Below are 144,179 nucleotides of genomic sequence, written 5' to 3' on the forward strand. Positions count from 1 at the left end.
GTGTGGCATGCATGGAGAAGGGCTTTCACCTCTCCCCCATCCCTTTGTCCTGACCTGAAAGGGCCCCATGGAGCTGTTTCCTATACCAGACTACAGGAGTGTCCCTTATTAATATGTCAGAAGCCTAAGCATGTGCTCAAGGCAATTAATAGTGGGATGTTTTGCCAAGATTTGATCTAATAGGCATGGGTTCAGTTAAGAGTTTATTAAGAGAACTAATAGCAAAGGATGTTAGTAAATTGAGCACAGAGATATAAACACACACACATGCTAAATAAATGTTCTATCAATCCTAACCTCTACTAAATTTCAACCTAAGCAATGTTACTAGAATAAAGAGAGATGGAAGGAGTAAGGAGGAAGAAGACCGTACAAGCCTCTTCTGACAAATGAAGTCCAAGAAGGTTAGTTGGAGAATAGGAAAAAGCAGCATTGGTGAGAGTGGGGTAGAAAAGTGGAGAATAATAATCAGGAGTACCTTGCTGAATGGTAGGGCCAATTCAGAGTCACACACGCATTCCCACTTCATATTCCCTCATGGAGGATTGTAGCTAATTGCTGGAGCCCAGTGTCGAGATGGGACCTAATGGCCAAAACAAAGCTCTGGAGTTCCCGAGGGTGTCTTTATATCCCCAAGGATTAAGAAAGCAGGGGAAATAAGATGCTCTTCAAAACAGATTGAATTGGAGCCAAAACTTTATTGGTGGACTGGGGAGATTTTCCAGTTGAGCTGGAAAATATCTCCTGGATGAGATAAAATGGGGATGCTGAGATATTCTTTGGTGGAGTTTATACCCCAGATAGAATAACAAACTCAGTTATATGGTCACCATTTCACTAGATCAACTTCCAGGAAAACAAGGCAAAAGGGAATAAAAATACCAGATTAAGAAATGAATGAGTTGGCATGCTGCCTCTAAATCTCAGGCAGATCCTGTTGCTTGTTTTAAGTAGAACTCAAGTCTGAAGCAGCAGAACAATGTTTGCGTTCAGTGCCACCTTTAAGACCAATTAAGTTTTAATCAGGGTCTAAGCTTTTATATGCATGTAAACTTCTTCAGATACAATGAAGTGGGAATTATCTGTCCATATATATAGGCAGAGGGTGAGTAGTAAATTAGCATATATTATAATGAAAATGTTTAACAGGAATAATAAGCTTAGTTTGTATGGTTACCATATGTTTGGGTTTCTTTTTTTGCGGGGTGAGGGGGGGTGACATTGTGAACGAATTGTCAAGCTTCTGCATATATCTTTCCCTTAGAAGCTGATCTTTGGTATTTATTTATTTATTTATTTTTATTTTATTTATTTACCTTAAATTTCTATCCTGCCCTCTCTGCAAGCAGACTCAGGGTGGCTAACAGCATTTATATTTACAATTTAAAAACCATTATGTGGTGCTCTACCACGTCAATGTAAGCGAGTTCTTCTTTTCTGATGGTGATCATGTAGTATCGTAATGATGTGGGGTGGCAGTCCTCTCCTGGTTAGATATTAAAGGCCCGTTGGAACAGTTCAGTTTTGCAGGCCTTTTGGCCTCTGGGAGAGCATTCCACATTTCTGGTGCTGCCACCGAGAAGGCCCTACCCCTTTAGAGCATAGCTTAGCTTCCTTTGGTCCAGGGGCAGACAGTAGATTTTGTGTCCCTGAATGCAGTGCTCTCTGGGGAACATACAGGGAAAGGCAGTCCCGTAGATAGGCAGGCCCCTGACCATAAGTGGCTTTAAAGGTCAATACCAGCATCTTGAAACTCGGAACACAATAGGTAGCCAGTGCAGCTCTTTCAGCACTGGCTGAATGTGCTCCCATCGAGGGAGCCCATTAACAGCCGTGTCACAGCGTTCTGCACTAGCTGTAGTTTCCAAGCCAGGGTCAAGGGTAGCCCCATGTAGAGAGCATTACAGTGATCTATTCTCGAGGTGACCATAGCATGAATCGCCATTGTTAAGTCGTCATGCTTCAAGAAAGGAGCCAACTGCCACACCCACTGAAGATGAAAAAAGACGGATCTGGTAGTGGCTGCTACCTGGGTCTCCATTGCAAGAGAGGACTACAGGAGCACACCTAAGTTCTTGACCTTAAGGGCAAGTATCAGCAGCACCCCGTCAAGAGTCGACAGAGGGATCTCCCCCCTCGGACCACCCCTGCTCAGATCGAGAACCTCCATCTTCGTCATCTTCAACCAACTCAGCCTGAGCCAAGAGGCTATGGCTTTAAGAGCCAGGTCTAGATTTTCCGGGGTACAGTCGGACTGGCCACCCATCAATAGATAGAGCTGGGTGTCATCTGCATATTGGTGACATCCCAGCCCATACTTCCTGACAATTTGGGTAAGGAGGCGCATATAGATGTTGAATAACATTGGGAACAGAACTGCACCCTGTGGCACACCGCATATGTGGGTGCCTTTGGGATGATTCCTCCCCTATCACCACCCTTTGTCCCCAACCTTGGAGAAAGGAGGCCAACCACTGTAAGGCAGACCCCTGAATCCCCACGTTGGCAAGGTGGCTAGTCAGTAGCTGATGGTCAACCGTATTTACTACATAATAGCCATAGCCATCTGGCTAGGGAATGTTTAGATTATCACGAAGTGCTGTTTTGTCTCATGAGTGTGAGAAGGAATGCTCTGGTAGCTTCAAAGTCCTTATTTCTTTGATATGTGGTTCTTTCTCCTTTGTTGTTTATTATGGTAACATTTGACCCTTAAGGTAGAAGTGCCCGCCAAAATAGAAGTGCCCTCTTTCTAGTACCCAAACCCCTTCTCTTGGAACATCAGTACTCTTCTTCAGTTGTTCACTGACTTTTAAGGCAGTTTCTAATCACACCAGACCAGAAAATTCTGTGCTCCTCAGAGATAATTCTCCCTATTTGACTCAGTGAGAAATCTTCTCTCTAGAAGATCTATCCCCTTCCTTTGGGCTGAATGGGAGTCTTCTCTACTACCCAAACTTCCTTACCAAACTTTTCTCCAGTTCTCTGTCTGTGTTCAAACTGCTCTCAGCTAATGCTGAATTCAATCAAGATAGAAATCTGACTCTGACAGCACTAAGCCCTTTTTCTGTCAGGGTTATTCTCAGATGGTGTCAGTACACATCTCTTCTGTGTTAAGGCATGGATATGACTGACTGTCCTCAGCATCAACCTCTCTCAAGACCTTTTTTGCTCAACTGATGATAACCAAGCAGATTTCTGCAAGCAGCCTGTCACTCAAGGCTTTCTGGTTCTTTGAAGAATTAACCCTTCACAGTTCTTTAGTTGAAGAATGCTTGGGAATTTTGATCATGGAACTCCCAGGGTCTGCCCTAGTTAGGCCTTAACTGGATCCCTATGGCAGTGAGTTGAAATTGACAAAAGTTTTGCTAATTTTACCTGAAGGCTGCTGGAACATCTGCAGAAATGGAGGGGGGAAACTTTTGTCACTTGGATATTTTTAAAGGCTGTCACTTTGGGTTTAACTTTTCTATTCAAACAAACAAACAAAAAATCCAGTGTGGGAACACAGTTTGGAAGGGAAGCTAATTGCAATTTCATGGGGAGTTATGTTGAGAAAGTGGTGAAAATCACATTAAAGTGGCTCTTCCTTGATTAAAGTATCTATCATTACAGTTGTGCTCATTCTGTACTTTTCCCTTATATGTTTTTTTTATAAAAAATAGATACATTCACAGAGTATAAGTCTGTCATCAATTATCAATCATAATAGCTAACTGGACTTACTGAAATGATATGGTGGATATATACAACACAGGAGGGCTATTACCTTTGTGTCTTGCAAAGAAACATTCATATGGGTAGTCTGTTAGCATCCCAGAAGTTTTCAGCTGCTTACCACTACAAACCTCAGATACCCTGGAGAAGAAACAGACTGGAGCAGTTTCTCCTCTGCACTCCCCTCCTCTGCTGTTTCTTAACTGATGGCACAGGGGCATAAGCTTCTGTTTCCCACACAGCTCATCCTTTTAAATCTATTGACATCCTATAGTAAGAACATAAGAGAAGCCATGTTGGATCAGGCCAATGGCCCATCCAGTCCAACACTCTGTGTCACACAGTGACAAAAACAAACAATCCCCCCCTAAAAAAATCAAAAACCAAGTGCCATCTAGAAGTCCACTCTCTGATAAAGCAGTACGTGAAATTTATACCAGAGCAAAATAAGTTTAGGAAGTCACAATACTCTTGTTTATTTTTTGCTGCAAAGGACTGACATGGCTGCTTTTCCAGACTTTCCCAATTTGTTCTCTTGGTGCTAATTGTTGCTTCATGAAATCCCAAACTGTATTCAGGGAAAGGGTTTAATGCTGCCATGGCTGAATGGTTGCATCCAGGGCTTTCTTTGGTAGAAAAAGCCAGCAGGAACTCATTTGCATATTAGGCCACACCTCCTGATGGCACCATTATTTCACAGGGCTTTTTTGTAGAAAAAGCCCAGCAGAAACTCATTTGCATATTAGGCCGCACCCCTTGACACCAAGCCAGCCGGAACTGCATTCCCCTGTGTTCCTGTTCAAAAAAAGCCTTGGTTGCATCTATTGAAACCACTTCCCTTCCTGGACGCTGGTGTCAGCCCTAAGAGAGGGGGAAAGTTGGTGAAAGAGAGGGTACCTGTTTTTCTCTTCTATCCATAGTTAATATCTTTCTGCATGCAGTGGGGTGGGGGGGAGCTGTGTCAATCGGCTGCACTGTATATTCAGCAAGGTAATCAGGGCTAAAGAATAACCACTCTCTGTTAAGGAACTATACTCAAAATCACTCATTTTACCATCTGAAGATGCTGGTGCTATTGTATTAACACTGTTGGACCAGGTTTGAAGGAAAGTGCTTCTGTAATGTGATTCACAACTTTGGTCTGAATAAACCAGGTTGCCATGGCCAACTGCCATTCTTAACTGTCACAGAAGGGTTTGTCTGCAACATTCCACATCAGAGGGCTCAGAATTGTGCCACAGTATGTACTATAGTAGTGCTGTTTCTTATAAAGGATTTTATTTTGCATTTAGTGTGACAGGCTTCTGGACCTAATGTTTTTGGAACTGACAGGTCCAGTATGATTAAATATAGACTTAACTGTTTGGGGGTGAAGGGAGAGAACCTGTGACACTTCCACACTTCGTTGTAATTTCGAGAAAAGCCGGCTGCTGGGTACAGGCAGATGTAAAGCTAGACACTAAAGGCCAGATAGGAAATTTAGCACGGACATTGGCGACATCTGTTGGTTCTGTTGTGTCTTTCCTCAGGTCTACATTTCCCGGGTGGGTTGTGAGGAGCGGAGGAGGGACACCTACGAGAGCCTTCTGGAGAACTAGCAGCTTGGCTGCGCTCTTAAGGCGGCTTCCTCAAGTCTGCAGCCGAGGCGTAGGTGAACGAGGCGAGATGCCAACAAACCGGTCCTTCCAGTCGGCACGTTCATAAGCGGCCGCGCCGCTCATCCACCCGCAGGTCCCCACCTCTTTGTTTCGCTTCTCGGTCCGCAGCGTGCCTCGACGCGTCCAAACGGCCAGATACAGATCTCCCTCGCCCCAGCGCAGGTGCTTCGCGCTTCCTCTCGACGGCGGCAGCCGGGCAGCCTCCTCCCCGGGCAGGTGCAGCAGAGCCCGGGCTGTGGCATGGCGAAAAATGGCGTCGACAACCCGGCTTTCGAGCCGCCCAGCCCCGAGCAACGGCGAGCAGCGGCCGGTCTCAGCGGCCCGCGGGGGGCTCCCCCGGGCCCTTCCCCGAGTGCGGAGGCCGAGCAGGAGGAGGGACGCTGCGGCTGGGGCAGGTGCGCGCCCGACTGCCTCCAGGTCTGCAACAACGCCAAAGGCTACCTGGTCTTCTACAGCCTCCTCTCCGTCTTCCAAGGTAAGGCGACGCCGCCGGCTTCAAGGCAGAAGAACGACGGGCGCGAGGGCTCCCTTCGACTCCCAGCGGGGCTTGTTCCGCGATCAAAGGCGCCCCTGCCAGACGATGGCGGCAGCAGCTGGAGCACCAGGGGCCCGCAGTGTCCCGACGCTTGCTGTAGAGGAAGGAGTAGTTTGCCCGCTCTCTGTCGGTGGGAGAGGCAAGAGCAAGGGAGCCTTCTTCCCATGCCCTGCTGCTGGGTGCCTCTTATGACACAACAGGGAAAGGTAGGCTTTAGGTTTTGTGCTGTCAGGTTGCAAGCAAACAGCTTTCAAGGCAACGAAACGCAGGGGTGGCTTGCCTTTGGACTGGACTTCACAGACTTCCTTGGTGTTCTCCTATTCAAGTACCATTCTACATCCCATGGGTTCCTAGTAGTTGCAGTTTGACTCTTATATTCCAGGATATTGGCTGTATGTGTGTTAAATGCCATCAAGTCACTTCTGACTTTTGGTGACCCTGTGAATTAAGTCCCCCCCCCCCCTACTTCCCCAAACGTCCTATCTAACAGCCATTCTCAGGTTTTGCAAGCTGAAGACAGTGGCTTCCTTGATTGAGTAAATCCGTATCATGCTGGGTCTTCCTCTTTTCCTGCTGCCTTCAACTTGTTGTTGCATTCTTGGCTTTTTCAGCTACCCTTGTCTTTCCATAACAGACCAAGTGGAGAAAGGTTATTAATGAAATAGATCTCCATCGGGGGGATCTATTTCTCATATCTTATACTTCAAACATCATTGTACCTTTTACTGTTCACAGGGCTTTTTTTGTAGAAAAAGCCCAGCAGGGACTCATTTGCATATTAGGCCACACCAAGTCACTGACAACCGCGTTCCTTTTTGTTCCTGCTCAAAAAAAGCCCTGACTGTTCAGGGTAGCCATATGCAATTGTGTAGAAAAGGAAAATCTGGAAGGTACAAGGCAAGGCTGTGTGTGTGTGTGTGTGGGGGGGGGGGGATCGATCTACCTTGTCATCCTGAGCCACCTCCTCTATGAGCAGCATGGGGTGAGCCTTATGAGTCTGCGATTCCCTGCAAATGACACAGACGGGCATCTCATCCTGCTCGCAGAAGAGTTTGAGGGGCTCCAGGTGCTTCTCGCACAGCCTCTAACCCACTAGTGTGTTGGCTGCTTCCAGCCTGAGCCACTCAGGTCAGTAGCTAGAAAATTCCAGATGGGGGGGGCCATGGGAAAAATTTTGAATGGAGGGCCCCCCTCTGGCGATCCCTGCTCTGGCCCTGATCTCCGCACCACTCTGGTGGCCCCGCCCTCCTCCACACAGCACCTCCTTCTCCCTCCCAACTCACCAATGTGGCAAAACGGAAGAGCAGGCTTCAGGGGCTCTTTCAAGACATCCCCCCCACCTCCGCTGGTCATGTGACTGGCGAGAAAAGCCGCTCCCAGGCCGGCAGTTCCTATGCTGGCTTTACAGCGCGCTCAGCAAGTCCAGCGCTGGCTGCTGAGTTGGGAGGGAGGGGGAGGTGCCCGTGGAGTGGGGTGCGGGCCGCCAAAGTGGCACAGAGAGAGTGGGGACCGGGGAACAGAGGGGCCATAAAGGTCCAGGGAGGTTGAGGGGGCCGTGCCCCCCCGGTGGCTATGGGCCTGCAGCCACTTGGTCAGTTCCATGATGTTGCCCATCTCCCACTTGGGCCTGAAACTCCTCTTGCTAGACCATTGCCTGCACTGCAGTCATGAGGTGTTTTCATCATCTGATCTCCCCCAGCATGAGGTGAGGCACACCTGGCAGAAATTGTGCCCATATTCAATGGACATGAGTTTTTTGAAATAGCCCAGGCAGATGGAGCAAGCAATCTCCCCTGCAGGATTTCCAAAGGGCTGTTTGAAGCCATGATGGGGAAAGGAAGGTGTGTTAAAGGGAGGAACCATGTGGTTCACTAGGGGGGAATCTGATTGGCCATGGGAGAGAGCTCGGGAGTGGCAGGGATGTCCCCAGCACATTGCTCTGGGGCAGCTTCTCTGGAGAGGAGCAGTAAGCAAAACATGTAGCTCATGTTTGTGAAGTATCATGGGTGACTGTGAATGATGAACTATGATTGGTTTGTGTTGCCTTGCCATCAGGTTGCACTGCACAGGATTGCACTCCTCTTTGGCACCCAGAGGGGAGTGCTTTACCCCCTTGGCCTCATTCTACAGGCCACCCTCCCTCCCCACCTGTTCCAGCAAGCTTTACCTGCTGCTTCCTGGCATTGAAGATAGTGGAGAGTCTGTGGTCATCGTCAGCACCCTGAGCTGAGGGCAAAGGTGTGAACTGGGGCTTCAGCACTGGAGGAAGGGGCTCTGGCACATCCTGGAAGGAGGGCATCTGTTGCAGGTGGTTCCATGCATCTTGTGCATGCCTGTCTGGTCATCTGCCCTTCCTTGGAGGCAGCTGGGAGAGGAAATGCTGAGGAGGTTCTGGGAGCCTTCTGACAGCTGCACGGGGATTAGGAGGGGGTGCCCGCCACCCTTGTGGCCAGATAGGCACCCCAGGCAGCTGCTTATCTGACCTATTCAGTAGTGCTGGCCCTGGGTACAATATTTTTTCACACCTAGCATGACATGCTGAAGCTGCCAACATAACCAATTTCCTGTAACAGTTTGAAGTACAGAAGGTTACACATGGTTGCTCTAAGTCAATTGCATCAGAATAACTACCTCCACAAAGTTGTTCTCAGAACCACAAGTGCATAATTCCTGCGTCATCTGTGATCTGTTGTGATGAATAAAAGGGTGGAATGACAAATCCAAAGTCCAACCATCCATTTAGGCTACTTTGTAGAAGATGGCTTTGAAGAGATTGTGAGTTCATGCACCCAGCTGAGCAGCATTTTTGTTCTTCCTCATAACTGTATCCTATTCTGTGGTGGTAATTCTATGTGCAGGCAAGCATATGGGAGAAAGCGACTGATTAAGTGGTAACCTTTGGCCCTGTCCCCCCACTCCCTGTGTCATTAATTCTTCTGACTTGATCTATAGACAGCAGATATTACAGAGGTATTCTGAGACAGAGCCACTGAGAAGCAGTAACTTTGTCACTCTGGACAATATAAGGTTGGAAGAATGATCTCTTAGTCTTCCCCCAGCACAAAGACAGAATTACTTTCTTGGATAAGGATCTTCCCATTTTCTCTTCATCTTTTGTCTTTCTCCTGAGTTGCTGGTCCCTGGTCTCCTTCTGTTTAAGGAAAAGATATTGAACTTGCTTTTTCTTCTAGATGGGATGGCATTCAGAGCCAGACACAGCATCTTCCCACACAGCTGTAACATGGGTTGACTAGCTGAAGTCTGAAAGCAAATTTTGTCATCACCTTCTCACTTAGATTTGCTTGTGATCAAGCAGTAGTGATATCTGATTACTGAAATGTTTTATGTAATCTATAAGCAACATCCTCTTTTTTTGGATCCTAATTGTAATGTACGGAAGTCTGAGATGTTCAGATGGCAACATGCTTTATTAGCGAGTATATCACAAAGAGAACATGGCAGGTCTGGGTCCGCTGTTATATACATTTAGCACCCCCTGGGCCACGAGGTGGTTCAGTTTGGCTTTGATTTTTGGTTTAAGTGCTTAAGAGCCTTCAGTCTTAAGGGCCTAACTGTGGGGTCCAGCTGCAAAGCGGCAGGTGGCCCCTTGTACATTCCCAGAGCACCATCAAATACTTCCAGGAACTCCCAGCACACTTGGTCGAAATTGTGGGCCTGTATGTGGTCCGCCCCTACAATTTTGATGCCCAGGGGCTTAAACCAAGCCAATCCCAATAGGGTGGTGAGCTGGCGCTTTACCACAAGTATGTCCAGGGCTCCTTTAAAATTTTTGAACTTCACCCTAACTCTGGCCCACTCCATGATCTGCACTGGATTCTTTTGAAAGTCTTGCAATATGAACTCCGTGGGTTGCAGGGCCGGCCGGTTGTGGGGTCAGAGTTTACTGAGGGTCTCCTCCAAAATAATGGAGATGGAGGATCCTGTGTCCAATTCCATCAGGCAAGGACCCCCCTTGATTAAGACCTGCACTTTGACCTTGTCGGGGGTGTCCTGGGGCAAGTTCATTACCTGGATGCTGTTTGTGGCTGTTGTGTGTGCGTCTGTCACGTTGTGGTGTGCGGACTGAGGCCTCCTGTTGGTTCTGGCCCTGCAAGCTCGGGTGATAATGGCCCACTTTTCTGCAGCTTCTGCAGTCCACGTTATGGTAGGGGCAATCTCGGTTCTCTTGTGGGTCCCCACAGCTGGCACACTTGGTGTTTGCTTCTCCGCTGACCGTGGTCGGTTTGGTGTTTTCAGCCTGCTGTGTGGCTGGCGGTGAAGCTGGTGTGCCCCCTCCTCGTAGGAACCGTTCGACATCGAGGCGGTGGCGGCTTGGTGCACGGAAGGACTGGTGTGCGTCTGTTTGAAGGCGGTTGCCAGTCAAAGTGCTTTCGCGAGGTCGATGTCTTTGTCCTTGTATGCTAGCAACTTTTGGTGCATTTTCTCCTCCCGGACACCAACTGCAAATCGGTCCAGCAGGATCTCTTCCAGTTTGTCTCAGTTTGTCTCTGCTGTCTCGTGTAGAATGCGTGCCTGCGTGTGAGACAGGACGGCTGTGGCACCATGTGGTTCATCATTTCCTTGACCAGTTGGTCATAGGTGGCCCTTGCGAGAGTGGTTGGCATGATGAGTCGCTTCATCAGCTGGATGGTCTCCACCCCATACAAGCTCAGGAGAAGCGCCTTCTTCTCGGCCACTGCCTCCATTTTGTGCAGCTCTATATAGTAGTTGCTTTGGTCCACCCATGATCCTCATAAGTCGGGCTGGGTGATGTTGAATGCCGGTAGGGTTTGTCTGGGAGCAGTAGCCATGGACTCGGCTGCGGAAGCACTAGAGCCTGGAATCCCACCTTAGTTGCCAGTGTAATGTACAGAAGTAGGGTTGCCAATCCCCAGGTGAGGGCAGGGGATCCCCCGGTTTGGAGACCCTCCCCCCGCTTCAGGGTCGTCAGAAAGCGGGGGGAGGGGAGGGAAAAGTCTGCTGGGAACTCTGTTATTCCCTATGGAGATTTATTCCCATAGAAAATCATGGAGAATTGAGCCGCGGGTATCTGGGGCTCTGGGGGTGCTGTTTTTTGGAGTAGAGGCACCAAATTTTCAGTATAGCATCTAGTCCCTCTCCCCAAAATACCCCCCAAGTTTCAAAACGATTGGACCAGGGGGTCCAATTCTATGAGCCCCAAAAGAAGGTGCCCCTATCCTTCATTATTTCCTATGGAAGGAAGGAATTGAAAAGGTGTGCTGTCCCTTTAAATGTGATGGCCAGAACTCCCTTGGAGTTCATTTATGCTTGTCACACCCTTGCTCCTGGCTCCGCCCCTAATGTCTCCTGGTTCCACCCCCAAAGTCTCCTGGCTCCACCCCCAAAGTCCCCAGATATTTCTTGAATTGGACTTGGCAACCCTATACGGAAGTCAGAGATGTTCAGATGGCAACATGCTTTATTAGTGAGTACATCACAAAGAGAATATGGTGGGAGCAGGTCCCCTGTTATATACATTTCCCGGAACAACCTTCTTCCTGGTCAGGTCCAATCCTGGTCAGTTAAACTTCCCACCGCTGATCGACATAGGCGGGCTGCGTTCGTCCCTTCCAGGCACTGCCCACAGGACAAACGCTGGACACAACACTAATATCAGGGGATATTTTGCTTGCACGCTTCTGCATAGGATGAGGGAAGTAAGTGTTGGCTGACAGTTGTGTGTAGTCCTTCATTTGCCTGAGATGACTTATGTGTAGGTAAGCAATGATTGTGGTGGGGAGAAACTACACATACAGCCACAGGCCTGGCCCTTTTGCATATTTGAACTCCATAAACATGTTGGCTGCATGAGTGTATAGTGATATAGATCCTTATATATGTAAGTTCCAATCATGCCCTCTGTACACATCTCTGGTACAGAAGCTATGTTCATAGAGTTCCACATTCATAATCTACCGTACACATGTTCAAATAATGAATGCATGTCACGTGCATGAGGTGGTGGGCCCTGCTATGACAACTGTGATCCCCCTGATCCAGAATTTACAGGTGAATTGGGATGTGTGTGCCAATAAGTATAATGTAAACACACTTTTATTGAAATGGTTTCTTTTTCTCCACACTTTGGTTGGGGGGGGTGGGGTGGAAACACCAGAATTGTTTTTGATAATGCAAGAATCATGATCAACATCTCTACCACACAACATGTGTTGTGTGGTATTTGTGGGTGAAGGCCTGAAAGACAAGTTCCAGTAGTTAGCTTGTGACTTTTGGAGTTGGCATTTGGCCATGCCTAGGCAATTGCAATTCTAACTTGCAAAAATGACACCTTGGAGTTAGTCACTTGTATAATAGCTAAACTTTTGAAATGGCTAACTCCTAATATTTTGCACACAACTCTGTTTGTTGCCTAATGATTATTATTGGAATGATACTGATTAACCCAAATCATAATATTACAACCGGTTGCAGCAGCATAGCTGAGTTGGGAGGGTGTGTGACTCAACTGCAAAGCACATTTTTGGCATGTGGAAAACCCAGGTTGAATATCTGACTCCCAGACTGCAAGTGCTGGGAAAGACCTTCTTCTAACTAGAAACCATTATCTAGGTCTCTGTATAAAGCAGTTTCACTTGTTCATACTAGAGCATTTTTGTTACACAGTAGTTTTAGAAAGGTTTATTTTTCTTTAAAATGATTTATATCGTCTATTCTTTTCCCCCCACTGGTATCACTGGAAAACATTTTCAGTTGTAATTATGATGAAATCGGATTTGTAGCCCTCATCTAAGGAATCTTAGGGTTGCCAACTCCTACTTGGGAACTGTCTGGATATTTGGAGGAACCTGAGGAGGGTAGGGTTTGAGGGAGGAGGGATATGATGTCATGGAGTCCACCTTCCAGAACAACCATTTTCTCCAGGAGAACCAATCTCTGTTGCCTGAAGATAAATGGTAAATGGCTGGGTACACAGGTTGTGTTCTCATCAGTGCTTCCTGTTGAAGGCCATGGCTTAGGACGAGAAAGAAGAATACTTCAAATAAATGACTGGCTATGTCAATGGTGTCGTCAGGAAAGTTTCGGATTTCCGGACCATGGTTTACATTTTTTGAGATGGTGATCCTCTATTGGGAGATGGTTTGCACCTTATGGTGGTTGGGAAAAGGGTGTTTAGTAACAGCCTTGCTAACCTAATAAGAAGGGCTTTAAACTAAATTGTATGAAAGAGCGAGACAATAATTCAAAGCCTCGTATGATGCCAGAAACTGGGGATAAGAACATTAAAGATTTGCAAAGATTGGTACATATGCTAGGTAATGTTAACTTGCAGGCTTATATGGAAACCAAACTCTTGGGATGCATAAAACGTGGATTCTGATGTCTCTACACTAATGCACGGAGTATGGGAAACAAACAGGAGGAAATGGAAGTCCTAATAAAGAAAGGAGACTATGACATAATAGGACTTACTGAAACTTGGTGGGCTGACACTCACAATTGGAATATTAGGATTCAGGGGTACAACTTATTTAAAAGGGACAGGGAAATGAGAAAGGGCGGAGGCGTAGCAGTATATGTGAGGGAGGTATATACTTGTGAGGAAAATGTGAATCTGAGCATGGCAGCTCAGTTGAGAGTCTCTGGGTAAAAATAAAAGGCGTAAGAAATAACAGTGATATTATTGTAGGGCTCTGCTATAGATCACCAAGTCAGTCAGAGGACTTGGATGAGATACTTCTTCAGCAGATTGCAAAGTTCTCCAAGAGAAGGGATACAGTGATCATGGGAGATTTCAATTACCCAGACATCTGTTGGAAGTCCAACTCTGCTAAAAATGAAAAGTCAAATAGATTCCTGACTTGTCTTGCTGACAACTTCCTTTTCCAGAAAGTGAAGATGGAAACAAGGGGGTCTGCTATCTTGGATTTGATTCTCACCAATAAGGAAGAATTGATTGAAGAAGTTGAAATAGTGGGCACCCTGGGCAGTAGTGACCATGTGATTTTGGAATTTACAGTCTTGGGGAAGGGAAAAGCTATACGTAGTCAGACTTATAGGTTGAACTTCAGATAGGCAAACTTTGATAAACTTAGAACTATGTTGGGTAAAACCCCATGGTCAGAAATACTTAGGAGGAAGGGGGTTCAGGAGGGGTGGGAGTTTCTTAAAAGCGAAATACTGAAAGCGCAGTCACAGACGATTCCTATGAGAAGGAAAAATGGAAAAAGCCTAAAGAAGCCTAAGTGGCTCCATAAACAGCTCTCTAAAGACTTGAGAAATAAAAAAGACTCCTTTAGGAATTGGAAGGAAGGCCTTATAACCAAGGATGAATATAAACAAATCACCAGTGCTTGTAGAGAAAAAGTTAGGAAAGCTAAAGCTCAGTATGAGCTTAGGCTGGCCAAAGATGCTAAAAACAACAAAAAAGGGTTCTTTTCTTATGTTCAGAGTAAGAAAAAGAGCAAGGACACGGTAAGCCCATTGCGAGGGCAAGAAAGTGAAATTGTAACAGATAATGAAGAGAGGGCGGAATTGCTCAATTCCTACTTTTCCTGTCTTCTCTTCTGAGGGAAACGCTGCTCAACATGGCAAAAACAGAACATATAAGGAGGGTATGAAGTTCCAACCTAGGATGAGCATAGGGGTAGTACATAAACACCTAGTTTCTTTAAATGAAACTAAGTCCTCCGGGCCAGATGAATTGCATCCAAGGGTTCTAAAAGAGCTTGTGGATGTATTTCCTGAGCCTCGCTCAGAATTCTTTTGAGAATTCTCTTTTGAGAATCCTTGGAGAACAGGAGAGGTGCTGGAAGATTGGTGGTGGGCGAATGTTGTCCCCATCTTCAAGAAGGGGAAAAAAGACGATCCAGGTAATTACCGACCTGTCAGCTTGACGTCTATACCTGGAAAAGTTTTAGAACAAATCATCAAACAGTCCTGGAACATTTAGAAAGAATGGATGTGATTACTAAGAGCCAGCATGGTTTTCTCAAGAACAAGTCATGACAGACTAACCTGATCTTTTTTTTTTTTTTTTTTTGAGAAAGTGACTACCTTGCTGGATCAGGGGAATGCTGTAGACATCGTTTGTCTTGATTTCAGTAAGGCTTTTGATAAAGTTCCACATACTATCCTTGTTGACAAGTTGGTAAAATGTGGTTTGGATCCTGTTACCATTAGGTGGGTCTGTAACTGGTTGACAGATCACACCCAAAGAGTGCTTGTGAATGGTTCCTCATCTTCTTGGAGAGGAGTGACAAGTGGAGTGCCTCAAGGATCTGTCCTGGGACCTGTTTTGTTCAACATCTTTATCAATGATTTGGATGAAGGAAGAGAGGGAATGCTTATTAAATTTGCAGATGATACTAAATTGGGAGGGGTTGTATCAACAGAAGTATAATTGGGAGGGGCTGTATCAACAGAAGTATAGTGTTCAGATCATGCGATGTGATGGTATCGCTTTACTCTGCTCTGGTAAGACCTCACCTGGAGTATTGTGTTCAGTTTTGGGCACCACATTTTAAGAAGGATATAGACAAGCTGGAACGGGTCCAGAGGAGGGCGACGAAGATGGTGAGGGGTCTGGAGAGCAATTCCTATGAGGAAAGGTTGAAGGAGCTGGGGATATTTAGCCTGGAGAGGAGGTGGTTGAGAGGTGATATGATCACCATCTTCAAGTACTTGAAGGGCTGTCATATAGAGGATGGTGTGGAATTGTTTTCTGTGGCTCCGGAAGGTAGGACCAGAACCAATGGGTTGAAATTAAATCAAAATTGTTTCCGGCTGAACATTAGGAAGAACTTCCTGACCTTTGGAGTGATTCCTCAGTGGAACAGGCTTCCTCGGTAGGTGGTGGGTTCTCCTTCCTAGGAGGTTTTTAAACAGAGGCTAAATGGCCATCTGACAGCAATGAAGATCCTGTGAATTTAGGGGGAGGTGTTTTTGAGTTTCCTGTATTGTGTAGGGGGTTGGACTAGATGACCCTAGAGGTCCCTTCCAACTCTATGATTCTATAATTCTATGGTAATTCTGGGAGATCCTCAACTCCCTCCAGGAGGTTGGCAACCTTATCCTTTCCATATTATAGGCATGTATGAGAAAGTTTCTTTGTTTTAGAGACAGTTGAACCTATGATTTGTGAAGTGGGCAGCAACAGATCTTTGGCAACCCAAGAAAGCACAAATAGTATGTAATCATGGAAATTCTTATGCATGAGCCTGTCCATTCACTATAAGGGTCTTTTAAAAAGACAGCATCAGGGTAAAGGAAGATCACCTTGTTGCTTCTCATGTCTTAGCTTGTTACACTTGGGAGAGATATATCAATTAGACGTATCAATGAAATCCTCCTTAGTGACAAGATCTATGTACGCTTCCACTGACTGAACAAAGTTTGAGTCCTGTCGCACCTTTAAGACCAATACGATGCTACTGGACTCAAACATTGCTCTGTTGTTTTCGGCACCAACGTGGCTACCCTCCTGAATCTGGCTTTACTAATGGATAAACATTTTCCCTCCTGATCTTGAATTCTAAGCCAGACCGTCTGGCAACAGAATCACAGAAAGATCTATTGCTTCCTAATAGGGTTGCCTGGAGACTCTGGGGGTTAATTCAGGAGAGGCTGGGTTTTGAGGAGGGGCCTCAGCATGGTACAGTGCTATAAAGCCCACCCTTCAAAGCAGCCTGTTTCTCCAAAGGAGCTGATCTCTGCCAGCTGGAGATCAGATGTAAAAGTTGGAGATCTCGAGGCCCCACCTGGAGGCTAGTAGTCAAAACAATGGACTGCAGTGTGAAGAATCCAAAACAAAAATACACTGCTCCAGGCACAAAAACACAACAATAAGAGTAATTTAGTGGTAACTAGTCATACACAACAAAATACACTAATTCCAAATATATGGATATACAAATTCCAGAAATGAATTCCATATATATGGACAAATATATGGACAACTGTGGGTCGATCCAAAGTGCACCATTTCAAATCTTCATCAGGTCCAAAGATGATTGGATAAATATATAGTCTTGGTATAACTTTGAAAAGGGAATCTTTCCCTATGTAATTAGTGTAGGCTTTGGCTTCTGGTGAATGTTTGCAGTGATTCCCATGTAAACACAAGTTCTTGTACATAAGATTGTAAGCTCTCTGGAGTCCAGGTTAACAGTCCCATTTCGAACCACCATTGGAATTCATTTCTGGAGTCTGTATATCCATATATTTGGAATTGGAATTTGAAAGTCAACATCAAAAAAACTAAGATCATGGCATCTGGCCCCATTACACCTTGGCAAATAGAAGGGGAAGACATGGCAGTCGTGACAGACTTCACATTTCTGGGATCCAAGATCACTGCAGATGGTGACTGTAGCCATAAAATTAAAAGACGTTTGCTCCTTGGGAGAACAGCTATGGCAAACCTAGGCAGTATAATAAAAAGTAGAGACATCACCCTGCCAACAAAAGTCCATATAGTCAAAGCGATGGTATTCCCAGTAGTAATGTACGGCTGTGAGAGCTGGACCATAAGGAAGGCCAAGCGCAGAAGAATAGATGCTTTTGAGATGTGGTGCTGGAGAAGAATCTTGAGAGTCCATTGGACTGCAAGAAGATCAAATCAGTCAGTTCTATGGGAAATCAACTCTTTCACTGGAAGGTCAGATACTGAAGCTGAAGCTCAAATACTTTGGCCACCAAATGAGAAGGGAGCACTCACTGGAGAAGACCCTGATGCTGGGAAAGACAGAGGGCAAAAGAAGAAGGGGATGGCAAAAGATGAGATGGCTGGACAGCGTTACTGATGTAACAAACATGAATTTGAGCAGACTTTGGAGGATGGTGGAAGACAGGAGGGCCTGGCGTGACTTTGTCCATGGGGTCGCAAAGAGTTGGACTCAACTGTGCGACTGAATAACAACAACATCTTTGGAATGTATATTTGGAATTAGTGTATTTTGTTGTGTACCACTAAATTACATTTGTTGTGTTTTTGCACCTGGAGCAGTGTATTTTTGTTTTGGACCCAAGTGGAGGCTGGCAACCCTACTTCCTAATATTACTGGCTCTGATTGATTTTTCAGTTCAGATTAGTTATAACAACAACATTAAAGGTGCTACAATTATTTCTGGGTTTGATTAGTTAATATCTGATCGCACATACGTAGGTCATATTCATCTCAAATTGATCCTTTCTAGGTCCTTATTTTTAAAAATTATGTATATATGTAAGGACACAGGTGTGACTATTACAATGTAGTAGATGGTAGTATTTGCAAAACTAATGTCACTTGCCTGCAAGAAAGTATGGAGTGTGGGCATGTCCATCCATGTACCCAGGACAAAACTGCTGCCAGGCAGTCAAATGGCAAGGGACTAGCACCTTATGGAGACTGAATGACCCATGGTAACAACTGAGAAGCTTTGCCCTTCCGGTTTGCACTGCTTAGTAAAAGTGTTTATTGCAGGGATGGTGGTGCATCCTCCTTAAGATTTAATTAATTCCTTAATATTTAATTACATCTCACGCATTTCAATGCTGCCTGCTATCTGCTGTCTGAAGCACACCTGTGCTCATTTTGTTGCACAGTGAGGCTGGCTCCGCCTCTGATTCTTGCAATATTTTGGGGAAGTTATAACCGTAAAGTAATGACAAATTATGGTAAGCGACTAATATGTTTGAATTAGCTCTTCTGTGGTGAGAGCTAGTATTTCCTGTGGCATTGTTTCCTTGCTACCTCTGTGTGATGCTGCATTCAGATAAAACATTCATATGAACTCAGTTGGGAAAAAAATCACCTCATCTTGATTTTGAACAAGCCAAAAAAATGATCTGAGAAGTTAACTCAAGTTAGGCTAATGACTGTTGAGCATTTGTGAATTTACCAGCTTTTCGTTTATGGGTTCTTATAGAGCAAAGCAGCAAACTTTCAAATGATATACAAAATGTATGTAACTTATTTTCCTTTTACCTCTCTTCGTTTTGTGTCTGGTTAGTGTTTCATTTCACAATGAATTGTGACTCTGAAGAAAAAAAAATTAAAATGTAAATAACCAAAAACTGCCTACCACATAGAGAAAGAAACAATTATTTACAAAAGAGACAGTATAGATTTTTCATTTGATTTTCTAATTATATATCTTTGGTTTTTCTTTTTCTTTTAGGCATTATAGTAAATGGATTAATCAACGTAAGCATCTCCACTATTGAAAAGCGTTATGAACTCAACAGTTCCCTCACTGGTTTAATCTCTGCAAGCTACGACATTGCTTTTTGTGTGTTGTGCCTTTTTATATCCTTCTATGGTGAAAGAGGACACAAGCCTAGATGGCTGGCCTTTGCATCTTTCCTGATAGGGCTAGGATCACTTGTATTCTCCTTGCCACATTTTACTAGTGGAGTGTATACATATGGAGAAAAACTGGATGGTAAGTTCATCTTATGTTTTAAAATTTGCGTATGAAATTGTTTTAAAAGTTATTTTAAAGGTGTTGTTCCAGAATAAATACAAAGAGGATTTCAATTAGTATATTTTCTTTCTCTTTTTTACCTTATTTTGATTTGGGTTTGTGTGTTCCATTTTCCAATGTACATCCTCTGTACACAGGAAAAACACATATGGTCTTGTTGATGATGTTTTTACATGACACTACAGAGTGCACTTCTGGACAAAAGGATACTAGTGAACAATAGCATCTAGTAATAAAACACAACACTGCAGTCCAAACGATTATCTCTTGCATAAGATCAGAATCAAATAACAAATAGTGAGACCTAGTGACAGAAGACAGTATTAACCCTTGTAAGACCAATAATGTCAGAGCTCAAAGAGAGATCAAGAAGCAATTGTTCCATCTAAAATTTGGAACAATTGTGCCATTAAAATTGTTCCTTCTACAATTTGGCACCTCTCTCAGTGATGTCCCCCAACACATCTCATTATTTATAAGTGAATGGCTGCCATAAACTCCTAAGTCACTAAGTATGGCGCTGTCTAAGATATTATGGTGCGGAAAAGCATTGCACATTATCTCTGTCACTGGTTTGCTTGGCCCCACCGACAAGGACTCATTTGGAGTGCAATGTATTCTTACAAAAGTCCACAAACATATATTCCTTATCCCATTATACATGTGCAAGCATTCATTAATTGGTTCTTTGCAAAATCCAACATCTGTAAGATCCACTCACATTACCTTTCATTGTGGTGGCCTAACTATTCTAAAACATATGTATTAAATAATTTATGAAGGCTTTGGCAACATTACCTTAAAAGTTTGTTGTAACTGTAGTTTTTATGAAAGAAGAAGCAGAACTTCTGCTTTTTGTGAGTGTAGCTGCTGAGAAACAATAGCATTTTGGACTGGCTATGGAATTTAATGATGCACACTTCACATGACATGGTCAACTATCAAAGAATTCAAGAAATAATTATTTACAAAATTTACTGTCTTTTCAGCAGGGTGTTTCTGAAGTCATCTCCCATCCAGGATTATTCTAACATATGGGTATATTTTATAAATTGTTCAACTTCTGGTAGTTTAAACCACCTCAAACTACTGAAACTTTCCTTCCTTATTGAGGCAGGGGCAGGCCGGGGTTTTGGGAGGGACATATGACAGTTGCTCATGCCGGTATCATGTCAGAGGAGAGATGTCAGAGGATGCTAAAATCTGGGATAGAATCATACCTTCCTGAGTTCTTTGCTGAAAACAGCTTGCCCATCAGAGGGAGGGAGAATGTGAGTGCAAGGTGGTTGCTTCAGGGCCTAACAGGAGTTTTTTTGCTTCTAAGTGAGACATTTTATATTTCCTGTTGACTGGCCAGAAATAGAGGGTTCTTTTCCACTCCACACTGCCCTAGGGTGTCCTGTACAGGTAGCAAATTTAAAGTTATTAGCCATTAGAAATGTTTTAAGGCTGCCACAACTATTGGCTGGCCAATGGGAGGCTGAATGGAGTATCAAAGGTGGTTTAAGGATTGCCTTAAGGTATATTTTGTAAGAACAGGGTGGGGCAGGGTTTGGTCCATAAGGCTCACAATGCTTAAGAGTAGACAACTCCAAACCCCTCTGGAGTGAAGGCACACCAAATATGGCCACTTGTTCTTTTTTGGGGTGTGTGTGTGGGGGTACTCTTCATTATTTGCACTTTTCAGAATGCCATAATTGTTGGTCAGTGGGATCAAGAATGCATAAAATTGCATTGGGCCCCTTTGGCGAGGCAGTTACATTCTAACAGCTTTAGGATCATTTATCTTGATGTCCTGAAAGAGGCAGCCACTAGTTTCTTTTCCCCAGAAGCCTGTTCTGTACCAACAGTTTGATTAAATTCTTTCAGTAAAGTTACAGCTTTGTTAACCTCCTAGTTCATGTGTTATGTGGCCTTCTGGGGTTCAGAAACCATTAGCCGTTGCCTTCATTATATATGCTAAAGATGCTTGGAAGATATGTAATGTTTAGCCGCTGTTCAATAGCCTCTTTTACAAATAGATAATATTGCATTTTAAAAAGGGTTAGTACACACATTTTTCAGTTGTTGAATACTCTGAATACATGTGCCCACACTTTTTCTTGCGAGCAGGAATCAAGAACTGAGTCCTAAGAGCAAGACAATGGAAACTGAGAGTGCTGGATTAGTGTTTTAAGAGTTTGCTTAGCAGATCATACACAGCCTCTCTACATAAAAACCTCATTGCCTCTTGTTACGCTCTGGCCAACAATTGTCTGTGTGGATACTGGATTTTAAAATATTTGTTAATCTACTTGTAATTTACTTGACCATTTTCAGTTGAAAAATATGTTTTTGAGCATTCAGAATTAATTTGTAGAATTCACTGCAACAAGATGTGTTGATGGCCACAAGTTTAGACACCCAAAAAAGGAATTAGAAAAATTCTTGAAAGATAATTGGCCACCATGAATACACTTATGAAAGGTACATGGAGGTTCACATTTAAAGGCAGTATCCCATTGATTACTGACGCTGATCAGTACCAGTGAGGGTGGGTTATTGCATTTGTATCCTGCTTGTAGACTTCATGGCATCTTCTGTTTGAGCCTGTTGGAGTGGGAGGCGATGCTGGGCTAGATTTAACTTTGGTGCGATCTAGCAGTTTCCCTTTGATTTACCTCGATACTGCGTATATGCATGTTTGTGTAGTTTGGTGGTGGTGAAGTTTTAAACTGAACAACACATTCACTGCTAGACCTGTTCACTTGCTGTTCATGTTCCTTAAGAACATAAGAGAAGCCATGTTGGATTAGGCCAATGTCCCATCCAGTCCAACACTGTGTCACACAGTGGCCAAAAACCCCCCCCAAGTGCCATCAGGAGGTTCACAAGTGGGACTAGAAGCCCTTCCGCTTTGCCCCCCCCCCCAAGCACCTTACTACATGTGTGTATGTGTATGGACATAGGAAGCTGCCTTATACTGAATCAGACCCTTGGTCCATCAAAGTCAGTATTGTCTACTCAGACTGGCAGCAGCTCTCCAGGGTCTCAAGCTGAGGTTTTTCACATCTATTTGCCTGGACCCTTTTTTGAAGATGCCAGGGATTGAACCTGGGACCTTCTGCTTACCAAGCAGATGCTCTGCCACTGAGCCACCGTCCCTCCCCATTGTATGTGTATATATAAATGACAACACTCAGGGCTGGCACATCCCAGTAGGCCAGGTAGGCAGCCATCAAGGGTGTCACAACCACAGGGGTAGGTGATGGGTGCCCCTCCCCCTCTCTGTGCACACTCCACCACCCTGGTGTCCTTTGCCAACTGCCTCTCCACCACCCTCCTCTACCTCGTCAGCTATCAGGAGTGCCGTGGGTGGGTGGGTGGCAATGGGGAAGGGGCACTGGGGCAGTGGAGTTGTCAGGCTCTGTTGTCAGGCTCTGTTCATTAATACTATTGCCAAATGCTGATTACTAACTATATTGATCAATGCCTAGATATGCTAACTAACACAGGGAAACGGAATAGTGAATAGGGAGGGGGGGAAAGTAGAGAGTAGCTTCCCAGGAATATCAAAGGTTGCCAAGTCCTCTTTGAAGTAGGAAGTATGTGCCAGATTCTCACCTCCTCCCTAGAGGCGGCAAGGACATTGTCGCCGGGAAAATGTAACCACCAACCGTTGAGGCGCTATGGGGAGAGGTGTCCACCCTAGCCCAAGACTTGAGGTGCGAGATGAAGGAGAATATGGCCCTAAGAAGTCCAGAAGCAGATCGACTGGGCCCTGACGGGGGGAGTCGGGAGACTGGCTCGACTGCCACCTGCCGCGCTCCTGGCCGCCCCGGTGGCGCCGGCCGCCCCAGCCGCCCTGGCGGCACCGGCCGCCCCAGGTGTGCCGGTGGCCCAGCCGGGCCAGGGAGGTGAGCAAAGTCCCGAGAACCAGGTGCCACGTTCGATGGGAACCCTGAAGGAGTGGAGTACTTTATAATTCAAGCTAACAGCTACATGCACTACTGGGGAGACATCTTCCCAGACGAGTTCAGCTGTGTTGACTACTTAGGGTCGAAGATGAAGGGGGCTGCCCAAAGATGGTACGTGAGCCTGTACGAGACCAGGGGGCCTGAACTAGACACAATGGGAGACTTCCTCCAAGCCCTGCTATCCCAGTATGAGGACCCTCTACAAGAGACAAGGGCCATCGCTATGCTCCAGACCCTGCAACAGGGGACGATGACCATCCGGGAATACACTGCTGAATTCCGGACCCACTGTGCCAAGATCCGGGGCTGGAGTGAGATGATGAAAATAACGGCGGACCGATGGGGCCTAAATGCCAGCCTACTAGATCGGGCCTTGGGGCAAGCGAGACCCACCACGTTGGTCGGGTGGATACAACTGGTGGGTGAGGTCGAGACCAACGTGAAGATGGTGGCCCTCCAATGCCAGCAGCAACAAGGGGGCAGAGCCGGGCGGGAGCCTAAGCCGAGCTTGAAGCCGAAAGCCAAAAAGACCCAAGAGGGAGGGAGAGCGGCAAAACCCCCTCCCTCGACCCATAAATGCTACCAGTGTGGAGACCCGAATCATCTGGCCGCCAACTGCCCAGAGCCCCCTCCCTGCAGGCCCCCCTTAACCCCCAAGCCGGGACCGATGGGGGCCAAGAAACCAACCAGGCCTAAAGAGCCGAGTCGGAGCAGCACCGCTTTATCGATGGTGCTAGACAAGGATTCTATAATGCTGGAAGACCTGGGGGAGGACCCCTGGGAAACCGAACCGTCGGGAAACGGGAACGACCTGCACTGATGGGTGCCGGATGGCAGGTCGTTGAAGTATCGGCACCACTGAGGGTGAGCATATCTGGCTCCCTTTTGTTTGTTCCATTGACTTTATTGAATGTGAAACTGAAGAGGTTCGTGCATGCCAGAGCCCTTATAGATTCGGGATGTACGAGGGAAATCATTACCCCCAGACTGGTAGAAATGTTAGAGCTGCCCTGAGAACCTCTCCCACACCCGATCCAGTTCAAGCAAATGGACGGGACAGTAATGAAGGGCGAGCCCTGTGTGGAAGAGACTCAAAGGATCCCCATGGGGATCGACGATCACTGAGACTTGGAAATCTTTGTGATCGCCCCTTCCTCCTCATTCGACCTGGTACTTGGGGTAGGGTGGCTGGCCAGACACCAACCGGATATTCAGTGGGGGGAGCAAACCATAGACTTCACCAACAGGCGCTGCACTTCCCACCTCTGGCGGGAGCAGTGGGGCCCCAAAGCTGTGCGTGTCGGTCGAAGAGGTCCACACCATCCCTCATGAGTACCAAGACCTGCGGGGAGTGTTTAGAGAGGTTGAGGTCGATGAACTGCCCCCCCCCACCGGGACACAGACTGTGCCATCGAACTAATTCCCGGCCAGTCTCTCCCCAAGGCGAAGCTATACTCCATGGGATGGGCGGAGAAAGCGGAATTAAGGAAGTTCCTGGAGAAAAACCACAAGCAGGGTTTCATCCGCCCCACCACGGCACCTCACGCTGCCCCGGTCCTCTTCCAAAAGAAGAAGGATGGGAGCCTTAGACTTTGTACTGACTTTCGTGGGATAAACGGGATCTCTATGTCCAACGCATACCCGATCCCTCTAATTAAAGACTTGTTAAGCACCGTCTCAGAGGGGTCCATCTTTACTAAACTGGACCTGCGAGACGTTTACTTCTGAGTAAGAATTACGGAAGGGGACAAGTGGAAGACAGCATTCAATACCCTCATGGGCCAGTTTGAGTACCTAGTTATGCCTTTCGGACTACAAGGGGCCCCAGGGGTGTTCATGAACTTTACCAATGAGGTGCTGAGAGAGTACCTGTACAAGGGGGTGGTGGTGTACCTGGATGACAGCATTATTTATTCCAAGGACCTCCCCTCGCATGTGAAACTCGTGCGGAACGTCCTAACCACCCTATATCAGAACAAGCTGTATGCTAAGCTGTCTAAATGCAAGTTCCACAAGGAGGAACTGGACTACCTGGGGTTTTGAGTGTCTGGGAAAGGCTTAGCCATGGACCCAGTGAAAATACAAGCAGTACTAGACTGGGAACCCCTGAGGACACGTAGACAGTTACAATCATTTCTTGGGTTCGCAAATTTCTATAGGTCGTTCATTCAGGGGTTCGCCAAAGTGGCCCTACCCCTCACGGACCTCCTAAAGACAAAGGGGAGGGGGCCGGACACTAAGAGACTGGGCGCCAAACTAATATGGACCCGGGAGTGCCAGAAGGTGTTCGACACTCTTAAGAGACTGTTCACGAGCGAACCGGTGCTAGTGCACCCTGATGAGCTTAAACCCTTCATGGTTCAATGTGACGCTTCCGACGTGGCCGTAGGAGCCATATTAATGCAGAAAGACAAGGAGGGCCAACTGCGGCCATGCGCCTACATCTCCAAAAAATTTTCCCACGAGCAACACAATTGGTCGGTGTGGGACAAGGAAGCATTCACTGTGACGTTTGCCTTAAAAACCTGGCGGTCTTGGTTGGAGGGGGTGCAGGTGCCGTTCGAGATTTGGACAGACCATAAAAACTTGGAACTGCTCACGGGGCGCCGCAAGCTAACAGGGAAGCAAATCCGATGTGCGGGCTTCTTTGCCAAATTTGACTTCAACCTGCGGCACATCCCCGGCGCAAAAAACTTTTTAGCTGACACCCTCTCGAGGCTTCCACAGCATGAGAGCCAGCGGGAGGAAGGAGTGGTGCAAACCCCATCAAAAGCGACCTCCAAAGGGCCAAACCCGTGGGGGGGGATAGACTGATAGTGGAAAGCGAGAAGGAGGGAGAGGACTGACCCGATGGATTGCTAAAAGGAGAAGGAGGGTCTTGGTACTACAAAGGGAGACTGTATGTCCCAAAGAACTTGCGGCTAGAGGTTTTACAGCACTGCCACACTAGTAAGCTCTCCGGTCACTTCGGTTATGTAAAAACCCTCCATGTAGTGAACCAGCAGTTTTGGTGGCCCCAAATGAAAAAGGACATTTCTGATTTTGTGCAAACCTACCCAACGTGCCTCATAGCCAAGAGAAGGGGGGGGCAAAGTGCCGGGGCAACTACAGCCCCTCCCTACGCCCTGGTCGATGGTGTCAATGGACTTTATTGTAGAACTGCCTCCCTCGCAGGGGCGGACAGTGATTCTTGTCCTGGTGGACACTTTTTCTAAGCAAGCCCACTTTGTCCCGTGCCGAAAACTGCCCATGGCCAAGGAACTGGCCTATTTATTCTTCCTGCACATGGTCCGGGTCCACTCATTCCCCGATAAGGTCATTAGCGACCGTGGGCCGCAGTTCGTTGCCAACTTCTGGCGGGAGTTTTGCAAGTTGGCGGGGATGGAGCAAGGATTGAGCTCGGCCTACCACCCGTAAACCGACAGACAAAGCGAACGGGTGAACGGGCTTCTAGAACAATATCTAAGATCCTATATAAATTTCCAGCAGTCTAACTGGGTGGAGCTGCTGCCATTTGCAGAGTACGGGTATAACAACAGCCTTCACAGCTCCACCACCAAAACGACTCCCTTTCGGGCGGTGAATGGCTACGAGGGAAAGCCATTCCCTTCACTGCCAGGGGGGGGCAGGCGATTCCAAGCCCACAGACTGTCAGCAATGGTGGGGCCGCCTGGAAAAGGCTTGGAAAGTAATACAGGAGAATCTAGAAGTGGCAAAGAGGGATTACAAAACCCAGTTTGACAAAAAGCATAGCCCAAGTTGGGACTTCAAAGTGGGGGAGACGGTGTTCCTTTCGACCAAGAACTTGCCGTTGCCACAGACCTCCAAAAAGCTAGCATACAAGTTCCTGGGACCTTTTAAAATAAAGAGGGTGATCAACCAAGTGACTGTAGAACTGGACTTGCCCAAACTGTTTAGTAAAGTGCACCCTGTTTTCCATTGCAGCTTTCTTCGTCGAGATCTGGGTGGGTCGAGGTGGCACCCTTGTGGTCTGGAGCCCAAGCCCATCTTGGTGAAGGGGCAGAAACACCATGAAGTCAAGGAAATCCTGGACTCTAAAATCCAAAGGGGGGTGCTTTACTATTTAGTGCGCTGGCGCTATTTCCCGCCCAGCTGTGATGAATGGGTTAAAGCCTCTGATCTAAACGCTCCGCAACTGCTTAAGCAATTTTACCTACTGCACCCAGACAAACTCCGAGCGAGAGCTTAGGGGGGGCAGTATGTGAAAACTCTCACATGCAAAAGTAGCCTTTGTTTTGGGAATTGGGGATAGAGGCAATTGCTTTGATGTAGAATGTTAAATACCAATGATTTGAACTGTTCTCCATCAGTTCCAATGCCTATCAAGCTGGAGTAACTCTGGAGTATCCAATAAATGCAACTTTGTTTCAAATAACAAGCCTGCTTATTTGTGAGCTTCAATGAACCTCTGCCTGACAGGAGTGGCATGGCAGTGGGTGCACTCAGAGGTGCTCGGAGTCTGCCCTCCCTTCCTGCACTGCCCTCAGTGAGTCTCAGGCTTTGGGATGCTGGTGACCTGACAAACCCATGGGGAATATATCTCATGTTCTGATGCAAACGATTATGAATTTCATCAGTATTTCTAAAATTAGGCCCCTGTAAGATTGTGATGTTCCAGACTGTTTTGGATCCCTGTTAGGGGAAAAACTGGGGCATAAGTATTTAAACTTATAGAAATAGATGAGAGTCCTTTATTTGGTAAGATAGTTAAACATTTTAATCATGCAGTTTTGCATTCTGAACTCTATCATTATAACTGATTGCATCAATTTACTTCTTGCATAAAATGTAGCATCTAATTATAAATCAGTACCTAGCTACATGATCTGATGTGGATGGCTCAAGTTTGCCTGACCTTGTTAGATCTCAGAAGCTAAGCAGAGTTTGCCTTGGTGAGTAACTGGATGGGAGGCTGCCTGGGAAGTCCAGGGTTGCTATACAGAGCAGACAATGGCACAAACCATCTCTGTTTGTCTTTTGCTTTTAGGGTTGCCATAAGTTTGCTGTGATTTGACAGCACTTTCCACCATCACTCAAGCACATACAGTAGAGCACTTAATTCACATATGCTGCATATGATACTGCTAGAAAAGCAACTGAAAATGATTTGAGATTGCATGAAGCAGGGTTTTATTGTTCATTCACGAATAATTAGTGTCATCTGCCATAAATTCCAAATGTATCTCTGCATCCATTTCTCAGACCTATCCATTTATCCCTTGTGTTGTGCATTTATGAATATTGTTCATAAATGCACAACACAATTTATAAATACTGTTCATATATGTTCATGATGCTGATCTATGCCCCACCTAGTTGTATGAATGCATCACTTGATGTGAGTAAAGATGTGCATCTTCATTTGGTATCACTAATATATTGCATGTGACTGGGCGTACACTACCAGAACTGGACTGAGGTCCCTATGTTTGTTTGTTTGTTTGTTTATTTATATATTTATTTATTCATTTTTCAGATTTGTATTCCCTCCCTGCAAGCAGGCTCAGGGTGGATCACAGAAAAAAATTAGGCTATTCAACAAACTTAATCAATAAATGATTAAAATACATTACACAGAAGAATAAAAACTGTTGGTTGCGCACACAGTCTTCAGAAACTGGAGCTGCTGGACTCTGATGTTTGTTAATCCTGGCCATGTAAAAGTGGTGTCTTCAGCAGGTGAGGCCGACTTTTTTTATTGGAGCTCGCTGCCTCAGCCAAAGGCCTGGTGGAACAGCTCAGCCGAAGACCTGGTAGAACTTTTAATATTTTCACCCTGTTCTTCCCCAGTATTCCAAGCTGAGTTTCTTCTTTCCAATTTTTGAATAGGAGCCTACTGGTTTGAGACATCTTAAAATTCTGTAATATGGTCCATCAGGCCTTCATGTGTTGCTCCCTGTTTTAGTATGGCATCCAGCACTTGTTTATCAGGCTGATTCAAGGACAGTGCAGCCAAGTGCAGCTTAATCTTCTGCCTTAAGTACACAGATCTTCATAAATCTACTTTGTACACCTAAATGGAATAAAGCACATTTAAAACTTTCAGAAGAATGTTTGCTTAGTAATTACTTAAAAAAACCTTTGCAAAGGCAGTTTGATTAGTTAATGCCAGATGGCTTCGTGTTTCTGCTTGTTCCACGGAAGTTACTGAACTTTTAAAAAAGAACTCATTATTTTAACAACACGTTTACAACAATGTCAAAAGTTTATGACTTACCTCCTCCTTTACCTTATGAGGAAATAGATTAAAACCTCATGTTAATCTGCTTTATAAATAGCACATAGGTTGCTTTAAAAAAAAGATTAACTACATTTTGCAGTGTTCTTAAAAATGCAAGGGCTGGATAAGACACTGAAAGAGAAAGTGAATATGGCTGGTTTCATTTGAGGATTTTTAGTCATCTTTGTGTGACTTTAGACCCATATAGCAATTAAAATATAAGCAAAACTGTACTAGTTTCTGGACATTGGAGGTATTTACTTTAATTTTGTGCATGATGAATGGCCACTGTTCCAAAATGTGGACCTGTTGAATCTGCTTTGGTTTGAGTGAGGATTAGAATGAGGGAGTTGGTCAATGTTTGCTTAGTGTTGTCAGTCATCTGAAGTAGTTGCTGAAGAAAAGACAGGTGGGCCAACAAATAAAGACCAAGACTGTCACAACCACTAATTACTAATATTAACTGTTGGTAACCCCAAAGCTCTACAAAATCATATATAGTCAATGCAGCGTTACATACAATTCATATACTATATTTATATCTGCATAGAATACATGATTGCTCAATCACGTCGGTTTCATTAATATTCATAAATAGTACATTCATACAAAATACAAAACTTATAGCAGAAGTAACACTAATACAATATAATCCTTCAAAGCAGAACTCAGTCCAAGCTTCAAGTACTTGCACCTTCCATAATCAGTTTATATTGGTAGTCTTTCAAACTGGACATAATAATGCCCATTTTTTTTGATAGTGATAAGGCAGATGAAGGCACCACTTCTCACTGTCCTGGCTGGCGATAGTTTGTTTCCCCAATGACTTTCTCCACGTTGGGACAGATTACCAAGATTTACTCATATGTTATATATATATATATATATATATATATATATATATATATATATGTACTGTAGCACAAAATTCATATCGTAAAGAGCAAATCGGCTGTTTCTTTCATCTGCACAATTTCATGTCCATTGAAATGGACATGAAATTGTGCAGGTGATCATTGAAATGGACATGAAATTGTGCAGTTCCTGAAGTTTGGATTGAGTTTCACTTTGAAGGACTATATTGTATTAGTATCACTTCAGCTAAAAATTGAAATTTTGTATGTATGTACTATTTATGAATATCAATGCAATTGATGTGATTGAGCAACCATGAATTGTGTGCAGATATAAAAATAATAAGATAATTGTATATTTATACTGCATAGACTATATGTGATTTTGTAGAGCTTTGTGGTTACCAATAGTTAATATTAGTAATTTGTGGTTGTAACAGCTTCAGTCTTTATTTGTTGGCAACTCTGTGATCACATCCCCTGCCTATAGGTTTGAACCTCCAGGTGGGGGCTGGAGATTTCCCAGAATTATAAAAGACCAGTTTCCTTGGAGAAAATGGTTGCTATGGAGGGTAAACTTTATGATGTTACTAGGAGTAAGGCCCGTTGTGAGGAAAAATACAACAGACTCTAGAAGGAGGCTCTGGACAAGTGCCTTCCACCCTTCCCACCCACCCAAGTGAAGGCATTGACTCTCCCTCCCTCACCTCAATGGGAGCTGATTTCTGCCATCTAGAGAGCAATTATAAATCTGAGTGATCACCAGTAGTTCCCCAGGAAGAAATGGCATTGTATCTGTCTGAGATCCTATCCCGCCTCAAAACCCACCCTTTCCAGGCCCCATCCCTTAATGGAAAAGGGTGGGCTATAAATTAATAAATAAATCTCCATGAATTTCCTAACTTGGAGTTGGCAACCTATCTCCTTCCCTTTATCTGCCCCTCTGACTTCAGGTTTTCATCACCTTTCTCCTCCCTGCAGCCTCTACATAAGAAAATGAGTCTTTCTTCACAGTAGGAGGGAGGACCACAGCAGTTTACATAATTCTCCTCTCCCCTCATATGATCTGAACAACCCTGTAGGCAGGTTAAGCTGGAAGTCTGTGACTGGTCCAAAATCACCTAGTCAGCTTCCACAGCAAGAACCCGGGTCTGACAGATCCCACTCTGAAGTCCTAACTCCTGTGCCACAGTGGCTGTCGTAAGGTGGCTGCTGCTGAACAGTAGCAAGCAGCCAGGCATAGGGTAGCTAACCTCCAGGTGGAGCCACCCCTTTATCTGCCCCTCTGACTTCAGGTTTCCATCATCTTTATTTTAAAGGGTGTCCTAATGTCATAGAATATGCACATTTACTGTGCAGTCCTAGGCACAGAGACACTTATAATTCCATTGAAATTAGTAGGCTTAGAAAGATGTAATTGTGCCAGGGCTGGACTATAAAATAAGCTGTTCTGTCCAGAATCCTACTCATTTCTACTCATGGGGGCTTACTCCCAGGAAGGTGTTCTTAGGACTGCACTATAAGCATGATAGTGCTCTATCTAAATACTTGAATGAAACCTATGAGCTTCCCAGTGCTAAAGAAAAGATAAAGTGTATAGTTAGAGGAGTTCATTGTAGTGATGGTTCAGTGGAATTTACTCCCTAATAAATGGGACAGAATTACAGCCATGGAGATCCTTAAAATCTATTCTGGATGACTACCAGAAAACTGAAGCTGCCTGTGTAAATGAAACATAATCTGGTTTCAGCCACAATGGAATATTGTTTGTAAAAGAGGAGGTTTTTGTAAATTTTACCTTCCCTGATTCCCTTATTGTTGGTTCTTATTACAAGTGGATTGTCAAGAAATTGTGTAAGCTTCTTACTCTCAGTGATTCTGGCAAAAGCAACTGTAATCCTTTATGCAAGTGGAGTTAATGAGTACTGGGAATGATTACATAGTGGAGAAGGATCCAAATTGTTTGAATAGGTACCCTGCTGACAGCATTTCTGAATAGCTCTTCCATTAACCTGCAATTTGGAAAGCTGCCATTTCAGTTTTTTTTTTTTTAAAAATAGCTACATCAAATGGTTAAAATGCAAATTCAGAATTCTGCTCAGTTCTGAGTACTCTTCCTGAATGGATAGTCTGACTTCTCAGCCAGTTTCGGCAGATGGTGAAGTAGGCATCTGGTAGTTACATTTCAGTAGTTGAGGAACATCTGCTACTGAATATTCAGAGCAAAGCAAATGATAAGTGATAGAATGATACTTATAGAAACCTTCTTCAGCCTGGAAAAGGGTGAAGAGTAGGCTTAGACACCTCACGGGGTAGTGACTATTTTCTCTTTTTGGGATTTGTGTAACATGTACACTGCCCTCCACCTTTTCCTGTTTAATAACTGTCTCATAGCTTTTATCTGTAATCACCTCCAAGACCTATGCAGTCACCAGCCAGGTCCAGGTCATCATGCCCTTGAGGTGCTGGCAGTGCCACTTGGGTTAGCTTGCTTCTAATCTGTCCCACTAAACACAGCCATTGATTCTCCTGCCCTTTTTGTTCACTGGCACCCCCAGATCTTCATCGTTCCCGATCTAGCTTCTGACATTTCTTGGTGGAAGGAACAGTATAATCTTGTATCCAATTTGCCGATCTAATGTGGATTTATTGTGCCTCCCATAAAAGAAAAATAATATAAGCAAAGCTGTCTGTGAGCATCAGAATTTGACCAGCAGCTGCCCAAGATATAAAGAGTATGTTTGTAGACACTTTTACCATTTAGAATATTTTTGGCACAAACAGCAGCTGATGCCTGTTTCTAAAGGAGGGAAAAGAAAGAACATGAGTGAGACTACAAAAAGTGGCAACTGCTGTTCTTAAAAGGTTGATTTCATTATTTTATTTGAATGTTTAGATCACCAGTCAAAAAGCCCTGAACATGTTTATTCGACCATTAACAGTATGTATATTGACATGGACGTGGCTTGATTTCAGATATTTCTGGATAGGTTCCCCAGTAAACAGTCTCCATAGGAAACACATCTCCTTTAGTGCCATCCACTGATTTCAATGGCATGTGAAGGCTGTAAGTTTGCTTAGGAAGTCTTAAAGGACTTCTTCAAAGTTTTTAATATGGTGGAATCAGAGATATCATTCTATTTGTTATTGGTCCCTGAAAAAACTTTTAAGCATATTGGCTTTCTAGGATCTTTCAGAAAGCAATATTAGGAGACTTTCTCTGCTTCATAGCTGTGGATGCAGGACAACTAGGTCGCACGTAAGCCTTATAGGCCAAGGAACACCACCTGCCCAATTTCTGAATGGAAATGGAAGGATACCCCATGACAGCCGCTGTTGAGGCCGCCCCAATTCTAAAGGAGTGGGTCCCAAATCGCACCCCAGACAACCCCAACTCACCCAAAGCCCATGACGTTACTGCCCAAAACTGATGCTTCATCAACAGGCTACCATTTGAATGTATAAACAAAAACCCCTCCATGGGCCCCCTAACTGCCAAATAAGCAGCCAACGCAGTAACTGGACACAGCTCAAGCTCTGAATAACTACCCAACTCGAGCACTGTACCCTTCTGCAACTGATCCGTCTTAGAGCGATGGACAGTGATGACTGCCTTACCCGCAAATAGCTGCAGATCCCTTAACAACAGAGCCTTACCAGAAACATTGTTTCTAGACTGTGCCACCAGCTCACTTACTCTAAGAGCCCCCCCCCAAAGCTAACAAAGATGCAGTGTGAAACAAACATGCTTCAAATTACGAGGCACATACCACGTCCCATACCACGTCCCAAACCCTATTCAAACCCTGCAGAAGCAAAGGAGACACAGGATTCTGCGTATCAACCCTGGGACCGGACTCTCTGGCCCACCCCTCCAGCATCTTTCGAATACGAAAGTCAGCTGTTTCTTTCCTATAACCCAGCGCCTTACTGACAAAAGCCAATGCAGACAGGTGCCCCCTAATGGATCGCACGGCCAACCCCTTACCTCACAGCAAAACACAGTAATGGAGCAAATGCTCCACCGGGAGGGGCCAAACCCTGCAATACCCTACCTCAGCCCTAAAGTCTTCAAACTGCCGCATAGCCTGTTCGTAAGACTTCCTGGTGCTGGGCGCAATGGCTAGACCTATCGCTCTGCAGGCCTCGGCTCTCCAATCAGCCATAGCTCCTGGGGCTTTGGCATTGGCTCTCTGTTGGCATCTGGGGCCAGCTGACGAAACCTCTCCATCTGTTTACGAGGTAGAGCATCAGCCACCCCGTTACTCACCCCAAGAACATGCTTGGCTAAAAACAAAATGTAAGCCGCAAACAGTGCAGAGTGAAGGCCCTCACCAATCTCATAACCCGGCCAGATTTGGATGAAAGAGAATTAATGCCGTGGACCACCACCATGTTATCACACCAAAAATGGACAGTGTGATTGGCCATATCCTCCCCCCACAGTGACTAAAATAGGAAAGAACTCGGAAACGTAAGATCCTGGTTCACACCAACCTTTACTCAGGAGTCAGGCCAACTATCCGTGCACCAATGTCCACGGAAATAGACTCCAAAACCCAAGGAATCAGCAGCATCAGACATGACCTGAAGCTCAGCTTCGAGCCTCATGTCGTCCCTTCAAAAAGAGACTCCATTAAAAGACTCTAAAAATTCCTGCCAAACCCTCAAATCATCCCTTATGCTGCAGGTGATTCTAGTTCGATGCTGAGGCAAGCGTACCCTGCCATAGCATCGCACAGCCTTCTAAGAAAAGCCCTCCCAGGAGCAAGCACTTTGCAAGCAAAGTTGAGGTGCCCAACTAGCTGCTGCAACTCCAACAAAGTAACCTTCCTTTTAAGAAGAAAGGTAGAAATCCTAGACCTCAGCTCTACTATTTCTGAAGAGGCACCCTAGACAACTGCGCAATAGTGTCACTCTCAATCCCCCAAAAGGTCAACCTCTGGGTCAGACCTTCAGTTTTCTCAGACGCTAAAGGAACCCCAAGCTCTGCCGCCAGCTCAACAAAGCCAGACAGCAACTGCCCACAACGCCCAGTCCTCTCGGGACCCACAAAAAGGTAGTCATCCAAATAATGAACGACATCCTGCAAACCCACTTTCTCCCGCACAGCCCATTCCAAAATGTGCTGAAACGCTCGAAAGCCAAACATGACACAGAGCAACCCATTGGCAATGCTCAAAAGAAAACCGTAGAAGTTCAAAATCATTGGGATGGACAGGCAAAAGGCGAAACGCAGACTTAATGTTGCATTTTGCCAATTCTGCCCCCACCCCGTAACGCCTCACCACGACAATAGCCTGGTCAAAGCTGGTGTACCTAACAGAGCATAAGTGCTCCAGGATCCCATCATTCACAGACTTCCCCTTAGGAAAAGACAAATGGTGAATCAAACGAAATTCACCAGGCACCTTTTTAGGCACCACACCCAAAGGTGAGACTCTAAGAGTACTCACTGGAGGATGTGAAACAGGACCCAGTATCCTTCCCTCAGCCAGCTCTTTTGCAATCTTGTCCCTAACGTCCGGCTCCAAGCCCTGAACTGACTTAAGGTTTCCTGACATAAACGGAACTTGAGGACCCTGAAAAGGGATCCTAAACCCAACTTTAAAACCTTCTAACAAATACAAACTATCAACCCTTTGAGGGTACCTTGACAGCCATTGCTCAAGAGGTCACTCCCTTATCGAGCTGGGCCCCTTTCTTAGCTGGAAGGCACCTCTGCTCCCGCCAGGTTTCTTCGTATTTTTACGCCCACGGCTCTAGGGCAGTTGTCAAATGAGTGGAAACCACCACACATGGGGCACTCATGCTTGAACTGGCATGCCTTCCTATTACATACCCCAAGGGATCCAAATTCCCAGCAGAGCATGCAGGGTTGAACCACCTGCCCTGCTGCACCGCGGGGAGAGCCTGATGAACCAGCAGCGGATGTGGATGACCTACTCACCAAGTAACCACTATCAGAGCGATCACCCAGATTAGGCCTAGCCGGGAACATAACCTGCAGCCAAAGCTGCTGATGGATCCGATCCCACTGAAGGGATGGATACAGGGCAGCCCTCATCCTAAATTCCTGGTCATATGGTAACCAGGCTGGTCCACTAAAGGCCGTATAGCCTTTATAAATTATGTCCAAATACTGGAACAGGGATGCTGCCCGCCACGGCTGCGCCCTCGCAATCACCCTGGCATAAATACAGAACCCAGGAAGCCAATTAGCCCAGGTCCTGTCCACCTTCCGTTTTTTTCAATTTTCCCTTCTCTTTCTCATCCAATTCTTACTTGTCTTTTTTCTCAACCTCCCGAAAGAGAAGAGAAAAAATATCTACGTACTCCCCTTTTAATATTTTTTCCCTAGTAGCGGGAAGTAAGTGGTCCCCCAGTGGCAAGGCAACCTCCCCAAATGGCAAAGCAGTAAAAGGCACCATCCCATATGTTGAGGGTGCCCCCATAAAGGAACCAGCCATTCCATGATGCCCTACGCCTGGGTACACACTAGGAACGCCTTGGCCACATGGCCAAGCCCAATTCTGAAATGCGCCCAACATAGAGGAGGCAGGTGCCCCCGCGCTTGACATGGAAGCACCCTGCCCAGCCGCCGAAGCAGGCCCCATGCTCCCTATGGCCAAACCTGCCCATGCCCCGCCTGTAAATTATCACCCAACCTACCTCCGAATCCAGCAGGAACCAATGGCAAACTGACCCCTGATGCTCCAGCCACCATCAAATCCACCTCCGGACCGCAAAGGCCAGCGTCCCTGCTAGGCATGACTCCACCAGACCTGCCCTCAAGAATAGAAAGCCTGGTGAGAATACTCGCCTGCTTACCCTTCTTAGATTGCCTCACACCATCCTTCCCACCTGGAGAAAGGATGCCCGCTGCCTGTTCCAATGCTCTCAATCTACAAGCAATATTGGAATCAACCACCATATCACCCTCCTCATCAGAAGAGGATAACAGTGGTGGTGGCCTTTTCGCAGGAGCCTTGGGCGCCTTAGGCACTGGCTTTTTTCTTTTGGGCTTGCCCAACCCTTTTTCACCAGCCATCTAAATAGCAAGCACAAGACCACAAAATGGCCTCCTGCAGCTCCACTCTAAAATGGCTTCCCCCTGGAAGAAGAAAGGGAACTCAAAATGGCCACAAAAGCCTCTGCTGCACACCAATGTCTCCAGTGGGAGAAAAATGGGGGGGGAGGGGGAGGCTCTCCAAAATGGTCACCTGCCAACCGCAAGGGCAATAATAAAAAACCCAGGTTGCCCCACAGGCCCACACCCTCAAAATTTAAAAGGGGAAAGACCAACCCCTGGGCTCCACAACCCTTGTCCCAGCAGACCCCAAACCCTAGGCAGACTCAGCCAACAAGAAGGACAACGCCACATCCTCCACCGCCTCCGATGCTGCCGCCAACCCGCAGCACTGCAACCAACGCTCCAGCCGACGCTTCACCCATTGCTGCCCAGTCAACTGCCCCAACAAACCCCGATGTCCAACCAAAAACAAAAGAAAAGCCTCAGTCTCAGCCGATCGTCTGCCAAGACGAAGAAGCCGATGAGGAGCGCAGATCTGACAGACTGTCAGATCCCGCCTTTTTCTCTGCGCACCGAAATGGGCGCCCCTTGACTCTTCCCATCCAGGGAAGCAAACTCTGCTCGTGCAGCCTAGCAGCTACGCTGCAGTCTGCAAGCATAAGATTGTGGCTGATTGAAAATCTCCATGTTAGCCAGAATGCACAGGTCTGCTGTGACATTTGGGATGGCTTGTTTAAAAGCTTTCCTGTGGACAAGGGAGTTCTGCAAGGATATTTATTAGCCTCTTTTACAGGGGTCATTTTGTAGAAAAAGAGGTCCCAGAACTCATTAGCACAACTCATTTGCATATGCCACACACCCCTGACATCACCAGAAGGTATACTAAATTATATTACCTAAGCATCTGCCTTAAAATGCTTCTTGAATTATAATTACAATAAAACTTTACTCCATCATGCTTTTTAAATTGCTTTTCCTGTGTGGCCACAGTGGTGTAGCAGTGGAATAACGAGGCCACACACTTACTGATTGAAACGAGGTTTTACTATTGGTACCAATAACAGGGTCCAATTGAGCAGCAAGGCTCCCAAAAATACTGAACCCCTCGTACACTTCTCAGACCATCCTTTTTAAGCATAAAGCAAGCTCATCAAGCAGGCCCTCCCCAGTTATCTGATTCAACATTCCTCTGCCCCCTCTTCTAGTACTTTTCCATTTCCCCCTTCCCTTCTGCCTTATCAGCTTTCAGCAAGTAGCTTCCCCACTAGGCCTTCTTTGTTATCCAATATACATCTGCAACTCACACCCATTGGAGGCTGTCTGCTTCTATCACATTGCATCAGACACCCTTTTTGCTTCTAAAGGCAAGAGCATATTTTCATTTATTATTATTATAGGAGTATTCATTAATTATTCAGGGGTCCCCCTTCAGTGGCATGAGGAAGATTTCCATCTGTCTGCTTTATATGTTTTGGTTATTTTCCTATTTTCTGTGGGGGGAAAGATTAGAAAGTTTGTTTGATCGTAGAGTTCAGCAAAATTCTCATAGGGGGTTTGAACAATGGAGCCCAGAAACAAGTGGGGTTTTTTTGGAGGGCAGGGAGTAAGAAAGAAGGAACACAATAAAATTTAGATGTACCAGTGCTCTGCTCCTGTGAGCTCCTGCCGAAAATGAGACCTGCTCCTTTTAAAAAATTATATTAGGGTTGCCTGGTCTGATGATCATTCCAGCGGGGGAGGGGGAAGAACTTTCCAGGAGTGGGGCCAGAATGCTGCGATCTGCTGACATCACATGGAAGTGACATTATCATATCAGTAACACTCTGGTTTTGGGGCTAAACTCTATAGTAAAATCATCCTCAAACAATGGAGTTTTGTTCAAAAACCAGAGTGTCACCACATGACATAGCCAGTGTGATAACATCCCTTCCATGTGACATCATTGCATTGTGTTTGGGGGTCAGCTGGCTGGCAGCAAGCAGGAGCCCGAAAATCTATTCATATTTTGCTTCTTGAGGTGGCCATTTAAATTCAATTGGAAAATTAATATTTCAATCTTCCTTTAATTCATTTTCTTCATAAATGGGCTAATGTTCCTAAATGTGTAGCTGGAGAATTGTTATGTTCCAGTTATCGATGGAGGTTACAGCTGGGCAATTGGCTTTCCATTACGAAGTTTGTTTTGTTTTTACTCTGGATATTTAGGTCCAAGCAAATTCTTTCAAATCCTCTTAATTTAAGATTTTTGACCCAAAATTTCCTCTCATTTGGCCTGAGTCCTGACATTATTCGGGTACTTGGTCCTGCAGCTGTAAATTCCTTTTTTAGGAAATGTATCCAGGAGATGGATTATTGGAGTACATGCTTTTGCACCTGTAGAGTTTGTTCTTTCTTATTTTTTCGAATCACCCTGTCCTGATCACTATCTTCTTATGCCTTCCATTTGTCTGCCCCAAATTATTTTAGAGCACAGCCCACCCCCAAGAGGTAGATTAATGAGGTCCCCCTTTTCAGAGCGTTTGTGTGACTATTTATGGTGCATATTTTATTGGAATGCCTCTTGCATGTGACTCTTATAAACTGACTTTTAGCATACTATTTGAACATTTCCTTTTAACCTCACTATAGGATAATCTCACTCCTTTTATCTGATAGATCTCCTAATATTACCTTTGGTATTGCTATTTTTTTTCTTGTTTGGGCATAAAATCTCAAAAAATTATATTTACCAGAGAAGGGTGCATGACTGCTCAAGATATTTGATCAAAAAAGCTTTAATCAGATGAAAGGAAAGAATGTGAGGGGTTTCAGCAGGAGAAGGGGACGGGGCCCTCACAGCATGGTTGCACAGCAAGAAGCACCGGTCACTAGGTGGGCCATAGATTTCCTGAAATACTAGCTGTGAAATCTACCTTTAGTTTTGCCTTCGTCATAGATCACATATCGTTCTGATGCAGACTCCCACCTAACATCATGTTACCTGTAGTCTCTGCATTCCAAGTTACTTATTGTGCTGGGTGGAAACATCTTAATTTCAAGTTTTTCCTTCAGCTAGAAGAAATCATGATAGCTTTGAGCAAGACCTGCACTATTTTTTGGTCTCTGTGTGTGCAGGAGTAGATATGGCAGGACCTAGTGATAAGTGGACTGACCCATGATGTTGCTGACACAGCCACCTCTCCAGTTCTCCCAAGATTAGAAAAACTTCAGCAGGGGTTACAGATTAACTGAGAAGCATGAACTATGATGGTACAATGGATGTAGATAATACAGTTTCAGAAAAGCTCCAGCAGAAATAAAAGGAGACACGAGGATAAAGTAGATTGGCATGTAAAACTTCAGGTACATCTTTTATCGTTTGGGGTTTTAACACCCCCCCTCCCCAAATGGTTTTTTTCTTTTAAGATTTCAGATTTTTCTACAAACCCAGGACATTTTTCAGGATTGTAGAAAGATCTATCTTGTCTCTTCATGGTTCCAGCCTCTGGATTTAAGTGTCCACAGATTTGGTCAAGTTGAGAATGAGGTATATTGACAAGTGGGGACTCATGGGGAACTCTCAGGAAAATTCTATCGCTGGTTCCCACTTTGTATTCTGGCTTCTGGACCTCCAGGCCACCTTTCACTACTCTTTCCTCTCTGTGCCTCCTGCTCCCATGTCACAGGTCAGGCAGAGCCAAGAGTGGGTTCTTTGAAAGCAATTAGAGTCCAAGCAAGGGAGGCCCAGTCAAGAGTCCAGCCCAAGAGTTCAGAGCAAAGAAAGTCATTACCAAGGGATTGTCTGAGAGATATTATAAAGCAGTCCTGGGGTTACTCAAAAGCAGGAGTCAAGCAGAGCCAAAAGCCATAGTGAGAAGCCAGTCCAAGGGTCACACGAGCAAGGCAGGTTCCATGACTGTGATCACCAAGTCACTAGTAGAATGTTGCTTCCACACCAACAGCCTCCATTGGCTGGTTTTTATAAGCATGCACCTAAGGGTCAAATTTGCAGACAACTGCTCAGTAGTAATTCTGCAACTACTCAAGTAGTTGGTATTGGGCCAGGAGGTGAGCACTCTGTCATCTCTCTTGTAGTTCTGCTCATAGCCTCTGTCTGCGGCACTCAAAGGGTGTGCATGATACTAGAGGGCTGGGATTGATCAATTTAGTTTCACTTTTTGACACAAGGCTGGAGACTATTGGTGTCTCTGCTCCAGCTGTTGGCTGTAAATCCTGACCAGCCTGCAGTTGGTTTTGCTGGCTTCTGCTGTCTCAGAGCTGGCTCTTCTCCTGAGGAATCCCCACTGAGCCCTGGTTGACCCACAACATCCCCTCTTTTTCCATCCACACTGTACTCCTCCCCTCCTTATTCCCAGCACTGGCCCCAACACTTGCCCTCTAGCTACATCCTCTTTCCTCAATCTGATCTCTACTGGCGGGGGGATTTATGCCCTCCTCTATCCCCCCCCCATTTTCAAATTTATTATTTTTTTTACAAATCTGGGGTGTCTTCTAGATTTACGGGAAAATCTTTCTTTTGCGTAAGTGACCCTAATCTACTGATTTAAGTATCCACTTCACTATTAGAATATAAGATACAAAACACAGAGAAACAGTTATGCATTTGGTGTGAGGCACAAATATAAACCTTTTCCAAAGTATAATATTAGTATCACCAGGACATAGATTCAAACAAGGTACTATACAGATGCAGGGCTTTTTTTGAGCAGGAACTCAGAGGAATGTAGTTCTGGCTGGCTTGGTACCAGGGGATGTGGCCTAATATGCAATTGAGTTCCTGCTGGGCTTTCTCTACAAAAACGCCTTGTGTGCGGCAATGGTGATATCATGGGGTGTGGCCTAATACGCAAATAAGATCCTGCAGGGCTTTTTCTTTTTAAAAAGCCCTGTACAGGACTTCCGGGGTTGGATCATGGAGAACTGAGCCGCTTCTCAAAAAGGGAGCGGACCGGAGCCTTTGTTCTGGACAGAGAAGGCGAATCCAATGCCTGCTGCCTACTTTTCTCAGTGAGGGAAAAGGCCAAGACATGCATGGAATATTCTGAGGGGATTTACTTTGGCTGACAAGGAGTCCCAGCGGGGTTCCTTTTAGGCTTTGAAGAGTCCCCATCGAGGAATTGCATTCCAGCATCTACAGAGGGTCTCCGTGGTCATTAAATTGACTTAAATTCATCAAGATTCAAGCTTTCTTTGGACTATCTAAATTTCTAAATATTAATTTTTGAAGAGGACGATGTTAAGAAGGTTAAATTTGGCTGCAAGGTAAGGAGATCTTTATCTTTCATTCCGGGACTAAAATCAACTTTATTTGAGATAAAGATTGAAATTTGGACTTAGCTACAATATTCTAAAGTTATAAACAAGAGAAAGGGGCAATTTTGAGAATTTTTGGAGATTTAGAAGCAAAGTTAAGGACTGAAAAACAACTTATGTTTGGAATGCTTGCGATTTCTGTAAAAAAACCCATCGTCACTGAGTTGCTGAGCTGGAGGACTGCACAGGAAGTGACGCAAAAATTGTATCATGAGATCTTTCAACCATTGAGAACAGGACTTCATGGCAAGAAAAAACAGGAAGAGGCCATTGGAAGAAGGGAATTTAAAGACCTCCTGGTCTTCTCTAGGACTTGCAAATCATAGAAAAATTGCGACGGCCATTAAGAGAAGGTCAACATAATTTAAAACTCTTAAGGAAAAAACGGGACTTTAAAAATTATTGGAGCCGGCAGATTTCATCACTACAGAGTGAAACATATTGGAATATATGAGTGGTATTAATTTTGTTTTTTTTTAGAGAAAGTTTTACTTTTATTGAAATAAAAGAACATTACATAGACAAAGAAAAAAAAAAGAGTTGGAAAAAAAGAGTTACATCAAAAAGCAACACAAAACGAGTAACACATAGCCTAGTAAAAAACTAGGCCACAAACAAAATACATGCATCCATCCCCCTTACCCAACCAAGCACACTGGGGGGGAGGAGAGGTTTCAGTAAAATAAAAAGAAAATTTTTCTGGTTATAATTTCACAATTATTTCAGCTATACTTTACATAAGACAACTTAAATAACTAAACATTAATCTTTTCATTAGACAATAATTGTGTCATGTTTCAATATAATTACTCCATATCAAATCCTTTACTTTTAGCCCATTTGTACACAGGTTCCCATTCCTCCTGACACTTCTGTACATTACCATTTCTTAGTCTTGTAGACATCAGGTCGGCTTCAGCGGTTTCTAATAATTTATTTATAAACTCTTCTCTGTCCGGGGTTTTCTCACCTTTCCAATACTTAGCATATAATATTCTAGCAATTGTGATGATATACATTAACAGCTTCAGTTTTGTTACAGGCACATTCTGTCTACAGATGTTTAGAAGATATAGTTCCGGCACATGAGTTATTTGTGTTTTCAGGATTTTTTGAGTCCAGATGTTGATTTGCGTCCAATACTTTCTTGCTGACTTACATTGCCACCATATATGGAATAAAGAGCCTTTAACTTCTCGACATTTCCAACACTTGTTGGAGTACGTGGGGTAAATTTTTGCCAGTCTATTAGGTGTAAGGTACCACCTATATATCATTTTGTATAAGTTTTCTTTAAGATCTGCTGGTTTTATCAACTTTAAGTTCTGTTTCCATAGTTTATCCCATTCCTCTAAATCTATATTATAACCAAAATCTTTAAGCCAACGAATCCATGCTTCCTTCACCACTTCATCACTCATCTTAATTTGTAGCAGCCAATCGTACACCTTGGATATCTTCTTCTGCTTGGATTCTATAATCAAATCTAGCTCAATTTGTGTATTCCCAAAGCCTTTCTCTTTATCAGCCCGGAATCTTGATCTCAGTTGGCATTGAAGCCACCAACTTAACTTACTAATCTCTTCTTCAATCAATTCATTTTTGTCATTCAGTAAGTATGCATAGTCCTGAGGGCTGTCCCAGTTATACAAATTAGGATGAGTCAAAGCTTCAATCGGTGATAGCCACTTGGGAGTATAAGTGTAGAGTGGTATTAATTTTGGTGGCCTTTTGGAGAAAAAGAAAATTTTAAAAGGGCTTGAAAAATCACGGGCGGCATTTTGTGTATTTTAAAAACTTTAAAAATTAATATCTTGGCCTAGGAAACCCTGAGAACGATGATTTTGAGTGCATTGAAAAGAGAATCTTCCAATCTTTAAGATCCAGTGGTTTATTTTTAATCTGGAGAGATCAACCTGAAAGCTTATTTTGGCAATGAGGGGAGTGGAATGTCGGAGCAGAGGCTGCCAAAACAGACACGCACAAGGACTGCTTCACTTGAGGAGGGAAAAATGCCAAAAATACAAGAACAACTAGATGCCATGGAGGCAAGACTGATCAAAGTGATGAAGGAGCTAATAACAGAAAATAAAAAGCAAGTAGTCAAAGAACTAGAGGTGGTGAAATCAGAAACAAAAAAATTGAAGATCTCAGAAAGGACTCACAAACAACGTTTAACAAAGTACATGTGGTTGAAAATAAGGTGAAAGATCAAGATTCCATGATTAATAAATTGCAGGAGAAAGCAGCTCAGCAAGATTGCAAGTTAATGGAAAACCAGATTTGTTTGAGAGGAGTGTCTGAAGATGAAGGTTATTTTATGACATCAAGAGGTCTCCAGACTCTTTTTTGTTGGGATTACAAATGGAAAGTTTTCCAAAACAAGATAGAACGATGGTGTGGTATCTGCTTTCAGCTGCAAAGACATTGTATGCGCAGCTATGGAAGCAAGATAAAATACCAGAAAAATGGGACTGGATTTTAAAAGTTATGTCATGGAGTGAAATGGACAAACTTACAAGAATCTTAAAAGACTATGATCTGGAGAAGTTTAGGAAGGAATGGGAGAAATTTCAAAAATATGTTGAAAAACAATGGAAAGTAAAGGGACATTTATTGATTTTTGATAATAGATGAATTGAGTGGAACAATGGACTAAAGTTTACAAAGGGAAAATTTTTTCTTTGAAAAATGAAGATGAACTTACAAAGTTAACTTTTCTTATTTTATGCTTTTATTTCTTCCATATTGATATAAGGTTCTAAAATGGAGATTCTTGATTTAAGTTACCTTGTTTCTTTTTTAAATTTTAAGTAAACACCGGTGGGGGTCAAGAAAAAGGGAGGGAGGAGAAGGGGGCAAAAGTGATGTATTGTTGTTATTTTGTATTATTTTAAAATTTTCTTGTAGATTTCTATAACAATATATTGCAAATTAATAAAATTGTTTTAAGCAAAAAAATAAAGCCCTGTTCAGATGTATGTAGGAATGGGTTCAGTTCTCCTTGGCTTGCATGTACTTTGAGACCTAGTAAATAACTTGTAATCTCTGCATCCCTGCTCATCAAGTCCTGGCAATAGATACACCCACCTTCTGTGCTTTGCCTAACATCATGAGAAATATGTCACCCCCAACTGTCTTATGCAATTGGAAACAATATAATGAAAGTTATCAAGAGTGTGTGACTGTGGTTGATAAAGAGGCTTATATCTACTCAGATAAATAATAGTGTTTAATAACTACTCCCTCTACTGGTCTTTATGATGATAACTTTATTAATATATCTGTATGATGACTCAGAAGAATGTGTTACAGTGCTCCATAAGGCTTTCTCCCACATAAGTGTGCATAGGACTTCAAGCTTGGAAAATAAGGGGCCATATATGATTTGAAAGCTTACCTTGAATATTGTAAAGATTATTTGGAATGATAATATTGTGTTGTGTGATACATATTTTTTTATTATTTTACTTGACATGTATATAACCTTCAGACCTTGTCTATTTGAAATTAATTCAGATTCGGATGAAAGTTAAAATATCCCATCATGAAAACAAAATATTCTGTGTACAATGATGTTTACATTATGCAAATTTAATACTTTAGTGCCCAATTTTAAACTTATGACACCTAATTGATGATGATTATTTAAAACAGAATCTTAAAATTGTTTCAACTAGTAACATTAACAGTGACACTACACAGAAGTTTTATAGTACCTTTTGAATATTCCGAGAACTTCACATAACCTGATCTCAGTAACCATACAAAAACTCTGCACTACAAGTCGGTATTATCTCCACACTGCTGATGAGTGTGGGGACTGGGCATGGAATTTTGAAAAGTAGTATCACTTTTCCTTTGAAACTTCCATTGTTTTGACTGGTTCTCAGTAATTTTCAGATCACTTTCAGTTCTGTCCTCTCCGAGAATGTTTATAATATTTTTGAGATGTATTATCCCAAAGAGGATGCTCCTTACCATGGATCAGGTTCCCTCTTTTGGAAAGTGATCCATGCTGAGGAGCAACCTCTTTGGGATAGTGCATCTCAAGAGCCTTAGCTTAGAAACTGTTTAGTAACATCTCCAATGTTAAGTTTTATTAGAGTTCAAATAATGGTTATGATGATTTGTGGTTCAAGATCTCCTATCACAAAACAGCTATGTGGGGAGAAATATCAAGAACTCATTCTGTAAACTAGCTGGTTCACAAAAGAACCCTGCTGCAAAGGTCTAAGACCAAAGATCTGAGGAAAGCAGCAGTGGTTGGGGCTTGAGAAGCCTCATTGGAAGTTCCTCTGACTTTTTCACTCAGCTAACAAGCAAGCCAGTGGTGGCAGCTGTTGTCTGTGTCTGCCTTCTCCACAGGGACTGAGAGAATTGTGCTGGTGCTGCAGGAAAGCCTAATGGCAGCATTTGCCAAGTACTAAAGTGGTTTTAGGGCTTTGATTAGGGAACTGGAGTGGCAGCAAGCCAGCCTGCTTCCTCATCTCTCTCTGTCTAACTTGGCTGAATTCTCCTCTTTCCCCAACAGTTCCTCAGTTAGAACATTGGGTATGGTTTCTGTAGACTACATCTTTTTGTGAATACTCATGGGAAGAAACTGTAATTTATATGCTATTTTCCAAAAACAAGTCCTGTGGCTTCTATGGTGGCTACTCGCAGATTGCACTGCATTTTATACTATATTTCTTTAATGCCTTCTTTTTAATTTTGTATCATACTCAATGGTCACTTTTGTTTGTTGAATCTATGTTTCTAGACACCTGCCCAATAACCAACGGTCAGTTTTATAATGCCAGCTGTACTCCTGGTTCAAAGTCTTCACTGTCCAACTACCTCTATGTTTTCATCCTGGGACAGCTGATACTGGGAGCAGGTGGAACTCCTCTTTACACTCTGGGAACAGCATTCATTGATGATAGTGTCCCCAAACACAAAGCTTCTTTCTTCATAGGTAAGTTTAAGTAAGCTGTATTTCTTGGAGTTGCCATTTATTGGTTACCATCACTCTGAGTACAAGTTTGAGTGCAAAATTTCTTGTGGTTTCTGTTTGTTTACTAAATGGTAACATCCTGGTGCTTAATGGGTCTTCACCTGGGTAAGTTGGAATAAGAATCTTTTAACTGTTATCTTTGAAAACTGAAGCATTATTATGTGCTGTGTTGAACAGGATTGCTATTATTGGCTGTGTAACCCTGGCAGAACAATTAAATGTCAGATTCTGAATGTTCCTATTAATACATCTGGACCACAACATAGTAGTCTGATTCTGCTAAGCTGGTGGTGGCTGCCTTGCTGCTTGTACTGGTGCAAGTTAGTGGATTGGTTCAGGGGTAATCTCCAAGCATTAGCCTCGCATGCTTCCTCTTTGCTCATTCTCCTCTCCCCACCCCACCCCTTAGCTTGCAATTCTGGTTTGGAAGGCAAGCACTAGTTATGACTGTTTGTATGAAACCATGGTTTGCCTCTAAATCAGAAGAGAAAGACTCACAATGCAGATGAGGAAGGCTAAAGAAGGCTCAGCGTGAGCCCTGGGAACTTCATGTAATGGCAAACCATGCCTCAGCAACAACTTTAATAATCCTGCCTACCAAATCACAGAAATCCTTATTGTCTTTTTTCTTTGCCTCTGTTGAGGTCAAGGAAAGTGACTGTCTGAGATGAGTAGAACCTGCAAGAAAAATTCTAGTGTCTAAAATCTCCCTGACCATTTTTCTGGGATTCCTCTTCTTTTTCAGATGAGGAGCAGATGTGAATGTGCATTAGCTTCTGTGCCTGGGGTGGGGCTGAGGGGTCAGAGAATTCTTCCGGCCCCTAAGCAAGCATAAGCAACTGTGTATGATTACGTCCCCTAAGCAAGCAGAAGCAATGGTGTATGATGACAGCAGAATGGAGAAGGATGCAGCCAAGGCACTGGAGGCTGGTTAGGGGCCCCAAGTCAGGGGGCCCCTGCCTAGCAGTCAGGGGACTGCGCCCCCACAGGGCCCTCATAGCTATGGGCCTGGATGGGGCTCAGTGGGTGGGAAATATCTGTGGGTTTTGTTGGGCAGGAACTACAGTTTCTCCATGCAGAGCACTTGGTGAGCTCACAGAGGTTTCTCTGTTCTGCCTATTTCAAGGAGATGAAGATTTGTGTTGCTTTTAAATCTTGTATAAATCTTAATGTTAACTTTTTACTGTTGCTTTTTTTGATGGAGTCTGAGTGACATTGAATTTTGGCTTCTCAGGCACTTGGGCATTTAAGATTTCAAATCAAGGTGTTCTCTTTTTCCTCTGCAGGAATTGGCTATTCCATGTCCTTGCTTGGTCCTGCTGTTGGCTATGTGTTAGGAGGACAGTTGCTTAAGATCTATGTTGATTTCAATCATCAAGTAAGGCAAGGCAGTTTCTTTTTTCTTTTACACTCACAGTGCTAAAAATCCCATTCTTCTAAAAAGTGCTTAGTCTTTTATGTTAGTATGGGGAAAATGTTGAATGATTAATGATTACTCAGAGGGTGAAGAGGTGAGAAATGATTGTGTTTCTATACAATAACTTCAAATGTTTTGTCTGATGTTATTATGGATTGGGGAGATTTAGGTTTGGAGCACAGAACAGCCTTAGACTTGACTGGTTTTGAAACAGATCTCTGTTTATTTGTTTTCTGCTGATGAAGTGGGTGGTAGTGATGGAAAGTGCCATGAAGTGCCCTGGCATCTCCAAAAAAGGGTCCAGGCAAATAGGTGTGAAAAACCTCAGCTTGAGACCCTGGAGAGCCGCTGCCAGTCTGAGAAGACAATACTGACTTTGATGGACCAAGGGTCTGATTCAGTATAAGGCAGCTTCATATGTTCATATGTTCAAGTCATAGCTGTCTGATGGGAACTCCTTCCCTGGGTTTTCAAGGCAAGAGACTTAGCTTTCAAGAGCTCATGAGATTGGGCTAGTCTGGGCCATCCAGCTCAGGGTAACGTAGTGGGTAAACAACATAACTAGCTCAATTTCTAAATGCCTTCAGACTATAAAATATGGTACGGTTTACCTCTTTTCTGTCTTGTGAGTAATGAGTGAATATAAAATAAGAGATGTATAACTTGTAGGTAGTGGGGGTTAGAATGTGTGCACATGTGTGTATGGAGCAGGGAGGGTTAACAATATCATACATAAAATAAAAGGCCATAATGTTTTAAGCAGAAGTCTGTATCTGGCTGTGTCACTTGAGAACATTTCCCATCATTTATATATTAATTCTGTGTTTGTTGAATTAATATCTTTGTAGATCAGACATCAGTCCAGATGATCCACGTTGGGTTGGAGCTTGGTGGGTAGCATTTGTTGTATGCGGTTTTTGTACATGGCTTTTGGTAGCACCGTTTTCATATTTCCCAAGGCGTTTGCCAGGTAAGCAGGCTGATTAAATTAAGAGGGTGGTAACATTCTTGGTGCCCTGACTTGGATAGCGCTAGGCTAGCCCAGTCTCATCAGATCTCAGAAGCTAAGCAGGATCAGCCCAGGCTAGTATTTGGAAGGGAGAACACCAAGGAATACCAGGGTCATAATGCAGAGCCAGCCAATGGCAAACTACTTCTGAGTGCCTTTTTGTCTTGAAAACCCTATGGGGTTGCCATAAATCAGGTGTGACTTGACGGCAAAAAAAAAAAAATCTGGGCAAAGGATATAGTTCATGGGCACACAAATGCAGGAGTTTTGGAATCTGGCTATGCCTGAATGAGAATGAGAATGAGGAATCTGGCTATGCCTGGGGTTCATATGGAAATTGCCTTGGATTACATGACAGGATATAAATATTTATTTATTTAATTAATTTGATTTCTTGTTTGCCTTCCCTAAAACAGGGATCAGGGTGGCTTACATCAAGAATATATACAATAAATGATAGGGTTAAAACAACATTTAAAAGACTAAAAACATCAACATTAAATCAATATACTATCCAGTTTGTGCCCACCAACTCCCTTGGTGATGAGGTATAAAAGAATAATGAGGGAGGTGGGGTGTGTGTGTGTGACAGTGCCAAATCATTGCTGTCCTCAGTCAGATGCCTGGCATAACATCTCTGCCTTGCAAGCCCAATGGAAGAAGCAAATCCATAAATCCAGAATTGTTAGAGCCCAGGATGTACAATGGGAACTTCTAAGGCTTTTGTTTGAAAGGGATCCAGGACTTACAGTCTGTGGACAACATGTGGCTTCAGTGTCCCCATTTTATGACCCTGAGGCTATTAAAAGAAGTCTGCTGTAATATGTGTAAAATCCCCCTTGTTGCTAGCAAACATATATAGCAAATAAATGTTGGAAGCAAGAAGTCAGAACAATGCAGCATTTGATTTCTTCTGTATTGGACTTCTTGCTTCCAATATTTATAAATCACACGTTCTCTGAGGCTTGTGTATGGTGTACCTTAAATGCTCTGAAGTTTTCTTCTTTTCTGTGTTCAGTCAAGCTGTTGAGTGTGTCTTTTTGTTACAAGCAAAACATAGTTGCTCTCCTACTTGTAAATTTTTGCTAGGTTCACAAAAAATACAAGCTGAAAAGATTTCAGAAGCACATCATGATGGAAAAGAACACAAGGACACTGGGAAGAATATAAGAAACTTCCCTAGGACTCTCTGGGTAATGTAATCAATGAATCCAAAGCACTGTTTATAGTAATTTTTGATTTATTTTTGATTTATAGTAATTTTTGATTTCTTGGATTTCATACTATAAAAAATTTGTGATTGAAATGTGTAAATAGTACACATGTAAATGCCACCTTCTCATTCAGAGGAAAATGGATGGGTAATTTTTTTTCATCGAGTTGTGGAGCAGGGACTAAGATGTATTCCTTCCTCCACCATTTGGAGGAGTCTCTTCATTTCCTGCCTTGGGAAGATGTGGACAGATTTTAGAAAGTTTGGTGGTTATTTTCACTCCACCTCAGATTTGCATTTTCCCCTTTCTAGCTTCTTTATCTCTAGCTACTTTTAACCTCAGAATTTCATCTCATCCTTTTCTCTCCTATTGCATGTTGGGCCAATAATAATACAACCCCCTTCTTTTCCTCAGAGTGGCACCAAATCTCTTTCTACTTCAGCTAACGTGATGTCAGAACTCCATAAACTGGGACAGGTATCAGAGGGATTCATTTGCTCCTCCAGAGAGGATATCCATATTGAAGCCACAATGCAGGAAAGTCCTGCAAGAACAAGTGGCTGACCACAGTACAGCAGCAAATCCCCAGGATTGAAATATCGCCCAACTCTGAGCTGAAAGGAGAAGGGAGACATGGAAAGTCCAAAACAGCAGCGCATCTGAACCATCCCAGTGGGTTCAATAGATGGCTTAACTCAGTGGAGGTTAATGGGGAAAGGCATCAGCCCCTGCCCAAGAAAGGAAAATAACCCGCTATGGGTCCCTAGATGAGAAAGGAATATGTGCAACAGTTTATTGCCCAGGAAAATTGCCAGGGTACTGAAGCAGACCAACCTATTGGAAAAAGATCTCTTTGGACAAGATTCTCCAGCCAAATTCTCTCTTTAATCCAAGTCCAAGTACTTAATACAAGCAACTCAGGCATCACTGGGAAATGTCATTCAGAATTACCTTTACAGCATGCACAGGCAAGCCATCTCTCCTGTAGCTCATCTTGACCAACCAGACCAGCCAGAAATATTTTTCAATAGAACAGATAATTCTCTCTCTGTAGGATAGCACCCAGATTCAATGATGGATGAGAATGATATGTCAATTGAATCAGATAATTCTGACTATTTACCAAACAGAGAGAAAGGGGCATCTCTGATGGCTAGATACCTGTGCAGGACCCCTTCCCCAACCTAGGGGCATTTCCCCACAGAAAGATCTCCCACCCTCAATTATCAGACCAGTGAAGGCATTAGATCTCTGTAGCTGGATCTCATCAGATCTTGGAAGCTAGGCAAGGTCAGCCTTGACTATTATTTGAATGGGAAGCTACCAAGGAGTACCAGGGTTGTGACACAGAGGCAGGCAATGGCAACCATCTCTGAATGGCTCATGCCTTGAAAACCCTATGGAATTGCCATAAGTCAACTATAACTTGACAACAATAACAACAACAAAATATCCTAAAAGAGGTTCCTGAAGAGGGAACTGCAGTTGGTCCCTAGACTCAATGGGTCTGAACAGATATGTTCAGAATTCCTCCCAGAATTCTTTGAGGAAGAAATTAAAGAGAAATCATCCACAATCCTACTCATAAATGTCACTTGCTAAAAATGTATTTTTTTCCCTTGCAGTGTTCTTGATATGATCCAAATCCTATTAGTTGTTGGACCGGTGGCTGTCTTTGCCACATCCTGTCTAAGGGGTGGTGGTGCTGACATCTTCTTAACTTTAACTGTAAGGACAATCATTATGATTATACTTATTCTGCACTGTACTTTCTTCTTTGGTGACCATTTCCCCTCTCACTGTTCTGTTTTCTGACATTTTAAATTGCTTACTGCATTCTGTTGTTAGTTATACAAGGCAGTCCTAAAGAGAACCATTTCCTTCTATGGTTGTCAACTTCAGTGGCCTTAGAGGGGTGTCACTCTGCTTAGGATGATATTGACAGAGCAGATAGCTGTGGGAAGCTCTGACTGGAGAAGCGTGCCTTCCCAGTGGTGGAGACAGGAAAGGAAAAGTTAGTCCCTGCCTTCAAAACTTGAAGAATATCCTCTTTCCCTAGAAGGAACATTCTCAGGTAGTCCAAGTCCTAATGCTGCTCATCTTCATCTGTAATTGGGTTCTGGCAAGGCTGACTAAACTGATACATTTCGGTGACTGGTCAAAATAATTAACAGTTAAAATTACAGGCTAAAATGAGAAAAATAGTTGTTATAAATACACAATTATAAATACAATTTTTATAAATGCAACTCTATGTAGTGGTATTCATTTTTACTAAATAGATTTTCTAAATTAACAAACTGAAAAAAACTTAAATTTAGAAACTACTGTTAATTAGGGTGTTTGATAGCCACTCATTAGTCCAACTGAGGTTTTGGATTTGGTTGGGGACAAAATGTGATTAGTGGCAACCATTGCTGCAAACAAGGAAAGGGAAAGGTATCAGGATATGTGAGAAAAGGAGGGAGAAAGGAAGTCTGCAGAATATTCCCAGAGACCAGTCATGGCTAGTCTGTGATTTCTGAATTGAGTCAGGATTGAGATGGGAGAATATTATAATTCCTGTCTATTGGAAGTGCAGCAGCAAAGAATTAAAAGTAAAATGTATCTGTCATGCCTTCTCAATCTGTGTATTTGTAACTGTTCGGGAAACTAACCAGTTTTACTTAGGCTTGTCAACTACCTGGAGAAAAAATGTCCCTTCCCTTTAATAGATGTCTAACAGCTTGTTATTTACCAGGTGAATACTTTTGCACAATGAAAATCTTCAAACCCACTTCCGCACATTAAGTCTCTGTTAAAGGGAGAGGACATATCTCTCCAGACCAGTTGTCAACACTCGTCCTATTACAAAAAGCACAGTTTCTTTTCCAAAAGGAGGCTGAGTTGTGGACTTCCACCACTTGATAGGCTGCAAGCCCATGCTTTGCTGCAGCTGTTTCAAGCTGGAGCTAAATTAGAAGTTTCCCACAAGATTTGACCTGTGTGACTGCAGGATAAATGTCATCATTGGTTAGGCCCATACCACATCACCTTGGGTTTTTAGTAGCTGCTATCTTAGACTTCTTTTTCAGGCTGCCTGCTGCATCAGAGCAGGAAGAGGGGGAGATGCAAACACTGTCACTGGGATGTGACAGAAGACCAAATAAGGCTTTAAGAAACAGTGGCCGTTTTCGCACTCACGTTTTACTGGCGCCACGACCCTCCTGACGCCGGCGAATCTGCATGGATTTCGCACCAGAAGCGCCGGCGCACCCAGAAGCGCCGGCTACTTCCATCGCTAAGCCAGCGCAAACGCAAATCGCAAAGATGCAGGAAAACGTTTGCGCTGGCTTAGCGACGGAAGTAGCCGGCGCTTCTGGGTGCGCCGGCGCTTCTGGTGCGAAATCCATGCAGATTCGCCGGCGTCAGGAGGGTCGTGGCGCCAGTAAAACGTGAGTGCGAAAACACCCACTATGATGTAGCAACAGAGGGTGCTATGCTTGTGTTCTAGATGTCACTGTAGTGCCACTGGTAGGTGTGTCTGCCTGGATATATTGATTGGATTGGCAGGATGGTCCATGGGATGAGCCACAATCTGGCCCAATTTGTATGATTCCTTCTACTTCCTCCCCCACCCCCCAGTATGGACTGTGGAATATATAAGCAGGGAAACTTGTAAAGTAAAGTGATTGCAACCAAGCAGAAAGTTGCTGCAATTATTACAGACAGCTGTGGGAAGCCCTCACTGGAGAATGGTGCCTCCCAGTGCTGGAGACAGGAAAGGAAAAGTTAGTCCCTGCCATTATAATGCATATATTGGCTCTCAGTTTAAACCCTTAAATTATTAATCTATTGTTGCTCTCTGTAACAGAAAAACAGCACCTGAGCAGATTGTGGCTAGTGCCTTGATTACAGCTCATTGCTGTCCTGTTGCTGTGGATGAATGCATGGATTTGGATGAAATAATTCCGGTACAGCTGTATGCATTGATTTCTGCAAAATTTCTACTTTACTCTGGAGTAGTAAACTGGCAATGCCTTTGCCCGTAATCTGCAAGTTACTTTTGTCCTTGCTTTGTGGCAGCATGGCCAAACATTTTGCATTTTGGTTGCATTTGGGTAGTGTGACAAATTCAATTTATAAACTGTGGTTTTATCAAACCCTGGCTAGCTGCAATATTTGAATATAGGTATTCCAGTAAACCAGGATTTGTTGATTAGCACCACATCATGAATTCAGATTAGGAGTGTAGCTGGTTTGTGCTAACTTTGGTTTGTTGTTTTATCTGAATTTACAAACCACAGTATGTTGAGTACTCTGCTACTTGTGCACACCTGGCCAAGTAGTATCCTTTCTGCTTGGAGATGGGAGAGAAAGAAAAACAAACTAGCCAAAGTTTACACACACAAACCAGGATTTTTTACAGATGACTGGTAGACTAAGCTATAGTTTAAACAAACACACTAATTATCATCTCTGAACACGCCCTTTGTATTGTATGCAAAGAGTTTAAATAGAAATATATATTTTTTGCACAATTTAATAATAATTAAACATATCTTAGCCAATATGAGATTTCTGCAAAAGGCAAAAGCATTTGATGCTATTTGATAGGATAGCAATGTGTTGCCTCATGGCCCTTCAAATTTATTTTGGGCATCTCCAGTTTAGGGAGTTTCTAGTGTAAAATAACAGAATTAGGTAGCAAAACCAAACCAAGCCTATGGTGAGAAGCAGGGCTTTTTCCCAGCAGAAACGTATTTGAATATTAGGCCACACACCCTGACATCACCATTGTTTTCCACAGGGCTTTTTTGTCGAGAAAGCCCAGCAGGAACTCATTTGCATATTAGGCCACACCCCCTGATGCCAAGCCAGCTGAAACTGTGTTCCTGTGCATTCCTGCTAAAAAAAAAAAAGCTCTGGTGAAGAGTCATTCAGAAAATCAGGCTAGTACATTTCTTTGAGGGGGTGAACAAACATGTGGACAAAGGGTGTCAACGTGGCAGATGAGGTTCAATGTGACCAATTGCAAAGTAATGCACATTGGGGCCAAGAATCCCAGCTACAAATAAAAGTTGATGGGGTGTGAACTGGCAGAGAATGACCAAGAGAGAGATCTTAGGGTCGTGGTAGATAACTCACTGAAAATGTCAAGACAGTGTGCAATTGCAATAAAAAAGGCCAACGCCATGCTGGGAATTATTAGGAAGGGAATTGAAAACAAATCAGCCAGTATCATAATGCCCCTGTATAAATCGATGGTGTGGTCTCATTTGGAATACTGTGTGCAATTCTGGTCACTGCACCTCAAAAAGGATATTATAGCATTGGAAAAATCCAGAAAAGGGCAACTAGAATGATTAAAGGTTTGGAACACTTTCCCTATGAAGAAAGGTTGAAACACTTGGGGCTTATTAGCTTGGAGAACGTCGACTGTGGGGTGACATGATAGAGGTTTACAAGATAATGCATGGGATGGAGAAAGTAGAGAAAGAAGTACTTTTCTCCCTTTCTCACAATACAAGAACTCGTGGGCATTCAATGAAATTGCTGAGCAGTCAGGTTAAAATGGATAAAAGGAGGTACTTCACCCAAAGGGTGATTAACATGTGGAATTCACTGCCACAGGAGGTGGTGGCGGCTACAAGCATAGACAGCTTCAAGAGGGGGTTAGATAAAAATATGGAGCAGAGGTCCATCAGTGGCTATTAGCCATAGTGTGTGTGTTTATATATATATATATATATATATATATATATATATATATATATAATTTTTTTTTGGCCACTGTGTGACACAGAATGTTGGTGGATGGACCATTGGCCTGATCCAACATGGCTTCTCTTATGTTCTTACATTGACCCAGTGAAAACTAGGCTAATACATTGGCCATTTATGCATTGTCTGCACATTTACTGTGAAAGACTGGATGGAGAATTCTTCCCATTTTTTTACCCTCTACCAGAGTCTGCTGAAGAACCCTGTGCTGATGTGTCTTGTAGTAGCTGCTGCAGTAGAAGCTTTAGTTGCCACTGGCTTTGCAACATTCTTACCGAAATTCATCGAAAACCAGTTTGGTTTTACATCTAGTTATGCAGCTACTTTAGGAGGTAATGTATCTATTTATTTGTAAATGAAAGTACTCTTGTTGAATGTATGTATTAAATAACAGGATCAAGAATGATAATGCTGCAATCCCTGGGAATGTTGAATTAAATTTAGCAGAATTTGCTCCTGAATAAACATGCTTAGGCTTGCAAAGGATACATAAGGATAATCTGAGAACTGAGCTGGAGCTGCTCATCAGCATGCTTATGGCTAGGGATGGGCACAAACCAGGAAGATGGTGGTTCATGGTACATTTGATTGCACGAATCCAGGAAACTCTCTGTTTCCTGAACCAGCTTCTGGTTACTGGGAGTCTTCAGCAGGCTCTCCTTCACCTGTCTTTCAAGTTTGGCAAAGATTGGATTTGGGATGTCTGAGTTATAGCCCCCAAAGCAAGTGCCTACAGGAAAGCTCAGCTCTAGCTTCAGGATTGATCCTTGAAACTACAACAAGGAATACCTTCCCAGCTGGGAGAGGTGTTTAAAAAATTGTCTCACTGTGTGTGAGGGAAAAATGAGTCTCTCAAAGCCTTCCCTAAATCAGCCACACAGAAAACAATTCTTTTATTTATTTATTTATTTATTTATTTATTTATTTATTTATTTATTTATTCCGTAACTTATATCCCGCCCTTCCCACAAGTGGCTCAGGGCGGCTTACAACAAACAGTAAAACAATAAAATCGGAACAAAGTTATTACATTTAAAATCAAGCATTTAAAACCTAAAAACCTTAAAATTTTTACATTGAAGCTATACAGTATAATCACAAAAAATCTAGAAAGCTACATTTGTCCAATCAGGCGTAGGCTAACCAGAAGAGGGTCGTCTTACAGGCCCTGCGGAACTGAGTAAGATCCCGCAGGGCCCTCACCTCTTCCGGTAGCTGGTTCCACCACATAGGGGCCATTGTGGAAAAGGCCCTGTCTTTAGTTGTTTTGAGATGCACTTCCTTGGGCCCGGGGATGGTGAGAAGATTTTGAGTCCCAGACCTCAGTACTCTCTGGGGAACATGTGGGGAGAGACGGTCCCTCAGGTAGGCAGGTCCCAGACAATATAGGGCTTTAAAGGTAATGACCAGCACCTTGTACCGGACTTGGTATATTATTGGAAGCCAGTGCAGAGCCCGAAGACCTGGCCGGATGTGCCCCCATCTTGGGAGGCCCAATAACAGCCGGTTTTCACGACAGTTAAATCTTCTCTCTTTATGCTGCAAAGTGAAAGCAGCTGAGTCAGGGTGTGGTATTATACTGGTATATAATCTGCTCCCATAGAGCAGAATGGGAGCTCCATGGTTGGCTCCCAGAGTTGCCAGTCAAGGTATGGACAACAGCTTTGGGTGTTTCTAGGGCTCTCCACAAGTCAACCCCCAGCATTGCCTAGGAATTGATTGAATTGGCATCTGGAGAACGAACTGCAAAAATGAACCCCCATGAACCTCCATGAAAAAAAAAAAAAAAACAGTTCATTTTTGAGTTCAGGAATGATGCTACCAAACTAACCAGTTTGAAACAAACCATGAACCAGCCCAGTTCATGCCCGAATCACCATTCTTTTTTTGGTTTGTGCCCATCCCTAGTTGTGACCCTAGTTGTGAACCACTAAAGGCTACACAGTGCAGGAATTATGGGGTTCATATGGTGTGATTTTAAATGTGTCCTGGTCATGCCTGTGTAAGAGTTAAATTGAGGTCAGACTGGCCATTTATACTGTGAAAATGTCCCAAACTGGGCCACTGCCTTAGAGAGCTACTAGTGGGCAGAAATAATCAGAGTCAAGTCTCGGGCCAATGATAGTTATTGGCAAATGCTGAGCTGAGTGGCCCTGAAGCCTTGGCTTGTACTATCACAAGGGTCACTAAACTTGGTTTGCTCCAAGAATATTTTATCTTTTCCAGTCCATCACTGACTATTTTATCTTTCCCAGTCCATCACTGACTATTTTATCTTTCCCAGTCCATCACTGACTATTTTATCTTTCCCAGTCCATCACTGACTATTTTATCTTTCCCAGTCCATCACTGACTATTTTATCTTTCCCAGTCCATCACTGACTATTTTATCTTTTCCAGTCCATCACTGACTATTTTATCTTTCCCAGTCCATCACTGACTATTTTATCTTTCCCAGTCCATCACTGACTATTTTATCTTTCCCAGTCCATCACTGACTATTTTATCTTTCCCAGTCCATCACTGACTATTTTATCTTTCCCAGTCCATCACTGACTATTTTATCTTTCCCAGTCCATCACTGACTATTTTATCTTTCCCAGTCCATCACTGACTATTTTATCTTTCCCAGTCCATCACTGACTATTTTATCTTTCCCAGTCCATCACTGACTATTTTATCTTTTCCAGTCCATCACTGACTATTTTATCTTTCCCAGTCCATCACTGACTATTTTATCTTTCCCAGTCCATCACTGACTATTTTATCTTTTCCAGTCCATCACTGACTATTTTATCTTTCCCAGTCCATCACTGACTATTTTATCTTTCCCAGTCCATCACTGACTATTTTATCTTTTCCAGTCCATCACTGACTATTTTATCTTTCCCAGTCCATCACTGACTATTTTATCTTTCCCAGTCCATCACTGACTATTTTATCTTTCCCAGTCCATCACTGACTATTTTATCTTTCCCAGTCCATCACTGACTATTTTATCTTTCCCAGTCCATCACTGACTATTTTATCTTTCCCAGTCCATCACTGACTATTTTATCTTTCCCAGTCCATCACTGACTATTTTATCTTTCCCAGTCCATCACTGACTATTTTATCTTTCCCAGTCCATCACTGACTATTTTATCTTTTCCAGTCCATCACTGACTATTTTATCTTTCCCAGTCCATCACTGACTATTTTATCTTTCCCAGTCCATCACTGACTATTTTATCTTTCCCAGTCCATCACTGACTATTTTATCTTTCCCAGTCCATCACTGACTATTTTATCTTTCCCAGTCCATTACTGACTATTTTATCTTTCCCAGTCCATCACTGACTATTTTATCTTTCCCAGTCCATCACTGACTATTTTATCTTTCCCAGTCCATCACTGACTATTTTATCTTTCCCAGTCCATCACTGACTATTTTATCTTTCCCAGTCCATCACTGACTATTTTATCTTTCCCAGTCCATCACTGACTATTTTATCTTTCCCAGTCCATCACTGACTATTTTATCTTTCCCAGTCCATCACTGACTATTTTATCTTTTCCAGTCCATCACTGACTATTTTATCTTTCCCAGTCTATCACTGACTCCCAGTTCATCCCTGACTTTCCCTGTTCATCTCTGCCCATCAACTTGCCTGTTCCTTCTCTATCCTTCCCCCTTTCCCTACTTTTTTTTTCAGTTGGATATATTTTGTGTTGTCTGCTTACTGTTTCTCTGCATTCTTATTCCAGCCTGCATTGTCTTTTTGTTAGGGTTGCCAGGTCCCTCAAAGTCCCAAGTTCCAGGAGAGGGCGAGGATAGCTCAGATGTGATGATGTAATGCAAAAGTAATGCCATCACATTAGGGAGCAGGGGTGTGCATGTTTGCACTCCAAGCTGCAATTTCACAGCTTGGATTGCAGGTGCACGTTGTCCCTTTGCTTCCTTTAAGTGCTTTGTGGATACCTTTAAATGCTTCGGGGGGTGGAAAGTGGCAGTGTGCACCTGTGATCAAAACCACAAAATCACAGCTTGGAGTGCAAACATGCACACCTTCCTTTCTCCCCCAAAGCATTTAAAGGTATCTTATAAATGTTTTGGGGAAGAAGTGTGAGGGGTGCATTTTGCCGGAACATGCTGCCCCCACTTCTTCCAAAAGCGTTTAAAAGATTCCTTTAAATGCTTTGGGGAAGAAACAAGGGGGCAGCAGGGGGCTGCAATCCAAGCCTGAAGTGCAAACACAGACATACCCCCCACGTCACCCCCCAAACATTTTAAAAGATACCATTAAATGCTTTGGGGAAGAAGGGGGATTTGGGATGTCTGAGTTATAGCATGCATGTTTGCACTCCAAGCCATGATTTCATCAGTATCAGGGAAAACCCATAAGTGATAACACACTTCTCTAGAAATTGCCAAAAGCTCAATGGTTTTACTGTAGAGTTTTTAGTAAGCCCTAGAGCAGGGGTGTCAAACCCATTTGTTATGAGAGATGGATTTGACATAAATGAGACCTTGTTGGGCTGGGCCATGTGTGTACCTATTTAAGGTTACGTAGCAGAGATATGAAGGACACAAACACAAAGATTTTTTTAAAAACTGAAAATAAAACATGCTTGAAACATTAGCACCTATTGATCTTAAAGGTGCTTTCTTTGTATTTTCCCCATGGGAACCAGGGAACTGGGCAAAGGAAGTTCTGGCTCTTTCCTTCCTTCCCCAGGAACCAGGAGGTGGTGGAGCCTCAGCCCACAGAAGGAAGAGAGGCTGGGCTCAGTAGGTCTGCTGTGTAATGGAGAGAGCCTGGCAAAGCAAGTTCTGTCTCCCCCCCCCCCCCTTCCTCTGTAGCTCCTGTGCAACTGAGCAAGCCAGGGAAAGCAAGCTGTGATAGAGAAGGAAGCAAGAGAGAGGGAGAAGGAAGCAGATGACAGCTAGTTGCTCGGGGGCCTGATAGGAGCTCTCTGGAGGCCTGATTCAGCCCCGGGCTCCATGTTTGACACCCCTGCCCTAGAGAGCTGTGACAATCACTTCCAGGTTTTTCCAGAACTGACATAAGGCTCTCACCTGATTTCTCCCCCCTCCAACTCCCACCAGTTGATAGCTGTTGGCTGGCAATCATTGCTCTAATGTAATATATGCATAGCAGATTTAGGAACAGTTTTATGAACTGCTTATAGCAGAGATTTTCTCTAGCCTTCAGTCACAGTATCTGCTACCATTCAATTATCTGTTTTAATTATCTGTTTTTCTAATATATCCCCCCACATTTTTACAACTGAAACTTCCCTGTTTCTCAGCTGTAATGTTTAACTCTGAATGCTTCAGTTAAATTCTTACTGAGCATAATGGTACACAAGATATAAAAGGGATGGGGGTCCTCAGGTTCCTTAACCTGCGGCACATGAAATAGAGATGGTGGTGATGATGTAAGTGAGACTGCATGTCAGCAAAAGCAAAAAAAAAAAAAATGCAATTGTGATCATTGAGATGGTCTCTGGCTTTTAATGGATATATTATTTGGGTATTGCCCACGATCATGGGAAACAATCCAGTTGTGTGAACTGGCCCCTGTGATGGGCAGTAAATATTGACTTGTACAAGTGTGCCTTGCCTTCAGTAAATTGCAAATAAAAAAATCATTTCAGAAAAAATATATTAACTGTAAAAAAATGAGTTTAACAAATGGAGTGATTTTATCTTCCTTCAGGGAGTCTTCTCCAGCCTAAGGAGTTTTCCCCCAACTTAAGTGGCTTTTCTCTTGGAGAAAGAGTCAATTAAATTGGAAGAAAACTCCTTAGGCTGGACAAAGGTTTCAAATTCTGATAAGTGGAGTAGTAGAATAGAGGGAGGATCTACCTATCTAGAGATGAATTCCAGAGGGATAGCCATGTTTGTCCATTGCAACAAAAAACAAGTGAGAATTTTGTGTCATTTTATATACCTATCAATTCATTTTGTCAGAAGTTTGTCCATGTTTGGAAAGGTGACACGTTTCAAAATGAGGACAAAAGGCAAATCAGAGGAGAGGTATGCTACGCTGAGCTCAAATTAAAATCCAGAGTAAATTGTATCCTCTGAGTGTGGACTCAACAGAACTAGTAATAAATTGGCTTAAGACTATTGATAAGTGGACTGAAATAACCAGCATGCACTTTAATTATGTACTGTTAGCCACTCCCATGTTCTTTTGGATCTAATAAAATCAGATCTTTATATTAAGACCACCAAATAGCTGAAAGCTTCCTGGGGGTGCGGTAGGGGGGAGGAATCAGCATTATGACAATTTTTGTTGCTTGAAATTCTTGAAGATTAAGGTAACGTCCCTACTGGTTTCTGAGTATTTTCTTTGTAAAGGTCTAATTTGTTTCCACTAACTTGTTTGCAGAATGGCAAATGGCAGAAGAGCATTGCTTACACAAATGAAATATGACACGTTAGACAATGAGCACTCCGTTTGGGTGCACATTTGGCACCAGGCTTTATTCCAGAAACCTGACTCATAAAAGCTTATGTCATAACAAACTGATTACTCTTTGGTTACCGTTTGTTATATAGTTGTGATTTAATTGGCAGGCTGCTTTGGGTAAAACCTGTAAAGTAAGAAACAATTTTTGAAATTTACATTTTAAATCCATCACTGTTCAGATTTTCGTTAACTGTATTTTTTTTTAAAATGTGTCTTGTTTTTCTGCAGGAGTTGTACTCATCCCAGGAGCTGCTCTTGGCCAAATCATAAGTGGTACATTGGTTTCCAGGCTGAAATTGGATTGCAAAAATGTAATCAAATTCATTGCCATTACATGTTCAGTAGCGCTGGCATTAAATTCAGTTTTTTTGTTTGCCAAATGTGGAAATGAACCTTTTGCAGGTGTATCTGAAACATATAATGGGTAAGGAGACAAGTGTTAACTGCTTCGTTAAGCAATGTCCAAAATAGTAATCTTTGCTAATTTGACAGTAGTTATTTAAAAGCACCTGTATTCATTTTAGATATATGCTATTCATTTTAGATACAATAGATCCAAGCGGGCAGCTGTGTTGGTCTGAAGTAGTTGAACAAAGCAGGAGTCAAGTTGCACCTTTAAGACCAACCAATTTTTATTTAGAATGTTCTAAAAAAAATTGGTTGGTCTTTAAGGTGCAACTTGACTCCTGCTTTTTAGAAACATTTTGCTTCTTTTGATAAAGCCTTCCTCAACATAATTCTGATGATCCAATCAGAAGTGATTTTGTAACTAACTAGGCTCCATCCATCCATCCATCCATCCATCCATCCATCCATCCATCCATCCATCCATCCATCCAAAACTTTGGTCTGAGAGAGTCCTGTGTGACTCAAATGCTTTCTTCCTTTTCTAACTACAGAAGGTACTGGATCAACAGAACAGACCACCTTTACTTGAAAGAAATGCAGCAGCCACTGTAGAAGAGAATGTGCTGTTCTTGGCATAACTGAAACCATAATTTCAGTCTACATGATTGCTGCAATTATGCATAGGATAATTTTATTAGTATTGTTATTATTTATATGCATATTCCAACCTTCTTCCATCATGGAGCTCAAGGAAACTTACAGGAATTGACTAGTCTCACTCCTGCTCAGCTTCAGTACCATAAAGATATCCCTGCTCTAGTCAGAGCCTTTTGCTAAAGTGATATTTGAAAGTGCTGCCAAGTTGCAGCTGACTTATTGGTGATCATATAGGGTTTTCAAGGCAAGAGGGGAACAGAGGTGGTTTGCCATTGCCTGCCTCTGTGTAGCAATCCTGTACTGACCCTTCTTAGCTTTCAAGATCTGATGAGATTGTACTAGCCTGGAGCATCCAGGTTAGGGTTTTGCAAGGTATCTTCACATTATTCATACATCTCAGTGATGGCCTAAGAGATTCTGATGCCTGAGGTACATGCTATCATGTAGCTATATAGTATAATAAAACAGTATTACTACAGTTTGCTACTTGTGGTAGGCTGTCTGAACTATCCCTGCCTGCCCTACCTGGATCTATTTTTGTCTAATGGCCATGGCTAAATGTTTAGCTACTTGCCCTGCTTTGAGAGGATTTTAACTAATAAGGGGGGTACAAATAACAATGAACCATGTATTCTGTTTTAAATGGATTTCTGTAGACCCAGAATGCGAGTCTTCTGAGACTCAGTTTAATGGAAGATAATAAAATAGCACTCATTGGAATTGAACTGCTTTTTTGCTGATATCACCATTGTACAGTTTAGTCTTGAGGGTGCTGAACTGTTGATCTTTAAATATGTGCTTAATTTTTTAAATGCCTAGCTTATATTTTATTGACCGCAAAAGAACAAAACTAATGGAATATTTTTCTCTCAAATTCTGAAAGTAACTACTACTGTTGGTTGCTGAGAGAAAGTAACAGAAAACAACATTTTGAGGGTGTGTGTGTGTTTGTTTTTTATTTCTATGCTCAGGACAACTTTTTTTTAATGTTCATATGCTCCTCTAGTGAATACTACAAGAACTGTGAATTTGAATCAAGCTGTGGAATGAACTGAGTAGCCTAAGGTGCTAGGGTTTAAAAAGTTCTGAGGTGAGAAAGGCCCCTGAAGCTATGAGAGCTGCTGCCAGTCAAAACAGAGAAAAATAGGCAAGAAAAGCCAGTGGTCACAGCTTCATATTTTCATATGAAATACCACAAATACTTTGGTAGCACCAAAACAATTAGAATTAAAATTGAGGTTGAATTTCTGTATGTTTGATATTAACAATAAAGGACCAAATTGACAATGCAAACCTAAATAGATTTTAACCCTTCTAAGCCTATTTTTATGAATTTGAAAGGATGTAACTCTGCACTGTTTTTCATTTACTTTCTAGCTTTCTCTTTATTAAAAAAAAGTTTTTGTAAATAAGATATTATTTGAATTCTGGCCTCTATATTTTTTGGCATATATAAATATTGAACATATAATTTATAATAATTAATTATTTGGAATAGGTAATGAAACATTTTTAAAAATGTCATGTAATTCTTGTGTCTCTGTTTCAGGACAGGCATGTTATCCAACTTAACTGCACCATGCAATGAGAACTGCCACTGCTTACGTTCAGTTTATTTACCAGTTTGTGGCACAGATGAAGTTCAGTATTTTTCTCCATGTTATGCAGGATGCAGCTCTGTTTCTAATACAAAGAGTGGAAAGGTAGTTTAATGCATTAAGAATACAAAATTTCTCATGTATCTCTGGGGTTTAAAAGTGTTAATGAAGATTCTTTTCTGTTCTGACAATAACTATAACCAGGGCTTTTTTGGTAGAGAAAGCCCAGCAGGAACTCATTTGCATATTAGGCCACACCCCCTGATGTCACCATTGTTCCACATAGGGCTTTTTGTGGGAAAAGCCCAGCAGGGATTCATTTACATATCAGGCCACACCCCCTGACACCAAGCCAGCCGGAACTGCGTTCCTGTGCGTTCCTGCTCAAAATAAGCCCTGGCTATAACTACAGATTGATTCTGATTCCTACCAAAGGGGTGGTGAGAGGGTTAAACCTCCCTCCTCCATTCCTGTGATCTACCCTGACCATCTTCCTCCTTTCCTGGTACTGATGACATTTAGTTTAAAAAAAACCCACGTGAGATATTTTCATGGATCTTCCAATGATGAGTTGACTTTGACCCTGAGAGAGAGGCTAAGTGCTGACTGTTGTTATTCAGCTTGCAGTTATATTAGTTTGAAATCTAGTGTGGGGAGTTTCACAGGGTTGAAGGCTATCCTCTATTTTTTTCTTTATATAAAAGTATTTGCTGCTTTGGGTTGGTCAGGCTTTTTTTTTGTAGAAAAATCCCAGCAGGAACTCATTTGTACATCAGGCACAGAAAAAACCCAGCAGGGACTCATGCAAATTAGACCACACCCCCTAACACCAAGCCAGCCAGAACAGCATTCTTGGGGTTGAAAGCTAATCCTGACAAAACAGATGTTGGTCAGTAATGCTGAGATTCTGAAGGAATTTCTTTGCATAAGAGTTGGGGGAATTATTGGGCCCAGCTCGCGCGCTCTCTCTCTCTCTCTCTCTCTTTCTTTCTTTCTTTCTTTCTTTCTTTCTTTCTTTCTTTCTTTCTTTCTTTCTTTCTTTCTTTCTTTCTTTCTTTCTTTCTTTCTTTCTTTCTTTCTTTCTTTCTTTCTTTCTTTCTTTCTTTCTTTCTTTCTTTCTTTCTTAGTTTCCACAGCATCCAAGTCATGTGTTTTTCTGGCCCATTAACAAGCTCCAATATTGGATTTGGATGATCTGCCCTCACTTCAATATGCTACAGTGATCTTAATGTTCAACTACTGTACATGGAATTTCCCTTGAAGACAACTCATAAATGAGTGCTACATACTGCAGCTTGTATATTGATGCCCATAGCTGAAGGAGTTCATATTACCTCACATTTATAATTGTTGCATTGGCTGCTGATCTGATGTGTTTCTCGGTTCAACTGACTGTACTGGTATGTACTTTTAAAGCTGTAAGAGAGCCTATGCTCCCAAAGAGGACCTATAAATTGGTTAAAGAATGCAGTCCATTTTTTAAAATGTTTAACTTTTTGAATGTCATCTAACAAGGGATATATATTTTACTTTCAATATTAGTAGTTACTTGTATGAACCTGTTTTTATCTTTATAGGTATACAGCAATTGCTCCTGCATAGTGAATCCTAAAAACACATTTAACAATATTACCAATGGAGCCGTTACTGGGAAGTGTGCATCTAAGTGTTCAGTCCTGCCTGCATTTCTTTTTTTCTTTTTTCTTACTGTTGTTTTTACTTTTATGGCAGTTACACCAACAACTGTGGCCATCCTCAGGTAATTTTGTTTCTTCTGGTGCACTATTAAATGTACTAAATTGCCTATACAACTTTTCATTTTTTACTCTTTTTAAGACTGACTTGGTGGTTATTCTTCATTTTCAGTTTTCAGAATGTTTTTTCAGGAAGATCAGACTTTAATAAGCTGGTGGGAGGTTATTTGGGTTGACTAGTATTTTACACTAATTTAAATTGTAATTGGTTGAAAGCATTACTGTAATGGGATATTTTGAATAGTTTTTTTGAGCAATTTACAATGCAGTCCTGAACAGAATTACACCCTTCTGAATCACTGAAGCCAGTGATTTAAACAAAGTTACACCTTTCTAGGAGTGCACTGTTAGCATCCCAGGAAATATGCATAATGGTAGAACATAGGGGGTTGTATTCAGTAAAAACTGAACTGAATAAATACCTCAAGAATACCTTATTGGTATTTTGGAGGTATTTATTAAACCAAATACTGATTCTCTAATCTGATTCAGCTGCTGATATAGCTGAGCCTGAGTAAAAACCAATATTATTCAGTTTTAATTTAGGTGCAGCTTGAAGAATGCATTTAAAGAGACCATGGTCTCTTTAAACGCCTGAGTTTCTTCACAGAGTCACACTGTTGCCATCACAGTGGCAGTATGGCCCAGCTAGGAGAAGGCATTTAAACAGGTCTTTTTAAATACCTCCTCCAAACAGGCCCCTGTGGCAGTGCAACTTGGCATATGACCTCAGGCATTCAAACAGGCTCTAAATTAATGAGTTTACTCACCAAGTCATGCTGCCACCACAGCCATGGTGATGGAGGCCAGCTTGCAGAAGGCATTTAAAGAGACATCTTTAAATTCTTTCTCCAAGCCAGCCTGTTCTGCCACAATCCAACTCAGCAAGTGAAAGGGTCTCTCTAAATGTCTGAATTTACTCACTAAGTTACACTGCCACTGCTGCGACATGAGCTGACTTGGATAAGGCATTGAAAGAGACCGTGCCACAGCAGCAGCAGTGCAGCTTGGCAAGTGAACCCAGGCATTTAAAATGTTCAAGCTGGTCCATGCTGCTGCTGTGACAGTGGTGCAGCTAGGCGAGTGAACTCAGAAGGCATTTAAAGAGACTGCAGTATCTTTATATTCCTTTCCCCCTCCATTGAAAGCAATGGAGGATGGAGCACTTTCTTTGGGAGCCAATAGAATTTGATCCCTTGGTCCAGTGTGGTGTAGTGGTTAAGAGTGGTGGACTCTAATCTGGAGACCCAGGTTTGATTCCTCATTCCTCCACAAGCAGCAGCTGGGTGACCTTGGATCAGTCACAGTTCTCTCAGAGCTCTCTCAGCCCCACCTACCTAACAGGGTGTCTATTGTGGGAAGAGGAAGGGAAGGAGATTTTAAGCCACTCTGAGACTCCAAGGGAAGGGTAGGGTATAAATACAACTCTTCTTTTTATACTGTAAATTTAGTGCCTCTATGTCAAAAAACAGCTCCCCTCCAGAACTCCTAATACCCCAAGATTGATTCTCTATTATACCCTATGGGGACAGTCCCCATAAGCTATAATGGAGCTGAATAAATTTGGGTTTTCTGAATATTTACCCAGATGCCAGCACCATACTGATAATAGGGTTTGGAATAGCAAGAAATACTAATATTTTGGAGTCTAGTAGACCTGCATTTGAGAAAAAAACCCATGATTTTTCCCCTGCACACCATTAGTAGAACATCTGCTTTGTATGTCGAAGTTTGCAGCTTCAGTTCCTAGTATCTCCATTTGAAAGGATCAGTAGCAGGTAATGTTAAAGACCTTTGCCTGAAGAGCCAATGCCTGTCTGAGTAGACAATGCTAACTTTGGTGGTGTCACTCACTATAAGGCAGCTTCTTGTGTTATCAAATTAAGTACTGAATTTATAGTGTTTCATAAAAGTAAGGATTCATACTTATAAGTATTTTAGAGTTTTTTTGAACATGGGTTCAAAAATTATGTGTACTGAAGAAATACTAGATTGGAAAGCTGCTCTGCCACATTTTCTTAAAGCTCAATTTTGTTTTACAGATGTGTACCAGATAAGCATCGATCATTTGCTATGGGTGTTCACATGCTGATTTTACGAACTATAGGTATGTCTCATATTTTTTAAGGTTTAGGGCAAATGTAGAACTTTCCCTTTCAAAGGTGGAATTTTGCATTGAAATCCTTTGGATCTTGATGGATGTTTGTTATTATTATTTTTTACTGAACATTTGAAGTCTGGAGAATTTTGCTGAATAAAGGATTAGACCACAGCAGTCACTGCATTCGAAGTACAATTGCCATACTGAGTGGATTAAGAGGCCTAAAAAGAACACTTGTGAATAAAGCAAACATGCACAACCCAGTAGGCCATTCACTGACAAAATAAGTTAGAATGGGAAGATGTGAAGTATGCATGAGAGCAGATCACTTCCAGGTTAAAAACTAAATTGGATGTGCTCTCTCACATACAAATATCCTTCAGTTTATCATACAGGCCCATACACAATTCCTGTTCTGAGTTGTGTTCATCCCCAAGGATCTGATCAGGTGAAAAAGACAAATGAAAGAAAAGAGGAAAGCAAACTAATCCACAATGTACCTATAATACTGCAAGGGTCAAGCTACCTCAAATAAAATCTCTCTCTCTCTCTCTCTCCCTCCCTCCCCCACCCTATCTATCTATCTATCTATCTATCTATCTATCTATCTATCTATCTATCTATCTATCTATCTATCTATCTATCTATCTATCTATCTATCTATCTATCTATCTATCTATCTATCTATCTATCTATCTATCTATCTATCTATCTATCTCAGTACTGTTGAGTTGTCTGTTCATAAAATGTTGTTATTGTATTTTATTGTTTTTATATATTGTGCTCTGCCCTGAGCCTTATGGGATGGAAAGGAATAGAAATATACATACATATAAATATACATATATATATAAATATATACATACATATAAATATACATACACACATATATATATATATATACACACACATACATATATACATATATATATATATATATATATATATATATATATATATATATATATATATATATATATATATATATATATGTGTGTGTGTGTGTGTGTGTGTGTGTGTGTGTGTGTATACATATATATATAGTACATGGTAGGAAAGAGTCTGTTCTACGGGAAGGGCAGGTTTAGGGTTGCCAAGTCAACTCAGAAAATACCTGGGGACTCTGGGGGTGGAGCTCGGAGACTATGAGGTGGAGCTAGGGGACTTTTCCATTCCCTAAATAAATAAAAATACAGCAATGCAGTTCCCCCAAATAGTCTTCATTTCCTTATCCCCCCAGCAATTCCAGTAAATGAAAGTGAACACTAATAAAGCAGCCAAAATAAACAGAGTTTGCAAGCATATACTTCTGTGATCTTTCTGGAGCTTTACACACAGGAGCTGCTGTTTTGCCAACCAACTTCTTCAGACTAACACAGACAAATGAAAAGAGAGAAAGGTGGAGTTTTCCTCCTTCCCATAAACAGTTTTCTATAGAAAGATGTCTGAGATGAATCCCAAACAAACACTGTTCTCTCTCTCTGCCTCTCTGTCTCTGTCTCTCTCTCTCTCATGCAGACACACACACAGACACGCACACACACAAAGACACATGGATGCACACACACACTCTTACTAGCTCTGGTTCTTATACAAAGATGTCTGAAACCAAAGCAAGCAAAGCAAGCAGAGGGACTTGGCTCTCATACATGTGGCTCTTCTGCTGGCCCCTCCTGATGCAGCTTTCACTTCCTGCTCAAATTTAAAGGTGCACACACACATTTTAAAATGTGATGTGTTTGCAGGCTTCTAAACCTGCAGGAAATCTAAAGGCACATGGCGGCTGTGAGCGTGGTGCCTGGAAAACCGGGGGTTCCACCACTGGCTCTTCTGCTGGCCCCTCCTGATGCAGCTTTCACTTTCTGCTCAAATTTAAAGGCAAGCACACACATTTTAAAATGTGATGTGTTTGCAAGCTTCTAAACCTGCAGGAGATCTAAAGGCACATGGCGGCTGTGGGCGTGGAGCCTAGAAAACTGGGGGTCCCACCACTGGGACCAGGAAACTGGAAAGTTTAAATGGGCTATAAATTGAATAAAATAAATAAGAGAAAATAAAAGTAGAAGATCTGAATATAAGACTTCATAGAACATCAATATGAGCCTTACATAAGCTGTAGAAATTTCACATACACAGTTGATAGATATATTAAATGACCAACAAGCCCTTATGCGTTTTGGCCTCTAGACGTAGAAGTACTCCAGCTTGGCATGAATGCATCTACTATAGATACAAGGCACCTTTAATAGTGTGGATATGGCAGGACAGTAGAGTATTACAATGCATTCCTATCCAGAGCCCCTCTGCCCTGTACTGTTTGTGTGAGGAAGAAACTGTCTTCTTTCCTTATTAATGGCTCTGAGGCAGCCAGTTCTTTGTAGGAATGAGTTTATGATCTGAATATCTCCTTGAAATACCAACTTTATTCTAGGAACACAATCTCACATTTTGTAGTATGATAGGGCAGGGGTGGCCAACGGTAGCTCTCCAGATGTTTTTTGCCTACAACTCCCATCAGCCCCAGCCATTGGTCATGCTGGCTGGGGCTGATGGGAGTTGTAGGCAAAAAACATCTGGAGAGCTACCGTTGGCCACCCCTGTGATAGGGTATGATATGGATCTAAATAAATGGTCAGTATCTTGTAATCTGAGAGAACCCATTCCAAGTTTCAAATTCTGTTAAAGCTGGTATGATGACTTTACGTTCTGCCTTCTCTCAGATGCAGAATTTTTCCTCCATTTTCCCTTGCTTCTGACTGAGCAACCCCTTTATTTTCTTCCTTCCTGAAGATCTATGATTGTTTCACAATTTTTATACTGACAACACAGGAACTTGAAGAAAGAGACAAGATAACCCTGTTAAACTTAAACTTTTGAAATAGCACATGAGAGGCTTTATAATGTTAAAAAATTAAAATATTTTATTCAGCATAGAGGGGAGAAAGGTCAGGTGAAATCAGGGGCAAATGTCTGAAGTAAATCAATAAGAAATCTGAGGTAGCTTAATATTTTCACAAACTATAGTTCATAGGTTTTCAGTAGTTGAGAATTGTAAACTTTTCACACAATCTTAGAATCTTAGATTCTTTCAGTTTTTCCTAAATACACCAGTTTACTTTCTTGAGTTTAAATGACTCTTCAGGTTTCAGAAGGCAGGGATATACTACCAAGCACCAAATTCCTTCTCTGAGCACACCAGGAATCACTCCAATCTTTAGAGCTAGTTTTGGTAGGGAATCACTTCTCTAACTGGCCTGAATGGGCGTCTTCACTGATCCACCCAGTCCTATCAGTTTTTAGCCAGAGCTAAATTCTCAATCAGAGTTAACCTTTCGACAGTCAAGGCTAAACTTAAACTGAGCAGTCAGTTCTCAAGACTTTCTGCTCAAATGATGTTAACCAATCAAATTCCTTTGAGCAGCCTGTCACTCAAGGCTCTGTGGCTCTGTTTATATAGAACTTGTTTATATATCACTTTCCATCTCTCTCTCCATCTCCATCTCGGCTTGGCTTCGCGAACGAAGATTTAAGAAGGGTGCAATAGTCCACGTTTGCTGCAGGCTCGCTGGTGGCTGACAAGACCAATGTGGGACAGGCAGGTCCGGCCACAGCGGCTGCAGGGAAAAGTCTGATTTAGGGTTGGTCCTGTAGCAGTGCGATTCTTCCTCAATCTCCTTTTGTCCTCAAGACCAGCTATGCGTGCGTTCTCAAAGGAAGAGACAGCCTGGTGGATGGTGTGCCTCCATGCTTTGCGATCTGAGGCTAGGTCAGACCACTGGTGATGGTTGATGTGACAGGTGCTAAGGGATTTCTTCAAGGAGTCCTTGTACCTCTTCTTTGGTGCCCCTCTATTTCGATGGCCGGTGGAGAGTTCGCCATACAGGGCAATCTTGGGAAGGCGGTGGTTTTCCATCCTAGAAATATGCCCTGCCCAGCACAGCTGCGTCTTCAACAGCAGTGCCTCGATGCTGGTAACCTCTGCCCGTTTGAGGACTTCAGTGTTGGTCACAAAGTCACTCCAGTGGATGTTGAGGATGGTGCGAAGGCAGCGCTGATGAAAGCGCTCAAGGAGTCGCAGGTGATGACGGTATAAAACCCACGATTCGGAGCCATAGATGAGGGTTGTCATCACAACCGCTTTGTAAACACTGATCTTTGTGCCTTTTTTCAGATGCTTGCTGCTCCACACTCTTTTGTGCAGTCGGCCAAATGCACGGTTTGCCTTTGCCAGCCTGTTGTCAATCTCCTTGTCGATCTTGGCATCTGAGGAGATGATGCACCCCAGGTAGCTGAACTGCTGGACTGTCTTCAGAACTGATTCACCCACAGTGATGCAGGGAGGGTGATAATCTTCCTGGGGTGCAGGCTGGTGGAGAACTTCTGTCTTCTTCAGACTAACTTCTAGGCTGAATAGCTTGGCAGCCTCTGCAAAGCAGGACGTCATATGCTGCAGAGCTGATACCGAGTGGGAGACGAGTGCAGCATCATCAGCAAACAGTAGCTCTCGGATGAGTTTTTCCATTGTCTTGGAGTGTGCCTTTAGTCGCCTCAGGTTGAACAGGCTGCCATCGGTGCGATAGCGGATGTAGACACCATCGTCTTCATCTAGATATACTGCGGCTCTTTGAAGCATCATGCTAAAGAAGATCGTAAAGAGAGTTGGCGCGAGAACGCAGCCTTGCTTTACACCTGTGCCTATTGGGAAGGGCTCCGAGAGGTCGTTGCAGTGTCTGACTTGGCCTCGCTGGTCTTCGTGTAGCTGGATGATCATGCTGAGGAATCTCGGGGGACATCCTAAACGTTCCAAGATTTGCCACAGGCCTTTCCTGCTAACGGTATCGAAAGCTTTGGTAAGGTCGACAAAAGTCACATACAGAGCCTTGTTCTGTTCCCTGCATTTCTCTTGGAGCTGCCTGAGAACAAATACCATGTCGGTGGTGCTCCTGTTAGCTCTGAAGCCGCACTGGCTCTCTGGGAGGAGTTCTTCTGCAATGGTGGGCACCAGTCTGTTCAGGAGTATTCTGGCAAGGATTTTGCCTGCGATGGAGAGCAGGGTTATCCCCTGGTAGTTGGAGCAGTCTGACTTTTCCCCTTTGTTCTTGTATAGGGTGATGATGATTGCATCGCGAAAGTCCTGTGGTAATTTGCCTTGTTCCCAGCAGGTGACAAGTACTTTGTGAAGTGAGCTATGTAGTACTGTGCCCCCATGCTTCCAGATCTCTGGTGGAATTCCATCAACTCCTGCTGCCTTGCCACTTTTCAGTTGCTTGATGGCTTTAACAGTCTCTTCTAGGGTGGGGATCTCATCCAACTCTGTTTTCATCGGTTGAAGTGGGGTGAGGTGGATTGCTGAATCTTGAACTACGCGGTTGGCACTGAAGAGAACCTGAAAATACTCCGACCACCGGTTCAATATGGATGCCTTGTCTGTGAGGAGCACTTGGCCGTCTGCACTATGCAAGGGACTCTGAGCCTGATATGATGGACCATATACTGCCTTCAGGGCTTCGTAGAACCCTCTTAAATCACCAGTGTCTGCACACAGCTGGGTTCTCTCTGCAAGCTTGGTCCACCACTCGTTCTGAATGTCTCGAAGCTTGTGCTGGAGGTTGCTACATGCAGCGCGAAAGGTTGCTTTTTTCCCAGGACAGGAGGGCTGAGCAAGATGTGCTTGGTAGGCAGATCTCTTTTTTGCCAGTAATTCTTGGATCTCTTGATTGTTCTCATCAAACCAGTCCTTGTTCTTCCTTGTGGAGAACCCGAGGACTTCTTCAGAGATCTGCAGGACGGTAGTTTTTAGGTGTTCCCAGAGTGCTTCTGGAGAAGGGTCTGTGGGGCAACTGAGGTCCTCAATTCTTGACTGGAGTTTTGCCTGGAAGGCAGCTTTAACTTCGACTGACTGGAGGCTGCCAACCTGAAACTTCCTCCGAGGGATACCTCCTCTCCTGGGTGTGGGTTTAAAGTGAAGACGGAGATTGCAGCGTACAAGACGATGATCCGTATGACATTTTGCGCTGGGCATTACTCGGGTGTGTAAGACATCTCGAAGGTCTCTCTGGCGCACCAGAATGTAGTCGATAAGGTGCCAATGCTTGGACCGTGGGTGCATCCAGGTTGTCTTCAGACTGTTCTTCTGCTGGAAGATAGTGTTGGTGATGGTGAGCTGGTGCTTCATGCAGAATTCTAGCAGGAGGCGCCCGTTGTCATTGCAGTTGCCAATGCCGTGTTTGCCAAGTACTCCTTTCCAGGCTTCCGAGTCTTTACCTACTCTGGCATTGAAGTCGCCAAGGATGATCACCTTGTCCTCTGTAGGGGTCTTCCGTACGAGGTTGCGTAGATCAGCATAGAACTTGTTCTTTTCTGCAGGATCTGCTTGAAGGGTTGGGGCATACACACTGAAGAGTGTTGCATGCTGCTTGTTTTGAAGTGGGAGGCGCATGGACATGATGCGATCTGAGTGACCTGTTGGAAGGTTTTCGAGTTTGGAGGCAATGGAGTTCCTGACCATGAAGCCAACACCAGAAAGGCGGCTCTCAGCCTTTGACTTACCCGACCAGTAGAGGGTATAGCCAGCACCGTGTTCTTGAAGACTACCTTCCTCAGGGAAACGGACCTCACTGAGAGCTGCTATGTCGATATTCAACCTGAGAAGTTCGTGGGCAACTAGAGCAGAGCGTCGTTCAGGGCGACCACTGCCTACTGTGTCAAGCATGGTTCTGATGTTCCAACACGCAAGCTTTAGTCTTTGCACACTTTGTGAGGCAGGTGCATGCCTTTTCTTTGTTGTTATTTTTCGACCGCAAGTAAGGATGCCCGTTAACCGCGGCTAGCCAACTGGGGTGGGGGAGACGAGCTTTGTTTAGGCCACCTTTTCTAGGCCCCTCTCCGTGTGGAGCAAGCAGTGCTGTCCCTAGATAAGGCTGCTTGGTCATTCAGGGTGCTGCCGAAAGATGCTTTCATCTCCGGGTTAGCATCAGGCGACCAATATCCTGAACCGCCTACATGCAGGATCGGGACTGCGGCTTCCAGTGGCACCTTCCACCTGCCGTTTCGCCCCTTGCCTATCGCTGCAGGACTTGATGCGTTGTGGGTTGTGTGTGTGGATATGCCCTTCAGGCCTGCGCAGAGGAATTTTTTAGGTGAAGCGCAGTGTGCGCGGTACTGGCTCCACCCTTTCACCTGGGGGTCATCTGCCATGGCCCAGTAAGCCGGGACGCCGGCAGTGAGTCCTCCAGGTGGTAGGTGTTACATTAACGAGCTCAATCTGCCTGGGTTTGATGTTAGAGTTTTCCTTCTCTTAGGCTGACGAGGTTGGTGGGCCCAGCCTGCCCATCCGGTTATACCGCCGGACACTTCGGTCGCACCATGACGTAGCAAACTCTGTGAAAACGGGGGGGACCAGCGAGAAGGTGTTGCTACGGATGCAGTAATGCAGGAGAGGCCATTGTAGTGACCATCTGCCAGGCATAGCCAGACAGTGACCACGCGGCGTTCACTACACCGGGAGAGGAGAGGCTATGTATTGCGCATGCACTTTCCCTGGGGGGGTAGGATTCCCAGAGGGAGCCCACCCCTCCACCACCCCTCCACCACCCCTCCACCACTTATAAGCTTTTTAAAGTGCATTCCATCACAGTTGGCAATTCCAAAAATAAATAATTCTGTGAGATGAAATTAAAAAAAAAAGGTAGGTAGTCCCCTGTGCAAGCATCAGTTGTTTTTGTTGCTGTCACAACGTTTTCACGGCAGACTTTCTACAGGGTGGTTTGCCATTGCCTTCCCCAGTCATTTACACTTTCCCCCCAGCAAGCTGGGTACTCATTTTACCGACCTCGGAAGGATGAAAGGCTGAGTCAACCTGGAGCCGGCTACCTGAACCAGCTTTCACTGGAATCGAACTCAGGTCATGAGCAGAACTGTAATACTGCAGTTTTATCACTCTGCACCATGGGATACTATGTGTTAATTCCAGCTATAGATGCTTAGGTTGATCTTCATTAAGGAAGGGGAGCTGTGAAATTCCTCATGTGGGTTTAAGGAGGAATTTAAAGGAGCCAAGAGAAGAAGCATCATGCAGGTAAACTGGGAGGCGATTCCTGCCATAAGGCAATGAAAACAAAAGGAGAAAAGATCATTTAAGGGAGGAGACGTTGGAATTCATGGGTGGAGGTGTTAATAGATTATAGTCCTAATAAAATAAATTTAACTTTTGTTTTCAATGTAAGTGCTAGTTAATCTATGCTGTGTTTTGATGAAGTCTGTGGTTATATCATTCGTTAGTGACTTATCTGAAGATTCCTTCAAGGGGTCCCATCTTGTATGGTGGTACAAGGACATTATGAACTTGTACGATACCTTGCAATGTCTCTTATTCCATTTGACATCATCATGCCAGTTTTCTGAGCTTGCATTACTAACTCAATGTGCACTACTCATTTTGTTGCAGGCACTGTACCTGGACCAATCCTGTTCGGTGTTGCGATAGACAATAGCTGCACTTTGTGGTCTATAGATAAATGTGGAAAAACAGGAGCCTGTTGGGTTTACAACAACCATCTAATGGCATATACGTTAATGGGTATAAGTAAGTGGCTCTCATTGATATTACATATTCGAAATGCTCAGAATAGATTTGGTCGGAATAATTTTATAAAAAACTTTTCAACAGAAAAATGGATGGAAATATGGAAAAGATGCAGCTATTGTTATACTACTTTGGCTCCTGATTGTCTGATCTTTTAAAACAGAAATCCAAAGGTTGTGGACGCCCTTTTGCTGTTCTTTGGTTTGCAGGGGTGACACCTGACATATCCAAAAGGCAACTGTCCTAGATCAACCTGGCCACCAACTAAAATCAATTCCTGCTCTGTGTACCTCCACTTTCTGAAGATTGGCAGGTGGCAGTCAGAGACAGGGCTTTTCCAGTGGCTGCACTATGGCTGTGGAATGTCCTCTCCTTTGACATGTGGCTGGTGCACAGTCTTTTATGCCTTTGGCACTTGTATGCTTTCCTGAGTTCCTTGCTAACACACTTTTAGGACAGAAACTCTTTTACATTGCTGTTTTCCTCAGAGCCAGTTTGGTGTAGTGGTTAAGTGCATGGACTCTTATCTGGGAGAACCGGGTTTGATTCCCCACTCCTCCACTTGCACCTGCTGGAATGGCCTTGGGTCAGCCATAGCTCTGGCAGAGGTTGTCCTTGAAAGGGCAGCTGCTGTGAGAGCCCTCTCCAGCCCCACCCACCTCACAGGGTGTCTGTTGTGGGGGAGGAAGGTAAAGGAGATTGTGAGCCGCTCTGAGACTCTTCGGAGTGGAGGGCGGGATATAAATCCAATATCATCATCATCATCATCATCATCATCATCATCATCATCATCATTATTTTTTGTTGGTTGGCTTGTTCCATTTTATGTGCCATCTTTTTAATCATATGCTCCATATTTATGTTTGTTTTGTCTGCCACTTTGTTATTTATTGCTTTTAAATATATAGAAGTACAAATGCGGTAGAAGACAGAGACTAGGATACAGGATGATCTTGACAGACTGGAAAACTGGACTAAACAAATAAAATGAATTTTAATGGGGATAAATATCAAGTTCTGCATTTAGGTAGAAAAAATCCAATGCATAATTATAGGACGGAGGAGACTTGTTTTGGCAATAGTATTTGCGAAAAATATCTAGGGGTCTTAGTGGACCATACACAGAACATGAGTGTGATGCAGTGGTTAAAAAGGCAAATTCAATTTTGATCTGCATCAGCAGAAGTGGTGTCTAGATTACATGAGGTGATGGTATTGCTTTACTGTGCTCTGGTTAGAGCTCACCTAGGGTACTGTGTTCAGTTCTGAGCACCACAATTTAAGAAAGGTATAGACAAGCTGAACACATCCAGAGGAGAGCAACAAAGATGGTGAGGGGTCTGAAGATCAATTCCTATGAGGAAAGGTTGAAAGAGCTGAATGTGTTTGTTTATTTATTTATTTATTCAACTTTTATCCTGCCCTCCCCGCCAAAGCAGGCTCAGGGTGGTTTAACCTGGGCAGGAGATGACTGAGAGGTGATATGATCACCAAGTTCTTGAAGGGCTGTCATTTAGAGGGTGGTGCAGAATTGCTTGAGAGGGAGGGCAGGAAGGGAGGGCAGGAAGATTTGCATCAGAGCTTAGGTTCTCGTGGCCCTTTCTGACACCCCAGGGAAATGCCCATCATCACTTTGGAGTCAAGAAGCAATTTTCTCCAGGCCAGCTTGGCCAGGGATCCTGGAGGTTTTTTGCCATCTCCTGGGCATTCAGTAGGGGTCACCCGGGGGGAGGGGGAGGTACTTATGAGTTTCCTGCATTGTGCAGGGAGGGGGGTTGACTAGATCAGGGGTGTCAAACTCATTTGTTATGAGGGCCAGATCTGACATAAATGAGAGCTTGTTGGGTCAAGCAAGGCCATGTAGGTACCTCTTTAAGATTAGGTAGCAGAGATACAAACTTTATAAAAGATAAAAAAAAACAATTAACTTAAAGGGGAGGGACGGTGGCTCAGTGGTACAGCATCTGCTTGGAAAGCAGAAGGTCCCAGGTTCAATCCCTGGCATCTCCAAAAAAGGGTCCAGGCAAATAGGTGTGAAAAACCTCAGCTTGAGACCCTGGAGAGCCACTGCCAGTCTGAGAAGACAGTACTGACTTTGATGGACCAAAGGTCTGATTCAGTATAAGGCAGCTTCATATGTTCATATATATGCTTTCTGTTGCCCTAGAAGGTTGGACCAGAACCAATGGGTTGAAATTAAATCAAAAGAGTTTCCAGCTAAACATCAGGAAGAATTTCCTGACAGAGTGGTTCCTTAGTGGAACAGGCTTCCTCGGGAGGTGATGGGCTCTCCTTCCTTGGAGGTTTTTAAACAGAGGCTAGATGGCCATCTGATAGCTTTGAATTCAATTCTGTGAATTAGGTAGATGTATCAGTGCTTAGTTGTGTGTGGTTGAGGTATTTGTGAAGTTCCTGCATTGTGCATGGGTTGAACTAGATGACCTTCCAACGTTATGTTTCTGTGATTCTATGTACTGCATTGATTATTTTGTTTTCCAATTATATTGCAAATTGTTTCAATCTCAGTATATTTATTTATTTTTATATTATTTATAGTTCACCTTTCTCACAGTTACTCAAGGTGGATTATACAAAGTGAATCAAAATGTCAACAAAATGGAACATTTAGTAACCAGTGCATTAAGATTATAGCAGTCTGGAACTACCAGAAAGAACTGAAGTTAACATGTCACATTGAGCAGTACAAAAATTACATAATAGGATCCTACTCACGATATATGAAGACATTAATAATAAACAGTTTAAATAAATCAATTATATATGGATAAATTGAGATTAAGCACAAAGTTAAGAACTGCTTTGTTGAAACAAAAATGGGAGACAATGGAAAATACTGCAAAAAAGTGGGAAATGATTGCTGTGTGTATTATAATTAGAAGGATGTAACTATTCTTAGGATTGCACTGGAAATATGGACTTGTCTCTCAGCTCCATGAATTAAAATAGAAGCTCTCTGATTAAGCAACAAACCGTCCAAATCTTAAGAACACTTTCTTGGAAGTGAGCCCCATTGAACAGGATTCTGAGGAGACCTGCTCAACATGTTAAGAACATAAGAGAAGCCATGTTGGATCAGGCCAGTGGCCCATCCAGTCCAACACTCTGTGTCACACAGCGGCAAAAAATTTTATATATACACACACACTGTGGCTAATAGCCACTGATAGACCTCTGCTCCATATTTTTATCTAAACCCCTCTTGAAGGTGGCTATTCTTGTGGCCGCCACCACCTCCTGTGGCAGTGAATTCCACATGTTAATCACCCTTTGGGTGAAGAAGTACTTCCTTTTATCCGTTTTAACCTGTCTGCTCAGCAATTTCATCGAATGCCCACGAGTTCTTGTATTGTGAGAAAGGGAGAAAAGTACTTCTTTCTCTACTTTCTCCATCCCATGCATTATCTTGTAAACCTCTATCATGTCACCCCGCAGTCGATGTTTCTGCAAGCTAAAGAGTCCCAAGCGTTTCAACCTTTCTTCATAGGGAAAGTGTTCCAGCCCTTTAATCATTCTAGTTGCCCTTTTCTGGACTTTCTCCAATGCTATAATATCCTTTTTGAGGTGCGGCGACCAGAACTGCACACAGTACTCCAAATGAGACCGGACCATCGATTTATACAGGGGCATTATGATACTGGCTGATTTGTTTTCAATTCCCTTCCTAATAATTCCCAGCATGGCGTTGGCCTTTTTTATTGCAAACGCACACTGTCTTGACATTTTCAGTGAGTTATCTACCACGACCCTGATATCTCTCTCTTGGTCAGTCTCTGCCAGTTCACACCCCATCAACTTGTATTGGTAGCTGGGATTCTTGGCCCCAATGTGCATTACTTTTCACTTGGCCACATTGAACCGCATCTGCCACGTTGATGCCCACTCACCCAGCCTCAACAGATCCCTTTGGAGTTCCTCACAATCCTCTCTGGTTCTCACCACCCTGAACAATTTAATGTCATCCGCAAACTTGGCCACTTCACTGCTCACTTCCAACTCTAAATCATTTATGAACAAGTTAAAGAGCATGGGACCCAGTACCGAGCCCTGCGGCACCCCATTGCTTACCGTCCTCCACTGCGAAGACTGTTACTGCAGAACTGTGGTTGAGATATCCAATGATAAAACTCTTGGGAGCTTTTATTTATTTTCTTATTTATTTTATTTCTACCCACCTTTTTAGAAAGGTCTCTAGACAGATTTAGCCTGAATCATTTTGAAATTTTTTTTGAATTGGTTTCATTGTAGCTTAAGCAACTAAAGGTGAGCTAATTTTCTTTAATGGGAAATCTGATGGGAATTTGATTGTGATCCATGGCTTATTGTGGTATGTGTGTAGTATTTATACTTCTGAGTGGTGGCTCATTATGAACTTAGGGTGGGTATGCCTTGTTTGTAGATTAAATCGGATACTTAATTATAATGCTTTGATTACAGTGATGTCTCTTTGAACCACCTTGCATTATTCTTGGAAAGAGAAATGGGTATATATTATTACAAATATACTTCCCCCCCTTTCAGGTGCAACTTGTAAAGTGATTTCCATTACCTTCACTGCTATAGCCTATGTCTTATATAAGCCTCCGCCGGTTCAGACTTCTGCTTCACAGAAGAACATTGAAACAGAGACAAGTGTACAACTGTAGCATAATGAAACACCTCTCACAGAAAAAGAAGACTGAAGGGAGAGCTTTGTAATAGCATGCCACAGCAACTAGACCTATGGAGCCTAATTGATACCAGGACTGGAGCAGATCTTGAATTAACATCTGTTGTTTTAAATATGACTTGTAAGGTTTATTTCAGTGATTTGAAATAGCAATTATTTCAAACATCTTAACATGGAATATTTTATAATATAAGATAGCACTTTTAAAACCTTTCTGATCAAAACATCTAGCACCTTTGGCTACTCAGTTTATTCCATTGCCTGATTCAGTTACTGAGCAGTTCCTGTAGAATTTGCTGTAGGAGCATATGAACCACCAGTGGGCTCCTGTCATTACTGGAGTCACATGGAGGTCCTTCTTCCATGAAACGACAGTTCAGCGTGGACCTGTCTGGACAACCAACATAGATGTACAAATCATGCCAGCTGCTTGTGGACAGTCTGGATCACAAGTGCCCTCTACAATCCCTCTGGATTTCAGGTTCACCAGTGGCCCATAAGAGCCTATACATAATCTCACAGGAGGTTGGAAGGCACTGGACATTGAATTGGGAGAGTGCAGTAGACTCAATTTTTTTGTTGTTTAATATTCTCATAATATTTTCTACAAACCAGCAAAATATGCAAATTTGCCACAATAGCTTTGGCTAAGCACAAACACAAAAATACTGTAAGTATAATATACCTGTTCCTTAAGATATGAATGTAGATTAATGTTTACATACTTTACAGGTTTGTTGTATAAACTTACTTAGACTATCTACACACTCATCTCTCCTTTTCTTCCCTGATTTTGAACCAGCTGACCTCATTTTCCTATATCAAACTCTACAAAATTTCAGTACTTTGATCAGGTAGAAACTTGGTATAATTACATTATAGTTTGGCTGCTGTATTGTGTCTCTTGGACTTTACATATAAAAAAAATGAGGGAATTAGTATTTTTGAATCCTGTGTTTGTGGCTGGTTTACATGTGGTTAACTTTTCTAGCTGAGATCTCTGTTGTATTACAAGATGTATGCTTGAAAAGTGTGGTCATCAGAGCACTGACTCATAATGGAACCTCTATAATAAGAATGTTGCTAGTGATCTGGAGAAGGGACCTGTTGCCTCCTTAGCTGTGACTACATGCAGTAATTGAAGACAGATTTGTATTGCTCATGAAATTCTTCATTGTTTATACCTGAAAACTGGAGGTACATCAATATCCCTGCCCTTTGTTATGTTTCTTATAGCAAGTCTTCAAATTTGGTGAATGCCACCATTCACTTGTGAATGTTAGGAATTCCAGATGAATCTTTTGACTGTCTGAAGTATCAGAGATATACCTATGAACACTTATACCTATAAACATAGCTGCCTTTATATGACCATTATCATTCATTGGTGTGTGTCCCAAAACTGAAATAATTTATTACAAATGTCCATTCATATGGGATTGTTAGCATCTTGTCTAAGTGGCTCGTATTCCATGATAAATTTCAACTAATATACAACTTGGTGGATATTCAGTGATCCCTCTCATACTACAAACCCTCCCTTTACCACTGAGGTACCCTGCCCACCCCCCACCAGTAGCAGCATTCAGAGAGCATTGTGAGCTATACCAAGAAGGGAAAAACAAAGAAGTCCTGTTCCACTAAGGAAAAATCCTTCTGTTAGTGGAGGTTTACAATACAACTTAAACTGGTGTCAGCCATTACCCAATTTCAGACATTCTCTGTAGCATGACCACGGTTAACACCACTAAACAGACATATATCCTGAAAATTAATATGCTCATAATAATTTTTGCAATTGGGAGTTTTCCCTATTTGCAACTATTTCCATCTCTCTATTACAATTCTATCATTTCTTTTAAAATGACAAGAAACAATCTAAGGACATATTTACTTCTGCCTCAGATGTCATGAAAAATCTTGCTATTTAGGCTACAGATTGTAGAATAGACAGAATCGTACAGCTACGTGGTTCCATAACTCTGCTTGCGTGCTTTCACATGGGTGTCACAAAGTGATCTCTATGATCATTACCCACAGAGGGATGCTGAGAGAAAGTACCTTACGCCCTACATTCTGGAAGTTCATCAGTAGGATTTCTGCCACATAAATACAATATTTTCCTGCTGCTTCATTCATCAGTTTTGAGGGTTTGTTTCAACATTTTATTACTTAACAATAAATCATCTTTCTGGTAATATTCAGTACAAACTAATAAGCATTGTGGTGTGTGTCTCTACAACCAGAGGGTACAAAACCCCCTGATCTTTATGTTCTCAGTTTACATTGGTATGTTCAATTATAGACATTAAATTATAGATAAGTGAAAACTTTCAGAACACCTTTGCTGTTTCTTTGTAAATATAAATGGTTGTTCTTAAAACAAATTATTACGTAATGGTTGCTCTTATAACAGATTAATACTCTGAAGCCCAAATTACTTGACCACAATCCAGAAAGCCCACTTATGGTTTTCTAGAGCACTGGGCAAGCACATCAAGGGATTTAGTGCTTTTCCCTTGCAGTGCCTATCATTGCCCCAGCTTCTACAACTTGCAAAGAATGCTTTATTTGCTGTTCCATGGTTGTTTTCATGGATCCAGCACATACAGTTCTCTAAATGCCTGTGCCTGGTTATGCCAAGTTCTCCCTAGAAATCATTGTACTCAACAATTTATAAAAATTTGTATGCATGATCGCAAGCAATAATCTTCAGATTATAGCATAAAGGACACTGTGAAGAGATTATAAAGTGAACCACAGTCAGCCACCAAGTGTGCCTAGGTGCTGTGTGACCATTATGTTCTTGTCCATCGGAAGTTATGAATATGATTGATGCTGAGATGTCAGGGTTTTTTGCACTATTTGTTGCATTGAATGTATGTATTTTAAAAATACTAATATATCTCCCAAACAGACTTGTTGGCTGCATCCATTTTTGATCAATATTTTTGATGAAAGTATTTATTTTATTGAGAAAGGGTCTGTGTAAATACTTGAATTGAATTAAAACCTTTATCTCCAAAAATTTAGCATTACTGTGTTTTTGTGTAGCCTCTAATTTTGAATAGTTGAACAAAACTGTAGAATTTAGCTTGGTTTAAAATGTGTCAATTTGATTCAAAAGTATAAAAGATAAAGAGCAATGTTTGAGTCTGATGGCACCTTTAAGACCAGCACAGTTTAATTCTAGGTATGAGCTTTCATGTGCACTTCTTTACAGCACACAAAAGATTGAACTTTGTTGGATTTAGAGGTGCCAAACTTTGCTCTGTTGCTTCAGAACATCATGACTACCCACCTGAATCTATACAAGATAAAGTTATACTTTCTTTGGCCAGTGCTGAAAGTCAAAGGGATCCACTACATTTTTTGCATAAAAGGAAAGGTGCTTTCCGTTATGTTGTTTTGTGTCAGGACTGGTTTCCACATGACATGGTGGCAAACCTGTGGTTGCTATTCCAATTGAACAAGACAGTCAACAGCCTGGAAACATGTGGCCCCTGCATGATTTTTGTGGGGACGTTATATTTTGCATGTATAATGAATGAAGTCGCTTAATGTAGGACAAGAATAAATTAGACTTTTGAAAAGCAAACTCACTCAGTTGGCCAACAGATGGTGCTGTTGTTTCTTGAAACACAATCTCAGCTGGTTCTTGAATGAAATTTTAAAAAACCAAGCAAACCTTAACAGATCAGGGCAAATAAGCTGCAGCACACTCAAACCACTTTGGCTTAAGAAATGTGGACACCACTTCTTTTCATTGGTTGTTGAAATGTTGGAGAATTTTCATATGGGAAAAAAGGCATGCTATTCTAAGGTGATACAATAGAGCACTATAAAAGCAGACATTGCAAATTCAAAAGGAACAACTGTCATTTGCTAGGACTTCTGAAAATTAATTACTTTGAGTGTAAATAATGAACATATTAAATAAAAGAGGAGATTGGGTTTGGATTTTCATTGATTCCAGAGTTCTAAGGGTCTGATTTCATGGGGAAACAAGGGGCAGCCAGATAACAGGCAAGGGATCACGTAGAAATTCAAAGGGGTAAGTGTAGACTTGAGAAGGTCCACATCAGTATCTGAAGGAGAGTGTCTCTAACTTAATGTGTTCTGAGTGCCAAGACAATGTGAACTGTAGAGCTCAGTAACAGGCCAATGAAGAAGGCCCCACAGGGCTTGAAAAGGACAGTTCCAAGGTCCATGACTAAAGACTGACTGAAGAGCTTCATATGAACAAAATTAACTTGGGGAAAATGCTGCTTGGTTCAGCCTACATAATCATTAACCTGGACTGATATGTCCATCATCTAGAATGCACCAAAACCAGGAAAGCAAAATTCAGACTACAGCCTGATTTACACATAGTGCAAGGGAATGAGGGGGTAAACTGTTGAGGTGATAGAATGGATAGCACCATTTCAAAGAGGAACGGTTTGGAATACTCTTGTTAAAAATTGCCTGCAGATAGAAAACCAGCACAGCTAGCAAAGAGGATGAAAGAAAACTTTTTTTTTTTTTAATGTTAAGGGATATTCTGAGCTGGAATCTGCAGTATAAACAGTGCAAACCATTCTGTCTCATCTCAACCCTTTCATTGCCACCTCATTCATTTGCATTGTGAGAACCAGGCTCTTAGATTTCAACAAGAGCAGACAAGCTGTCACAGCACCATTACTCTCATGAGTCTTTTCATTACCAACGAAGGAGAAAAGGTTTTTAAAAACACAACCTCCTGCAAGCAGAACAGGCAGCAGAGGACAGGATCACCAAGCTAATTACCTACAGCAAGTGAATTGGAGTTGTTGGAGGGAGATATTGGTAAATAAGCATAATAAAGCGACCATAAGAAGAAACAAAATGAGACAGAAGAAATGAGGGATGAAACTATAATGCATGGTATGAAAGACTTTCAGAAGATTAAGGAAGTAATATTACTACTGTGATTCAGTGTAGCCAAAGTGGGTGAAGTTCTTTGGAAATGTAATCTAGTTTTTATACACAAAGAGTAAGAGGAAATACCAAAGATGGATGCATGCAGGTTTAAGTTTGAGGAAGTATCTAAAAGGAGAAAGAGATTATTGTGTTGTGACTATAGTGCAGCAATGGACACAACACTCGTGTTTTCCTTTCATTCTGCTGATTCCTTACAGTTCCAGCTGCAGATTATGTCTCCCTGAAATTAGCATTTGTTGACACCATCAAAACCATAAAAGTAACCATTTGCCAGATCAATTGCTTCTTTTGTTCTCAGGCCTCTGTTGTGGGGGAGTAAAATACTGGAGATTGTGAGCCACTCTGAGATTCAGAGTATAGGGCAGGATATTCAATATCATCTTCTTCTTTCATGGTGGTGAAATTTAGAGAGGATTGTGAGACACTCCAAAGGAATCTGTCAAGGCTGGGTGAGTGGGTGTCAACATGGCAGATGACGTTCAATGTGACCAAGTGCAAAGTAATGCACATTGGGGCCAAAAATCCTAGCTATAAATACAAGTTAATGGAGTGTGAAGTGGCAGAGACTGACCAAGAAAGAGATCTTGGGGTCATGGTAGATAACTCACTGAAAATGATAAGACAATGTGCGAGATCTCTCTCTTTTGGTCAGTCTCTGCCAGTTCACAACCCATCAAGTTGTATTTGTAGCTGGAATTCTTGGCCCCAATGTGTATTACTTTGCACTTGGCCACACTGAACCTCATCTGTCACGTTGACGCCCACTCACCCAGTCTCAACAGATCCCTTTGGAGTGCCTCACAATCCTCTCTGGTTCTCACCACCCTGAACAATTTAGTGTCATCTGCAAACTTGGCCACTTCACTGCTTACTCCCAACTCCACAGTATGGGACCCAGTACTGAGCCCTGCGGCACCCCACTGCTTACCATCCTCCACTGCGAAGACTGCCCATTTATACTCACTCTCTGCTTCCTATTAATTAGCCAGTTTTTGATCCACAAGAGGACCTGTCCTTTTACTCCATGACTCTTGAGCTTATAAAAGAGCCTTTGATGAGGAACTTTATCAAAAGCTTTATGGAAGTCAAGGTAAACAACATCTATTGGGTCTCCTTTGTGCACATGTTTGTTCGCCCCCTCAAAGAACTGTAACAGGTTAGTGAGGCAAGATCTTCCCTTACAGAACCCATGCTGAGTATTCCTCAATAACTCGTGTTCATCAATGTGCCTACTCATTCTGTCCTTGATAATGGTTTCTACCAACTTTCCCGGTATTGAAGTCATACTGACTAGCCTGTAATTTCCCTGATCTCCTCTGGAACCCTTTTTAAAGATGGGGGTGACATTTGCTACCTTCCAGTTCTCAGGAATGGAGGCAGATTTCAATGAAAGGTGAACACCATAGAATTAGAACTGAAAATCTATTATGCTTAGAACTGGAATTGCATTATGCTTTTAATTAACTCTAGAATAGGGACATTTAATCCTATGTGACTGAAATTTGGTAGTGTCTTTCAGGTGAGGGCTATTATGCCTGACAGGGCTTTTTTTCTGCCAGAGCCCACAGAAGTAAAGCTCCACTTGGACTGGCCAGGGCTCTGGCTGGCCTGACCCACCATGCAGCAGCCACATACTCCCTAGCCAGGCAGTGTGGCCTAATATACCAATGAGCTCCTGCTGGGCTTTTTCTACAAAGCACTGATGTCTGAGAATTTAATCCCAATTGGATAGGGATAGATTTAGAACTGGAAATGTGGTACACTTTTCCTTGCTTCCAGTATGAAGACTCTTTCTCCTATATGGCAGAAATTTGAGCGGGTGGCTCCATTCCATAAATAGTATAATCCTTGAGAATTTGATCTCATTTAGGGAGAGGGGGAGCTGAAGAGGCGATGTAGATCTCCTTGAAATCCATGGAAGAACAACTTAATTTACACATGACATAATCATACTAAAGGATTTTTTTAAATGAATTTTTAACAGACACAATAAGCAAAACTAAAATCCAAATAAGATATTAGAGCACATCCCCACTGATTTATACATATTTACTCTTTAGAATTCAGGATTGCTCTCTCAGCCATTTTCAATTCCTATCACATCCCATCAAAAAAGCATTACATTGTAGTGCTAAGAGCTTCAACGTGCACATCAAATCATCTGTGTATCTGATGCACCATTTACAGCCCAGCAGTTGCATTGCCATAAATGTTTCAAACTGTGATCACAGCAGCTGCTTATCATGTCTTCTGAGATGTAAAAGGAAGTTTAGATGAAAGTCTTCCTATGGCCTGATATAGTATGATTAAAGACACAAAGCCAAAGTATCTCCTGCTCCATGTAGTTGTTTCCTATTACACCAGACAAATCAGTGTGAACTCATTCTGTCCTGAGGATGGAACTACTCATTGCCTTGGAGAATAGTTGTTTCCAGACTCTCATTTGCCAAACAGAATATAGAAATGGGTGGAATTTGTAGGTGCAAATCAGCAGATGGGAGGGGAGGGGGTTCACTTCTTCCTATGTCCACTGATTTTCCCCATAGAAATTCTATCCCGAAATACATTTTCTCCCAGCTGAGCTCATTTCTGGACTTGCATGTGGGCTAAATAACAAAACAGGCTAGGAGAATAGTCGTGCTGACTGAGCTTGTACTTCCTACACTCCTATGATGACCTACATTTTCAATTGACACTACCCTTCCCAGTGGCTGTTGCCCTGATCCTTACCCCCTGCCCCCCCCTCCCGCAGTGCCCTGGCTAGTTTTTAAGGCCAAATGACAGATCTAAGTTTAAATCATTTTTCATGTTGCATGTAGTTTGACCTTAATTCTGATAAAGATCAACCAGAAATATTTTAGGACCTAATTTGTGGGATCATAGCGTACAGTGATGTCAGTTGCTGATTTGCTGTGTAACAGCTTCCTGATTACATGCAGAACTGAAATTATGAAATTTATATTGCAACTTTATCCTGCTGTGTTTGAGAGCATGTTGGATTTTATTCATTGCCTTATAGCATGATTGCACTCAGTAATGAAATAGCTACCAGTTGCTGTGCAATTTCTTTTTCTTATGAACATTTCATTATATTTTGGATAGATAAGATTCTTTTCATTGTAAAGACCAGATAACCCAAAACTAGATCAACAGGATCCATCTAATGAAACATTTCTTCCATCTGATGAGCTATGTATTCTCTGGTTTTGATATGAGTCCTGATTGAAAAACCAAGGTGTCTGAAACCATATAGATGCATACAGACTCCAGGGATTTGGTTCTGTCATTAGCATTTGACAGTAAAGGAGGAAACATTAACAGATGGCACAGGAAATATTTATGTAGCCATCAATGACCTTCTAGGTCACCAGTTATTTGAATCAGTTCAGAGAGCTACATTAACAGGGATGGGTGCAAATCCGTTTGGGCTTGGAAGTCCAGGCTAAACTTTGCCCAGTTCAAAGCTCAGGAGGCATGGCTTGGGAATCATGTGCTCAGCACAGACCTGTCCCAGCTTTTTGCTTGAGCTCAGAAGTAATTAGAGAAGAAATCCCACCCAGAAACTTTTGCATGCAAATGCTGGTGGGGGTGGTATTTTCCATACCTAAAAACACAAATAGAAACCCTCTCAAACTTGGTAGACAATGCTGCTTGAGAATAACAGATGTCTCTACTTGTCCAATTGGAGGGAGGATGTATATATGTGCTAGAGGAGCATGCATTTTGGAGGAAAGAGTGACTTTGCCACTGGAAACCGATTTGCTGGTGCTCATGGTGGGGATTTAGCAGCTTAGTCAGTCGAGGGCCAGGGGCCAGTAAAGTTCCCCATTCCAATTCTGCTTTTTCAGTTGTTGTTTGCTGCAAAGGGTGGGAAAACCAGGCTTGAATTCAGGGATGTACTAAAAGAAATGACAGAACTGCCCATTGGAAACAGTGGGAGAGGCTTGAAGACCCACTGGAGATGATGGGAGCCAGGAATGCAAATTGACTTGCATAGGCTTCACTGAAATATATTGCAGCACTAAAAAAAAAAAGCTGCAAAGAAAATGATGATGATATTGGATTTATATCCCACCCTCCACTCCAAATTTCAGAGTCTCAGAGCTGCTCACAGTCTCCTGTATCTTCCTCCCCCACAACAGACACCCTGTGAGATGGGTGGGGCTGAGAGGGCTCTCACAGCAGCTGCCTTTCAAGGACATTATCTGCCAGTGTTATGGCTGACCCAAGGCCATTCCAGCAGGTACAAGTGGAGGAATGGGGAATCAAACCAGTTCTCCCAGATAAGAGTCCGCACACTTAATCACTTAACCAAACTGGCTCTGGAAATGTGGAATAGAATTTCCATTAAAATCTCTGGGTACAGATAGACTACTCTGGGACAAAAATGACAGGCCCCAGAGTGGAATGACAGCCCATGGATACAGAATCTGTGCTCTAGGAGTGGAATGACAGGTTGTGGAGTGGGATGATAGCCCCTGGGAGAAGCAAAAGTGTTCTGGGACTGGAATGACAGCCCCTGAGAGTAGCAGGAGCATTCTAGGACTGAAATGACATGTCACAAAGTGAAATAATAGCCACTGGGAGTTGCAGAAGTGTTCTGGGACTGGAATGACGGCCCATAGACTGGAATGACAGCCCCTGGGAGTTGCAGAACTGCTCTGGGATGGAAATGAAGCCCCTCAAAGTAGCAGGAACATTCTGGGGCTGGAATGACAGGGCACAGATTGGAATAACAGCCCCTGGGAGTGGCAGAAGCATTCTAAGAATGGAAGAACAGGGCACAGATTGCAGTGATGGTCCCTAGCAAAAGAATCGGAGCTCTGGGACTGTAATGACAGCTTCTCCCACACAAGATTGTGTCCAGTTCCTCTTCACCATGTTATCTCCCCACCACCAAAAGTGATTGCGCCGCTTGGGAGCAGTGACCATAATGTTATTGATTTCACCGTTTGTATAAATAGGGAGTTGCTCAAAAAGACCGCCACAACCACGTTTAACTTTAAAAGGGGTAAATACACTGAGATGAGGAGGCATGTGAGGAGGAAACTGAAAGGAAAGGTAAATACGGTCAAAACCCTTGGGGAAGCTTGGAGACTATTTAAAACTATAATCCTAGAAGCTCAGATAAAATACATACCACAAGATAGGAAAGGCACAAACAGGCATAAGAAAAGACCTGCATGGTTAACAAACAAAGTAATGGAAGCTGTAAAAGGTAAGAAGGACTCCTTTAAGCGGTGGAAAACCAGTCCAAGTGAGATTAGTAAAAGGGAACACAGGCTGTGGCAAATCAAGTGCAAGACTGTGATCAGGCAGGCAAAAAGGGACTATGAAGAGCATATTGCAAAAAACATAAAGACCAACAATAAAAATTTATTCAAATATATTAAAAGTAGGAAACCAGCCAGGGAGGCAGTGGGGCCCTTGGATGACCATGGGGTAAAAGGATTACTGAAGGAGGATAGGGAAATGGCTGAGAAGCTGAATGCATTTTTTGCCTCCGTCTTCTCTGTGGAAGATGAGAACTTTTTGCCCACCCCAGAACCACTAATTTTGGAAGGGGTGTTGAAAGACCTGAGTCAGATTGAGGTGACAAAAGAGGAAATCCTACAACTGATAGACAAATTAAAAACTAATAAGTCACCTGGTCCGGATGGCATACATCTGAGAGTTCTGAAAGAACTCAAAGTTGAACTTGTGGATCTTCTAACAAAAATCTGTAATCTTTCATTGAAATCTGCCTCCGTTCCTGAGGACTGGAAGGTAGCAAATGTCACCCCCATCTTTAAAAAGGGTTCCAGAGGAGATCCGGGAAATTACAGGCCAGTCAGTCTGACTTCAATACCGGGAAAGTTGGTAGAAACCATTATCAAGGACAAAATGAGTAGGCACATTGATGAACACGGGTTATTGAGAAAGACTCAGCATGGGTTTTGTAAGGGAAGATCTTGCCTCACTAACCTGTTACATTTCTTTGAGGGGGTGAACAAACATGTGGACAGAGGAGACCTGATAGATGTTGTTTACCTTGACTTCCAGAAAGCTTTTGATAAAGTTCCTCATCAAAGGCTCCTTAGAAAGCTTGAGAGTCATGTAGTAAAAGGACAGGTCCTCTTGTGGATCAAAAACTGGCTGAGTAATAGGAAGCAGAGAGTGAGTATAAATGGGCAGTCTTTGCAGTGGAGGACAGTAAGCAGTGGGGTGCCGCAGGGCTCGGTTTTGGGTCCCATGCTCTTTAACTTGTTCATAAATGATTTAGAGTTGGAAGTGAGCAGTGAAGTGGCCAAGTTTGCGGATGACATTAAATTGTTCAGGGTGGTGAGAACCAGAGAGGATTGTGAGGAACTCCAAAGGGATCTGTTGAGGCTGGCTGAGTGGGCATCAACGCGGCAGATGCGGTTCAATGTGGCCAAGTGCAAAGTAATGCACATCGGGGCCAAGAATCCCAGCTACAAATACAAGTTGATGGGGTGTGAAATGGCAGAGACTGACGAAGAGAGAGATCTTGGGGTCGTGGTAGATAACTCACTGAAAATGTCAAGACAGTGTGCATTTGCAATAAAAAAGGCCAACGCCATGCTGGGAATTATTAGGAAGGGAATTGAAAACAAATCAGCCAGTATCATAATGCCCCTGTATAAATCGATGGTGCAGTCTCATTTCGAATACTGTGTGCAGTTCTGGTCGCCGCACCTCAAAAAGGATATTATAGCATTGGAGAAAGTCCAGAAAAGGGCAACTAGAATGATTAAAGGGCTGGAACACTTTCCCTATGAAGAAAGGTTGAAACGCTTGGGACTCTTTAGCTTGGAGAAACGTTGACTGCGGGGTGACATGATAGAGGTTTACAAGATAATGCATGGGATGGAGAAAGTAGAGAAAGAAGTACTTTTCTCCCTTTCTCACAATACAAGAACTCGTGGGCATTTGATGAAATTGCTGAGCAGACAGGTTAAAATGGATAAAAGGAAGTACTTCTTCACCCAAGGGGTGATTAACATGTGGAATTCACTGCCACAGGCGGTGGTGGTGGCCACAAGCATAGCCACCTTCAAGAGGGGTTTAGATAAAAATATGGAGCAGAATATGGAGCAAAAATATGGTCCAACAGTGGCTATTAGCCACAGTGTGTGTGTGTGTGTGTATATATATAAAAAAAATTTTGCCACTGTGTGACACAGAGTGTTGGACTGGATGGGCCATTGGCCTGATCTAACATGGCTTCTCTTATGTTCTTATGTTCACCACCACATGTTGCATGTCTGCAGTCCAACATTCCCGCCAGAAAATCATCACCAGCTCCTATGTGATGATAAATGCTGGGCAAGCTGCATAGATACTGCAAAGGACTGCAGGCCAACAGCAAAATGGGTTGCCAATGACTGTTGCCTTTCTAGGACAGCCTCAAACTGGAGCCTGGCCGAGTATAAGACAGACACAAGCTGGATGTGTGAAGTTAACTAAGCCAATCATCAGACTGCAGATAGAGGGAATGTACACCACCACCCACAGTGGTGTGGGTAGCTCCCTGGCCCAGATGGGGAGGACTGTCTGGACCTGCCTGGGCCCCCATGCTCCTACTCCTGAGGGTGTCTGTACAGAGGTAACCCACTTGGAAAGGGAATGCTTGGCCCTCCTTCCTTGACCCTTGGGGTGTTTCTTCCTTGGCCATTCAAGTTCTCTGGGCCTAGCACCAAAATTTATTTTAGGTATGCAGCCACCCACAATGGTGCAGGTGGCTCCCTTGCTGGGAAGAAGGGCCAGCTCTGCCTGGAAATCACAATGTTGGCTAAGTGGAAGAGAGGGCCTGGGAAGACACAACCACCTGCAAATTTGTTAGTGACTTCCAGGCCCAGGGCAGGGTGGGAGGGTTGGACCTTCTCATTTGTCATATTGTCAGTTGATGGAGGCTGGGCTTGGGGAGACACAGCTGAATCTTAGGGTTGCCAAGTCCAATTCAAGAAATATTTGGGGACTGTGGAGGTGGAGCCAGGAAACTTTGGGGGTGGAGCCAAGAGACATTGGAGGTAGAGCCAGTAGCAAGGTTGTGGCAAGCATAATTGAACAAAGGAAGTTCTGGCCATCACATTTAAAAAGACTGCACACCTGCATGGAGAGCCAGTTTGGTGTAGTGGTTAAGTTTGTGGACTCTTATCTGGGAGAACCGGGTTTGATTCCCCACTCCTCCACTTGTACCTGCTAGCATGGCCTTGGGTCAGCCATAGCTCTGGCAGAGGTTGTCCTTGAAAGGGCAGCTGCTGTGAGAGCCCTCTCCAGCCCCACCCACCTCACAGGGTGTCTGTTGTGGGGGAGGAAGGTAAAGGAGATTGTGAGCCGCTCTGAGACTCTTCGGAGTGGAGGGCGGGATATAAATCCAATATCTTCTTCTTCTTCTTTTAAATGCCTTGGAAATAATGAATGATGGGGCACCTTTTAGGGCTCATAGAATTGGACCACCTGGTCCAATCTTTTTGAAACTTGGAGGGTGTTTTGAGGAGAGACACCATATGCTATGCTGAAAATTTGGTGCCTCTACTTCAAAAACAGCTTTCCCAGAGACCCAGATACCCACAGATCAATTCACCATTATACTCTATGGGAATAATGGAGTTCCCAGCAGTAGTATTTCCCCTGCTTTCTGATGACCCTGAAGTGGGAAAGGGCCTCTGAACTGGGGGATCCCCTGTCCCCACCTGAGGATTGGCAACCCTACAGCTGATGGAGAGTGGGCCAGGGAGATACAGCCACCTACAATTGTGAGGGTTGCTCCTGGTCCTGGGTGGGGTGGGTGGTGTTCTACTGTCTATGCACTCCTGAACCCATTCCTAACATATCTCCAAAAAGCACTTTCCTGGGGGCATCTTGTTTGGGGATCTGTAACTCAGCCCCCCCCCCCCAATCTGACTCACACGTAACTTGTGGGGTATATAGAGAGGCATCCACAGGAGGCACGCTGCAGGTTGGATGCCTCTAGCACCCCAGTGTCTGTTCTGTACACTCCTGAATTGGTGCCTGACCTCCTATTGAAACGCACTGTCCTGGGGCACCTTTTTGGGGGGGTGGGGGCGGGGTCTGTAACTCGGACCTCTGAAGTCCAATATTTACCAAACTTGGTGGGCATGTAAATGAGAGTCTGTTAGAGACTTCTGGTGATTTTTGGGTCTCTAGGCCCCAGGGAGCATTTTTCATTCACAATGTTTCAGGTTCAGTTCATGAACCAGTTCACCAGAATTGGACTGGTTTGGTTTACTAACTGAATCAGGATTTCCTCGTCTTTCCCCACCCCTAACAGCATTTATTGGATTGCTGAATTGTATGCATTTTATACCATTATGTTAACCACTAAGATACATAACTAATTCTGAATGCACCTTTTTCCTTTGAAAAATTCTTAGATTTTTTTTTACACTTTTCAGATGTAAGATGAAGCTGATTGCCAAATGGGCATAGGACACAATTTTCCAGATACAAAGACAAAAGTCATGTAATACCTGTTATTAGGATGAATGAAAACGACATTAACATGACAGAGAAGTCTTCAAGACTGTAGTAATCTTGTCAGACTCAACCTATACATCATGTTAGTCTTGCAGACTTGGATCCTTACTGCCTTTCTTAAAATGGAAGGACACTTCTGTTTCTACTCATTCTGCCAGTTCCCTCTTTCCACCACAGGTTCCTGTTTCTCAACCCTAGAAGCTGTTGGAACATTGGTATGAGTGTAGCAGCAGCAAGGGAGAGATGGAAACCAGACCAGTGATTCCACGGGCTTGGATCTTGATCAACTGTTCTGTCAGAGCATCAGCATCCATTCAAATGAAACATTTCCATTTGGACAGGAGGAGAGGGAGATTTTTGCTGGTTTCCCTTCCTACTGCAGACTCCCAAGGTTGCTCTTCATGTTGTTCCTTTAGGTCCACTTACCTGCAGGAGAAGAACTGTGGGCAAGTCTGCAATGAAGGAAGAGGAAGCAGGGAAGTTGCTTTCCTGTAGCATGACCGTTTGTGCTATTGAGGGTCCAAACCAAGATGCACATGTTATCCCCCCACATGTTCACATTTTATTGACAACAAATACCTAGGCGGTAGTATCCAGCAGGTGATGTTGGATTTTAAGTTTTATTCCTCTTCATGTTCTCCAAATCTACCCCTTCTTGCTGCTTCTGACTTTGGAGCAATAAATTTGCAACACAGAAATGATCCTGAAACAGAAACTTCAGTTCTGAAAAGTTTAGGATGACTGAGGGTTTGATTTAAATTTGTCAGGTGCTGGCAGGAGCTCCACAAACCAGATCATGGTTCACTATGGCACTGAAATAGAGTTCCCAGTTCCCCCTGGAGGCAGGGGATCTTCCCCCCATGAGACTCTGCCCCATCACCTCCAATCAGCTGGCTAGTGGGGACACTTACCAGGGGCAGGAGTGAGACACAGGCTACATTGACCGGGGCAGGAGTGAGACACAGGCTGGTAACATGGCGCCATCACTTCTACTGCTTACCAGAAGTGATATCATCACACAATCAATATCACAGTCACATTTTAGTATTTGAGCAAAAACTTTATGGTAGAAATATTTTTACCATAGAGTTTTTGTCCAAATGCCAGAGTGTCACTGTGATGGCACATGATGCCACCACATTGTTGGTAACATAGCCTGGATCTCCCTTCCACTCCTCGTAAGTCCCCCCCATCCCCCACTGGTTGCCTGAAGGGATCTGGCAACCCTACACTGAAAGGGGGGAAATTTATACACTTACAGTTGGGACATTGTGGCACCCCCTTCTGGTGTCCCCTCCCCATGAAGCCTCTGTCGTATTGAGGGAGGGAGGCTGGGGTGTGCTTAAGGCCTCAGAAAAGTGGAGTGGGGTGAGTTACAGCAATCAGCCACCAACTCCATGGAGTACATTTGTCAGGCACTCTCTCTGTCTGCCCTTCCTCCGCTCATCTTCCTCCCTGCCAGCAGCATCGTTTCCCCCTTTATTGCCTCAGACCTCTGAGCCTATTCCCATCCCAAAGTGCTATTCCCCTGCCTCACTGTCAGTCCCTTCTTTCTCTCCCACTCCATTGTGCACTGTTCCCTTCCCCCGCCTGTGTCCTGCCCCCCGTTCAGATCCCTTGAGTTCACCCCTCTATGGGGCATGGTCAACCTGCTGTGCTCTGGTGGCATTGCTGTGGGTCCCATCAGCTCCCCTTTTCCCAGCCCCACCTCACTCGGATGCTGGTCGCATTCTTGGTTAAAACAATTTTATTGGTAACATATGGTAATAAATCTATTTCTTACATCTTTAAAAACTTCTTTTATCTACCCCATATATTACTTTCTACTCCCCCTTCCCCCCGTTACTTGACCCCCGCTGGTGTTATTTACTTAAAATGCAAATATTTAAAGGTACCCTTAACTATTAAAACAAAAATTTATATTCTTTTTTTTTTTGAGGTTTCAACATTTTATCATAACATCAATAACAACAAAAACAGCAACAATAGACAACCAAAAAACAACAAATAAACAACAATTCAACAATCACAACAATAACGACAATAACCACAACAAAAATTATTGTTAATAATCCTATATACATTTTATCTTCTGGAGCGAAATTACTAGAAACTAGGTATTTGTAATATCATTGTATCCATTCAAATCCCAATTTTTTTTGCCCATTCATACATTGGATACCAAGTTTTCTCACACTCTTCCATATTCCCATCATTCAATCTACAAGTTAACATATCCATTTCTGCAGCATTAAGAAGGTTTAACATAAACTCTCTTTTAGATGGTATCTGAGACGATTTCCAATATTTAGCAAATAAAATCCTCGCTACTGTAATGATATAAAATAATAACTTTTTCGCTGTTTTGGATATAGGGATTTTACATATATTCAATAAGTACAATTCTGGCACATGAGGGATATTAATCTTTAACATCTTTTTACACCAGAGTGAAACTTGCACCCAATATTTTTTGGCAAGATCGCATTTCCACCATATATGGAACAAAGAACCTTTTACATTACCACACTTCCAACATTTATCAGATACATTTGGAAAAGCTTTGGAAAGTTTTTCTGGGGTAAAATACCATCGATGAGCCATCTTATATAAGTTTTCTTGACAAAATCCTCCCAGTTAAAACAAAAATTTATATTCTTCTTTTTGAAACTTAATCATTATCAAAAATTGTCCTATGTCCTTTTATTTTCCACTCTTTTTCTACATATCTTCTAAACTTTTTCCACTCCATCTTAAAAACTTCAAAATCATAGTCTCTTAAAATTCTTGTTAATTTGTCCATTTCACTCCATGTCATAACTTTTATAATCCAATCCCATTTCTCTGGTATTTTTTCTTGCTTCCACAACTGCGCATATAATGTCCTAGCAGCTGAAAGCAAGTACCAAATTACAGTTCTATCTTCTTTTGGAAATTTTTCTATTTGTAGTCCCAATAGAAAAGTCTCTGCAACTTTCTTAAATTCATATCTCAAGATGTTAGAAATTTCTTGCTGAATCATCTGCCAATACTTTTTTGCTCTTTCACAAGTCCACCACATATGGTAGAAAGAACCTTCATGTTTTTTACATTTTCAACATCTGTCTGGCATCTTATTGTTCATCTTTGCCAATTTTTTAGGAGTCATATACCACCTATACATCATTTTAAAACTTTCTTTAATACTATGACATCTCGAGAGCTTCATAGAATTCTTCCACAAGTATTCCCAAGTTTCCATCTGTATTTCTTTATTTACATTAATTGCCCATTTAATCATTTGAGATTTCACTACTTCATTCTCCGTAGACCATTTCAAAAGCAATTTATATATTTTTGAAATTAATTTTTCATTATCTCCAAGCAGAACTTTTTCCATTTCTGTTTGTTTTTTTCTTATTCCTTTAGTTTTGATATCGTTATCCACCAAGCTCTTTATTTGTTGCATTTGGAACCAATCATATTTATTATTCAACTCTTCAGCAGTTTTCAATTCTATTTTGCCACTTTGTATTTTTAATAATTGATTATATGACAACCACTTTTCTTCACCTATCTCAGCCGTTATTTTTATTACTTCAGCTGGCACTATCCATAACAGTCTTCTCTCATCTCCATATTCCTTATATTTCATCCATGTATTTAGCAAATTATTTCTTATATAATTGTGAGAGAAAAAACTGTCCATCTTCTTTTTTCCATAATACAAATATGCGTGCCAGCCAAATGTATTTCCGTGACCTTCCAGCACTAAGAGTTTTTTGTTTAACAGCATTATCCATTCTTTTATCCACACTAAACAAACTGCTTCCTGATATAATTTTAAATTCGGTAGTTGAAATCCACCTATCTCTTTTGCATCTGTCAAAATTTTCATTTTAATCCTTGGTTTCTTCCCAGCCCACACAAATTCGAAAATTTTCCTTCGCCATTTATCAAATTGTTTACTATCTTTCACAATGGAAATAGTTTGAAACAAATACATTATTCTTAGTAGAATATTCATTTTAATTGCAGCTATTCTACCCAGCAGTGACAAATTAAGTTTATTCCATTTTAACATATCTTCATTCATTTTACGCCATAGCTTCTCATAATTATTTTTTAAATCAATATTCTTCATTGTTATCTTCACACCTAAATATTTTACCTTGGAGGTGACTTCACAGCCCATTAGTCTCTGCAATTCTTGTTGCTTATTTATTTGCATATTTTTGCATAGAAGTTTTGATTTTTCTTTATTAATACAAAGTCCCGCCAAGTCCCCATATTCTTGTATTTTGTCTAACAACAAAGGTGTGACTTGTATGGGGTTTTCATTTATAAACATCATATCATCTGCAAATGCTCTGTATTTGTAAGTAAATCCTTTTATTTTTAATCCTTCTATTTCTTTTTCTTCTTGAATCTGCATCAGTAATATTTCAAGAGTCATTATAAACAACAATGGGGAAAGTGGACAACCTTGTCTTGTACCTTTGCTGATAATCATATCTTCTGTAAGATCTGCATTTATACATAGCCTTGCACATTGTTCAGTGTATATTGCTTTTATCATTCTTATAAAGCTTTCTCCCAGCTCCATTTTCTCCATTACTGCAAACATAAAGTCCCAATTTAAATTGTCAAATGCTTTCTCTGCATCCGCAAAGAATAATGCTACTTCCTTTTCTGGATGTCTTTCATAATATTCTACAATATTTACAACAGTTCTGATATTGTCTCTTATTTGCCTTTTGGGAAGAAACCCTGCTTGATCTTCCTTTATAAAATTAATCAAATATTGTTTAAGCCATTCTGCCAAGATTCTTGTATATATTTTATAATTATTTAATAGTGAAATTGGTCTATAATTTTTTACATTCGTGACATCTCTATCTTCCTTAGGTATCAACGAAATAACAGCTTCCTTCCATGTGTTTGGTATTTTCCCTTTTGTTCTTATCATGTTCATCAACTTCTGCAATTTTGGTGTTAACTCATCTTTAAATGTTTTAAAATATTTAGCTGTATATCCATCTGGCCCAGGTGCTTTTCCATTTTCCATTGCATTAATTGCTGCTTCAATTTCTATTTTTTTCAATTGGATCATTCAAAACTTTTCGTATATTTTCAGTTAAGGGTTCTATTTTTATCTTTTGTAAATACTCATCCATCTTTTCTTTCTTTATTTTAACACCTTTAAACAACTTGGCATAGTACTTAAAAAATTCTCTTTTTATTCCCTCTTGGGTAACCACCTCTCTTCCACCTACCACAATTTTATTAATAATTTTATTTTCTCTCTTTTTCTTCAGTTGCCAAGCCAAATACTTTCCAGGTTTATTTGCTACCTCAAAAGATTTCTGCTGCAGTCTTTTCAAATTCCATTCCAATTCTTTATTTAACAAATGTCTCATTTGCATTTGTAATATTGTAATTTCCCTTATAAGTTTCTTTTTCCCTGGCCATTTTCTCAACTCCCCTTCTTTTTTCTTTATTTCATTTTGAATGTCCAACATCTGTTTTTCTTTTGCTCTCTTATCTTTATTATTCAAAGTAATCAATATTCCTCTCATTACTGCTTTATAGGCATCCCAGATCGTCTGAAATTCTATATCCTCTTTGTCATTCATTTGAAAGAAAGCTTTCTATTCATTTTCTATATATGTCACTATTTCTTTATTCTGTAGCAAATCTTCATTCAATCTCCATCTTCTCAACTTCTTAGACAATTTTGCAACCCACATTATTGGGTTATGATCAGCCCCAATTTTGGGTAAAATCTCTATTTTCCTTGTTATAAGACCTAAATCTTTAGTGCCCCACAACATGTCAATTCTGGAAAAAGTTTTGTCTCTTGCTGAATAAAAAGTATAGTCCCGAACTTAAGGGTTAAATTTCCTCCATATATCTTCCAAATTTTCTTGTTTGAACAATTTTAAAAAAAGACTTTGTCAATTTTCCTTCTTTGCTGTTATTTTTTTCCCCTCCAGACTTGTCCAATGAGTTCTTAACTGTTCCATTAAAATCTCCCATTAACAAAACTTGGTCATAAGTCAGTTCATCAAGCTGTTGTATAATGTCTTTTTAAAAAAAATCCTTTGCGCCATTAGGTATATACAATCCAAATAACAACTTTTTTTCCATTTAATATTATCTCTACCGCTACAAATCTTCCATCTTTATCTTTAAACACTAATTTTGACTCCAATTCTTGTTTAATGTAAAAAAACCACTTCCCTTTTCTTTTGTTCAGCCAATGAATAAAAATTTATAATCCTTTTCTTTAATATGCACTTCTTGCAAACAAATTATATTACAATTTTGTTTCTTAATCCAATGAAATGTTGCCCTTCTTTTTTGTGGTGAATTTAGTCCATTAACATTCCAAGACAGTAATTTGTAATCCATCATGGTGCAAATTCTTTATTTTCTTGAAAAAATGTATGCATATTCTGTGCACTTGTAATTGTGATTCTTTTCCCCTGGAGTTCAAAACTCAAACCTTCAGGTATTATCCATCTAAACCTCATTCCATTGTCTCTCAATTTTTCTGTCAACTTTTTAGATGTTCTTCTATCATTTATCATTTGCCTTGGCAGCTCCTTCATGATTCTCACTCTACTGCCTCCCACTATCAGTGTCTTTTCAAAATTTTTATTCATGATTCTTCCCACCATTTCCTTTGTCATAAATCTTATGACAACATTTCTTGGTAAGTTATTTTTCTTGGCATAAAGTGAGTTCACTCTATACATATAGTCATACATGTTTTAGTCTCTTCAGGGTTTTCCTCTAAAAATTCTGCAATAATTTTTGTTATAAATTCCTTTAAATCACCATCCTCCTTTTCAAGTACTCCTCTCAGACATATCTGAGTCTCCATCAATTTGCAGTCATGGATTTTCACTTTTTCTTGCATTTTCAACAAGGTAGAATCATATACATTCATTCTGCCTTCTACCTCCTGCACTTTCTTAGATGTTTCCTCAGTTTCCTTTCTGAGATCTTCCATGTCTTTTCTAATCTCTGCAATAATTTCTTTTTTTGATTCATCTATAATCTCTCTCACCCCTTTCATCATGCTGGCCTCCATTGCCTCTAGTTGGTCCTGCATTTTTTCTAATGAAGTAGCCCTTGTACAGGGCTGCTTGTGTTAAGATATTTAAAAACAGCGAATATTTGGACCTCACCAATTTCAAATTCAACTATTAGATTCAAAAGAGTAGGACTTGCCCCTTACAACAAGCCCAATTTCGCCATCCTCGGAGCTCCCAAAGTCAAGATATTTATTTTTAAAGTTTTTAAATCTTCCAAAATGGCGGCCACAACTTTTTACCGTTCCCTGCAATTTTTCCCTTTTTAAAAACGTCCAAAGTCCACACAAATAATATGACCAATAGTATTTATCTCCTTACCCTATTCTCCAACAATTTTTAATGTGACAAATTCTTTAAAACCATTGTTTTTATTTTGACCTCCCAGCAATGGCTGCCGATGGTATATATTCCTAGAGTAGGTTTTCCTTCTGCTACTTCCTGCTTTTGTTGCCACAAAGTCTCATTCACACTGGTAAGGAGATCTCACGATACTTGATGTACTTCCTGTCTTGCTTGAATGTGCTGCAGGTATGTGACGATGTGACGATTGTTGCTTTTTTCAAAACCGCAAGTAGACTAAACAATAAATTCCTTTCCACTTTTTAGCTCTTTTTAACACTGTCCTTTATATTTATAAAGTCCAAATTTCATCTCTTCCTCCCCTCTTCTTCCAGACTTTCTAAATTTTCCTTTCCCACCTTTTAAATTTACTCCATTATGCTGTAAAAAGTTCCAGAATGAAAATAGTAATCTGTACCAATTATCCAAGTTCTCACCAGTCTTTCAAAGCTTTAGATGTTTAGCAAAGTCCAAGAAGGTTAGGATCCTGTCGAGCTTATGTCAAATAAATGACTGAAAGCTTCTGCAGATGATGAAAATGCAACTCTTCCCGGAGACCCCTCAAAGCCTCAAAGAAGCCCACCCCCTTGGGACTCCCTTTTAGCCAAGGTAAATCTCCTTAAAGTTTCCTGTGCATATCTTGGACTAATATCTAACTGAGAAAAGTAGGCAGTAGGCATTGAATTGCCTTCCACTACCCCGAACAGAAGCTCCAGCCTGCTCCCATTATGAGAAGCAGCTCAGCTCGACATTTTCCTCCCCTGGAAGACCTCCCGATGCTGGGCGCATTCAACCCGCCAGCTGCTGCTTTGCCTCCATCTGCTTTGCCTCCGTCTGCTGGGCCGGACCGTCACTGCCACCTGCACTTGTTCTATAGGGCCACCAGAACGCCCACCACCAGCATGGTATGCAGGTGGGCGTGGGCCCTTGGGTGGGGCTGCTTCTCTCCTGGCCACTGTGCCTTCATGGGGGGAGAGGCTCCATTGGGATGGGGTTGCTGGGAGCCTAGGAGTGGCTGGGACGCTGTGGCCTGGGCAGACATTCATACCACAGTCTATCCATCTGGCCTGAGAAGTCCAGTGACACCAACAAAGGGGATGACTCGAGGTGATCTAAGGTTGCCAGATCTGTTGCCTTTCCTCAGTCAGCTTCATTTAGTGCTAAAGGAGGCCACTAGGCTAGCCCTTCGTGCCAACAGACACAAACAGGCTTTCTAGTCTGCTTGCCTACTGTTCAAAGTTCTCCTTTTCCATTGGATCTGATTGCTAAGTAATATGGAATTTGTGAACCAGATTAAGACTTGATTGATATAAGAATCTGCTACATTTCTGTAGCTAGCCTGTAATTTCAACAGGTAACATATTGCTAATATTTAACACTGCTGTAGAAACTACAGATTTCGTTTCTAGCAGCCAGCAACGCACTGCTAGGCTGCTGGAATGTCTATGCCTCCCAGGGAGGAAAGGGAGGACTTTCGCGTCCCATCTGGGTGTGCTTTTGAAGGGGCGGGGCTTGCTGTGATAGCAGCAGCACCATCCACCCCCTACCTCAGTCTCCAGGCTGAGATCAGGACAGACGGAGTTCCGTGGGCTGCTCTGCTGCGTTTGTTAATTTCAGACTGGGAGGCAGCACATTTGCTTGGTCCTCTGCAGCCTGATCGGAGCTTAGATAAGGCGCACTCCTGAAAAGTGGCCTAGACGGAGGCTGTAGGGGCTTGTATTAAGTTCGACTGCTGCAATCGGGCCTCTGATAAGGCCCCGCGGCTGGCTGTTTTGCTACGTTGGACTGGTGGCGCTTAGGAAGAGGAGCTCCATTTCATGGCCTGTCATTTCTTCCCCTTCCCCCCCTCTCCCCCAGCTAAGGATTTGAGGGTATTCAGGGTGGGGGTGTTTTTCTGTACAGCTTTCCCTTTCAGTTTGGCTAAGGGGAAGGGGATTTTGTTTAGGGCCAAAGAATTTTGTTTTCTGGGCTGCTTCAGACAGGGTCGGCCATATTTGCTTCTTCTATATAAGGACAGTGACCATTTTGGAGGCAGTGGAGCAAAGGCCATTTTGGGGGTCTGTTTCAGTATAAGGCAGCTTCATATGGGCATCCAGTATCAGCTTCCAGTGGTTGTTCTTTGCGAAGATGTAGGCAGCCATTTTAAGTAGTGCCCGGTGGCAGCCATTTTAGGGCGGCAGCCGTTTTAGGTCAGTTTCAATGAATTTAAGGGCAACCAATTTTTAGTTCATTTTTAGGGGCATTCTTATCTTGGTTTGCAGAATGCCTGGGAAGAAAGTGCCAGAGTGCAGAATGCCTGGGAAGCATAAAGGCAAGCAGCCGGCACTCAAGGCCCCTAAGGCCCCTCCAAAAAGGCCAGCCCCCCTTTCATCTTCTTCTGATGAGGAGGGCAATGAGTGGGTTAATACAGCTATTTTGCAAAGGCTTTCAGCATTGGGAAAGGTGGTGAGCATTCCTTCCTTGCAGAGGTCAGGCTTGGGCTTGGGAAAAACTCTAAGGTGGCATTGCAGACTGATATATTAACTAGGTTGTCCATCCTTGAGGGCAGGTCTGCAGGACTCAGCGCTGGAGGAGTCAAGGGCACTGGCGGTGCAGATGGAGGTGCAGCTTTGTTTCCAGCGGATGCTGGAGCAGGGTCAGCACTGGTGCCGATTGGATCCGGGGGTAAGGTATCCAGTATATGGATATCATTTATAAGGGGTACATGATGTTTAGTGGGCTCACCTGGATTCAGTATGATGAATAATTCAGGATGAGGGCCGCTTTGTACCCTTCCCTTCAGTGGGATCACATCCACTAGCAGTTGTGGCTTTAGGTCATGTCCCCGGCACAACCAAATTTGGGTGACCGCTCTGACAGTGGTCATTTGGTTGCTAGGACATCGGCTACTTCTGCTTCATCATCCTCTTCCCGCAGTTCTGTGGGGCAGGCGGTTCAACCCCGCTTGCTTTGCTGGGCGTTTGGCTCCCAAAGAGTGTGAAGCAGGAAAGCTTGTCAGTTCAAGCATGAATGTGCCATGTGTGGTGGCCCATACTCCTTTAATAACTGCCCCAGAGTCCAGCCACGTAAGGGCCAAAAGAGACAAGGTGGGGGGGGGGAAGTACTTACCAAGCTGGAAAACAGGCCCAGTCTGATAAAGATAGGACCTCTTGAGTAGTGGCTGTATAGGTACCCACGAAGGGCTGATAGGGTTTACTTGTCAAATGGTTTCATGTTCGGTTTTAGAATTCCTTTTCAGGGTCCCCAGGTTGCATTTCGGTCTGGGAACCTTAGTTCTGTTAAAGGTTTAGAGCATGTAGTTGAGGATAAGATTGCCAAGGAGTTAGCAGAGGGCAGGATTTTAGCCCCATTTCCTAATCCTCCAGTGCCTAACCTTAGGGTTTCCCCCTTGGGAGTGGTGTCAAAGAAGACGCCTGGTGAATTTCGTTTGATTCACCACCTTTCCTACTCCAAGAGTGCGTCAGTTAATGATGGGATTCCTGAGTATTTATACTCAGTTAGGTATACAAGCTTTGATCAGGCTGTGGGTGTTGTACGACGCTGTGGAAAGGGGACAGAGATGGCTAAATGTGATATTAAGTTTGCATTTCGCCTTTTACCTGTCCATCCGGCTAATTTTGAGCTTTTAGGATTTTCCTTTGAGGGGCAATTTTACATGGACAGAGCTTTGCCAATGGGCTGTTCTGTCTCATGTGCGGCTTTTGAGTGTTTCAGCACATTTTTGGAATGGGCTGTTCATGAAAAAGTCGGTCTGCAGGACGTTGTTCATTATTTGGATGACTACCTCTTTGTGGGTCCTGCAGGGACTGGGCATTGCGCCCAGTTGTTGTCTGGCTTCATCGAGCTGGCTGCAGAACTGGGGGTTCCATTGGCTCAGGAAAAGACAGAAGGTCTGGCCCAAAAACTTATCTTTTGGGGGATTGAGCTGGATACCCTGGCGCAATCGTCCAGAATTCCTATTCAAAAAGTGGAAGATTTGAGGAGTAGGATTAATTCCTTCTTAAGAAGGTCACATTGCTTGAGCTCCAGCAGCTGGTTGGGCATCTTAACTTTGCTTGCAAAGTGGTTGCTCCTGGATGAACTTTTCTTCGTAGGCTATGTGATGCTATGACAGGCCTCTGCCTGCCCCAACATAAAACATGGGTTACCAGCAGCATGAGGGAGGATTTAAGGGTATGGCAAGAATTTGTGGAATCCTTTAATGGGATTTTTTTTTTGGAGAGATGACATGAGGCTTGAGGAGGAGCTTCAGGTCATGTCTAATGCTGTTGGGTCTTTAGGTTTTGAGGTTTATTTCCATGGACATTGGTGTGCGGACACATGGCCAGAGTCATAGGTCAGGCAGATTTGAACCAAGATCTAATGTTTCTCAAGTTTTTCCCCATTCTTGTTGCAGTTTGGCTGTGGGGGAATTATATGGCCAATCGCACAATTAATTTTTGGTGTGATAACATGGCAGTGGTCCATGTCATTAATTCCCTTTCATCCAAATCTCAAAGGGTTATGAAATTGGTGAGGGCCTTCACTCTGCACTGTCTGCGGCTTAACATATTGCTTTTAGCCAAGCATGTTCCTGGGGTAGATAATGGGGTAGCTGATGCTCTCTCTCATAAACAGATGGAGAGATTTCGTCAGCTGGCCCCAGATGCCGATTGAGAGCCACTGCCAATGCCCCAAGAGCTATGGCTGATTGGAGAGCCGAGGCCTGCAGAGCGATAGGCTTAGCCATTGTGCCTAGCACCAGGAAGTCATATGAATGTGCTGTGTGGCAGTTTGAGGACTTTAGGGCTGAGGTAGGGATCGCATTGCTTGGCCCCTCCTGGTGGAGCAGTTGCTCCACTACTGTGTTTCTCTAAAAGGTAAGGGATTGGCCATGCGATCCATTAGGGGATGCCTATCTGCTCTGGCTTTTGCTAGCAAGGCATTGGGACATAAGGCGGAAAGAGCAGATTTTCGGCTTCGGAAGATGCTGGAGGGATGGGCCAGAGGGGCTGGGACTAATCTCGATACTAGGAAGCCTATTTCTCCTCTGATTCTTAAGGGTTTGAAGGGGGTTTGGGGCGCAGTGTGTGCATCTTATTTTGAGTCTGCACTGTTCTATGCTGCTTCCTTGGTTGTCTTTTTTGGGGCCCTTAGAGTTAGTGAGTTAGTGGCGGGCTCCAGAAATGATATTGTCTGGTAATGCTTTGTTGCTACGGGACCTGAGGTTAGTTGAGAGTAAGGTGGTCATTACCACTCTATACTTTAAGACTGACCAGCGTTGGAGCTAGGCACATGCTCTGCGCTTGAGTTGTGCCCAGTTTCTGCTTTGGCTGCTTATTTGACAGTTCGGGAGACCAGTGATTGGGTTTTTGTTTTATCACCTTAACGGCAGCCCACTGACAAAGCATCAGTTTTGGGCTGTGCTTTAGCTAAGCTGGGATTGTCTGGGTGCGGCTTGATACCCACTCCTTTAGAATTGGGGCAGCCTCTACAGCCGCTGCCCTGGGATATCCTTCTTCCTCCATTCAGCGCCTGGGCCGTTGGCGGTCATCAGCCTATAAATCTTATGTTCGCCCTTTGCTCAGTTCCTAGCTTCGTTTGTTTATAATTGAGATGTTATGGTTTATTTCTAGTTCGATTGTTTTTTCTTTTTAGACGCTGTTGTTCCTGGCCAAAGGAGCTGAGTTCTCATCTGTGGACATAGCTATGTGTTTTGGGCTGCACATCAGGCTCGGAGAACTTTGGCCGGCTCTTAGCTGGGACTCAGCCAATATGTTTCTGTCGAATGGTGTGGCCACTGGGGTCTTCAGTGGCCTGGCCTGCTGCCATTGTTATTTCATGGGAATGCGGGCCCTCCTCTTGAGGTTATAATCATCCACCTGGGAGGGAATGATCTAGGGTTAGTAAAAGACAAGGCTTTGGTCTCTAGGGTCCGTACATTGGGGAGAGATGGCCCAGGACCACTATAATTTGGTCAGTCATGATCCCCCGTCTTGTTTGGTGTAGTGCTTGGGACCCTGCAGGTATAGAGAGGGCCTATTATAAAGCTAACAAATAAATTAGAAAGGGATTGGAAGGGCGGTTGGGCCACTTTCTGCCCCACCCAGATATTTCTACGAAATTTCCTGACCTTTATGGAGGAGATGGGGTGCATCTCTCTGAAAAAGGTCACTTGCTTTTTGTAATGTACTGAGTCCTGAGATGGTTTGAAGGCAACATGCTTTATTTGGTGGTACATTACAAGAGAGGGAACATGTGGGCCGGGTCCCGCTTATATACATTCACTGGAACGGCCCCCCATTCTGACCAGTCCAATCCTGGCCAGTCAAACTTCCCACCACAGATCTTGATGGGCGGGGCGTCTAGCGAGCTACATCCATGGGCCCGTGAGTTTCCCTGGGTCGCCTCTGTAGTGATCGCCATGCGGTACATTAGCTTATGTTTCAAGACATAACACTCCTCCCCCCCTAGTTCAGGACACATAGTCTTGCAAGTAAGCGGGGGCCTTATGTTCCCTGGTCGACCTCCTTGGAGTTACTTGTGGAGTAGGAGCGGTCAATGGGGCTGCCGGGGCCACAGCTGCTGCGGTGGATGGGGCGACGGTTTCCCTACATGGGGGTAGTGCCGGCCTATGGCTGTCCACCATCTGTTGCCCCTACTCCTGGGAGGTCGCCCCCGCCACGGTGCTGCTCTTCCGCCCAATCGGTCGGGGTGGCTGGCAGGGGCGGGGTAGCCCTCAGTGTGGGTGCGGCTGTTGGTTCATCCTCGTTCTGTACTACAGCCAACTCTTCTGGTAAGGTGTGGCGGCACATCTGATCTATATGCCTCCGCAGGATTTTGCCCCCCTCCGTTGAGACGTCGTAGTGGTGGGACCCGGTCACGTGCAGCACCCGACCCACTACCCACACAGGGCCACTTGTGTAGTACCTTGCATATACTGGATCCCCTGGAAGAACCCCCTAGCCGCTTCCCTGATCTTGGGAGAGCTGCGGAGGTCGGTGGCCTGGTCAGGGTGCAACAGGTCTAACCTTGTGATCAGCTTCCTTCCCATTAACAACTCGGCTGGGCTCACCCCTGTGACTGGGTTGGGGGTGATTCTATTGTCAAATAAGAAGGTGGCCAGGTGGTGGTCCCAGTCCCCCTGTACTATGCATCCCAGGGCCTGTTTTGTGATGCGTACCATCGCTCTGCTTGGCTGTTGGTGGCCGAATGGAAGGGGGCGGACCGTATATGTTTTATTAGGTATCTCTGCCAGAACTACTGGAATTCCCGGGAGGTGAACGTGGTCCCATTATCCAAGACGATGGTGTCAGGAATCCCGTGTGTGCAAATTGCTGAGCAGACAGGTTAAGACGGAAAATTGCTGAGCAGACAGGTTAAGACGGATAAAAGGAAGTACTTCTTCACCCAAAGGGTGATTAACATGTGGAATTCACTGCCACAGGAGGTGGTGGCGGCCACAAGTATAGCCACCTTCAAGAGGGGTTTAGATAAAAATATGGAGCACAGGTCCATCAGTGGCTATTAGCCACAGTGTATGGAGCACAGGTCCATCAGTGGCTATTAGCCACAGTGTATGGAGCACAGGTCCATCAGTGGCTATTAGCCACAGTGTATGTGTGTATATAACATTTTTTGCCACTGTGTGACACAGAGTGTTGGACTTGATGGGCCGTTGGCCTGATCCAACATGGCTTCTCTTATGTTCTTATGTTCTTATGCAAAGGACCCTGCGCAATGCTCGGGCCGCCACCGCCATTGAGGTGGAGGCTACGGGGATAACTTCCAACCACTTGGTGTAAGCGTCCACCAGAATGAAGAATGTTTGGCCCTGAAATGGCCCCGCAAAGTCAATATGTAACCTAGGCCATGGCCTCCTATGGGCTTCCCGGCGGTGGACCGGGGCACTGGGTGGTTTGGGCCGGGACTCCTGGCAGGCTTGGCATCTTCGAACCCACCCCTCGATCTCTTTGTCCATCCCCGGCCACCATACATAACTGTGTGCTAGGGCCTTCATCCGTACAATCCCAGGATGAGTTTCATATAAGGCCTCCAGCACTTGTTTCCGCAATGGGGGGGAACTACCACCCTGCTTCCCCAGAGAAGACACCCCTTGTGCATGGACAGTTCTTCCCTGCGTGTTGTGAATGCCCTGATTTCTTTGGCCTGTTTTCCCTCGGGCCATCCCCTCCCCACCCAGTCAAGAACACAGTATTTTGTCCCGCCCCGTGGCCTTCGCTACCTCGGTGGCATGGAGGGGTCTCTCCGGTAGCATTTCAATGAGTATCACATGGTGGGCTGGGGCTGGGTCCGGGTCCATGGAGGACAGCAGCAGGTGACTGAGGGCGCCCGCGTGACCCATCGCTTTGACCAGGGCATACAAATAAGAGTTCAGGAACTGATTTCACCCTAGGACGCGCTGCGACAGAATCTGTGGCGTCTGGCGGTCTGGGGTGAGGAGTCCCAGGAGCAGCTTGTGGTCCATGGCGATCGTAAAACATCTACCGTACAGGTAGTCATTAAATTTATACACCCCCACCACAATTGCTAAGGCCTCCTTATCAATCTGGGCATAGTTGCGCTCTGCGGGGGTCAGGGTCCTGGAGTAATATGCTATCGGGACCTCCCTCCCATCCAGGAGTTGGTGACCCAGGACAGCGCCAACCCTGTACGATGACGCATCACATGTTAAGACCACCGGCAGGGCTTCATTAAAATGGTGGAGCACGTTATTGGACACGAGGAGCTCCTTGACCGCCTGAAAAGCGGCTGCCTGCTTCTTTCCCCAGACCTACAGGGCGTTTTTATCTAAGAGCCTGTGGAGGGGTTCTGCTATGGCCACTTTGTGGGGCAAAAATGAATGGTAAAAATTTAATAACCCCAAGAAACTTTGTAGCTCCGCCTTGCATGTGGGGGCCAGGGCATCCACTATGGCCTTGGTTTTGTCGGCCGTCGGGTGGATCCCTGCAGCGTCGACTGCAAACCCCAAGAACTCCACCCTCGGCACCCCGAGGGAACACTTTTCCTGCTTGACTTTCAGTCCAGCCGCCTGGAATCTGCAGAGTACCTCTCGCAGACGGTTGCTGAACTCCTCCGCGTCTGGTGCGGCGATCAGAACGTCGTCGAAAAATGGTTGCACCCCAGGGATCCCTTTGAGGAGAGAATCCATCAGGCTCTGAAAGACCCCTGGAGCCACACTCACTCCAAATTGCAACCGCCGCACCCTAAAAGCTCCCCTGTGGGTCACTATGGTCTGGGCTTCCGCCGTTTCAGCATCCACTGGGAGCTGCTGGTACACCTGGGCCAAGTCCAGCTTCCCAAAAATGTTTGACCCTGCTAGTGCTGCCAAAACGTGACTGACTACTGGGACGGGGTAGGGGTTATCTTGTAGTGCCTTGTTTATGGTGCACTTGTAATCGGCGCATATGCGCACGTCCCCATTGGGCTTCACCGGGGTTACTATCAAGGTTTCCCATGTGGTGTAGGAAACCAGTTCTAGCACTCCCTGGGCTGTGAGGCGGTCCAGCTCTGCTTCAATTTTGGGCTTCAGAGCAAACGGAACCCGCCTGGCCTTTAGCCGTATCGGCCGCACGTGGGGGTCGAGGGGTAAGGATATGGGAGGACCTTTGTAGCACCCTAGGGCCCCATCAAACACCTCCAGAAATTCCCTGCACACATGCTCGAACCCCTGTGTCCCCAGCTGCTGCATCCCACGATCTGAATTCCCAACGGTCGAAACCAGGCCAGGCCCAGCAGTGTGGTGAGCTGGCGTTTGACCACAAGTATATCCAGTTTCCCCCTAAAACTCTTAAACTCCACCCTCACCGTGACCCATCCCAGGATCTGTACAGGGTTCTTTTGGAAGTCCCGTAGTATGAAACTAGCCGGTCGCAGCCTGGGCCAGCCACGTGGGCACAGTTTTCTTAGGGAGTCCTCCGAAATCATGGAGATGGAGGAGTCCGAGTCCAGTTCCATCAGGCAGGGGCTGCGCTCGATCTTGATCAATACCTTGACCTTGTCGGGGGTATTGCTGGGCAAGTTCATTACCTGCAGGCTGGTCGAGGCGGTCGAGTAGTCCTCGGTCGAGTCTTGGTGGGTGGACTGGCGTCTGTGGGCGGCCTTGGCCTGGCAAGTCCGCGCAATGTGGACCATTTTTCCGCAGTTCCCGCAGTCCACATTGTGATAGGGGAAATCCCGATGCTCGTGTGAGTCCCCGCAGCTTGCGCACTTGGTGCTGGTTGGTTTCTCCATCGCTCGTGGCCGCTGGGTCACTCTTGGTCCCATCCCTGGTTGGCGGCGTAACTGGTGCATCTTCTCCTCCTCTGGGTGGCTTGGCGCCATCTCCTGGTGGACGGCTTCTGCCCACGGGTTGTGGAAAGCTTTAGTGGCTCTCTCGAATGCAGTGGCCTTGTTGAAGGCGCCCTGGAGGGTGAGCTCTTCCTATGCGAAGAGCTTTTGCTGTAGTCTTTCATCCCTCAGGCCCCAGGCAAAACGGTCCCTCAGGGCCTCCTCTAGCTTGTCAAAGCTACAGTTTCCCGCGATTTGGCGGAGAGCAACCAGGTATTCGGCTGCCGTCTCTCCTGCCTCTTGGTCCCTTTTGTGGAAGAGGAATCGGCGGATGATGATTGAGGTCTGGGGCAAGAAGTGCCCAGTAAGGAGTCGAACTATCTCCTCGTACGTCTTCTCGGTGATCCTTGCGGGGGCCGAGAGACCCTTGGCGATCTCGAATGTGGCCTCACCGCAAATGCTCAGGAGCACGTCTCTCTTACGGCTGTTGTCCATTATCATGTTTGCTCGAAGGTAGCAATCGACCCGCTCCGTGTAAGTCTCCCACCTCTCCGGTTTAGCGGGGTTGAATTCTTTGAGACGACCCGTCCCTCCGCCCGGGTTAGCCATGGTGGCTGCGGCAGCGGGTGCTTTCGTCTCCCTAGACGGTGTGCCTTCTTCATCTCCGGCCAGCTCCGCAAAGTCCCTCTTCGGGAGTTACCTGGGCCTCCTGGTGGGTGCTAAGCCCTAAGTAGAGACTCGGCCTTAGTAGTGGCAGGTTGTTAATGGGTTTATGGTTCTATGTGGCTGGGAAGGACCAGAAAGCATCCCCCTTTTGGGGAGTTAGGGGTCTGGGAGGATCAACCTTAGGGTTTGATGACCTGGGGTGTGAGAATGAAGACTGTCCTGGAGGCTCGACTAGAGGGTGCCTTCCATTGAGATGTGCGTTTGGTGGTCAAGCCCTCTGGAGCTTGCATCCTTGCTGGGCCAGCCTGATGGGACCTGTGCCACACAGCTCCGGCTGGCGGGCTGGGTCTCTCGCTCACTAATGGCAGGGGAGCGGTCTGTTGAGACCCCTGGCCCTGACCAGGCTGCAGTTCTTGTTGCCCTTGCTGTTTATTATTATACTTAATAAAGTGGCCCTTTGTTATACCAATACCTTGTGTCTGACTCTTCATTCCAACTTGGGGCGGGGGCAAATATATTTTTAACGAGAGAGAATACATTTTAAACTCAGAGAAGGAAAGCCACAAGTTAACACTGATATTTTTAGCAACATATAATTACTTGAACAATGAACAGTGCTCTTCTTTCTGTATATTTTCTGGCAGCATGCTTCTGCTAACAGGAACAAGTATACAGTATGTTCAGTAATCTTCAGGATGATCAGATGCCATACAAAATGATATTGCAAGGTAGTATGACTTGCTGTACATGTTACACTGCTGTATGAGAGAAGGCTTCCCATGAAAAACTGTAGCTGTCATTGTTGGTTTTCTTCGTTTTTTCCCTATGAAAAATAGCTATAACCAAACGAGTGAAGTCTTAGACATAAAGATAACCAAATATGCCCACATTTATTTGCATGATTGAAATAAATGTATGAATAAATGACTTGACAATTAAACACAAAATAATTAGAAATATGCAGATAAAATGCATTGGCACAAATATATGAAATGAAATTATAAGTGCTTTGTAAATGACAATTTTACTCAGCATAGTGTCCATAGCAGCAGTCTATATCTGCCAGCTTTAATTTTTTTGCATAGAGAATATATAAGTATAATGCACTGTAAAAATTAACACAACTGATCAAGGGGAAATCATAGAATCATAGTTGGAAGGGACTTCCAGGATCATCTAGTCTAACCCCCTGCACAATGCAGGAAACTCACAAATACCTCCCCCTAAATTCACAAGATCTGCATTGCTGTCAGATGGCCATCTAGCCTCTATTTAAAAACCTCCAAGGAAGGAGAGCCCACCACCTCCCAAGGAAACTTGTTCCACTGAGGAATCGCTCTAACGGTCAGGAAGTTCTTCCTAATGTTGAAACTCTTTTGATTTCATTTCAACCCATCGGTTCTGGTCCTACCTTCTGGGGCCACAGAAAACAATTCCACACCATCCTCTATATGACAGCCCTTCATGTACTTGATGGCAATCATATCACCTCTCAGCCACCTCCTCTCCAGGCTAAAAATGCCCAGCTCCTTCAACCTTTCCTCATAGGACTTGGTCTCCAGACCTGTCACCATCTTCATTGCCCTCCTCTGGACCCATTCCAGCTTTTCTATATTCTTCTTAAAATGTGGTGCCCAAAACTAAACACAATACTCCAGGTGAGGTCTTACCAGGGCAGAGTAAAGTGATACCATGGTGGTTATAAAGAAAAATGAATCAAGAAAGTTCCATTTTGGCATGAGGAATGGTGTTATACAGAATCTACTGCAAGAACTGATCAATAGGGTACTTAATATTCCACTTCTAGTCAGTCTATCTTATAAAAGACAAAACTGAAATGGAAGTGATACAGAGAAGCATAGAGAATATAACAGGAATGGTCAGACCTCTGGATAAAGACTAATAAGGCAGGCCATTAAATAGATATATAAAACCATGAATAATGTTGAGAAGGTCATTCCAGCACTTCACCTCTTTTTAATAAAGAGCAAGGTGACATTTCATGAAACTGAAAAGCAAGACTTCTAACATTAATAAGGAAATACTGTGGAACTCACTGCCGCAATAGATCATTGAGGTCAGGCCTGCTGTATACATAATGGCTATGTCTTTGATCTGTTGACTTTCTAATGCACCCTTCCCAGGAGGAATACACATGTTAGTCTGCTGCAGTCAAAATAGCAGAGTCTTGTAACGCTTTAAAAGACTATTAAGTATGCTTTTGTGAACCAGATCCTACCTCATCAGATGTAAGAAATAGCATACCTAAGCCTATGGGAATGGACAATTCCTTTTTCCCAGTGAGCTAACCATCCCAAATCTTTACTGAGTAAATCTGATCGTAACAAATTTGCATATGAATTCCAACTCTTTCTAGTGTTTGCAACTCTACAGCTGAAGTACTGTAAGTCTATGTCTATCATCATTGACTATCAAGAGAAGGATCCCTCACAGGCTTCTTAGTATTAAAAAGTCTGGTTCATGTTCATTTATCCTCTTGTGCCGAGATCCTATTTTGTTCTACCTCTTGTGCCCAATTTGTGCAACGTGAATGGCCAAAGGGCACTGCTGGCACATAAGATCCCTATTTCGATTCTTGACAAGAAAATTCCTGTTTCTGTTGAATTGCCATTTATATTAAGCAACACGAACATCTAGGTGGTGTATTATACATTAACCAATTTGATATGGAGAGGCAGTAAAAGGTGCATCATGACAATGAAGAGAAAAAGAAAATAAATAACCAATGCAGGAACAGTCTACCAAATTCTATTCTTTATTGAAAAGCAGTGATTGGGAGTTTGTCAGTATAAGCAAAGAACTGACAGGAGAAGGGCCATTTAACCCTCATGCTTGGTTTTCAGTAAACAGAACAACAAACCCTGTATGAATCTGTTCTCATGTTTTTTGTGTAGCTAGTTTGAGTGATATATATATGGAGCCCTATGCTCCCATGGCAGGGCCGGATCTCCGGGGTGCCCCAAGTGGGGTGGGGGGAGAAAGCCAGCTGCCCCGCACCCCCCCAACCTCTGCAAAGGAACCAGTGAGACAACTAACGGGCCCTTGTGGGCTGGGAGGGTGGTGCTCTGCTCTCAAGGCGGAGCAGTGGAAGCAGCTTCAGGAGGGCCAGTGGTGGATCCTGTGGTTGGCAAAGACCTGGCGGTGAGCCGGGGCTCTGAGTGGCTGAGGAGGAGAGTGGGGCCGACAACAGTATGTGGCTTCTCTTGCAGCAGCAGCAGGGATCCCTTCTCTCTTGGGAGTCTGCTTGCTGGTAAGCAGCCCAGCCCGCCTCTGATTTGTATGGGATCCAACTCTCTCCTTTGTTTTGCTTTCTCCCCTCTCTCTTTTTCTGGTTCCACCAAGCTCAATGACTATTGTTGAAGCCAAAGTTTGGCCTTAGAGGGAGCCCCAGAGTGCATACCTGGCTGTCCCCCAGAGCAACTGCTGCCAGGCCAGTTGGCTCTGGTATGGGGGTATGCCTCCTTCCAGACACTCCTGAACCGAGTGGGTTCTTTCTTCTTTTAAGCACTTATTCTTTAAAGCACTTCAGTATTGCTCCTGCCTCATTGGCAGCAGGGGTAAGAGACTGAGGTGGACATCAGGCTGAGAATGTCCAGACCAAGTTCACCCAGCATATTTTGTTTTATAGACTGTGGGTTTTGAATTTAAGCCTCCCACATAGTAGGCTCATACTGACCCTATGCATGATGGTTGTCTCACTATTATTGCACTGCCTCTTAGGAGTTTCAACTGTTTTACTGGGGAAAATATAGTTTTGTAGACAAACACTCCACTTTAGTATTGTACACTCCCCACTCCAGGCAGAATGGGGACATCAGCAACCTAATATTGCAAGAGTGTTAATGTTTTAAGCATGTTTGTAGTTAAAGTAAAAAAATGTGTGTGTGGGAAAGTATTTGTGATTTTTCTACATTGTGCAGAGGGTTGGACTAGATGACTCTGGAGGTTCCTTCTGATTTTATGATTCTATAATATATTTAATTCTTTTTGTCTGTGACCTTTATAAAGTTTACATCTCCACTACCTGGCATTACTTTTTATGATGTACATGGCCCAGCCAGACAAGGTCTCATTTATGTCACCTCCTCTCCCTGTGCCTCCACCACCTGCTTGGCAGAAAAGCCCTCCTCCAAGCTCCTTTCATGGCCGGAGTCCATTGGTTGTTGTAGATTTTCCATGTTAGATTACACAGAGAAGCCATTGAAATCCATAAATATAAACACAATTTCAACAGAAAGGAAGAAAGTCTAAAAATGAATAGGGCATGGCTTCCAATCCTGAAAAATACAAAATGCCCTACAGCTTACAACTGCACTACAGATAAGATTAGAATTTCTATAGCCAATCCATACACCAAAGAACCCCCTGAGGTAAGCTCCTCCATTACCATGTCACAGCCCAGGAAGCTCTCACAAGATAATGACTCAGCCCAACCCCACTTGCCTGAGTAGATGTAAATGACCTCTTTACCAGCTTCTTCTTAATTTGACCCAGAGAAAGCTCCAGTTTTCTGGGTTATACCTCCGAGGATGCCATTCACAGTTGCTGGTGAAATGTCAGGTCTCACAATACCAAGACCATGGCCACTCATCCTGGATAATCTACAACAACCAATCAGGGGAATTGTTTGCCAGAGATTTCGATTTTTAAAAAGTTTTATTGATTTAAACTACAATAAAGAAGCATTGCAGAAAATACATAAAAAGAGGGGAAAGGGGGCCCTGACAGAATGTGGAAAACAGAAACCAGTACAAATATATCAATTATAATTCCACCTCCCAATCAAATGCTCAGATCATTCTACCTACAAGTATAAAAATCTCCTTAAATATTACCTTCCTTTCTTCTTTTACCAGAATAAAAAAAAGAATGATTTTTTTAATAAACTAGTAAAGCAATGTAAATCTAAACAGTTCTTCTTAAACACAAATTAAATATAGCCAGTTAAGAAGGAAGATTTTTTTCTTTCAGGACTGTCTCAACGTCAAATTTATCTAATTTAACGCATGCGTATAAGCACAAAGAAAGTTATTGATTTAGCAAAATCCTTACTAAAAGAAGCACATAAAAATCATTTCTTTGTTCATAGCAAATTACATAAAATTACATAAAATACATAAAATACAACATAAAATACAACTGGAGAGAGCCAGTTTGGTGTAGTGGTTAAGTGTGCGGACTCTTATCTGGGAGAACCGGGTTTGATTCCCCGCTCCTCCACTTGCACCTGCTGGAATGGCCTTGGGTCAGCCATAGCCCTGGCAGAGGTTGTCCTTGAAAGGGCAGCTGCTGTGAGAGCCCTCTCCAGCCCCACCCACCTCACAGGGTGTCTGTTGTGGGGGAGGAAGGTAAAGGAGATTGTGAGCCGCTCTGAGACTCTTCGGAGTGGAGGGCAGGATATAAATCCAATATCTTCTTCTTCTTCTATATTCAATGAAAGTTTAACAGGGACTAACAACAATAAAATAAGTAGCAGTTGTCTAGGATTGTCTAGGAATTGAGGATACTTTATTACTGAGCTCAAACATTACCTGGAATCTCTCTTAGATTTTTGTATTCAGATTGTCTTTTTGTAATTCAGGAGAGTGAATAATTTGCAGTGGTTCTTAAGCTTTAATGTACGGCTGCACTCCAAGCACCATAATGTGTAGGGTCTTATTCAGTCAAAATAAGCACATTGAATCCTACTGATTTCAATTGATCATTTCAGTGAGTGCTTATCTTTCCTGCTGAAATCAAAGAAAAGGGCTTCATTTTTGGCAGGACTCTGTTATGCCATGGCATCTTACCAAGTCATTTGTTTACATTGTTCTCCAGTTCTGTAATTGTAGTCCTAATGCATTGTTTATTGGAAACTAGGGATGCCAACCTCCAGGTGGGACCTGGGGATTCCTCAGAATTACAGCTCATCTTCAAACTACAGAGATCAGTTCCCCTGGAGAAATGGATACTTTGGAGGATAGACTCTATGGCATTGTAGTCTACTAAAGTCCCTGTCTTCCCCAGGCTCCAACCCAAAATCTCCAGGACTTTCCCAACATTTATCTGGCAACCCTACCCTCATTCCCTCATCAGAAGCCAGGGAAGACCTGGCTACCCTTGTTTCTTAGCCAGGAAAAGGCACAGAGGGAGGCTGGGATGCAGTTTGCAGGAAGTGTACATGCACACGAATGTTCATACCGTAAATGAATTTTGTTGGTCTTCAGGATGTCACTGAACTCAAGCTTTCAAGAATCATAGAGTTGGAGGGACCTCCAGGGTCATCTAGTCCAACCCCCTGGAGAATGCAGAAACTCACAAATACCTCCCCCTAAATTCACAAGATCCTCATTGCTGTCAGATGGCCATCTAGCCTCTGTTTATAAACCTCCAAGGAAGGAGAGTCCACCACCTCCTGAGGAAGCCTGTTCCACTGAGGAACTGCTCTAAAGCTCAGGAAGTTCTATTTCTAACTATAGTTGGGGTGGGGAGGGTGGGGAGATCTTCGGGAATGGTGTGATGTGCACTGCATTGTGAAACAGTATCACCTGATTATATATCTATATTAAAAACATTGATCATATACATACATATAAATAAATAAATAAATAAATAAAAATACAAGGGGGTGCCATTTTTTACTTTTGCACCCCCCCCCCGCCAAAAAAAAATGTGGAACTGGCCCGGTCTTATGGTTTTTTGGAACCTTTGGGTGGTGCCTCAGATCACCTCCCCAATATGCAAGAAACTCTTTTTGGCCTACCCTGCTCCTCATTTTCTAGTCCAATTCATCTGCACATGAGCACACAACTGAAACTGCCTCATACTGCATCAGACCACTGATTTATCAAGATCAGAAGTGTCTACTCTGACAGCAGGTCTCCAGAGTCTCATGTCTTTCACATCAACTGCTACCTGATTCTTTAAACTGGAGGCACTGGAAATTGAATCTGGAATGGTCAGCATGTAAAACAGATGTTGTATTACTGAGCCATGACTTCTCCCAGAGCATGTGACACAATGTTTGAAAATAGTGTGTATCATAAATGCTGCCATAAAACATTCACCATCTGATTACTTCAGAATGTCTACAAATACTTTTGCTCCTCAGAAGTCACCATCTTATCCCCAAGTTCCTTAAAATACTTTCCTTGAACATTTACAGGTTACCTATGGAGAACTGTATCAGACAAAGGCTGAAGACCTATGCTTAGTCTGTTGAAATCCAAAACATCAATGGAAGTTAGGAGCCCGACCAAAGTACAGAAGGATTGCTGTAAAAGTGAATCTCATGTAAAAGGGTGTTGCAAAATACCATGAATTTTTTTTTTTAAATCTTAATTTCTTTAAGCATTATGTGGAGGGTGGAAATGAAATGAATTAGTGAGTGACTTGTTTATAAATCTGTTGCCCAGTTATCTACGTTGCATGTTTGACATTTATTTTTATACAGTATTTTATATATTGAAGAAATTTAGACTCATTTCTCACTAGCGTTGCTCCATTCCCAGGCTTCTGTTCCCCCAGTGCAAGTGATTGGATTCCTACCAATTGCTCTGTGGGCACATTTTGATGTGGGGCTCTCTTCAGCCCACATGGTTTTGTGATGCTGTCTTTTAAGGATTACGATGCCATGTGGGGAATTGGAAGGAGCTCCAAGTCAAAATGCACCTGTGGAGAAACTTGTGAGAAATCGGTCATGTGCTGGGGTAAAACAGAAGCCTGGGGGTGGAGCAAAGCTAGTGAGAAACTGGTCTTAGTGTTTTACAGGATGCATAAGAGGAAAAATATTGAAAATTTGCCTATGATCATGGGTTACAGAAGCAGGGAGGTCTAGAGGAATAATACACAAGAATCTATAGACAACCATTTCCTTTTACATTCAAAGATTCTGACCTGCCCACCATCTGCTCTTCTACTGTGATATTTTGAATGTCATCAAAGGGAAAAATACATTTTAAATAAAAGAAACTCCTGATTTGTTACAGTGTCCTCTAATATATTGATATGATATTATAAGATCCTTTTACCCTTGAAATATCAACAAACACATCAGTCCCTTTGACAAAAAATGTCAACCAACACACCAGTCCCTTGGACACAAGTCTGACATCAGAAACCAACACATTCAAAAAATCAGGGGGGAACATTTTAACCTTCCGGGACATTAAGTTGCTGACCTAAAACTAGCAGTTAAATTACAAAGGAATTTCATAGGGAGATTAGAATCATAGAGTTGGAAGTGATATCCAGGATAATCTAGTCCAACCACCTGCACAATGCAGGAAACTCACAAATACCTCCCCCTAAATTCACAGGATCGACATTACTGTCAGATGGCCATCTAGCCTCTGTTTAAAAACCTCCAAGGAAGGAGAGCCCACCACCTCCCAAGGAAACTTGTTCCACTGAGGAATCGCTCTAGTGGTCAGGAAGTTCTTCCTAATGTGGAGACAGAAACTCTTTTGATTTAATTTCAACCCATTGGTTCTGGTCCTACCATCTGGGGTCACAGAAAACAATTCCACGCCATCCTCTATATGACAGCCCTTCAAGTACTTGAAGATGGTGATCATATCACCTCTCAGCTGCCTCATCTCCAGGCTAAACATGCCCAGCTCCTTCAACCTTTCCTCATAGGACTTGGACTCCAGACCCTCACCATCGTCACCCTCCTCTGGACCCATTCCAGCTTGTCTATATTCTTCTTAAAATGTGATGCCCAAACTTGAACACAATACTCCAGGTGAGGTCTTACCAGAGTAGAGTAAAGCGATACCATCACTTCACGTGATCTGGACACTATACTTCTGTTAATATAGCCCAAAATTGCATTTGCCTTTTTAGTCACCACATCACACTGTTGACTCATGTTCAGTGTACGATCCACTAAGACCCTAGATCCTTTTCGCACATACTAGTGCTAAGACAAGTCTCCCCCATCCAATAACTATGCATTGGATTTTTCCTACCTAAATGCAGAACTTTATATTTATCCCTGTTAAAATTCATTTTATTGGCTTTAGTCCAGTTTTCCAGCCTGTCAAGGTCATCCTGTATCCTGTTTCTGTCTTCTACTGTATTTGCAACCCCTCCCAATTTAGTATCATTGGGAAAATTTAATAAGCATTCCCTCTATTCCTTCATCCAAATCATTTATAAAGATGTTGAGCAAACAGGGTCCGGGACAGATTCTTGAGGCACTCCACTTGTCACTAATCTCCAAGAGGATGAAGAACCATTCACAAGTACACTTTGCGTGCAATCTGTCAACCAGTTGCAGATGAACCTAATGGTAACAGGATCCAAACCACGTTTTACCAACTTGTCAACAAGGATAGTATTCGGAACCTTATCAAAAGCCTTACTGAAATCAAGATAAATGATGTCTACAACATTTCACTGATCCAGCAAGGTAGTCACTTTCTCAAAAAAAGAGATCAGGTTAGTCTGACATGACTTGTTCTTGAGAAACCCATGCTGGCTCTTAGTAATCACAGCTATCCTTAGTAATCACAGCCATCCTTTCTAAACGTTCCAGGACTGACTGACTGATGATTTGTTCTAAAACTTTACCAGGGATAGATATAAGGGCCCTGCGGGATCTGTCGGCGTTCCGCAGGGCCTGTTTAGACAGGCATTTCTGGTTGACTGAAAATGAGCTGCCACCGGACATCCTACAGAAGCTGGTGGTCATAGTCAGAACCCAATACCGCCAGACTGGATCGAGATAGCGTAATAGTTTTAAACTGATAAATGTATTATGGTTTTATATGTTTTATGGAATGATTGTTTTTATGATACTGTAAGCCGCCCTGAGTCCGCTTGCGGAGAGGGCGGGATATAAATGCAAAGTAATAAATAATAAATAAATAAATGCCAAGCTGACAGGTTGGTAGTTACCCAGATTGTCTTTTTTCCCTTTCTTGAAGATGGGGACAACATTCGCCTGCCTCCAATCTTCTGGCACCTTTCCTGTTCTCCAAGAATTCTCAAAAATAATAGCCAGAGGTTCAGAAATTACATCCGCAAGCTCTTTTGGAATCCTTGGATGCAGTTCATCTGGCCCCGAGGACTTAGTTTCATTTAAAGAAACTAGGTGTTTATGTACTGCCCCTATAGTGATCCTAGGTTGGAACTTCATACCTTCATTATATATTCTGTTTTTGTCATGTTGAGCACTGTTTCCCTCAGAAGAGAAGACTGAGGAAAAGTAGGAATTGAACAGTTCCACCCTCTCTTCATTACCTTTCCTGCGCTCGCAATGGGCCTACCATGTCCTTGCTCTTTTTCTTACTTTGAACATAAGAAAAGGACCCTTTTTAGTTGTTTTTAGCATCTTTGGCCAGCCTAAGCTTATACTGAGCTTTAACTTTCCTAACTTTTTCTCTGCAAGCACTGGTGATTTGTTTATATTCATTCTCGGTTATAAGGCCCAATTTCTAAAGGAGTCTTTTTTATTTCTCAAGTCTTTAGAGAGCTGTTTATGGAGCCAACTAGGCTTCTTTAGGCTTCTTCCATTTTTTCTTCTGATAGGAATAATCTGTGATTGCGCTTTCAGGATTTCGCTTTTAAGAGACTTCCACCCCTCTTCAACCCTCTTCTTCCTAAGTATTTCTGACAATGGGATTTTACACAACATAGTTCTAAGTCTGTCGAAGTTTGCTTTTCTGAAGTCCAACCTACAAGTCTGACTATGTATAGCTTTTCCCTTCCCTAAGACTGTAAATTCCAAAATTACATTGTCACTACTGCCCAGGGTGCCCAGTATTTCCACTTCTTCAATCAATTCTTCCTTGTTGGTGAGACTCCAATCCAAGATAGCAGATCCCCTTGTTTCCTTCTTCACTTTCTGGAAAAGGAAGTTATCAGCAAGACAAGTCAGGAATCTATTTGACTTTTCATTTTTAGCAGAGTTGGATTTCCAACAGATGTCCTGGTGATTGAAATCTCCCATGACCACTGTATCCCTTCTCTTGGACAACTTCACAATCTGTTGTAGGAGTATCTCATCCAAGTCCTCTGCCTGGCTTGGTGATCTATAGCAGAGCCCTACCATAATATCACTGTTATTTCTTACTCCTTTTATTTTTACCCAGAGAATCTCAACTGTACTGCCATGCTCAGTTTCGCATATTTCCTCACAAGTAAATACCTCCTTCACATATACTGCTATGTCTCTGCCCTTTCTAATTTGTCTGTCCCTTTTAAATAAGTTATACCCCTGAATCCTAATATTCCAGTTGTGAGTGTCATCCCACCAAGTTTCAGTAAGGCCTATTATGTCATAGTCTCCTTCCTGTATTAGGACTTCCAGTTTCTCCTGTTTGTTTCCCATACTCTGTGCATTAGTGTAGAGACATTGGAGTCCATGTTTTATGCATCCTGAGGCTTTAGTTTCCATACATGCCTGCAAGTTAACATTACCTAGTGTATGCGTCACTCTCTGCAAATCTTTAGTGTTCTTATCCCCAGTTTCTGGCATCATATGAGGCTTTGAATTATAGTCTCGCTCCCCCATACAATTTAGTTTAAAGCCCTCCTTATTAGGTTAGCAAGGCTGTTACAAAATACCCCTTTTTCTACTGTGGAAAGGTGCAAACCATCTCCTGATAGAAGACCACCATCTTGAAAGTGTAAGCCATGGTCCAGAAATCTGAATCTTTCCTGACGACACCATCGATGTAGCCAGTTGTTCATCTGAAGTATTTTTCTTTTTCATACTAAGCCATGGCCTTCAACAGAAAGAACTGATGAGAATACAACCTGTGAACCCAGCTCCTTCACCTTCTGACCCAGAGCCACATAGTCTTTTCTAATATGTTCAGGGCTATGACGGGCAGTATCATTCGTTCCTACATAGATCAGCAAAAAAGGATAATAATCCGTGGGCTTGATAAGTCTTCCAATTCTTTCTTTCACATGCTGAATGTGTGCACCCAGCAGACAGCAGACCTCTTGAAATGACAAGTCCGGTTGACACACTTTGGGCTCCAGCACTCTGAGCAAGGAGTCTTCAATTACCACCACCTTCCACTTCCTACATTGGGGAGCAGAAGCTCCAGGCTTTTTATCCACAGAATCCTTAGATACTTTCTTCAAGCTTCGCAGGGGCTGGGGAAGTAGCCCTTGTTCCAATGGTTCAGAATCAGTTATTGTGGGGAGATCTTGAAAACTATTGCTGAGCAACAGAGACTCAGAACATCTGATTTTCTTGCTCCTTCAGATTACATTTTTACATGAACCCTCCTCCTATGTTGGGTTCTCTTCTAACTGTTGAGATACCACTTCCTCTCCCTCCTCTTGTCCTTTTAAGAGTGCTTCAAGGATTTTGTCAAGAAAATCCTCACCTTCTTTTATACACTGTATTGTGAACAATCTAGCCTCCAGTCCCCATATCTGATCCTCCAGCAGGGCTACCAACTTACACTTGCCTCAAGTGTAATTGCTGCTACTGTCAGGTAGAAATACAAACATCCCACAGTCTTTAAATGTCACTGCCTCTGCTCCCTCACCAGCCATGCTGCTGCAATCCATTTCAAAATTCTCTGTCTTGATTTCCCTGTAAATTCCACTACCAACTGCCATTTGAGACTACTTGTGAAGAACTACCCATTTTCACAGAGAACTCCCAGGCTAAGAGACACAGGCCAAGAGCCCTTTAACTCTCACCCTTCAGCTCATGCCAAAGCCTCTGGCAAGGTGCAGCCTAATAATGCAAAGAGGGTGGGGCCTCAGTCTGCCCCAAGCAACACAGATGCTCCCAAACAATCACCTACAATCGGTAACAGTAACAGCCCATTCAAAACAAACAAACAGCAGTTCCCCAGCAACCACACAAACCACACAAACCCAGACTCTCAGCAACTTCCCCCAGCTGTTTAGAAAGCCAAACACTCAGCCTTACAGCAGCCCTCCTTTCCCGCTCTCTCCCAGAGCTCAAATTAGAAAGAGATACTGTTTAATTGCAATAGATAATGAAGCTCAAAACAATGCATTCGCCTGGACCAGGCCTGGTGCTAGGGGTTCTGCTGCTCTAGAACTGCCCCAGCTGCCTTACCGAAGTTCATTTCACGCACTAGTGACGTCATCGTGCAGGGTGGCAAGTGGGGGGAGAGAGTGGCAGGTGGCACACAAGAGTGCTGCCATGCTGCTGCTTCTCCCCTGTGCCGCCTGGCTGCTTTAAAGCCGAAATCTGCCACCGCACACTTTGGAGGCTTCCTTGGAAACCTCTAAATAGAATGGTGTTTTAGCACCGCCTGTCTGCTTTCAGGTTGAAAGCAGCTGAGAAGCACCTTCATGGGAAGGCGCTGCTTGGCTGCTTTCAACCTGAAAGCAGCCAGGTGGTGCTAAAACACTGCACTCTTGGAAGGTTTTCTTGGAAGCCTCTGAAGTGCGCTGCTGCCACTTTCAGGTAAAGCACCATGCTTTTCAGAGGTTTCTAAGGAACCCTCCGAAGTGTGCAGTGGCTGAACAGCACCTTCCCAGGAAGGGTAAGGGGCAAGTGGAGTAAGGGCAGCTGCCTACTCCACCTACTCCCAAGTGTCAGCCCTGGCCTGGACTGAACTGAGACCTAAGTTTCCTGTCTCATTACCTCTCTCTATATCACACCTAATCCAATTACACCTAATGTCATTTGAAAACACCAGATAACTCACTTGCTCAATGAAAACTATACACAGAGCACAAAAATATAGAATAATGATCAATCTATATTACAAAAGAAGACAAAAATTTTATAATGTAATATACACACTAGTTCCAATAATTGGAAATAGTATCCATATACAAAAATAACAAAATACCAAATTTCTTTCTCTATCAAATTTCACAGTATGTCATAAATGAACTACACCTGTATTATCATCTGTTATATAAATAAGATAGCTCAAGTGAAGCCTAAATAGTACTGTGATGGGAATGGCTGCACTTCTCATTCTGAAATAGTACAAAGAATACTTCATTAAAATGAGAGGCAAAATTTTTATGCAAGGCTGCTGAACTTTGGCATAATCTCTTGATTCACATCACAGACATCTACTGATTTATTAGTCCTCTATGATTTATAGCAGCTAGCCATAAAAGACTCTGAATGTATTTAAAAATGAATGATGCTTGATAGCACAGACAACTGAAAGAACAAATAAATCTGTAAATTATATTGAATCCTGAACTGGAACTGTATGTGGGAGCTTGAGTAGGAGTTTCCCTAACATTCTTCTATTCACACCCATAGATAGCTTCCACATAAATTAAAAAATCTTATTATCAAACAAAACCAACCTACTCTTTTATCAGTAAAGATGATAACAACACAACATTTAAGCTTGCATGTATGCACCAATCTATAGGCAAATTTATTAAGATATTTATTAATCAGTAAAGCAAATTCACTAGGCATTCAAGCATAAAAGAAATTTTTATTCTAAATCTGACTTTCTTTGTTTTAGAATTGGATAAAGTGTGTACTTGCATAGTTACTAATTTCTGAGAGTTCCAGTTATGCTGTCCAAAGCTGAATCCTGAGTCCCAGAAGGTAAACAATCTCCATGAGTCCCAATGCCCCCATATTAGCAACATGGCTACTATTTGGGGGAAAGAAACAAAATTTCAGTGCCCATGGCCACCTCAGGGACCATGGAATCAGGCACTTTATATAATTTGTTTCCAAGTGAAGTATGGGTTGGGTCTTGGTGATGGGCTGAAGGTCCCTGATAGAATCTTGGTCTGGGAGTCAGTATGGCCTTTCAGTGATTCAGGATATCAAGGGGAAAAAGTCCACAACACCACAACAGCCATTCCTCACCTGTCCAAAGATCCAAACTGATGATGAAATCTGATTTAACAAACAGCAACACAAGCACACAAATTTTTATAAAGAAAAGTTGCCTGCACTGGGGGAAAAGGGTATCCATTCCCATGTGGAACATGCTGGAGGATTAGCAGCAGAGGCATGTGAAAAACAAATAAAAGCAGGCTAAGGTATGAACGGTGACATGCACTACAACAAGAGAAGTTTTATCATAAACCAATTAATGCTGCAGTAGGAGCTTGTCATAAAAGCAAACAAAAACTTGTGCGTGTATATTTATTTATTTTATTTATTTATTCCGTAATTTATATCCCGCCCTTCCCACAGAGTGGCTCAGGGCGGCTCACAACAAACGATAAAACAATACAACAAAGCAAAGTTATTACATTTAAAAGTTAAGCATTTAAAAACCTAAAAACTATAACATTATAACATTAAACGACACAGTATAAAACACAGCAGTCTAGCTATGAGAGAGAGAGGGAGAGAGAGAGAGAGAGAGAGAGAGAACTGAATGTATGTGGAACACAGAATTTGCCCCACAAAACTGAAGATGCATGCAGCTGCTAATTAGGAGAGGTTTTGCAAGCTCCTAAAATGATGTCTTTTAAAATAGCAGCTATTTATGTCAAGCTGGCAAAACCTTAGCCATGATGGTTTAATTTGTCAGTATGTCACAGATGTGATAAAGCAGGTATGTCCTAATGAAGTTTTCAGTAGGAGATAGCAGTAAGAAATAGCTATATCCTGCTGACTGGCCTTGCTTCAGAGTACTTATTTATATCTATTTCAGATATATAGCCATGATTTAGTACTTTATTAAACTGCTCTATAAATATCTTTCTAGCCTAAAAGAAAGCCCCATGAGAACTTCAGCTGGTTGTATGAGTATGTAAGAATTATTATATTAAGGATGTCAACTGTTGAAATAATGTAAGTTGATCAATTGCCTATCTTTTAACCCATTAATTGGCTACTTAATTACATCTGAATAAATTTGTTCATATGACCCAAACTTCAATATCAGTCCCCTTTTTGAAGTATGAAGATGTGAGAAAATGTACAATTTAACAAACAAGAACTGCTAGCCATTGTTAGAAGGAAGTCCATCTCTTCCTAATATTCTCTTCCTAATATTTTGCCACATTAATACACCAGTACCAAAAGTAGCTTTAAAATCTCCTTAACTTACTACCTTATTGATGAAAATTGCCCATCCCTAATTAATGAAGGAAAAGGGTGGGGGCCTACGAAGGCAAGAAGAAGAAGAAGAAGAAGAAGAAGAAGAAGAAGAAGAAGAAGAAGAAGAAGAAGAAGAAGAAGAAGAAGAAGAAGAAGAAGAAGAAGAAGAAATGGCAAATGGAATATTTAATGATTATACTGTCCCTGTGTGCTTTACATGTAGCTTCGCCAGGGGGATATTTCAGATGCTTTTCCATTCCATTCCCAGTGTACGTCTGGGAATGGAATTAAAAAGAATAAATTCCCCTTGACAAATCTACATGCAAAATGTGTAGGGACTATATAATATACAAGTTTTAATATATAGAGCGTTAGGTTGAGCAGGTGGGAGGGGCAGGATAAGCGCTGACATACATATACTGATGGTGATCTGAGGCTCAGGTGATCTGGTCGGGATTCCAGTGTTCATGAGGAGGGGAAAGTATAGCAGTGGGAGCAGGCAGAGTTGGAATGGAAGAAGACTGAGATATAGGAGGGCTTGCTCTCCTTCCAGCCTGTGTCCCATCCCAAGGATAGCAGGTATGGGGGCCAAGTGGAAATACTCGCCTCCATTTTTGGCATTGTGCAATGCCAGGTCCATAAATAATAAGACCTCAATCCTGCAGAATTTCTTAATTAGGCAGGACATGGACCTGGCTTGCATGATGAAGACCTGGGTGCAAGATGGGGAGACAGTAGCCCTCTCCCAAGAAGCTCCACCTGGGTTCTCCGTCCTTCAGCAAGCACAGACTAGTGGGCAGGGGAGAGGGGTGGCCTTGTTCATATGGGAGGCTTGCTCCTTTCGAGCGCTCCCACCTCCAAAGATCATGGGCGTTGAGTGTGCTGGTCTGATGTGGGATGCTGGGGAGAGTTTGGCAATTTAGCTGTGTGGAGAAATGCCATTTTAGTCAGTGGTGGTGCTTCATTTGGCAGGGGTCAGTAAATCCCTCAGCAGGCTTTGTAGCCTTCCCCTCACTCCCCCCCTCCCTTCCAGAGCCAAACCAACAACTCTAGGGGGAAAGTCTCCTAGAGAGGCAGGAAGTGCTGTTGTTCCTTGCATGTGTTAGGCAGGAAGAGAAGCCAGATTTGAACTGGGGCTCGAGCGAGCATGTGGTGAGCAATGGAGGCTCCTGCCTGGGAGGGCCCAGGCAGGCAGACTAAGTAAGTAATTCACAAGACAGGGCAAGTTTAGATCAGGGCCAGCAGGACGCGTTTATAACACATTTTGTTTGTCAGGCTGTTTGCTGTGCTGTGCTGTGCTGTGCTAATTTTGTAGATGCAACTGGTTTTGTTTTGTTTTTCTTTCCCTATCTCTTTTAAATAAATAGTTTTTCTGTTTTAAATGCTGGCAGTCAAACTCTGTACCACATAGATCCCCAAACCGCTTTAGACCACGCTGTGTTGAGAAGGGGGCCCCGGGGAAGGGGGAAGGCATGCAGTTGGATAAGGTGCCAATCCTCCAGGGGTGCCCCAAAGAAGCGCTGAGGTCTCTGTGAAACCCAAGTGCAGGGTGGCAGAGGACCTTGAGGCCTGGCCTCACAGCTGGAGAGGGGGAATGGGAGTCCTGTTCCTCTCAATCTGAATCCCGGGACTGAGCAGGTGGTGGCAGTGCGCCCAAGGGGCGGGAGGAGAAATAGCTCCCTCCAGGAGTTGGTGACTCAATAGGGAGCTGACGGGACCGGGTCTGAAGGCAGAATCGGGCCGGTTCCGCCACAAGCTGGTATACCGTCCGCCTAAGGCACCAGCCAGTGCCTTACTGTCCCTGATGGAGGCTGTAGCAGGTTGGGCACCTATTGTCCTGGGTGACTTCAATGTCCATGCCGAGGATGTAGCTTCCACTCGGATGACAGACCTAGTGTTCCCCATGGCAGCACTGGGACACTCCCAATATGTAACAACACCCACGCATCAGGCTGGACACACATTGGACCTGATCTTTTCGGCGGGGGTTGTAGTGGATCAGATTTCTGCCGATGCAGTGCAATGGTCTGACCATCTCTACCCTGTTTAGGTGGTGAGTAAGTTTTAGCTTGCCCATGGAGCCAGATGGACCCCATGTGGCTCCAAATGGCTTTGCAGGATCCCTGGCCCTCTGGTGACTCATTGGATGAGTTTATGGAGATCTGGAATAACCAGCTATCTACAGCCATCGATGAGATCGCCGATGCAGTGCAATGGTCTGACCATCTCTACCCTGTTTAGGTGGTGAGTAAGTTTTAGCTTGCCCATGGAGCCAGATGGACCCCATGTGGCTCCAAATGGCTTTGCAGGATCCCTGGCCCTCTGGTGACTCATTGGATGAGTTTATGGAGATCTGGAATAACCAGCTATCTACAGCCATCGATGAGATCGCTCCTCGACGTCCTCTTTATCTCAGTTCATGATCTGCACTGTGGTATACCCCGGAGCTGCTATCAATGAAACAGAAATTAAGATGACTAGAGAGGCAGTGGTTGACGTACTCATGATGAGCTACAAGAACATCTTATAGGTCATTTATGTGGACCTATGAGATGGCAGTCTGAGCCACAAAGAAGAGTTACTTTTCAACCCAGATTGCGTCTGCAACCTCACACCCAGCACAATTATTTAGTATAATTTGGTCACTGACAACCTTATCGCAAGGTAAGCAAAATGTTAGAGAATTGGAAATCGGCTGTGAGGCTTTTGTGAGCTTTTTTGCAGATAAAGTCTCATTGCTCCAACTTGACCTTCCTGTCACAATTGATACAATGAAAGAACTTGAGGCACCAAGCATGTCTTCTGGTCCATTTCTGGATTGCTTCACTCTACGCAGCCTGGAGGAGGTTGACAGGATCCTTTTTGTTGTATGCCCTATTACCTGTGGGTTGGATCTATGCCCATCCTGGTTTATAAAAGCTAGCCAGGCGACGCTATATGAACCACTACAGGCTATTATCAACAGATCCCTCATAGAAGGGATCTTTACCACACCTCTTAAAGAGGCTGTGGTCCGTCCCCTCTTGAAAAAACTATCTGCAAACCCGGCTGTATTGGCAAATTATCAGTCAGTGCTGAACCTCCCCTTTTTGAGTAAGGTCATATAGCAGGCGGTGGCGACTCAGCTACAGGGATTCCTGCAGGACAATTCCGCACTGAATCCATTCCAGTCTGGCTTCCGACCAGGTCATGGGATGGAGATGGTTCTGGTTGCCCTCATAGATGACCTCATGTGACATCTGGATGGGGGTGGCTCAGCAGTACTGTTATTATTAGATCTGTCAGCTTCATTTGATATGGTTGACTATCAGTTACTGTCTAGCCACCTCGCCAATGTGGGGATCTAGGGGTCCACCTTGCAATGGATGGCCTGTTTTCTCCAAGGTTGCAGACAAAGGGTGGTGATGGGGAGGAATCATCCTGAAGGCACCCACTCATGTGTGGTGTTCCGCAGGGTGCGGTTCTGTCCCTGATATTATTTAACATCTATATGTGCCCCCTTGCCCAGATTGTCAGGATGTATGGGCTGGGGTATCACTAATATGCAGATGATACCCAGCTCTATCTATTGATGGGTGGCCAGTCCAACTGTACCTTGGGAAATCTAGACCTGGCTCTTCAAGCCGTAGCATCTTGGCTCAGGCGGAGTCAGCTGAAGCTGAATCCGATGAAGACAGAGGTTCTCTACCTGAGTCAGGATGGCCCAGAAGGGAATATCCTCTTGCCGGCTCTTGACAGAGTGGCACTGCTACCGGCCCCTAAGGTCAAGAGCTTGGGAGGGCTCCTGGAGTCCTCTCTGACAATGGAGGCCCAGGTAGCAGCCACTATCAAGTCTGCCTTTTTTCACCTTCAGCAGGTGCAGCAGCTGGCCCCTTTTCTGGAGCACGACTTAGCAATGGTGATCCATGCTATGGTCACCTTGAGAAAAGATCACTGCAATGCCCTCTCCATGGGGCTACCCTTGATTCTGACTTGGAAACTACAGCTAGTGCAGAACACTGCAGCACAGCTGTTAATGGGGCTCCCTTGATGGGAGCACATTCAGCCGATGTTGAAAGAGCTGCACTGGCTACCTATTGTGTTCTGAGTTTGCTTCAAAGTGTTGGTATTGACCTTTAAAGTCCTATATGGTTGAAGGCATGCCTATCTATGGGACCACCTTCCTCTGTATGTTCCCCAGAGAGCACTGCATTCAGGGACACAAAATCTACTGTCAGTCCCCGGACCAAGGGAGGCCAGGCTGTGTTCTACACGGGCTAGGGCCTTCTCAGTGGCAGCACCAGAAATGTGGAATGCTCTCCCGGAGGCCATAAGGGCCCTTTGGGACCTTTCTCAATTCCGCAAGGCCTGTAAAACTGAATTATTTTGACAGACTTTTAACACCTAACCAGGGAAGGACTGCCAATCCTACACTGCTGAGGAACTACAATCACTATAGGATCACTGTCAGAGGAAAGTAAGATCCTGTTTTGAAGATAACAGCACTACAAATGTTTTAAATTTATTTTACTGTATTTTATTGTTTTAAACTTCAATTGTATTGTCTGAATTTGCTTGTTAGCCACCCTGAGTCCGCTGGCAGAGAGGGCAGAATAAAAGTTGAAAGTTATAAATAATAAATAATTAAATAATTAAATATTGCATTTCCATCTGCGTCATTCTGTTTTTCTGTAGCCCCAATTAAGCAAATCTTCATTGATAAAATATGAAATAGAAGACAGAAGGAAAAAATAGAGTCAGAGGAACAGGTTTAACTTCCCTCCACAGTGACCATATTGTGGGAAATGGAGGAAGAGGCTCAATGCTTCTGCAAGGGAGAATTTGAATTTAAATTCCTGTAAAAAGGGGATGATTTCTTCTATTTGCTTGAAATTTGGTGGGAAGGAACCCTTGGCTAAGGGATACTAACGCTAGGTATTTGTTCCTGTTTGGAGTAGTGACTTATCGGGATGGATATGGACTGGACATGGATTAAAAAAAAATTGTCACAAACTGGGCCCTGGTCTATGATCCATTTGTCTGGTCCATGAATTTACTATTTTTATTTAAGGTGACCTTTTTGGTCTGTTGGGGTGGTCCATGGGGATTGAGCTCTGGAGGCATGTAAATGCCTCCTGAACCCACTTCTGGATCCTGCTGCTGCTGCAGTCTGATGCCAGTGAGATTAAGAGGCATTTAGATTCTTCCAGAGCTCACTAGTGGTGTGCCAGAGGGGTAGCGTGACCCAGAAGTGGTCTGAGTCCACTTCTGGGTCTCCATAGATCTCACAAACCACGAACTAGTTCATAAACTGGAAAAATCTGTGAAGTTTGTGGTTCATGAAATTTATGAACCACAAACACCCACAGACTTAAGGTTTTTTCCCAGTCCATAGCCACCCCTGGACTTACATCTTGAAATGCATTTCCCATTAAAATCAATGGCAAGGACTATCATATTAATGTTATAATATGAATAATGCAGTGGAGGATGGTAAGCAGTGGGGTGCCACAGGGCTCAGTACTGGGTCCCATGCTCTTTAACTTGTTCATTAATGATTTGGAGTTGGGAGTAAGCAGTGAAGTGGCTAAGTTTGCAGATGACACTAAATTGTTCAGGGTGGTGAGAACTAGAGAGGATTGTGAGGCACTCCAAAGGGATCTGTTGAGGCTGGGTGAGTGGGTGTCAACATGGCAGATGAGGTTCAATATGGACAAGTGCAAAGTAATGCACACTGGGGCCAAGAATCCCAGCTACAAATATAAATTGATGGGGTGTGAACTGGCAGAGACTGACCAAAAGAGAGAGATCTTGGGGTCATAGCAGATAACTCACTGAAAATGTCAAGACAATGTGCGATTGCAATAAAAAAGGTCAACACCATGCTTGGAATTATTAGGAAGGGAATTGAAAACAAATCCGCCAGTATCATAATGCCGCTGTATAAATCGATGGTGCGGTCTCATTTGGAATACTGTATACAATTCTGGTCACCACACCTCAAAAAGGATATTATAGCATTGGAAAAAGTGCAGAAAAGGGCAACTAGAATGATTAAAGGTTTGGAACACTTTCCCTTTGAAGAAAGGTTAAAATGCTTGGGGCTCTTTAGCTTGAAGAAACATTGACTGTGAGATGACATGATAGAGGTTCACAAGATTATGCATGGGATGGAGAGGGTAGAGAGAGAAGTACTTTTCTCCCTTTTTCACAATACAAGAACTCTTGGGCATTCAATGATATTGCTGAGCAGTCAGGTTAAAACAGATAAAAGGAAATACTTCTTCACCCAAAGGGTGAGTAATAGGAAGCAGAGAGTGAGTATAAATGGGCAGTCTTCGCAGTGGAGGACGGTAAGCAGTGGGGTGCCGCAGGACTCGGTACTGGGTCCCATGCTCTTTAACTTGTTCATAAATGATTTAGAGTTGGGAGTGAGCAGTGAAGTGGCCAAGTTTGCAGATGACACTAAATTGTTCAGGGTGGTGAGAACCAGAGAGGATTGTGAGGAACTCCAAAGGGATCTGTTGAGGCTGGGTGAGTGGGCGTCAACCTAGGGCAGTTCCGCAGGGCCTGTAAGACAGCCCTCTTCCGGCAGGCCTATAGCACCTAACTGATAATGAGAACATCCCTGGATGGAACAAAATGCTCTTATAGACCGCTGGTTTTATTTTATCTTGTTTTATTAATTATGGTTTTAATTGTATTTGTAAACGTTTTAAATTGTATTATATGAATCATTATGTTGTAAGCCGCCCTGAGACACTTCGGTGAGAAGGGCGGGATATAAGTCCATTAAATAAATAAATAAATAAATAAACGTGGCAGATGCGGTTCAATGTGGCCAAGTGCAAAGTAATGCACATTGGGGCCAAGAATACCAGCTACATATACAAGTTGATGGGGTGTGAACTGGCAGAGACTGACCAAGAGAGAGATCTTGGGGTCATGGTAGATAACTCACTGAAAATGTCAAGACAGTGTGCGTTTGCAATAAAAAAGGCCAAGGCCATGCTGGGAATTATTAGGAAGGGAATTGAAAACAAATCAGCCAGTATCATAATGCCCCTGCATAAATCGATGGTGCGGTTTCACTTGGAGTACTGTGTGCAGTTCTGGTCGCTGCACCTCAAAAAGGATATTATAGCATTGGAGAAAGTCCAGAGAAGGGCAACTAGAATGATTAAAGGGCTGGAGCACTTTCCCTATGAAGAAAGGTTGAAACGCTTGGGACTCTTTAGCTTGGAGAAACGTCGACTGCGGGGTGACATGATAGAACTTTACAAGATAATGCATGGGATGGAGAAAGTAGAGAAAGAAGTACTTTTCTCCCTTTCTCACAATACAAGAACTCGTGGGCATTCGATGAAATTGCTGAGCAAACAGGTTAAAACGGATAAAAGGAAGTACTTCTTCACCCAAAGGGTGATTAACATGTGGAATTCACTGCCACAGGAGGTGGTGGCGGCCACAAGTATAGCCACCTTCAAGAGGGGTTTAGATAAAAATATGGAGCACAGGTCCATCAGTGGCTATTAGCCACAGTGTGTGTGTGTATATAAAATTTTTTGCCACTGTGTGACACAGAGTGTTGGACTGGATGGGCCGTTGGCCTGATCCAACATGGCTTCTCTTATGTTCTTAAGGGTGATTAACATGTGGAATTCACTGCCACAGGAGGTGGTGGCGGCTACAAGCATAGCCAGCTTTAAGAGGGGATTGGATAAAAATATGGAGCAGAGGTCCATCAGTGGCTATTAGCCACAGTGCATATATATATATACCTGTTTTCAGTTTTGTTTAATGTATACCAACTATGGAAAGTCTTTATTTTCTTTGTAACTGACTGTCTGGGTGCAAAGGACTGCAAGATCTTGAAAACACAACCATTTCTGCAGGTTTTATATCTGATTAGAAATAAAGGACAATTCCACCAAGACATAAAGACTGCAGTTCCTAATTCTGTACATACTAAGAACCAAGGGTGTTATATATGTATTCTTTTTTTCTTTGCTTAATTTCTTAAATTTGATGTATATCCCTGTTCTGATTTCAGCAATCCCATGAAGCCTCTAATTTTCTGTCTCATTTTGCAAGCTACTATCTAATATATCATATTAGTGCATAAATCAGCAATACCACTGGCTGAAATATTGTACTAAATTGTGTCACATTTCAAAGTCTTTGAAATCCCTCATTAACCTTTTGGTAACACAGCTCATTAGATTTAAAAAGTAAACTTGTCATTTCTGACTCTCAAGTTGTCATTAGAACTATAGCTATAGGTCATACAATGACAAGTTGTTCTTTTTAATTGCTTGGCCCACCTTGTGGCTTACCACTCATGTTCCCACTTCAGCATTTTGACTTGCATTAAGTTGGTGCCTCCTTGCTTTGTCTTTGGCTCTGTTTTTCCTTTGTCCTTCATCATCCCATAACTTTATATGGTGCCAGTCTGACTTTGAAGTAACCTTGATCTGTCCTTGTTTACACTGTATGACTGTAGATTTCAAACAGGAGATTCCTGTACTTTGAATAGCTATATGATCAGGAAATGTCTCCACATGCTACACTGTTTTAGGCGACAAGAAGTGGGAAAGAAGTTGTTTTTCCAACCACCTGATGGGCTACTAACACAGTTAACTTTGAAAATATTCTGGAATATCTTGTATCTGGGTAACACAATATTCCAGAATGATCTCACACAGACAGCAAGATGGAAGTGGAATATGGGGAAGAACCCTAAAAAGAATTATACACTATCCGTGTTTATCTAAAGGCACACTTCCTCATCCCTTAAGTAAACTAGAATAATTCATTATACCCATTTAGGATACCTACACAAATCATAGCTTTTGTTCCTATCATTCCATTCCACTAAGTGAAGATTTTTTTTCCAAACAACTTCTTCTAGAGCAATCCCATATTTGTATTCTCATACTGGCTTGATATGCTTGCTATGCAGGAGGGAAATATATAATCTTCCAAGGCAGACACCTGAATACTTTTTCTGGTTCCAAGTGACTTTCTGTTCATAATTCCAGGAGACCAACTAAGGAATAAATGTGCACATAAAGCAGGTCAGTATTACATACTGTGAAATTCAGAAGTCTTGACTTTGACATCTTCATTAAGGGTTCATACATCTGAAATACAAATGGTTCATATGTGCCATGCAGGCTATTCCCAGAGATCTAGTAAATGCTTCAGTTTTTGTAAATTATCACTGTTATATGTCTACAGCTAAGAAAAGCACCTGATTTATCAAATAGTGATGGAGAAAACATTACAATGTATACACTGGGCAATAATGCACATGACCATCAGATGCCACTCTTACTGCAGCACCAAGTTACAAGGCTTGGGCTGCCTCTGATGGAAAACAAGAAGGTTGGAATTAAATTTCTAAGATTCATATTTACTTTAAAAACATTTTAACATTTTGTACCCCCCCCCTCCGCCTTTTTTTTAGCAGTGAAAATGTGGGGGGGGGGGGAATGAAAAATCAGATTTTGCCAGAGATCAATTAATCTGCCAAAACAAGGTAAAAACAGTGGGTTACATATACTTTGGATCCAGCTTGATTAGGATCTAAGGCAATAAAGTTGGCATATTCAATGAAGAATTTATTGATCAGATTGCTGATGCATCTTTTTTCCTATTCCGAATCCAGTTCAGTTAAAGATTTTAAATGAATTGTCATTTTATGGTATCTGATATCTGGAAGAGAAGGTAGGAATGGTGGGGAGGGTGATTAGAAAATATTGAACATAATAAGATTTAAAGATAAAGTATAATCTCATATTCTGGGGGAAAACATCTTGCTATGCACTGGTTTTTATACTAGGAATTGAATATGTACTTTATGCTACTATTCTAAGCTGAAGCAAGGTACAAACTTTGTATTGGGGGATTTCTATTGTACCCCCAACAACAGAAACCCCAAAATAAAAGCCTGCAGTTACCAAAACAAACCTGCAGCTATAAGAAGGCTAATACATACTCCCTAATAAGTCATAAGACCTCATAGATAAACTTTATTAGACTCCAAGTTTAGGAAAGCAAACAGTTTATTAAACTTCAAATTTCTCTTTTAGACAGAAGGCTTCAAATATAGTTAGAAAGGCAAAACAAGAGATTACATTAGAATAGTTGCTCATACAGTTCCTTTAGACAGAAGGCTTCAAATGAATAGAAAACAAAGCAGTTAGATAAAAGTACATTTCAGTTTCTTCTTTAGATAGAAGGCTTAAAATATATGGATAGAAAACAAAACAGAAAACAGTTACACAGTTAGAATTCAGTCAAGCCTAAAGCATAATATACAATAAAGCAGAGAGCATACTAAAAATATAAGTCTCAACAGGGACTTCCCCTATTAGTTACATTTTCCCATTTAAAATCAAGGTCCCATTTGTTTGAGCTATACTCTGTGTTCAGTGTTTGAGGCCTCAAACAGAAATTAACAAGGATTGTTAATTTCTGGGTTAGACTGACAAAGAGGTCCCTGTCTCTCATCCAGTCCCCCTCTTCTGCTCAAAAGTGCAGGGTTTATTAACCTTTTTCCCCGGAGCACTGACATCACTTATCAGATCTACTGGATCACAGCTATGCCTCTGATGTCAACAATTTTTCAGCCAACTATAAACAATCAGATTATCCCCAGTTCACTCTTCCCTTTCACCTATTTTCTGGGTCTTTGCAAATGACGGCTTCCTCCATCTTGTTTCCTTCCATACCATATAAGGAGAGTCCTGTCCCCAGAAGACTCTCAACTTCACCCTAGATTTTTTTTTCTATTCTGCTGCCCTGCTAGCAATATGAATACATAATAGTGCTAAATAGCTTAGAACTCTGGTGGCCAAGTTCATAACTGCAGCCAAAATCATAGAGAAAGATAGAGGCTTCTAAGGTGTTTGAAGGGCTTCGTGCTCATTTCATAAGAGCATGGCTACTTTCAGAAAGAGTTCTTGTGGCCAATTTCATCAAGAGTCTGTTTAAGATCATAAAGAGGGCCAACCCAAAATAAATTCTGCCACACTTTGAGAGCAATTTAATAATCACAAACAGGGCTTTTGGGGGGCAGGAACGCACAGGAACACAGTTCCGGTTGGCTTGGCATCAGGGGATGTAACCAGATATGCAAATGAGTCCCTGCTGGGCTTTTTCTACAAAAACCCTGATGTCAGCGGTTGTGGCCTAATGTACAAATGAGTTCCTGCTGGGCTTTTTCTACAACAAAAGCCCTGATCACAAATATTCATTTGGAAAAGAACAGATGTCCACTCTTTGTTCTGCCTCCAGGTCTGTGTACAAGTACAATGGTGTAGTAATTAGAGTAGTCCTCTATCTGTGAAGCCTCCATGTGTTCAGGCACTGTGTGCAGAAGGGGAGCAGGTAGGAATGCACTGCTTCTCCACTTCTGTACCAACTAGTAAGCATGGGGTCTATGTGTGGATGAAGAGTACATTGATACAGTTCCTCTGTGTCCCAGATCTCAGGGAGGGAAGATACATGTGTAAATGTATGCACCACATGGGGGTTCCATGCTCACAAGGTGTCGATGAAAGAGAAGTGGGGGAGAGGAGAAAGCACATTGGTACCTACTTCCCAATGCTGAATAAACACAGAGAAGGCTCATATCAGACAGGGACCTGAAAATTTTAGGTTAACATCTCTACCCTAACATGAAGCTCACTGGGTGCCCAAAATCTTTTCCCCTTTCAGTCTCAGGAAATTCAGACCCCATTACTCTATACTTGAAGTTGAGATATTTTTTTTGTCCCAGTTTGTAATCCTGTGACTATAAAATAGGGATGTGCAAAAAAAAAAAATCCAGTAAAAATTGGATTCAGGGTTATTTGGGGACAGAAATATTCAGTGGGCCAAATATCCCCCAATATGTAATGCTGAATACACATTGATACAATACTTTTAAGGCCTACTTCAAAGGGATTCCAAGGGATGAGGTTGCGGGGTAGCATTCACACATAAACTATCATAAATGTCTACATTCCCATAGCGTTATCAGGACCGTATCCTTGCTTT

The 144,179-nt window shown here is 43.1% G+C and overlaps 1 protein-coding gene across 1 annotated transcript; it reads left to right on the forward strand.

Annotated features, from left to right (window-relative positions):
* Nucleotides 1-5,612: 5,612 nt before the first annotated feature.
* SLCO4C1 (solute carrier organic anion transporter family member 4C1) lies at nt 5,613-83,333 on the forward strand. Its single transcript, XM_060235640.1, has 13 exons — nt 5,613-5,847; nt 19,051-19,314; nt 47,516-47,710; nt 49,036-49,132; nt 50,015-50,136; nt 51,265-51,368; nt 57,340-57,484; nt 63,842-64,037; nt 66,168-66,321; nt 67,794-67,975; nt 70,013-70,077; nt 78,518-78,655; nt 83,195-83,333. Exons 1-13 carry the CDS (start codon nt 5,613-5,615, stop codon nt 83,317-83,319), a joined length of 2,022 nt encoding a protein of 673 aa, XP_060091623.1. The 3' UTR covers nt 83,320-83,333.
* The last annotated feature ends 60,846 nt before the right edge of the window (nt 83,334-144,179 follow it).

This window comes from Heteronotia binoei, chromosome 4, assembly GCF_032191835.1.
Source record: "Heteronotia binoei isolate CCM8104 ecotype False Entrance Well chromosome 4, APGP_CSIRO_Hbin_v1, whole genome shotgun sequence".
Taxonomy (NCBI): Eukaryota; Metazoa; Chordata; class Lepidosauria; order Squamata; family Gekkonidae; genus Heteronotia; species Heteronotia binoei.

Bases quoted from the DNA above. Each gene is read 5' to 3' on its own strand.
- SLCO4C1 (XM_060235640.1), top strand. From the start codon at position 5,613: ATGGCGAAAAATGGCGTCGACAACCCGGCTTTCGAGCCGCCCAGCCCC. The intron at 19,315-47,515 runs GTAAGTTCATCT...CTATGTTTCTAG, and splicing joins ATATGGAGAAAAACTGGATG to ACACCTGCCCAATAACCAAC. The intron at 67,976-70,012 runs GTAATTTTGTTT...TTTGTTTTACAG, and splicing joins ACAACTGTGGCCATCCTCAG to ATGTGTACCAGATAAGCATC.